This window comes from Miscanthus floridulus, chromosome 3 (assembly GCF_019320115.1).
Source record: "Miscanthus floridulus cultivar M001 chromosome 3, ASM1932011v1, whole genome shotgun sequence".
NCBI lineage: Eukaryota > Viridiplantae > Streptophyta > Magnoliopsida > Poales > Poaceae > Miscanthus > Miscanthus floridulus.
In genome coordinates this window covers 126,893,543-127,035,637 of record NC_089582.1, presented here as the reverse complement: position 1 = coordinate 127,035,637, position 142,095 = coordinate 126,893,543, and the positions used below count along the sequence as shown (strand labels likewise).

Below are 142,095 nucleotides of genomic sequence, written 5' to 3'. Positions count from 1 at the left end.
GTGCTCCAGCTCACAATAACTAGAGCTCTCATGGAAACATATGACCCTAATAAGCACTACATTTGTCACTTGATCATCTCTTTTCTCTCATCTAAGCTCATGGGTAATTAAAGATGGAACCAACACTAGGTTTTGGGACTACACATGGGTAGGAGATAAGCCTCTGAAATTTAAATATCCATCCTTATATAATATAGTGCGGGATCCTCACGCAACAGTCTCAAAAGTGATGACTACTGGCCCACTAAACATCTCTTTTAGAAGGGCTCTGGTGGATAATAAACTTGCAGAATGGCTTAGTTTAGTAGCACGGATCTCAAATATCGAATTGGTGGAAGGTTCTGATTACTTCAGATGGAGTTTAACCAAATCTGGGTTATTCTCTGTCCGCTCTATGTATCTCTATCTTATAGATACACCCTTTTCGTCATAGGAAGATCTGGAAGATAAAAATTCCTCTAAAAATTAAAATCTTTCTTTGGTTCTTGCAAAGGGGTGTCGTCTTAACCAAAGACAACCTCGCTAGGAAAAATTGGAAGGGGAGTCAGAAGTGCATCTGCTGTAATGGAAATGAAACTATCCAACACTTGTTCCTAGACTGTCCCCTTACCAAAATGATATGGAGGATTATCTTTTTTGCTACTAGTCTGACCCAACCAAGATCAATCAGCCACATGTTTGGTAATTGGCTAACTAATCAAAATAAAAGGATTAGAAATTTGATTTGGGTGGGGGTGGCTGCCATGTTTTGAGCTATTTGGAGATGCCGTAATGATGTTGTTTTTAATCAAATGAGATCTAACTCTATGATGCAGGTAATTTTCAGAGGAGCATACTGGTTACGCTCTTGGGCCCAGCTGCAGCGTGATGAGATAGCCAAGGACGCGCTCTCTACGATGAGCAAGAAATTAGAAATAATTGCTTTAGAGATATCCAATAAAGGATGGAAACATTTATACTATTTGAATTAGCGTCCGGGTCGATCTATAAGACTGGCTCTCTCTTTTTCCTCCAAAACTTTGTAATAATGGGTTGTGTACATCTATAGATGTAGAGGCCGGATATTGTTTTATCCATTACTAAAAAAATCTAAGCTCATGTATTCTCCTCAGGCTTCGCAAAGGCCAAACAACACCAAAAGAACCCCACAGGGTGGGTTCTTTATAACCCAACACCTCGGAGAGAGCCATTGTCAATCCTTTGAAAAAATGCTCCAATTATCACCTATAAAATAAGTTGTTCGGATAATTTGCGAACCTTGGACCAATAGTCTGGTGTGTGCATCTGTACAATGCACCTCCAACGGCTAGTTCTAACACCTCAACGGTTATCTAGGCCTCGTTTAGATTGCGAAAAAAAGTGAACCCGATGAATAGTACCACTTTCGTCTTATTTGGTAAATATTGTTCAATCGTGGACCAACTAGGCTCAAAAGATTCATCTCGTGATTTTTAACTAAACTGTATAATTAGTTATTTTTTTTACCTACATTTAATACTCCATGCAAGCAGTTAAAAATTGATGTGATGGAGAGAGAGTGAAAAAACTTGGGAATTTGGATGGCATCTAAACAAGGCCCTAACATCTTGTCTAGTGTTTGAGTACACATGGGTCAATAGCGTGGACCACATGCGCCATCGCGATTCAATTACTTGAGTGCAGGAGGCACACAGGCGGAGGTGGAGGGGGGAGGTGTTGAAACAAAAAAAAAAAACGCTTGAGTGTGTGAAAAACGGACGCCAAAACCATATGCAAAGTGCAGAGCGTGCATAAATAGTTACTAGTTTGAGGGGAGATTTAGCAACAATTTTAGGGAGTTGTTTTAAAAAAAATGTTGCAGGACCTTTTTATTTCCTTTTTGCAATAATAAAATCGAAATAGCATTAAAAAAACTTTTGTAGATGCTTTCAAATATTGTTAATTCCACCGGCTGCACAACGAAAGCTCTTGACGCTGAGATCACACCGTCAAAGACGGAGAGATAGATAAACATCGTACTATCATATTTAGTTTGTGAAATATCGTCTTTGCTTTTTTTATAGGCAGGTGAATCAGCAAATCCCAAATTAATTTTGATGCGATCGCATCTCTTCTCTGCTTCCATTCAATTACTCATGCCTTCCCCGCATCTCCTGTTTGCTTCCCCTGCTTCTTCTCCTCGAGGAACTCCTTGAGTCCCTGGAGCGCGACGTCGACGTCCTCGCTCCGTAGCAGCATCTCCGACACCTCGGCCGGCGTCACCTCCACTGCCGAGAGCAGCTCCTGTATCTCTGGGAACAGCACGTGGTCGTCGACGAGGAAGTAGTTCAGAGCCAGCGTCTTGAATGCCTCCCAGCCGCAGTAGCCCATGTAGACGTGCATGTCCATCCGGCCCGGCCGGAGCAGTGCTGGGTCGAGGTGGTCCTTGTAGTTGGTGGTGAAGACGATGATGCGCTCCTCGCCGCTGGTCGACCACAGCCCGTCGATGAAGTTGAGCAGCCCGGACAGTGTTATGCCCTCTCTCTGCTGACGCTGGAAAAGATACTACACAGATCAAACAAAGAGCAATTCTGGTGCTAATAATGATTGATTATACTAATTCACAATCAAATCTCTTACCTTGGAGTAGCGATATTCATCGTTTGGTGGAGGGTCATGCGACGCATCTGATGGGTCTTCATCGTCGCCGCTCTTCTCTAGGTCGCCACGGCTTGTTGCGCTGAAGCAGCAGTCGATGTCCTCGATGACAAGGATGCACTTGTTGGACATGGATGTGAGCAGCCGCTGCAGCGAGGAGTTGGAGTCCACCTTGGAGAGATCTGCTAGATTGATGTCCACCAAGAAGTAAGTTCGGATCCGTTTGTAAAAAAGTAGAATAAGAAAGACAGTGAATCTTGTTTGAACTATTAATGAAAAACAGAGGTTGGTACAATAGTTAGCAAGTAAAATGGGCTTTTTATTGGGGATAGAGGGACTTGACTTGAACCCTCACAATTTAGAAAGTCGACGGATCGACTATATAATATACTATAAATTTCATTGTTGTCGGAATTGACATGTAGAATGGGGTTCTCTCTCAATTGGGCCTTTGGATCCGTACCCTGATCGGAGGCGCCCAACCGCTCCATAGTTAGTGGGCCCCCCGTCGCACAGTGTCATAAAAGGGGAGGTGGGGGCCGGGGCACAAGGACGAGAATCACCTGAGCTGCCAAACGCCCCACCTACAGTCCCTAAACCCTAAGTAGATCTAGTGAGGGGGTGTTGCCAGCGATGGAAAGACCGCCACCGCCGCCATTGCGTCCGCGACTTCACCGCCGGACCTCACCACGCCACCAACAAGTACCCCATGGCAAGCTCGTCTTCTATGAAGGCGGCCGATGGTTTGCACCTCCGCAACCCCTCTCTCTCTCTCTCTCTCTCTCTCTCTCTGTTTCTCGCACTAGCATGTTCTAGGGTTTGCTATTCAATCCGATGTGAGTATGTATGCTAGATCTATGGCTAGATGATCATATTAATCTATCAATGGTATCAATCGTCTAACTAGGCGTAGATCTAGGTCATCGGGGTAGAAAACCGAGTAGAAGAGTAAAAGAAGGGGATTCGATTTAAAGAAAAGGATCGGACTTCAACCCGAAACCCTAACCCTAACCCTAACCCTAGAATAAGGACGAAGGAGGGGAGGACCTACCCGGACTCTCGGCAGCGCGTCACCACTGCCGTCGCGCAGGTAGAATCCCACCGTCATGCGGGAAGGAGCTCCGTCGCCGCCTCATCGACGCGCGGGGAGAAGCCGAGGCGCGCTCGCCGCCATGCGCGTGAGCCCGGCCGAGGGCACCATCAGAGGACCGCTCGACGGCGGCCCGCTCACCCACTAGGGAGTGCGCTATCCGGCTAAGGGACCTACGACAGCACCGATAAAATCTTGGGTTTTTGGGGCCGTGCTCCACCGTAGCGAGTATGGGGGATGAGGGCACCGTCGCCTAGATCGCTCGACGGCAGCACACTTAGCCTAGGGCGAGCGCGCGTCGACGAGGGGACCGGCGGCGGTGCCGCTGCGTTGCTCTCTCTTTTCTCTTCCGGCTGCGCTAAGGCATACATTGGTGGCGGTATCAGAGAGCACATACTGAAGATGAGCAACACGGCTTCGAAGCTGAAGCCAATGGATTTGGGGCTCAAGAATGAGTTCCTTATTCATTTGGTTTTTGCTTCCTTGCCCAAAGAATATGAAATATTTGTTGTGAACTACAACATGCAGCCTGATAAGTGGGATATAGAGAAGCTCATTGTAATGTGTGTTCAAGAAGAGGAGAGGCTAAAAAGCTCATAGGGTGACTCTGCTAACCTTATGAAGGACAACAAGAAGAAGAACTTTAATAAAAATGCCAAACCTCAAGAAAAAACCCCTCAGAATGCACATCAGAAGAACAACAAGGCTCAAGTTGAGAAGGATCGATGTAAATTGTGCAAGAAGCATGGATATTACCAGAGGGACTGTCTAAACTTTATGAAGAGACTTCTGAAGAGAGGGATTCCGTACGAGGAGGACCCTGCAAAGAGGTGAAAGAAGAATTAAAGTTACAAATGGAGTTGAAGCTGAAGTTAATGCCATTAGAGATCTCTCTAGAATTAAATGATGGTTTTAGACTTCAACTTTTAGATATTCTTTGTGTACCCTCTTTGCGTGGAAACTTAATAAGTGTCTGACGACTTGATGATGGTTATGACTGCCATTTTGGTAATGACAAATGTTGAATTGTGTGTAATAATAAGTGTATTGGTCTTGCCTTCCGACAAGACAAGCTTTATTTATTATCACTATCTGATAATGTGAATGTTGTGAACACTGAGAATGAGATTGCTTCGTCGTCTATGAATGCAATAAATAAGCGGAAGAGAGTGCATGATATATCTTCAAAATTATGGCACTGTCATTTAGGCCATATTTTGAGAGGGAGAATTGAGCGATTGATTAAAAAATCAATTCTTCCGTATTTAGATTTTTCAGATTTAGAGCAATGCATTGATTGCATAAAAGGAAATTATGTTAAGAAAATAAAGAAAGATAGTTCACACAAACATATATGGTCCTTTTCCTGTAAAAAGTGTGGATGGTTATGATTCATTTATAACATTTACGGATGATTATTCTCGTTTTGGCTATATTTATCCAATTAAGGAAAGATCGGAAGCGTTGAATAAATTTAAGATATTTAATGCTAAAGTAGAAAATTAGCACAACTTAAATATTAAGGTAGTAAGATCTGACCATGGGGGAGAGTACTACGGTCGACACACCCTATATGTCTAAGTTCCTGGATCTTTTGTAAGGTTCTTACAGGAAAATGGCATAGTTGTCTAGTATTCTACACCGGGCGAGCCTCAGCAGAATGGAGTAGCTAAAAGACGTAACCGTATCTTAATGGATATGGTGAGAAGCATGATAAGTTACTCTACTCTACCGATAAGTTTATGGATGGATACGTTAAAAACCGCCATTCAAATTCTTAATCGAGTGCCAAGCAAATCGGTGCCCAAAACACCGTATGAGTTGTGGACAGGAAATGAACCCTCACTTAACTATTTACGTTTATGGGGTTGTTCAGCTGAGGCTAAAGTCTTTAACCCAAACATAGGGAAGCTAGACTCTAAGACAGTCAGTTGCCATTTCATTGGCTATCTAGAAAAATCAAAAGGTTAGCGCTTTTATTGTCCTGACAGACAATCGCCTAAACAGATTAAACAGCTATTTAAACGGTCAGTAAACGGTAAACGGTGATAAACTATTTTGTTTAGGGGGTAAACGAAAATTAAACAGTTGACCGTGTAAACAATCAAAAATAAAAAAAATGGTCTAAACGGCCTAAATGGAACGGAGATAAACAACATTAAACGGGCTAAACAACTGTTTAAACGGCTGTTTAGACGAACACGAGGTAAATCTAGTTTAGTTTTGTATAAATAAATTTGTATACTTAAGTTTATTATATTTATAAATATGTACACTTGATATGTTATATGAATAAATATCTATATTTAGTTCTTTTTACATGCATAAATATATATATATACCAAAATAATTAATTTTTACTCGGATAAATATGTATAAATGTTAGAATACTTGATTTTTTACATGCACATATATAATTATATGTATTTTTTTTTAAAAATACAAAACCGTTTAGACCGTTTAACTTCGTTTAAACACCGTGTAAACAGCCTAAACGCTAAACGAAAGACGACCGTGTAAAGACCGTTTATCATTTAGAAAAAAAACATTGGTTTGTAGAAACCAGACATAATATGTTCTTGGAGGATGACATGATAAGGGAGAGCATGGTAGCGCGAGAAATTAATTTTGAAGAGAAACAGGTATACGTGCCCACTCCAATGGTTCAGGAACCATTCTTCACGCTACCTGTTGTTGCTGTACCAACAATGCAAGACACTATAGTAACAACACATGTTGTTATTTCTTCTGTGGCAACAATGAATGAACATGAGGAACCTGTCTTTCAGGATCCTTTAAAACGCGTTGTCACACACGAGGAAGAGCAACAACAGCCTCATATAGAACAAGCGTCATCTAACGAGGCCCCTAGAAGATATCAAAGAGTCAGGAGATCAACCATTCCTGATGACTATAAAGTTTATGAATGTGAGGAATTTTAAATAGAGGGTGATCCTACCTCATTTGAAGAAGCTATGTGAAGCACTCACTCATCAAAGTGGCTCGAAGCCATGGAAGATGAAATGAAATAAATGAAAACCAACGATGTTTTAGGACTTAGAAATAATTTCTAAAGGAGCCAAGACAGTAGGCTGTAAATAGGTCTACAAAACCAAACATAACTACAAAGAGAATATAGAAAGATTCAAAGCGCGACTTATGGTGAAAGGCTTCACGCAAAGAGAAGGTATAGATTATAATGAGACATTTTCTCCAGTCTCATGTAAGGATTCTTTTAGAATCATAATAGCACTTGTAGCGCATTACAATTTAGAATTACATCAGATGGATGTAAAGACGACGTTCCTAAACAGAGATCTGGAGAAAAATGTTTACATGGCACAACTGAAATATTTTATTGTGGAAGGAAAAGAATGTATGGGATGCCGCCTGAAGAAATCCATTTATGAATTAAAACAAGCTTCAAGACAGTAGTATTTGAAGTTTAATAGTACAATAAGAAAGTTTGGGTTTCAAGAAAATATAGAGGACAATTGCGTTTATGCAAAGTTTAAGAATAAGAAATATATTTTTCTAGTCTTATATGTGGATGACATCTTGCTCGCTAGCGGTGATGTTAATCTACTACTAGAAACAAAGAAGTTCTTGTCCTCGAAGTTTGATATGAAGGATCTCGGTGAAGATTCGTTCGTCCTATGAATAGAGATTCATCGAGATAGAGAAAAGGGGGTTTTAGGATTATCACAAAAGACATACTTAGAAAAAAGTTCTAAAGAAATACACTATGCAAAATGATAAGTCTTCACCTGCTCCCATAGTCAAGGGCGATGGATATGGAGAATTTCAATGTCCTAGGAACTAATATGAGATCGATCAAATGAAAGCGGTTTCATATAGTTCAGCTGTCGAAAGTTTACAGAATGCTCAAGTGTGTACTCGCTCTGACTTAGCATTTGTTAACAGGTTACTTGGTAGATATCAGAATAATCTAGGAATGGAACACTAAAAATTAGTAAAGAAAGTTTTACGTTACCTACAAGGTACGAAGGGTCTCATGCTAACGTATAGAAGATCTGATTCCCTATACATTGAGGGGTATACAGATTCTAATTATGCGAGAGGTGACAGAAAGTCCACATCAGGATACATATTCACTCTCGCAGGAGAAACTATATCGTGGAAAAGCTCAAAGCAAACCATCACTACATCGTCCACAATATATGCCGAGTTTGTAGCATGTTATAAGCCCACATGACAGGTGAATTGGGTAAAGAAATTCATGCTCGGGTTGAAAGTGGTAGACGACATACATAAGCCACTTAAGTTATACTGCGATAATAATCCAGCAGTATGTTATGCTCATAACAATAAGTTAGGTGGTGCTGCCAAACACATTGACATAAAGTATTATGTTGTGAAAAACAAAATCCGGGATCATATAATTAGTCTTGAGCATATAAGAACAGAAAAGATACTCGCGGATCCGCTTACAAAAGACTTACCACCCAGCGTATTTAGAGAACACTTAACCGGCATGGGTTTAAGAGAAAGTCTAGGATTCCTAGACAATAAGGACCTAGTTGAGAATCTGTTTCAAAATAGAGAGATGCATTGTAGCTGTTTAATCTAATAGCAACAGACTGTGATGATGAGGCACGCTCTATGTACTGATCTGTGATGGAATGAGAATAAGATAAAGCAAGTAAGGCCCCGTTCGCTTCGCTGAAAAACAAGCCGAAATACTGTTTCGGCTGATTTATCGTGAGAGAAAAATATTATTTCGACTGAAAAAACAAACTGAAAAGTATGAATTACAAGAGAAGCGAACAGAACCTAAGTTGAGTTTATGTCATAAGGTGAGATCAAGGGAGAGAATGTTAGATTGATCTCCACTAATTGGCCCTGGACTCTTAGATCCGTGTCCTGATCGGGAGCGTCCAACCGCTCCATGGTTGGTGGGCTCCCGTCGTACAGCGCCATAAAAAGAGAGGTGGGGGCCGAGGCACAAGGACGAGAATCACCTGAGCTGCCAGACAGCCTACCTATAGTCCCTAAACCCTGAGCCGATCTGGTGAGGGGGCGTTGCCAGCAACGAGAAGACCACCACCGGCCACCGCCGCCTCTACACCGCCGTCACTGCGTCCGCGACTTCACCGTCGGACCTCACCGCGCCACCAACAAGTACCCCATGGGAAACTCGTCTTATACGAAGACGGCCGATGGTTTGCATCTCTGCAACCCCTCTCTCTCTCTTCTTCTCTGTTTTTCACACTAGCATGTTCTAGGGTTTACTATTTAATCCGATACCAGTATGTATGCTAGATCTTTGGTTAATCTATAAGATCCAGGTCATAGAGGTTGAACCGGCGGTAGCACGCCATGGCGGTGACGAGGCTGGTCTTGCCGGTGCGTGGGCCGTAGAGCAGGTACCCGCGCTTCCACGCCTTGCCGATGCGCCTGTAGTAATCCTTGCTCTTGAGGAAGCGGTCGAGGTCAGCGATGATGGACCGCTTGTGGTCCAGGGCCATGGCGAGCGTGTCGAACGTGGCTGGGTGGTGGTAGCTGCTGCCGCGCCACGACCCGTAGTCGCTCGAGAAGATCTTGAGGGTGCGCTCCCGCCGCCGCGCCGCCTCTGCGGTCGCCGCTATGAACGGGATGTACCGTTTGAGCGCCATGTCCGTGTGCTCCGCATCGAAGGTGAGCTCCAGCGACGTCACGGGGTCGTTGCTGCCATTGGTCTGTCCCTGTCCGCCGGTCATCCACGTGAACTTGACGCCCTCGAAGACGTCCGTCATCCTGTCGCCGGCTTCCAAGGACAGGACGTGCCTCCCGCCGCCGTCATCTTCGGCTTCGGCTTCGCGGCCGCCGGCGTCTCCGTATTCGAAGTCGAAGTCGTAGTCGTAGTCTCCGCCGCCACCGCGGCCGACGGCGCTGCGGCGGGCGATGCAGACCCGCGTCGTGGCGTGCGGATCGATCCGGGTGGCGAGGTAGGCGCGCGCGTCCGCGAAGAGCCCGTTGTCGCCGCCGCGGCTCTCCTGGTCGAACCGCTTGATGACGAAGCTCCGGCGCTGCGGCGGCGCGCGCAGCTTGGCGCCTCCACGCAGCAGGAAATCGGCGGCCCAGCGCGCGGCCTCGCGCAGCTCGTCGGGGAGCAGCTCCCGCGCCATGCCGCGCGCCAGCACGGCGTACGCGGTCACCGTGGCGGCCGTGGCCGCCGCCTTCTTGTAGGTCTCAAGCACCTTGCCGTAGGACGGCAACGATGCCGCTACCGCCTTCGACTTCGACGGATCCATCGCCCACGCCGCTCCGACGGAAGCGCAAGCAGTCGAGAACTCGAGAAGGGAGACTAGCGCCACGTGGGCGGCGAACAGCGCGCGGCCGCGATGCCGTCGTCTCGTCTGTGCAGGGGAGGAGATTCTGAACAGAAATCACCACGCAGCATACGGCCTGGGTGCGCTCGTATATGTAGCCACTAACCAATGTGCTATGTGCCACTAACGATCCAATCAATTGCAGCGATGACATTGGTCAAATGATTATTTCTGTCCTCTATATATGAAAAATCCTGGTGACGCCCAAAACACCTGAAATGTTCTAGAAGTGCCACTTCGCTAAGCAAATCAAACCTAAAATTGGCCTTTGGGCAATTGGGCTAACACCTCCAGCCTCTTGCCTCAAAACTGGGAGGTGGATGCCGGCCTACTGGACTGGGATATGTTGGCCTCGCCAGTCGCCACAACTACAGTGGTTGTATCTGGGCCATTTGGCGAGAGAGGAACCTATAGACTTTCAAGACCTTCGCAAGACGCAAATCATCCTAGCTTTTTGTTGGTTCGAATGCTTGGTGTGTAATAGCTTTTTATTTTTATTTTACCTTGCCGGGTGGTCTATGCGTGCAAAGTTGTGAGCGCTTGTAAAGTTCTACTTCTTCTTTCTTTAATTATAAGCCGGAATCTTTCATGGGTCTTTAAAAACATGAGTAAAATGCACCATGTGTCCTCAAACTTTTAAGACATTTCCATTTGAGTCCTCCAACTAAAAAAGCGACCATCTAGGTCCTTAATCAATTGCCTTCGCACACCAACGGTCCAAAGCCCGCCACGCTAGCGCCAGCATCTGATGTGGCCATGCCACAGTGGCACCTGGATGCTATGGCCATGCCACGGTGGCAGGTGGTCGACCTGCAACGCATTTGTCGCGGTCCAGGCACAGGACGACCATCGCCGACGCGCCCGCCGCGATCGCGGCGCTCCTTCACGGGCTTTCCGTGAACCACACTCGCGTCGTCATCATGTACGACATCATCAATGCCCTCGCCGCCGAGGAGGGAGACGTGGTTGCCGGCTCGCCGCTGAGAGCAAGGAGATAGACGGCGTCACGGAGAAACCGCAGGAGGAGAAGCCGGCGAGGAGGAGGACGTGGGCGCCGCCAACTACTGTATTTGTTTAGTTCCTTATTTGCATGTGCAGGAGTGGCTACTCCATCTCAAGGACGGAATCCATGGCATCGCGTTGCTATCTCGCTGATGGCGCCCATGGTCGGCGCCTTCTTCCTACTGCTTAACTCGAGCGACTTCTTCCTGTACCCGAGCACGGCCGTGATCCGCACGTGCACGTGCGCCATACGTCGGTGGCCGTCTCCACGATGAGCGAGCTGTTCGGGACCAAGAACTTCGATGTCCTATTGCCAACCGCTTCCATGCCTGCGACAAACTCAGCGTTCAAGATCGACGGAGCACCATTGCCTCTGCTAGGCTCGCTGGTCCCATGGCAGGACTGGCTGTAGCGGGCACTACTGCTTCTGCTGCTGCTCTGCGCCACCTCGCTCCGTTGCTCGCCAGCCTTCGGATCCGCGTTGTCCGCTAGGACGCTTTGGGCTGGCGACGTCTCCGTCGCGGCCGAGGCAGACGTGGTGGCGTCGGCGAGAAAGAACGACAACAACGATGACCTGTTCGATGAGGAGTGGACGTGGGGCCGACGGCGTTGGCGGCGGCTACTCGCTCTACAGCTCCGCGGTGATCTGGCGCCGGGGACGGAGACGCGCCCTGCGATCATGAAGTAGTTCTCGAGCGGGAGCTGCATCACCGCGCCACCCTTGAAGTGGAGTGACAGCTCCGGCACCGCCGCCACCCCCGCGTCCGCCACGGGGCGGGAGCAACGTTGGGTCATGGTACGTGAACGTGGTGCTGGAGTAAGACAACTTAGGGAGGTGGAGCTGCGCGGGCATAGACGGTGTGCCGCGGCCGAAGCCCACGGGGCCCGACGGCAGCTGGTGCACGAACATGAGGCTGCACCCGAGGACGAAGCCGGGGACGGCCCGGCCTGGCCTGGGCATTATGTCCGGCGACAGCGCCAGCGCCGCCGGGAGCGCGAGGCCAGCGTCGTGGCCGTGGTGCTGGTTCAGGAGGCACGGAGATGGACGACGCCCGGGGCCTGGTTGCGTCGTGGAGGGACGCCGTAGCGAGGAACACGAATGCCAGGAGGAGGAGGACGAGACGCCCCGCTGTAGGCCCACCACCAGCCGCTGTGGCGTGGCCACAGCATCAAGTGCCACCGTGGCCACACGTCAGATGCTGGCGCTAACTTGGTGGGTTTTGGACGGTTGGTGTGCGACGGCAGTAGATTAGGGATCTAGGTGGTCGGTTTTTTTAGTTCAAGGACTCAAATGGGAACACCCCAAAAGTTTAAGGACTCGGCGTGCATTTTACTCTAAAAACATTATAATGTGTTGAAACTGAGCACGGCATCAACAATGAAATCACCAACACTTCTGAACTCTTGTTGTGTGCTCTCGTTATTAAGATTAACGCGGATAAAATCCATTAACCATGCAACAAATTAATCAAAATGATAAACTAATCAGAGATATCTATGGGTATTCATACCAGAAAAGAGAGATAACATGCAAAGAAAGAAGGTATATTCTAACCAGACTTGATTAGTTTCCTTACATAGTTGATTGATTTTTTTATCCTCTCAGAAATATCTTTTTCTTGCATATCGGCTTTTTAATCTCTCTCTTTAATTGCATGAGAATGCTCATAAATATCTCTGATTAGTTTATTTGATCGATTTGTTTTCTTGCATGACTAATAGACTTCATTTGTTTTCAATATGTTGAAGTTGTTTCACGTCAAGCTTGGACATGCAACAACCGCCATCGTTCTACCCGTGTATACAAACTTTAAGTGGTTATATAATGTCAACAAAAAAGAGCAGATCGATCATAAAACTACTTCGACTCTGATTTAGAGCAAATATAATAGCAGGCTGTAAGCTGCCTGAATGCTGAGGTGGAGGAGATAGAGGAGAAGCGGGCTATAAGCTTACAGCTGGTTTGGGCATAAGAACTAACATACTTTATGAGAGAGACATGTGGACCATGTATTAATAATAAAGAGCTAACTATTATCTGAGTAAGCTGAAAAAAGACTACAAAGACCTTACACTATTATATGAGTGAGCTGAGAGAAAAACTATAAAGAATCTTACAGCCAGCACGTCGGCTGTGCTATTAGCCTTGCTCTTAGAAGGTTAACGTCAATAGTTTATAGGATGGACGTCCAGGTCGGCGTTATTTAAGACCGTCTCAAGGGTTCCTTAAACAAATCCCTACAAAACGTTTTCTTGACAAAACAAAAACATTAAAACAAAACAAAAAATCAGTCCTCCAACAACTCCAGATCAGCACTCAGAAACTTCCGCGCGTCGTAGATCTACTGATCTACTCCTCAACTATCTGGTATAGTTGGCGCTGGTCTTTTCTCTCCCCGCGTGGCTGTTTCATCATGGCACACGAAGAGGCCTAGGGGCTTCCATTAAAAAAAAAAGGCCTAGGGGCTGGCCGCCAGTGGCCTGACCGGTGTTTGGCTGGATGCTGGCTGGGTGTGGCTAGGGGCTGGCCGGCGTGTTGGGGCTTGGGGCACAGCAGATGGATGGAGAGGGTGAACGCACAGTGTTGGGGCTTGGGGCACAGCAGATGGATGGAGAGGGTGAACGCACAGGAAATGGTGGCAAGGCGTCGTACCAAGCAGGAACGTAGCAGGCAGAAATGACGACGGGTTCAATTTTTTTCGGGGAACCAACTATTGGGAATCATTGGTGGAAAGCAAATATTTTGCTCGAAATTTCCTTGATTGCCACTCAAAGTTATAACAATCCATTTATTGCAAATTCAAAAATATAACTTCCCTTCATGGCCATCTCTTTAAATTTTGTCTTCCCTTCATTGGCAATAGTAGAGGTGTTAGAACTAGTCTTCCCAGCATGGCATGACCCTCTCGTGCTTCGTGCCCCTTCGGATCATGGCCTCTAAACACATGAGGGCGTGAGGCACATCAGACCATATGCCGATACCTCAAGAGGCTTTTCTTCGGTCCAATCACGACCCATGGCATGTTGACATGCTTTCGAGTCATGCCGGTCCAAGCATACAACCATCAAAATGTAATTGCTAGTTTTCTTTATCCACTTGTATCATACAAAAAATATATTTTGTATGTATTATTTTCATTAAAGTTTCAATGTTTCATAATACATTCAAGAATCAAATGAGATGTAGTGTAATAAATACTAGAAATTGTATTGTAGTGTTGTAGATATATGCTTACATGCTATTTTCAAGCCATGTCAGCCCAAGCATGGCCCAAAATGTATGTCGCGTTCGTGTCATGCTAACCCGGCCTAAAATATTTCGTGTTGTGTCATTCTTTGGATGTTGCCAGGGGCCCTCACTCGAATGGTACGGCTCAAGTTCCGGTTCTAACCGACAGTAGACGTGCACGTACGGCGCACACACGTTTATGGTTATCAAAGTCGACGTCCTAATACAAATATATTGTACTAACAGACTTGTATTTCCTTGGATAATATTAGAATCCTATTACAGGCACAAAATCATTTCATTTTTGGAAGATATGATACATTATGTAAATAAAATGTGTTTCGTTAGAAAATATGTGCGACGTCCTCTTATTATAGGAAAAAGAAGTTTCAAACTCTATGATATGAAAACTAAGAAATTCTGATACTTGTAGCAAAATATGTGAATAAGATTTATTCATGAAAATATTTGTTTAGACCTAGCGTAAGTCACAAATTACATATATATAGTTATAATCGTAATGGTGTATGGAAGTGTGGTACATGTTTAAGTTGAAAGGTTTTTGTGGCATTACTCGACAAGCTGGGGCAACAAGCTCGTTGGAGGCCCATTGCACACCCAGCCGAAGACCCACCCGTCGCCAGTCGTCTGCAACATAACTTAGCACCATTTTCTAAATAATAACGTTGCAAGACCTTGCCAAGGACAAATGGTAGCGAGTAGAAAAGGCAGAAATGAAACATTTCATTAGACAACAGTCTATTTTAGTAAACGTTTAGCATTACAGACATAACAGGTTCATGGTGAAGCATTTATAAAATGCTATTCAACATTACTGCTTCAACACACAGCTCCTAATACTACGTACAAAGATATTCAGAGGTTCAAAGCATCTGCCTCAGCAAAACTATTTTAGTTAAGTAAACCTAGTGTAATCAATCAAACTCAGTCAATGGATGCAGCCAGCCATGCAGGAAGCGCAGCCACGAGATACAACTCACTTTGCGGAGACCTGGGGTAAGGCTTGGTATCGCAGGAAGCGCAGCAGTAAGAGTTGCGGCTTAATCACTGTTGGATTAGCAATTTAGCATAGCATATATCAATGATCGTATATATTCTTGCAAAATCACCATTCGGAACAGGGGCATCCGCATCAATTCCTCACCATGCAAAATATCATGACATGAAAGAAGGCCTAAAGAGTGCAACCATAACGATTAGTACGATTTAGGAGTCAGTAGGACGAGCTGCTACCATCCACTACGATGTTATGCATAGACCAGCAGAGTGTCTTGCTAGTAAGTAGTAGCGTGACAATCTGACAACATGACAGTTGTTGCCAAACAAAATACTAAGAGAAGGCAGTTCATCTTGTTCCCTAGCAAGCCCTCAATGCGATCACGTTACTTCGATGGTTCCCTTGATGCCGCATCTTTCCCAGCTTCTTCTTCACTTTGCTTCCCTTCAGTAGGCATTGCCTGCTTCTTCTTGTTCTTCTCCTCGAGGAACTCCATGAGCCCCCGGAGCGCGACGTCGGCATCATTGCTCCGCAGCAGCATCTCCGTCACGGCGGCCGGCGTCACCTCCACCTGGGAGAGCAGCTCCTGTATCTCCGGGAACAGCGGGTGGTCGTCGACGAGGAAGTAGTTGTGGGCGAGCGTCTTGAAAGCCTCCCAGCCGCAGTAGCCCATGTAGATGTGCATGTCCATCCGGCCGGGACGCAGCAGCGCCGGGTCCAGGCGGTCCTTGTAGTTGGTGGTGAAGACGATGATGCGCTCCTCGCCGCTGGTCGACCACAGCCCGTCGATGAAGTTGAGCAGGCCGGACAGCGTCACCTGAGGTTGTTCCAGGGCGCGCGCGCAAGGCGGACACCATTATTGGCGTCGAGTCAGTGATGATTCAATACAACAGTGACCGCTGCGATGATCAGGATGATTGAAACGGGTGTAGTTTAGTTACCTGATTGCTGTTGGATTTGTTGGGTGGCGGAGCAGTGCCCGAATCCGATGTAGGGCCGTCGTCGATGTCATCATGGCCACCATCGTCTCCGGTGGTACGTCCGCCGGTACGCACCGGCGGCGCCTTGTCATCCGTCCTCGACATGGCATCGCAGCAACAGTCAATGTCCTCGATGACGAGGATGGACTTGTCGGACATGCCTAGGAGCAGCCACTGCAGCGAGGTGTTCAACTGCACATGGGAGAGGTCGAGGTCGAAGAGGTTGTAGCGGAGGTGGTTGGCCATGGCGGCCACGAGGCTGGACTTGCCTGTGCCCGGCGGCCCGTAGAGCAGGTACCCGCGCTTCCACGCCTTGCCGACGCGGCGGTAGTGGTCCCTCCTGCTCTTGAAGAGGTCCAGGTCGGCGACGATGGAGCGCTTGAGCGCGGGGTCCATGGCGAGCGTGTCGAACGTGGCCGGGTGGTGGTGGCTCATCCTGTACCAGATCCGGCCCTCGTTCATGCAGATCTTGAGCGCGCGCTCCCGCTGCTGCACCTCCTCGGCGGCGTCCATGACGAAGGGCACGTAGCGGTCCATGGCGACGTCCGTGTGCTGGGCGTCGAAGCTGAGCTCCAGCACGAAGTCGCGGTCGCCGCCGGCGCTGGGCTCGCCTCCTTTCTTGGCCTTCTTCTTGGTCCCGCCGCCGCCGGACGTCGGCTCAACGCACGTCCACGTGAAGCGGACGCCCTCGAAGTCGTCGAAGGTGGAGCCCCCGGGCTCCAGGAAGAGGAGCCTCCGCCAGCTGGCGCGGCCGGCGTCGTCCCTGGCGCGCGCCAGCGTGACGCCAAGGCGGCGCATGGCGCGCGGGTCGAGCCTGGACGCCAGGTACGTCCGCGCGGCCTCGAAGAGGAGGTTGTCCTCGCCGCCGGCGCCGGTGCTGCTCGGCTGGCTCCGGACGACGAGCGTGCGCCGGTCCCTTTGGCCCCAGCCGACCCGGGCCCCGAGCGCCGACGCGGCCCAGCGCGCCGCGGCGCGGAGCTCCTCGGGGAGCAGCTCCCGTGCCATGCTGCGCGCCATGACCGCGTACGCCGCCGCCGAGGCCGCCGTGGCCAGCGCCTTCCGGTACGCGTCCACCGCCTTCCCGCCCACCGCCGCCTCCATGGGCTCCATCCACCGATCCTCGAAGTGGGGTTGGCTTCGACCTCCTTGCGTGGGCTGTTTTGCGTTGCGTGTTGCCTGTTGCGCGTTGGCAAATGCGCACAGCAGTACAACAGCCTGCTCGGCTGCTCCTATCGCTATAGCGACTGCCGACTAGCGAGAGCGCGAGACTGTGAGATGCGAGAGGGAGGTTAGCTGGTGCGCAGTGCCGAGTCTTTTTCCGTTTATGGCAGCACCTTTTCGTTGTGCTTTTCGGGGGCGCTTGGGGGAGGAACGTGGAAGCGGAGCGGAGGATGCGCCGCTGCCACTGTTGCCTCTGTCCTGTGTGCCGTGCGTGGCGGGCGGGCAATGGCCGGTCAGAAAAGCCTTTGCGCCTGCTCGTCAGCCACGCACTTTTACTGCAGGATTCGCTCCGCCAAGTCGCCAACTGGGCCTTGCCGCCTTTGCCCGAGTCGCGTGCCGTCGTACTGGTACGTGACGGTCGGACACGGCCAGGGCTGGGCGAGTGGGCCGTGGGCGTGCCGCCTCCGCCTTGCACCGTTGAACGTCAAGGGAAGACCGCGGCGCATGATCGAGTTGACTCCGAGTGGGGGACGAGGATAATGGGGGCCAACGCTAGGAGAGGACTCGAGGTGGGGAGTGCCCTGGGCGCCGGCGCCGCCGGGAACCAACGCACGACTGGCTCCTTCTCATGGCTGGGTACGTTCGTGCGCCTCGCACGGGAAGGAACAACGACAGCGATGCACAGTGCTCGGTGCATGCAAGCACCGAGGATGCTTTTGCACGATCGAGGGACGAAAGGCGACTATACATTGTTCTTGTTCCCAACATCGATAGCGACAAGGCACCGTCTGCCGCCTCCTTCCCTAATTCGCCCTATTATGCGTCTTTGTGCCTTTTTGATTGTCTGTGATAATCGGGGATATAGGATAGAAACCAGTGAAAACATAAAACTAATTTAATAAATGCATTCCTGTAACTCCATTTATATCTAAAAAAACTCCATTTTCTGAAAAAAGTGGGGGAAATGATTTGTATTTTTTTTTCTCGAATACGCAAAAGATTTGCGTATCATTCTAATTAAGAAGAAAAGGGGTTTAACCATACACACGACACGCTTCTAATAAGCGCCCTAGGAGGTCTTACAGTTTAACTGGACCTGCCTAGTAGACTGTTTCAAACTTGGATATTACATAAAAGTAAACAACCGAACTACGAGCCACGCAGTAACTAACGTAGCTGTGCGTCTCCGCTAATGGCCGCGCGACTCTGCTCCGTCATCTGAGAAGAGCCTTGTACCAATCGTAGCAGTGGCCGCCGGGAACAGCTTGTCCAGTGCTTCCACTTCGCTCGACGTCCAGTTCCTTGCGAAAAAGTCGTCGTAAGCTCTCTTGGACGCGGATGAGATTGGACCTGCCGGCGGTGCAAAGCCCATCTTCCGCATGAGGAGCACCTCACCCCGCTTGCAGATCGAAATGTGCGCCAGCGGCTGAGCGGCAATCCGTCTGCTCCGCTTTGGCATGGGTTGCCCTCTGGTTGGCACCTTCTGCCTAGGTGGGCTGGCGATCAGAGGCGGCATTCGCTCGAGCTGCACCTCCTCAGTGAACCGTGCGAGCCGTCGTGCAGCCTCGCGTGGTGTGGGCGTTGCGTCGCTGGGGGTGGTGCAACCCTCTGCGACGCCAGGTGCTCCCGCTCATGGTGGCGTGAGTTGTGCCATCCCCTGCCCTGGCGACGTCAGTGACAGGTCTGTCGTCCACTGAGCAGTCGCCGTCGGGGAACAGGTGTCCGCCACTGGTGCCTCAACCTCCTGCGGGGCTGTCGTAGCAGACAGACACTCAGGTGTTGCTGCTCTCATTGGCTGGCTCACGACGAGCGAGGTGGCGAGCTCCTCCAGCATCGGGTCGAAAGAGATGACCAATGCGGGGGGGGGGGGGGGGGGGGGCGCCCTCGCGCATAGCGCCATCGCCACCGGATCTGGCTCGGGGAAGCTTAGTGCAGCAGTATAAGTAGGTGCCTTGTCAACGTGGTCGTCAGGCGCACCCGTGCCGATCTCCTTCGGCTTATTCTTCCGTCGCCGCTGTTGTCGTCGTCTCCCACCGGCGCCCCCCACGGCCCCCGGTGCGGTATCCCTCGCACCGCCGCGCGGCGCGTGCTGGGAGTACATAGGGTCGACGCGAGCAGAATACCGAGGCAGGTCGGCACCCACCGCCGCCGAGGTCGAAGCAGTCCTTCGCCTGCAGTCCTTGATGATGTGCCCGAATCCACGACAGCGCAGGCAACGCCGTGGCAACCGACAAGTCGCTACTCGGTGCGAGTAGGAGAGGCAGTTGAAGCATCTGCCGTGAAGCTCTGCCGGGATCTTCTTGACCTGCGGGAGTTGCCCCTGGCTGGGGCGCGGCTCCGTTGAGGCAGCAGCATTAGATCCAGAGACCTGTTGGGGGAGAATTTCCCGCCACCCATCGGTGTTGGGTGCGGAGATCCGTCCACGACGGCCGAGGCATTGGCGGGCAGGGACACGGCCGTCCACTGGCCGCACAGGCAAGCCGTTCACCAGCTGCGGGCGTGGTCGGCTGCGCTTCCTCCGCCTACGGCCATGTCCCTGACGGCCCCGCTCAGCAGCAGCATAGCCACGCAAAGGCCCTGCTCCGCGGCGCCCCAAAGCTGCGGCTGAACGAGTGTGGTGGCGCACGGGGGACGGTGATGCCGGCATCGCCGGGCGACGAGCGGCCTCCAGGTATGTCGCGGGTTCGTCGTCATTGGTGTCCTCGTCGTCGTCGTCCGCCCACCGCCGGCTCTTCGAACGCCCTCCCGAAGAGCATCCGTGGAAGAACGGTGCCGCGGCCGGCAAGAGGGAGGAGCCTGAGGCGCCCAGCGACGCCGTGACGGTACCCCCGGGCCCGGCCGTGGCCGCGGTATTGCTCGCATCCATCCCCAGCGGTGGAGGGTACGCAGCGTCATAGGTGACCCCCTCGGGCGGCAGCGGCGCGGCCGTGGTGGTTGCCATGGCAGCGTCCTCGTCCCCGGGAGGCGCTCGCGCGGTCCCCGCGGGAGGAGGCGGCGGTGGACCGGCCGTTGCAGTGGCGGTCACGGTGGCTGCCTCCGGGGTCAGTGTCGGCGGCGGCGCAGGTGGCCGCGGAGGGGCCGTGGAACCCGCAAGGGCAGGCTCGACGCCGGTGGTGGCTGCTGCAGTGGTGCCCGACATCATCGTCGGCGTGGATGTAGTGGCGGCGGAGCCCGACCTCGACGGCTGCGGCAGCGTGGAGGGCCGTGGAGGGGCCGAAGCGTCGGATCTAGTGGGAATGGGCTCGGATCCGCCGTCGGCAGCGGTGGCGGCAGTTCCCGACGCCGGCATCCGCACGGGCGGCCACGGATCCCGCGGAGGCGCCAGAATGCCAGATCCGGCCGCATCCTTGGTGGGGAGGATAGGGGAGGAGGTGGGGGAGGAGGAGGGGGAGGGGGAGGGGAGGGCAGGGGGCGCCGACGCCTGGGAGGCGGCTGGCGCCGCCGGCGGCGGCGGGTGGGAGGCCGTCAGGTCAGGCCGTCGGGTGGGAGACACTTCTGGGCCTTAGCTTTGTTCGGCCTTCTTCAGCTTAGACCTGCAGTTACCGGTGCTCTCATCATCCTCAGCATGAGCTGCGCAAGCGGGCTGATCTACATGCTGCAAGATGTGGCTGCAAGTGATTTGTATTTTTTAGTATTCGTCTATCATTTGATCCAAACTTTATGTTGATACATTTATTTAATACACCTAACTATAGTCTGCAACTGATTATCGCGTGTTCTTTGGTGTAGGCGGTACAAACCATAACTCCAACGTTGAGGCAAATACTCCCTCCATCCTATTATATAAGCCGCAACCACTTTTTATTCAAGTCTCAGAATATAAGACGTACTCTCTCTAGACATACGTATATCGATGAAGTAATACTAGTGTGAGAGAGAATTAAATACGTTTCCTGGTCTTTGAATCAGAGGTGGTTACGCCTTATATACTGGGACGAAGGGAGTACCCCTCTATTTCAAATTATAAGTTGCCTTGACAAAAAGTGACTTACAATTTGAAACCGAGAGAGTAGAAAGGTAGTAAGTGTTTAGTAAAAATGGGAAAAAGAATCTCTCAAAAGTTCTACTCATAGACATATATATTCTAAGTATTTATTGCAGTACAATTTTCTAAGTATTTATAGCAGCACAATTTTTTAGCTCCGATTTAATGATTTTTGCTTTGCGTGAATGAATGAATGATTAGAATGTTTCAAACCCAAAGAAAAATGAGACCTCATTTGAAAAAGTTTGCCCTGGCCACTGCCGGCTCATATGTGCCTCGGTGCCACTGCTGGCTCATATAACCCTGGCCTAACAGAGTAGCGTGCTTTTCGAAAGGAAAAAGACAATTTTACCTCCCTAACTATCTTCGAAGTTTAGTTTTTCTCCCTGAACTCGAAAACCGGGTAAACCACCTCTCTCAACTTTTAAAACTGTTCATTTTACCTCTGCAGGATCTCTGGTATACCTAAAGGGGGGTGAATAGGCCTGTAAAAATTCAACTCAAACCAAAGTCAAATTTACCCGCGGCACTGCCGCTCTGTGAGCGCGGCACTGCCACACCAAACAGTGGCACTGTTGCACCTGCAGGAGAGATTAGTTCACAGTTCAAAATTTACCCAACAAAATTTAGATCGGGTAAATTTCTTAGCTTCCTGCAGGGTAGTAGATCACAGATCAACAACTGAAAGTGGTGGAAACACCACACACAAGTCGATCGGCCTCAAACCCTAGAAATCACCTCAACAACAACAAGAACACAAGTGTAGCAACACAAGCACAAGATGACACAAGGCTTAGGGCTTTGCAACCCTACCTCGTTCTTAAATCAAGAGAGTGAACTCTTGAGATGAGAGGTGATTTTACTCGCTGCAAGAGGTGGTTACAAACCTCTCGGGCTGCCACAAACTTGGCAAGCTCACCGGGTGATGCTCTAGCCGGCTAGGAGCCAAGCTCCAAGAGTAACAAACACAACCGCTGGCCAAAACATAAACCAAATGCTTTTTAGGCTTTTGGAATCAGTGGGGCTGCTCTCTAATCACTTTTGGCACCTTTTTCTCTCAAGGATTCATGGTGAAGTCAAAGGAAAAACTTGAGAGCTTGAAGGGCACCAATGGAGGAGAGAGGAGATGAGCACCTACTGATTTTCATCGGTCTAAACCATTGGGGAAGAAGAGAGCGACGTTATGGAGGACAGGGAAAAGTATAAATACCCCCTGTCACCCCAACGGTTACTTAAGTGCGGTAGTGCCATGGTACGGCAGTGCGTCTCTCCAGGTGCGGCACTGCCGCACCCAGCAAGACAACAAAGGCGAAGGAGTTGTTAAGTTGGTTGTCTTAGCTAAGGTGTGAGGATGTTTGTGTAAAGATTGAGCATTTAGTTGCACACTTTTACCCAGTTGTAGTGTCCCCCTTTATAGTACGGCTTTTCTCATACTCAATTTCAAAAGACAAAAGAATTCAAAACTTCTTTGAGCGCGATGTCGTCCTTATTTGTAATTGGGGGCTCCTTCTTTCCATGTGACATCCTCTATAATGAATTCCCTGCTTATCATCTTAATAAATCTTATTAGTTCTCTAATTAGGTGGTCATCAACACCAAAACCACATTAGGGCTTGATTGCACTTACAATCTCCCCCTTTTTGATGATTGATGATAACCCAATTAGAGCTTACAAAAGATATGAAATGAATAACTGAGATTTTTTTCAAGCCATGGGTGTAGAGCCTCCCCTAAATATGTGAATAGAGTTTTGAATCCTCAACTTGACATAAGAGGCCAAGATTCATACTTTAGTTAAGTGAAATTTGGGGCTCCCCCTACATCCATGCCTTTGTGGGGTGCTGCACACAGTGTCAAGAAAATATATACGTGATGCATATGACAGATCATGCACACATGTGCTTGCTGCTGCAGCTGAGTACGGCACTGCCGCACTAGGAGTGTGGCACTGCCGCACCTGACTATACGAGCAAGACAGAGTCAAGCACCACACAGCTAGCTCAGATAAAAAAGATATGCAACCTAGCACAATAAGATGACTTCTAATCCACACAAACGATACATGTCCATAGCTGATACACAAAGAGTCAAATAGTAGCATTATTTCATAATTTAGAGTTTTGAGCGACTCTCAAACTTTCCACCTAGCGAAGACTAACACTCATCGAATAGGACATGAAGCGTAGCTGCTGACCATGGCGTCGAAAAGTTGTTGACCCCTCTAATTTTCTCCCCCTTTGGCATAAAGCACCAAAAAGAGAAGAAAAGAAGAAAGATCAATACCTACTCGTCATCTCCCTGGATGTCCGTCCAATCATTATCATCACCTCCTGCAGCCCTAGCACCATCATCGTCGTCAGAGTCAATACGTGCACGGCCCTGACGGTGAGTAGTGGCGGTTGTCGGGTACCATAAAAAAGGGTCCCCTAAGCAAGGACCGAAAAAATCGCTTAGACCTTGTAAAAATCGAAGCTAAGAGACAACCACCGGCAAACTCCCACCTTATCCGAGGCTCGGCTGGACCACCCGGCCCACCTCGGATACTATCCTGACTCACTCGAAGCGGGCTCGGCCCAAAATGAAACTGTAAGGCCTCGGACGAGGTACCGATTCTCCGCCTTGCTCGAGACCCTGCATGTAAGGCCTCGGACAAGGTACCAATTCTCCGCCTCGCTCGAGACCCCGCATATAAGGCCTCGGATGAGGTACCGATTCTCTGCCTCGCTCGAGACCCCACACGTAAGGCCTCGGATGAGGTAACAATTCTCTGCCTCGCTCGAGACCCCGCACGTAAGGCCTCGGACAAGGTACCGATCCTCCGCCTCGCTCGAGGCCGGCTCGATAGCTACCCCATCACCGCCACCTCAACCGGGACGTCATGTCCAACTAACGCAACCAACCACTCCCGCGATGTCAGCCGAACAATGGCTCGACACAGCAGAGTGGCCGATGAGATGGGAGTCGCATCAACGCCATGCTATCTAGGACAGGATGGGGCAGGGGTTACCGGGCGCTGTGCTCGGCACTATGTCCATGGCTGACACCCATGCTGCACTATGCCACCTAACCCCTGCTCCAAGGATAGCGTGGCACAAAGAGTCATATTCGGGTCCCTGTAGCCTCGGAATCAATGCACAAGACCAACTGCTCCCTCCGAGCCTCGGCTATCCGCTTCGGGGTCCCTATAGCCTCGAGACTCACGCCCGCCGAGCCCCCCACGATGGTTCAGCCTCTACACCAATTGGGCCTTGGCTTTCTGTGTTGTCAACATACAGCGACCAGCATGTCATCTGTAGTACGCACCATACCCTACGCCAAGCTACAGAAGCTCCCATGTCGCACAGGATCAGGCGTGACCGGTGCGTCGCTCCAGTGCACCGAGGACAAGGCTGCTCCACCGACCATGCTGCCACAGTGATGAGCTACAGGGCTCGACATACCACCTCAGCTCACAAAACATCGTGTAGCAAATCCATGTACCGCCCCCATGCCTCCTTTCGACTATAAAAGAGAGTGACCGGGGCCGCTTCTAGGGACGGGGAGATCACACGGACACACACACAGACAAGCAACACACAATGCTCTGTAATTCACATGCACAAGCAACCCACGCCACTCCATGCAGAGACCTAGGACTAGCTCCCTCTCTCGCCTAGCTTGTAAACTCCTACTACAGGCACCTCGGTGCAAGGAATACAAGATCGCTCTCTCAGACTAGACGTAGGGCACCTATTGCCTGAACCAGTATAAACCTTGTATCTCTTCGTATCACCATCCAGGATTAAGGGCACATAGTACACTTTCACTAGTCGGTTGAGGATCCGCCGGACCCAAAACACCGATAGTTGGCGCACCAGGTAGGGGCTTTACTACGTGTTAGCCTCATCATCCCAACAAGTTCTAGATGGCAGACCCCGTGCGACCACTGCATCACGGCACGGTGATCTAGTTCGGGAGCCTAGAGTTCATGTCTCTAGGACATGAGTACGATATGGTACTCCTCCCACCAAGAACCCCATCGACCGACGATGACATCGTGCACCAGTAGCCTAGGCACAGGCGGCGCCCAGGCCGCCGCTCTCGTCGTGCTCGCTAGGCGCGACGCAGGCGGGACCACCCCAATTCCGCGCGAGCTCATGGTGACTCACCGTGCTCCGTCGGTATCCCATGCCCGACTGTTGGCACCGAGTCCCTGGTTGGGGACCTCTCTAGCCTAAGCCTGGGCAAGGGAAAGACGTCGGTGGCGCATGACGACGCCCCATCATCGAGCTCTGCCCCGCCACCTCCTGAGGAGTCGCCTCTAGCGGAGCGAAGCCTAGCGACAACACCATCCCCGTACCCCTTCGGGTTGGGCAATGCCGCCGCCTACCAACGTTTCGCCCTCAACCTCATCGCCACAACCCCGATCCACACCCACGCTGACTCCTCGAAGGAGGACAAGGCATGGGCCAGACTAGACTTCTCTAGACTTTGTGACCCTGAAGCCATGCTCTGCTTCATGGCCACGAGCGACTACTACTTTGGCTACTCTGACTTCGATGATAAAGGCACTTACAATCCCACTCGTGAGTGCTTCAACATTGAGCTCAGGATGCCAAGCACGAGTGATGAGGATGAGGGGGTAGGCAATCACTCCCCGCCCCCCGAGGGGGCTGGCATCGCCGCACCTCCACGCGTCGAGCCCCGGGCAGCGCAAAACGAGAACCTTGCCCCCGAGGAACTTCGATGCCTAGACCTACAACAGCTCTGTGAGCTTCAGGCCAAGGTCAAATAAGACTGACTCCTTCTGCAGCAGCTTTGAGACACTCTTGAGTGAGAGCAGCGGGGTCACGGTGATGGCGGAGCAGGCCAGCGGAGGGCTCACGACATCAACCGCCGCATCAATAATGACGAAGGGGACGAGCAACCCCCTATCTTCAATCATGCTAGCCAGAATGTCACGGCAACAGCAATGCTACTCTGAATGATGCCCAAGCCCTCTACCTCAGAGGGGCGACAGGTCCACGGTGAGCTCCAAGACCTCCTTGAGACCACCATGGTACAGCAGGCCGAAAGTTCCACCTCTCGACGGTGCGGAGGCGTCTCAGAACTACCCACGGCACCGCCCCAGTAGGATGGAGAGGCCTCGGTTCACCCCAAGCCTGCTCGGGCACCAACAGCCAACAAGGCCCCCTCGGTGCACGATCACCTCGGTGACCGACGCAAGGCGCAAGGTGACCATGATGTGGTCAGCAGGCGATGACGCCATGATAATGATGGACCCACCCGAGGCTACCACCCGCACTGAGGCGGTCGCTACGACAGTGAGGAGGACCGCAGTCCTTGGCCACCTAGCCCTCGAGTCTTCAGCAAGGCCATCCACGGCGCTCACTTCCTGGCCTGGTTTTGGTAATCGACCAACCTCGCAAAGTACAGCGGTGAGACCAACCCCGAGCTATGGCTGGCCAATTACCACCTGGCTTGTCAGCTAGGCAGAGCGAACGATGACTTTCTCATCATCTGCAACCTCCCCTTGTTCCTGTCAAACTCGGCGTGAGCCTGGCTCGAACACCTCCCTCCCTTGCAGATCCACAACTAGCACGACTTGGTAAAGGTCTTCGTCAGGAATTTCTAGGGCACATACGTGTGCCCCAGGAACTCCTAGGACCTTAAGAGTTGTCGCTAGAGGCCGAATGAGTCTCTCTGAGACTTCATCCGATGCTTCTCTAAGCAATGCACCGAGTTGCCCCACGTCGGCGACTCAGAAATTGTCTAGGCATTCCTCTCTGGCACCTCCTGCTGAGACCTAGTCGGAGAGTTAGGTCGAAACATACCGACCACGGCGGCCACGCTCCTCGACATCGCCACCAACTTCGCCTCGGGCGAAGAGGCTGTCGGGGCCATCTTCCCCGACAACGACGCCAAGGGGAAGCAGAGTGATGAGGCCCCCAAGGCCTCGGCCCCCACCTCCCTAAGAAAAAGAAAAAGGGTCACCAGGGGAAGCAGGAGGTCCTTGAGGCCAGTCTAGTCATGGCCGCAGATTGCAAGAATCCCTGAGGCCCCACCAGAGGCCTCGGGCTCTTCGATGATATGCTTAAGAAACCCTGCCCTTACCACTAGGGTCCGATGAAGCACACCCTCGAAGAGTGCACCATGCTTCGACATTACTACGCCAAGCTCAGGCTCCCCAACGACGATGCCAAGAAGAAGGGCGCTGGTGATAGGGACGACGACAAGGACGATGAGTTCCCCGAGGTACACAACACCTTCATGATCTTTGGCGGGCCTTCAGCGTGCCTCACAGCGCGCTAGCAAAAGAAGGAACACTGGGAGGTCTTCTCGGTCAAGGTGGCCACTCCCCGGTACCTCGACTAGTCCCGGGAGGCGATAACCTTTGATTGAGATGACCACCCCGATTATGTCCCAAACCCCGGGCAGTACCCACTTGTTGTCAACCCGATCATCGGCAACACCTGGCTCAACAAGGTGTTGATGGACGGAGGCAACGACCTCAACATCCTCTATGCCAACACCCTAGAACTCCTAGAGCTCGACCAGTCGCAGCTCCGGGGTGATGCCGCGCCTTTCCATGACATCACGCCAGGGAAACACACGTGACCCTTTAGGCACATCGACTTGCCCGTCTGCTTCGGCACCCCCTCCAACTATCGCAAGGAGATCCTCACCTTTGAGGTGGTTGGGTTCAAGGGGACCTATCACGCCATCCTGGGGCGGTCGTGCTACGCCAAGTTCATGGCAGTCCCCAACTACACCTACCTCAAGCTCAAGATGCCAGGCCCCAATGGCATCATCACTGTCGAGTCCACTTACGAGCATGCATACGACTACGACGTTGAATGCACCGAGTACGCTGAGGCTCTCGTGGAGGCCGAGACCCTCATCGTCAACCTCGACCGACTTGGTAGCGAGGTGCCTGACTCCAAGCGTCGTGCTAGGACTTTTGAGCCCACAGAGGCCGTCAAACTCATCCCGGTCGACCCCACCTGCTCTAATGGCCGGGTGCTGAGGATCAGCGCCACCCTCAATAGCAAATAGGAAGTTGTGCTCATCAACTTTCTTCGCACGAATGCTAATGTATTCACGTGGAGTCCCTCAGACATGCCGGGCATACCGAGGGAGGTCATCGAGCATGCCTTGGACATCTAGGCCGGCTCTAGACCGGTGAAGCAGCACCTGTGCCGATTCGACGAGGAAAAGCGTAGGGCCATCGGTGAGGAGGTGCAGAAGCTTTTGGCGGCTAGATTCATCAAGGAGGTGTCCCATCCAGAGTGGTTAGCTAATCTCGTATTAGTTAAGAAGAAAAATGGGAAGTGGAGAATGTGCATAGATTACACCAGTTTGAATAAAGCATGTCCAAAAGTTCCATTCCCATTACCTCGAATTGACCAAATCATTGACTCCACTACGGGATGCGAAACCCTATCTTTCCTTGATGCGTATTTCGATTACCATCAAATCAAGATGAAAGAATCTGACTAGCTCATGACTTCTTTCATCACCCCATTTGGTATGTACTGCTATGTGACTATGTCGTTTGGCCTCAGAAACGTGGGGGCCACATACCAGCGGTGCATGACCCGAGTCTATGGTGAGCACATCAGGCGAACCATCGAGGCCTACATGGACGACATCATGGTCAAGTCTAGGAAGGCCAGTGATCTCGTCGACGACTTGGAAATAGCCTTCAAATGCCTCAGAGAGAAGGGCATCAAGCTCAACCCCGAGAAGTGTGTCTTTGGGGTTCCCCGAGGCATGCTCTTGGGATTCATAGTCTTAGAGCGTGGCATCAAGGCCAACCTAGAGAAGGTCTCGGCCGTAACCAACATGGGACCAATCTGAGACCTCAAGGGAGTGTAGAGGGTTATGGGATGCCTTGCGGCCCTGAGCCGCTTCATCTCGTGCCTTGGCGAAAAAGGCTTGCCTCTGTACCACCTCTTAAGAAAATCCAAATGCTTTTCTTGGACCCCCGAGGCCGAAGAAGCCCTCACCAAGCTCAAGGCACTGCTCACCAATCCTCCCGTCCTAGTGCCACCAACCAAGGGCGAGGCCCTCTTACTCTACGTCACCGCAATGACCCAAGTGGTCAGCGCGGCCATAGTGGCCGAGAGGTAGGAAGAGGGGCATGCTCTACCCATCCAATGACCTATTTACTTCATCAACGAGGTGCTCTCTGAGACTAAGACACGCTACCGCCACATCCAGAAATTGATCTACGCCATAGTCTTGGCTCGACGCAAGCTGCGTCACTACTTTGAGTCCCACCTAATGACCATGGTGTCATCTTTCCCCCTAGGAGAGATAATCTAGAATCGAGAGGCCTTAGGTAGGATAGCCAAGTGGGCCATTGAACTCATGGGGGAAGCCCTATCTTTTGCGCCTTGGAAAGTAATTAAATCCTAGGTCTTGGCCGATTTTGTGGCTGAATGGACCGACACCCAACTACCACCTGCTCAAGTCCAGGCGGAATGCTGGACCATATACTTTGATGGGTCTCTGATGAAGACTGGGGCAGGCGTGGGTCTGCTCTTCATCTCACCCCTCGGAGTGCACATGCGCTACATGATTCAGCTCCACTTCGTCGCCTCCAACAACGCAGCCGAGTACGAAGCCCTCATCAATGGCTTGCAGATCACCATCGAACTTGAAGTACGGTGTCTCGACATATGGGGCGATTCGTAGCTCATCATTGATCAGGTGATGAAGGAGTCAAACTGCCATGACCCCAAAATGGAGGCGTACTACAAGTTGGTGCATCACCTAGAAGACAAGTTCGACGGTCTTGAACTCAACCACATTGCACAAAAATTCAACGAGGCCACAGATGAACTGGCAAAGATGGCATTGGCACGGGCCCGGTCCCCCTGAACATCTTCGCCAGAGACCTCCACAAGCCTTCCATCGACTACACCTCAGCGGTGGAAGAGGGTCCACTAGTCGAGCCCACCGTAGGGCCTAAGGCCCCCTCTGTCACCAAGACCCCTATAGCTGAACTCGAGGCCATGGAAATCAAAGCGGAGCCTCCTGAGGCCAACTAGGGCATGGACTGGCGAGTCCCATTCCTTGATTGCCTCATTCGAGGAGAGCTTCCTACAAACAGGACCGAAGCACGATGGCTTGCACGATGAGCCAAAGCTTATGTCCTCAGCAATGATGAGTTGTATAGGCAAAGCCCATCTGGCGTCCTCCAATGATGCATCACCACCGAGGTAGGCCAAGCCCTACTTTGGGACTTGCACGCGAGGGACTACGGGCACCATGCAATGCCTCAGACGCTCGTCGGAAACGCCTTCCGCCAAGGGTTCTACTGGCCAACGGCGGTTGCTGACGCCACCAAGCTAGTATGCTCCTACGAGGGATGCTAGTACTATGCGCGGTAGACGCACCTCCTGGCCCAAGCCCTCCAGACCATCCCTATTACATGGCCCTTTGTCGTGTGGGGGCTGAACATGGTTGGACCTCTACAGAAGGCCCCTAAGGGCTATACCCATTTGCTGGTAGCGATTGACAAGTTCTCCAAGTGGATCGAGGCTCGTTCGATCATTCGAATCAAATCCGAGCAAGCGGTGTTGTTCTTCACTGATATCATCCATAGGTTTGGGGTTCCAAACACCATCATCACTGATAATGGGACACAATTCACCGGCCACAAGTTCCTAATGTTCTCCGACGACCACCACATCCATGTGGCCTGGTTGGCCGTAGGACACCCTAGGACAAACGGCCAAGTAGAACGTGCCAACGGCATGATCCTACAGGGTCTCAAACCAAGAATATACAACCGGTTAAAGAAATTTGGCAAGAAATGGCTTGCTGAACTCCCATCGGTCATCTAGAGCCTGAGGAACACTCCAAGCCAAGCCACGGGGTTCACACCGTTCTTCCTAGTCTATGGAGCTGAGGCCATCCTCCCCACTAACTTGGAGTACGGTTCCCTAAGGCTGCAGGCCTACAACAAGCAAAGCAACCGCACTACCCATGAGGATGCCCTCGACCAACTAGAGGAAGCCTGAGACGTTATGCTGCTACACTCGGCCAAGTACCAGCAAGCCCTATGACGCTATCAAGCCCGACGCATTCAAAGCTGAGACCTGAAGGTGGGCGACCTAGTGCTGAGACTGAGGCAGAGCAACAAGGGCCGCCACAAGCTAACCCTACCATGGGAAGGGCCGTACATCGTCGCCCAAGTGCTAAAGCCCAGGACCTACAAGCTAGCCAACGAGAAGGGCGAAGTCCTCACCAACGCTTGGAACATAGAATAGCTACGTCGCTTCTACCCTTAAATTTCCAAACATTGTATACGTTGTTTCTTGAAATACAATAAAGAAACATTCTTTAGTTGTTCTAATTTTTTGAGAAACCCCCAAGCCCATCGACGGGGGATCGGCATTACGATAACTCTATAAGGGAGACTCGGCTCTACCTCTGCAGAGGTGCCCACCACGGGGCTCGAACAAGACTCGGCTCTGCCTCTGCAGAACTGAGCCTCCCTTGGGGGCTAGAAGGGGGGACCCCCCCTAAGTCCCAGTCACTGTTTTTAGTCATTTTTCGAAAAAAAAATTCTACGCCAAACTCTCTTGTGTACTCTAGCAAATTGACTGTAAAAAACCTAAGGACCAAAAGTCTGTCTCAGGGCCAAAAGGTCGGCCGAGCCACGAGACGGCCTACGCCTCTGGGCTATGGCAACTCCCTCACCACCTTTTGCTCGAGGGACAGCTTAGGCTCTGAGGAAGTTTTTAGCAAGAGATATGTTCAAAGACGAGACAGAGGGCAGAGGCTCAGAAATACAATAAAAATGATTAAAAAGCGTATACACATAAGTACTTTAAAAAGGCCTCGATGGCCACAAGCGTTATGGTAAGTCCTAATCTATTTACATGGCCCCTTTGGCCCAGGTCAAGGCTCAGGGTCGCCAGCATCAGCGATCGGCGTAGGAGGAACCTCCTCCTCTTTGAATAGCTTGGCCAGCGTCGTGCCAGGGGCCTCAGCCGCCTCCACCAGCTTCATGACCTCCTCCTCGGTCTCCTCGTCATCCTCAGCCATGATGTAACTGTCACTGATGGCCTTGAGGTCGATGCCGGCATAGTGTGAGGAGACAACGGTCAGGGCATGCTTGATGCCCATATGCAGCGCCCCTCGAAGCCGCTCGTGGACTCAGCCGCTCAACGCGATCAAGCGGCTACTGAGGGAGCTGCCCGACTCGACCCCTCCGACCTCCAGGGCCTCGTAGGTGGTACGGGCGGTGCTCTACAGCACGTTGTGCTCCTGGATCTTGGCCTCAAGCACTGCCTGCACCGCGACAGAGGCCTCAGCTGCCCGAGTGACTTCCTTCGCCAACCCCACGTCAAGATAGGCGGGATGGGGTCAAGCATGAAAGAAAAACAAACCGAATAGGGGCGCACGCCTACGAAACTCACCTTCAGCTTTCTCCCTCTAGTTCTGGACCTCAACCCGAGAGGCCTTGGCCGCCTTGGAAGCCTCCCTCTCTAGCTCTGCATCACATCAGGGAGTTAGGGGTCGAACACAAGAAGAACAAATAAAACAAGAGGCGCGGCTCAACAGGACTCACCCTCGGCCTTTTCCTTCCAGGCTAAGGCCTTGACCTAGGAGGCCTCGACCACTTTGAGGGCCTCTACCAGGGCACCTTTCATTAGTAGGTGCATGCCCTGCTCTGCCCCCAGCTGCCTAGTGATGGCCTTGGTAGAGGCCGTCTAAAAGGTCCTAATATGGCTAGAGGGGGGTGAATAGCCTATTTAAAAATCTACAAATCAACTAGAGCAATTTGATTAGTATGACAAATAGCGTAATGCAAACTTGCTCTAGCTCTACAAGGGTTGCAAGCCACCTATCCAACAATTCTAGTTGCAATGAATACTTAGGCACACAAACTTGCTATGTAATTACTCACTAAGAGCTCTCAACCTTGCTACTCTAAATAGCTCAACTAGATGAATGTAAATAACACTGTTCACCTAAACGGCTGTTTAGCTCGTTTAAACACTATGTAAACGCTATATGGTGGTGCGCCGTTTCCGTTTAATCACCCTTTTATCCCATTTAATTGACCGTTTAGCCCGTTTAATGGGACGTTTTGCCCGAATAATGGCTAAACGGTAGGTGACCGACTGTTTAGCGTTTAGCGTTTAGGAGAACACTGGTAAATAATAAAGTAAGCTCTCAATTCTAATTACACTAAAGAGCTTGTATCAACTAGTTTGCAAGAATGTAAATGAGTGAGTAGAGTGATTATATCGACATGTAGGGGATGAACCAATCACAAGATGAATATATAGCCAATCACCGGGAGAATGCCAAAGAAGAGAGACAATTGATTTTTTCCCGAGGTTCACGTGCTTGCTAACACGCTACGTCCCCGTTGTGTCGACCAACACTTGGTGGTTCGACGGCTAAGAGGTGTTTCACAAACCTCATCCACATGATTGGACACCACAAGAACCAATCCACAAGTGAGGTAACTCAATGACAAAAGCAATTTACTAGAGTTACCTTTTGGCACACCGTCGGGGAAGGTACAACTCCCCTTACAATCACCAAAGGCGGCCATGAACAATCACCAACTCATGCCAATCCTCCACCGCTGCTCCAACCGTCTAGGTGGTGGCAACCACCAAGAGTAACAAGCGAAATCCGCAGCGTAACACGAATACCAAGTGCCTCTAGATGCAATCACTCAAGCAATGCACTTGGATTCTCTCCCAATCTCACAAAGATGATGAATCAATGATGGAGATGAGTGGGAGGACTTTGGATAAGCTCACAAGGTTGCTATGTCAATGAAAATGTGCAAGAGTTACCCCTTGAGCCGGCCATGGGGCTATAAATAGAGCCCCAATCAAATAGAGCCATTATACCCCTTTACTAGGCAAAACGCGCTCTGACCGGACGCTCCGGTCATACTGACCGGACGCTGGCCTACAGCGTCCGGTCGCCCGATGGACGCCATGCGTCACCTGCTTCAAACGCTGTTCGTCAGATTTCAATGGCTACGAAGCTAACCAGACGCTCCGGTAAAATTGACCAGACGCTGAAGCCCTAGCGTTCGGTCGTTTCCAATAAGCTCCCTGAGGCATATTTTTTCGACCGGACACGTCCGGTCCACCTTGACCAGACATAGACCAGCGTCCGGTGCAATACCCTTGTCACTGTGTCGCCATGTTAGTTTGACTGGATGTAGAAACCAGCGTCTGGTGCATCTTAGGTCCAACGTCCGGTCAGTTGACCGACGCCAGCAACTTCGCGATCAACTCATTTTCACTTTTAACTTCTTCACCCTTGCTCCAATGAGCCAACCACAAGAATTTGCATCCGGCGCAATAGAAAATAGGCATTTCATTTTCTCGAAAGCGCCGACACTACCAAGTGTATCACCTTGTGCACAAGTGTTAGCATATTTTCACAAACATTTTCAAGGGTGTTAGCACTCCACTAGATCCTAAATGCATATGCAATGAGTTAGAGCATCTAGTGGCACTTTGATAACCGCATTCCGATACAAGTTTCACTCCTCTTATTAGTACGGCTATCTATCCTAAATGTGATCACACTCACTAAGTGTCTTGATCACTAAAACAAAGTGGCTCCTACATTTTATACCTTTGCCTTGAGCCTTTTGTTTTTCTCTTTCTTCTTTTCCAAGTTTAAGCATTTGACCATCACCATGCCATCACCATTGTCATGATCTTCGCCATTGCTTCATCACTTGGAGTAGTGCTACCTATCTCATAATCATCTTGATAAACTAGGTTAGCACTTAGGGTTTCATCAATTAACCAAAACCAAACTAGAGCTTTCACCATCACTTCTTCAGCTCGGGACCTGAAGGTGTCCCACTCGTCGGCCACCCGGGTCAGCTCCTCCTCCAGCTCCTTGATCTGCGCCACCAAAGGGACGGCCTGCTCCCAGGCCATGGTCGCCTCGGCCTTCATATCAGCACAGCGAAGGCGGAGGTCCTCCACCTCCGTGCTCTGCGCCGATAGAAGCTCATTAGCATTGGCGAGCAGGTCCTTCTGCTACCGGAGCTGGTCCTAGACATCTCTCTCCCGCTGAAGGAACATCGACTTCCCAAGGGACTGGGCCTCGAGCTCCTAGGTAGGCAAAACAGGGGTCAAGTACTGTGAGAAAACTCGGGAAAAGATGACATAGCACCGGGAAAGAAAGCACGCACCTGGGCAACCCTGGGCAGATCATCAGCCACGACGGACAGCGTTGTCCACAGCGACTGCTCCGCCAACTGGTGAAATTGCTCGAAGGAGCCCTAGCGCCCCCCCTCGGCTATGTCCTCTAGGGCGAACAGAGGCTCCCCCTTAGGGTTGTCCTAGCTCTGCCACAAGACATGCAAGTGATCCCACCCATGGGGCTCGGGTTATACCCGCACGAGGGCCGAGCTTCCCTCGCTAGAAGTCAGAGCTGGCTGCTCTGTAGTGCTGGCCGCCTCGGCATCCGCCACCTCCTTCCCCCGGGAAGCATCGTTGGAGGAGATCGAATGGACCTCTACCTCCCAGGCGCTCTCCTACGATGGCAATGGGTCTTAGATCAGGGGTGGTACCAAAGCTTGCCCCGCCTCTGTCTCTGCACCCTGGGCCACCAGCTTCGCTGCACCCAATCTGGCCTCCGTCGCCTCGGCCTCGGTGGTGCCCGGAGCTCCAGCCTCCGCCACCTCGGCCCCGGTAGCCCTAGGAGTCCTAGTGTCCGCCACCTTGACCTCGGAGGCCCAAATGGCCTCAGCCTCACCCTTGGTGGCCTCAGTGATTGAGGGCGCCTCGACTTCATCTAGCTCGAGGGCCTCGGCCTTGTGGGGCATAGGCGCCTCCTCCCCCGCTTGCTTCGTGGCCACCTCGGTAGCCTCTCCTTAGGCGTCCGTCTCCTTCAGGTTGGCCCTGGCCGAGGCCACACCATGCTGTATGGCGGCCTATGTCTCCACCACCCATTGGGCAGTGGAGCTAGGGCCCACCTGGAGCGCCTTACATGGCGCCAAGGTGGGTGCTTCCACCTGACGCTTTTGGCTAAAGGCAAAGCACTCACAAAGTCAGCATGCGACCAAAGAATGAGTGGAAAATGCTGCAAACTCCATTGATAAAACACTTACCTCGAGCGGGGACACAACATTTTCGCACTGCGTCCCTCATCCTTTGCAATGGCAGTGGCAGCGGTGGTGGCATGGACCCCGTGTCCACCGGTGCCGGCCGGCCCTCGCCGGACTCCGATGCCCCCTCGACCCTCTGTGGAGGCTGTTGGGTCGCCTCCGCTGTCGCCTGTTCCACCTCCGCCGTCGAGCCCACTAGGCTGACAGCGCACTTCCCTAACGCCCGTGCCTCAAGCATGTCAGCATTGGCCTTGGGGCGGGCGATCACTAGCCCTGAGGCATCCTCTCCTCTCCCTCCTAAAAATGCCGAGCCGCTCGCCGATGCCCCAGGCGCCATCCCCCTAACATCAGGGAGATGGTCCAGGGTACCCTACCCCGCCTCGCTCTCATCATTGTCGCTCGAGGAAACCATCGATGATGGTGACGGAGATGGCTCCACTAGGAGACCATCGTGCCTCTGCTGCCAGCGATGTTTCTCTAGCTCGTCATGCTCAAGGTTCTTCCTCTTGTGCCTTGCCTCCTCGGCATCCTTTCGCTCCTTGTATGCCTCAGCATGCACCCTATTCACCGCCTGCTGCTCTGCATCCTCGAGAACAGGCGACAAGGAGGCTCGCACATCCCTCATCCCCAGCAGGAACGGCGAACGCAAATAAGGGAACAGGAAAATGTAAGAAGCAAGGAGGCCTCGGGGGCCACAGTGGTGCATGACTTACTAGAGAGATGTACCCCCGCAATGGGCGCATTAGGAATGGGGCTAGCTCACTGCTCCTCTACCGCCCCTCCACCATCTCCCTCACCCGACGTAGAACCTCCTCATCGGAAAGGGTGATGACGGACAACCAGATGCTGTCGATTGGCTCGGTCAGTGTCATCTCAAACAGGCGTTGCCACCGAGCCATCAGCGACAACACCCTCCGATGGTGGAACACCACCACAACCACGGCTGCCATAAGGCCGCAGCTGCACAGCCTCTCTAGCACCTTTAGGAGCAGCTGCAGCTTGGGCTGATCAACCACCAGGATGCCGTACCTCCACCTCTCCGGCTGGCTCTCCACAACCGGCCCCATATAGGGGGGAAGCCCGCTGTCATCGTTGCAGAGGTAGAACCAGCTATTGTACCAGTGGCAGTTGGACAACATGAGTTGGGCTAGGATGTAGGAGGGCTGCCTATCTTGGCACACTTGGAGAGTGTAGCCACCAGCCCTCAATGCCTTTTGTGTGCCCATCATGCCCATCGGCTTGGTGTTGAGCCCCACCCGAAAGAAGTGGAGCTACAGCTCCTAGTGGGGGGCAATGCCTAGGTACACCTCATAGACGGTGACGAAGATGGCCACCTACGCGATGGAGTTGGGGTTGAAGTTGAGGAGCTCGACGCCGTAGTAATGCAGGAGCGCCTGCATAAAACAGTCCACCGACAAGCCGAGACCACTCTCATGGAAGGCCACAAAGCTCACGATGTAGCCATCGCGTGGCCTCAGCTCCGGCTAACCCCCCGGAGCAATCCACTCTGGTCTATTGGGGTTGGTAACCGAGCGGAGGAGGCCATTGTCGATGAGTGACTGCAGCGTCACCATAGACACATCGGACGGACCCCATGGATCCGCCTGGACGACAACAGCGCCGCCGGCCATGGGTGTGGTGGAGAGTGTGGCTACGGCCATAAGGCTCGCTCTCTCTCTCCCTCTCCTTTCCTTCCCCTTCTCCCTTCTTCTCCTCGGCGCTCTCTTCCTCTGTTCTTAGCAAACCGCTCAAGGGCAGAAAGGGCGAATGCAGGCAAGGTAAGGAGGGGCGGGGCTCGGCTCATCACATATTTATGAGAGAGGGAAGGGGCGAAATGGACAGGCGATGAAACCGAGGAAGTTTCCCTTAGATCTAGCGCAGTTAATCTAGATCTAACCAAACCGCCCACGCGTCCACCTTTTCCTTATTAATCGCGCGCACGGTAACGTCCCATTCGTAGATGTCGCATCACATCCGACCACAGCAACGGTAGGCGACATTCTGTCTCCCCGAGGAACCACCTCAAAAGGCGCAACTACCGTTGCCAGCCGATGGGAAGGGAATATCCCCCACCCGATTCCTTTTAGACTAAGGAACTGGGCACCGAGCCCGTTATGGTCCAGGGTTCGAAGGCTGGGCCCCCGAGGGTCTTGATAGCTGCCTCAGGACAATAGAGTCAGGGATGACTATGGGCGAGCCCATACATGGCTGAGGCCCAAGCAAGCAATTGTTCAGGATGCCCTAAGTCATGTCCAAGATCGGCAGGAAGGTCTCTGAATGGGATCCCACCGCAGAGAGGCACTGAGCCCCTAGGGCCAATTGAACGGCCCTGGGATCCACTAGAGAAGCCCTCTGGTACTTTTGGAGTGCATCTCTAGACCACTAGCCGACCCCTATCGAATGAGGCATGGGCCTCCACTTGGACTTACCCGATAACAGCTCACCGGAGGTGTCACTGCTCGCGCCCACCGAGGGTAGCCTGGCATACTCCACCCCTCCTTCTAAACAAAAAAGATGCATAAGGGCCACACAAAAAAGATAGGGAAACTCTTGATCGCCCTCTTGCTCTACACATAGGCTTGGGGGCTCTTCTTGCATACACGCTGAGGCCCAGCAACCCGAACTCGCACTTAGGGGCTCGACAAAACGTGATAAAGGGCACCGAGCCCATTACGGTCTAGGGGTTCGAAGACTGGGCCCCCAAGGGTCTCGACAGCCGCCTAGGACAAACAGAGTTAGGGATGACTATGGGTGAGCCCGTACATGGCCGAGGCCCGAGCAAGTGATTGCTCGAGATGCCCTAAGTCGTGTCCAAGACCAGCAGGGAGGTCTCTGAATGGGATCCCACTATAGGGAGGCACTGAGCCTCTAGGGCCAATCGAGTGGCCCTAGGACCCACTAGAGAAGCCCTCTGGTACTTTTGGAGTGCGTCTCTGGACCACCAGCCAACCCCTATCAAATGGGGCATGGGCCTCCACTTGGACTTACCCAATAACAGCTCACCAAAGGTGTCACTACTCGCGCCCACCAAGGGTAGCCTGGCATACTCCACCCCTCCTTCCAAACAAAAAGGATGCGCGAGGGCCATACAAAAAAGATAGGGAAACTTCTGATCGCCCTCTTGCTCCGAGTAGAGGCTCAGGGGCTCTTCCTGCAACCAAGCCGAGGCCCAGCGACCCGAACTTGCACTCGTGGGCTCGGCAAACATGATAAAACCCCTCGCTCAACATGAGAAAAGCCCCTGGAGGAATAAATCCACTCCTCCAGGGCCTTGGGGGCTACACCAGGCTGGTGCGCTTGCGCGCACCCACCGAGGCCTCGAGTACGAAACACCATCCTGCCAGGAGCTACCGCGAGCCAAGTCTCATCAAAACCTTAGGGAGAGCGCTCACACTCTCCCCGAGGCTCGAGGGCTACTGTCGGGTACCATAAAAAGGGGTCCCATAAGCAAGAACCAAAAAAATCGCTTAGACCTTGTAAAAATCGAAGCTAAGAGACAACCACCGATAATCCCCCACCTTATCTGAGGCTCGGCTGGACCACCTGGCCCACCTCGGACACTATCCCGACTCACCCGAAGCGGGCTTGGCCCAAAATGAAACCGTAAGGCCTCGGACGAGGTACCGATTCTCCACCTCGCTCGAGGCCCCACACGTAAGGCCTCGGATGAGGTACTGATTCTCTGCCTCGCTTGAGACCTCGCACGTAAGGCCTCAGACGAGGTATCGATTCTTCGCCTCACTCGAGACCCCGCACGTAAGGCCTCGGACAAGGTACCGATCCTCCGCCTCGCTCAAGGCCGGATCGGCAGCTACCCTGTCACCACCGCCTCAACTGGGACATCATGTCCAACTAACATGACCAACCACTCCCGCGATGTTAGCTGAACGACGGCTTGACACAGCGGAGTGGCCAACGAGATGGGAGTCGCATCAACGCCATGCCATCCGGGACAGGACAGGGCAGGGGTTACCGGCCGCTATGCTCGGCACTATGCCCATGGCTGACACCCATGCTGCACTATGCCACCTAACCCCTGCTCCAAGGACAGCACGGCATGGAGAGTCATATCTAGGTCCCTGTAGCCTTAGAATCAATGCATAAGACCAACTGTTCCCTCCGAGCCTCGACTATCTGCTTTGGGGTCCCTATAGCCTTGGGACTCGCGCCCGCCGAGCCCCCCACAATGGTTCAGCCTCTGCACCAACTAGGCCTCAACTTTCTATGTTGTCAACATACAGCGACCAGCACATCATCTGCAGTACGCACCATACCCTACGCCAAGCTGTAGAAGCTCCCACATCGCATAGAATCAGGCGTGACCGGCGCGTCGCTCTAGTGCATCGAGGACAAGGCCACTCCACTTACCATGCCACCATAGTGACGAGCTACAGGGCTCGGCATACCACCTCTGCTCACAAAATGCCACATAGCAAATCCATGTACCACCCTCGTGCCTCCTTTCCACTATAAAAGGGAGTGACCGGGGCCGCTTCTAGGGACGGGGAGATCACACGGACACACACACAGACAAGCGACACACAACGCTCTGTAACGCACACGCACAAGCAACCCATGCCACTCCATGCAGAGACCTAGGACTAGCTCCCTCTCTCGCCTAGCTTGTAAACCCCTACTACAGGCACCTCGGTGCAAGGAATACAAGATCGCTCTCTCAAACTAGATGTAGGGCACCTATTGCCTGAACCAATATAAACCTTGTGTCTCTTTGCATCACCATCTAGGATTAAGGGCACGCAGTACACTTTCACTAGTCGGTTGAGGATCCGCTGGACCCAAAACACCGACAGCGGTGTAGCGAGTAGAACGAGTGGAACGCCTTGGCTCCTGTCTCTGACGATATCCCTCCATGGTCTCATCCCAATCTGTTACTTGTCCCTACTGCTCCTCCTCCTCCTCATCCTCATCATCTGAATCAGTGTCAAAGAGACTCAGAAGGTCACACTATGGAGGAGGTGGAATAAGAGGAAGTGGTGGAAGGTCCTATCCACGCTGCTAATGCTGCTCAAGCTATGTCTCATACGCTCTGTCAGCTGCATAGGTGGACTTGCCAAAGATCGCCTTCAACCACTTGCTAAACTTCTTCATCTTGCCTCCTCTATGAGACCTAGAGCGAGAAGACTCAGGGATATCTACATGAGCATGAGAACTCCCCTCTCTCTGAGTAACTGCAGCTGGCTGGGTCTTCTCAATTTTATAGACAGTGTGCATCCCATCCTTCAGAAAATAAAATCCAGTGACCCTCTCAATCATGAACATGAGGTAAGGGGCATAGGGCAACCCCTCCTCCCATCCTCCACTACAAATCTCAACTCAGTCCACATGAATCTAGGGACATTGAACTTGTCCCCACCTGGAGCAAATCTAGCCAACACATTTCTTGCATAGCCATTAATATCTAAGGCTGCTCCATCCTTTGGGGTTGATGGTGTTCCTAATGAGGTTATTAAGGATGTAATAGAAGTTCTGTAGACCACTCCTCTTACCATCTGCAATCCTTCTATCTCTCCACATGTAACCGATGTCACAGATCTTAGCTCGAGGCTCATCATGAATGTAAGTGTAACCTCTGTGCTCCTCCTCCAAGCCAAGAATCCAGCTGAAAGTGACAAGTCAACTCGGTAGTGCTGACCATCAGTCATCCAGTGAATCTCATCAGAGGTCTGGTCATAGAAGTATGTGGCATGAAATTGTGCAAGGACCTCCTCATTCTAGTTATACTAGAAACCCATGATGCCTAAAAGCTGGAACCTGTCACAAATTTTGATTACCTTATCAAACTCAGGCTCCTTCTCCTACATCTCATCCTAATCAATATATTGCATCTTAATGATCTTGGTTTTCTTGGATGCAAAAATGGCGGTGGCATAAAAGTTGAAATGAAACTCATTCCAAAATCTGTAAGAATGCCCAAATCCTTATGCACTACATAGGGATTGATCCCCCTTGCCTCTTTCACTAGCTTCCAACTCTTGGAATAGTTGACAACTACATGCTGGTGGGAGTCATCTAGAGGTCTCATGATGATCTCACCCTCAAAATCTCTCATGTATCTGCCATCAAACTTAGAGAGATGCTGTGGGGTGTCAAGAATGGCATCAGTGGTATGACCTGTCATCTCCAGCCTCTCCTCATCTTCAATGTATTGCTCGTGCCTCCCCCTATCACTAAGTCCCCTTGGAGCTGCGCTACTGCCTACTACTGTTGACCTCCCTCGACCACAGCGAGGTGGATCCTTGTCTCTTTGCTCATTCATCTTCCTTTTCCCCCTTCGGTCACTATCTCCGTGCTCCATCTATGCATAGAATGAACTAGATAAGAAACTATACAAATGGGACATAGAAAATCACTTGAAGAATAGTCTTGATAAGAAAAAGGACTTAGATCATGAACTTGAGAGACACTATGGACAGTGCTGCCCAGGCAGTGTGGCACTGCAGCACTCAGTATCTCCACAAGCTCATGACCTCCTTCTTTCTTAGAAAATCCATTTTTCAAATGTCTTTCCACATCACCAAACAATTTCTAGAGCATAGTTCAAGATAAAAATACATGATGTCATGTAATAGATGGGAATAGTGATAACATTTTGAGTGGGAGAGAGCATATGGTGAATAAATCCAACCAATACATCGATTCATCTAGCGAAAGTCACAACAAGACGCAGTCTCAAACTACGAGGTGTGGCACTACCGCACCTAACCACGGCACTACCGCACGTGTTGTGCACCATCCCCAAATGAATCAACCTATTGATTCAATTTGTCCATCAAATCTCTCTCCTACTTGTTCATAGTACTACTAAGAACCCAAATCCATCACAGAAACACTCATATTGCATAGATCGAGTAGGTTTAGGGTTCTACCTTCTCAAATGAGGATTGGAGAGGAGAGGGAAGAAACTGCTCGGGCTAGGGGCAGTAGCATCCATCAGCGACATTGAGGGAGGGTTGGCAGCTACCGCGGCACTGCTAGTGACCGGCAATGCACGGCCAAGCGACGGTGATGGCGTAGGCGTGAGAGGAGAGAGAGGTGCGGGCATCGGTGTTGGGGGGAACAGAGAGGGAAAGAAGTTACTGTGGACCTAAGGATAAGAGGGAGAATAAATGGGCCCCACAGTAAAACTGTTTGGGCTGAATCTCAATTGAGATTCAAAGTGAGGCACTTCTGTATGCCTAGCTCGACACTGCTGTAGAGCGGCACTGTCGCATGGTAGGCGCGGCACTGCCGCACTCCCCAAAATAGTGGGAGTTAGCTATAATCTATATGACTCTCTCTGTATAAGATATGGACACATATCACCTATATACCATGACCAAAAACAAATAATCAATACAGACCATGATCATAATAAATAAGTTGGCTTTTATAAAATATTTTCATGCACAATATGAAATTTTCAACTCTTTTGCCTAGATACTAGTTTATCAAATAGAGGCATGCTAAAATTCAAACCACGTTACGAGAATCAAGTATATTTAGCTCACTACACAAAGCACAAAACCTTGACTTGTCGAGGGGCTTTGTGAAGATATCGGCTAGTTGCTTTTTGGTGCTCACATGGCAAATTTTGATATCTCCTTTGGTTTTGTGGTCTCTCAAGAAATGATGATGGATGTCTATGTGCTTGGTTCTAGAGTGGCTTACGGGTTTGTTTGCAAGCTTAATGGCACTCTCATTGTCACATAATAATAGGATTTTGTTAAAATAACATCTGAAATCATGAAGAGTTTGCCTCATCCAAAGTAGTTGGGTACAACATGCACCGGCCGCAACATACTCAGCCTCAGCAGTGGAAAGGGCTACACAATTTTGCTTTTTAGAACTCCAAGACACTAGGGATCGTCTAAGGAATTGACATATCCCTGAAGTGCTTTTTCGATCTACTTTGCAACCAGTGTAATCGGAATCCGAATAACCAAGTAGATCAAACTTAGAGCTCTTAGGATACCACAACCCAATGTTAGGAGTGTGTACTAAATATCTCAAGATTCTCTTAACGGCCACCAAGTGACACTCTTTCGGATTAGCTTGAAATCTAGTGCACATGCACACACACTAAGCATAATATCAGGCCTAGATGTGCATAAATAAAGTAGAGATCCAATCATGGAATGATATACCTTGGTATCCATGGCTTTCCCTTCAATGTTGAGATCAAGATTTCCATTGGTTGGTATGGGATTTTTGATAGGCTTGGCATTCACCATGTCAAACTCTTGAGCATATCATGGGTGTACTTTGTTTGACTAATAAAAGTTTCATCCTTCACTTGCTTGATTTAAAATCTAAGGAAGAACTTCAACTCACCCGTCATGGACATCTCAAATCTCTTCGTCATGATCCTACTAAATTCCTCACAAAAAGTATGATTAGTACTACCAAATATTATGTCATCGACATATATTTGGCACACAAATATATCTTTACCAACTTTATGAGTGAAAAGGGTAGGGTCAGCTTTGCCTATTTCAAAGCCTTGTTTAAGCAAGAATTCCTTAAGGCATTCATACCATGCTCTTGGTGCTTGCTTAAGCCCATAGAGCACCTTTTGGAGTTTGTAGACATGGTTGGGGAACTTGGGATCTTCAAAACCTGGTGGTTGCTCAACATAGACAAGTTCTTGAATGGGGCTGTTGAGGAATGCACTCTTCATGTCCATTTGATATAGCTTGAAATTGTGATGAGCGGCATAGGCTAGAAGCATTCAGATTGCTTCAAGTCATGTCACCAGTGCATATGTTTCCTCAAAGTCCAAGCCCTCTACTTGAGTGAAACCTTAAGCAATAAATCTTGCCTTGTTTCTTATCACCACGCCATTCTTATCTTGTTTGTTGCGGAAGACCCACTTGGTGCCAATGATATTGGTGTTGGGTCTCTCCACCAAGGTCCACACTTGATTTTTTTCAAAATTATTGAGCTCATCTTGCATGGCCATCACCCAATCCGGATCACCAAGTGCTTGCTCAACCTTAAGAGGTTCCAAAGAGGAAATAAACGAGTAATATTAGCAAAAGTTTGTTAAATGTGAACGACTTGTTACCCCCTTTCAAAGACTCCCAAGGATGTTGTCAACGAGATAATCCTATTGTATTATTTTCCATAGCCTTGGATGATCAATGGCCTCTTGTCTATCTTTTGGATCTTTATTATCTTCTTGTTTGAATATGGGTTGTAGGTTCTGTCCTTGAATCAGAGTTGGACTTGATGCTGCTGTCAGAGGGAGTGTGGCATTGTCGCTCTTATGTGCGGCACTACTGCTCTGCTGATTTATAGTAGGGGTCTGCTCCCCCTCAGCATCAGATACGTCAGCGGAACTTTGTTCATCAGTAGCTTGAGGAACCTCCACTTTAGTGACTTCATCTTTTTGTGGTCTTATATCACCAATAGCCAATTGCTTGATTGCTTCACATGGTGGATCCTCCTTTCCTACAACACTTGAATCAACTTGCTCCACTTGATATCCATTAGATTTATCAAATGTCATGTCTACCGCTATTTCAACTCTCCTGGAGGTTTTATTGAAAACACGATAGGCATGCTCATTTGATCCATAACTAAGAAGAAAACCTTCATCAACTTTAGGTGCAAACTTAGAGGTTTTGGGTTTCTTATTAAGTACGAAACACTTGCACCCAAATACTCTAAAGTAGGATACCTTTGGTTTGTTACTGGTTAGAAGCTCATATGAAGTTTTCTTCAACTTCTTGTGTAGGTAGAGGCAGTTGATGGCATGGCAAGCAGTGTTGACGGCTTCGCACCAAAAGAGGTATAGCATCTTGTACTCATCTAGCATTGTCCTTGCCATGTCAATTAGTGTACGATTATTCCTCTCTACTATACTATTTTGTTGAGGGGTGTATGGTGTTGAGAACTCATGCTTGATGCCTTCTTCATCAAGAAACTCTTCAACTTAGGTGTTCTTGAATTCGGTCCCATTGTCACTTCTTATTTTCTTGATGGGGAGACCGAACTCCTTTTGAGCTCTTCTAACAAAAGTCTTCACTTTGTCTCTAACTTGACACTTATCAAACAAGAAAAATACCCAAGTGAAACAGGAATAATCATCAACAATAACAAGATCATATTCGTTACCCCTGATACTTAAGTAGGCGACTGGTCTAAAGAGATCCATATGTATGAGCTCCAATGGTTGCGTCGTGGTCATGATGCTCTTTGGTGGGTGAGGTATGCCAACTTGCTTTTCGGCTTGACAAGCGCTGCATATCCTATTTTTCTCAAAGTGAACATTTGTTAGCCTAAGGATGTGTTCATCCTTTTGAAGTTTGGCCAAGTTCCTCATCCCAACATGGGCTAGTCGGCGATGCCAAAGCCACCCCATGCTAGATTTTGCCACTAAATAAGTCTCAAGATTAGCTTTACTTTTATTGAAATCAACTAGGTAAAGCTTGTTCTTTAAATGAGCCCAAAAGACAATAGAGGAATCCTCTCTTTTAAAGACTTCCACACCCTTATCCGTAAAGAGACAATTGAAGCCCATCTCGCATAATTGAGAGACGGACAATAAATTGTAACCTAACGAATCAACATGTAAAACATTTGTAATTGAATGCTCAAGGGTTATAGCAACTTTACCGAGACCAATCACACCCCCCTTAGAGTTGTCTCCATAGAGAATATTTTCATTTGAGTCTATCTTCAGGGTATATGATGAGAATATACTCCTTTCTTTGGTCATATGATTTATATATCCACTATCAAGCATCCGACTTGACCCACCAAATTTAGTTGCTTGATTTAGGTCCCCAATTTGACTTGGGGCCTTGCATGTTAGTCACAAAAAAATTAGGAACCCAAATAGAAGTATTCCTATATGTGTTGTCTTCCTTTCCAACATATTTAGCAACCACTTTTTCACTATTGTTGCTCCTTAAAACAAAACATGAAGTTAAGCTTTGTCGAGGTGGTTGAAACTTTGGTTGGTAGGCATACTTGTTCATAGTGCCCCACACTAATTTCTTTGGTTTCTGCTGAACCTATTTCTGCTAGGACACCTTCTTCTTGGGCTTAGTTTGATCAGGAGCAAAATTGATAGCCTTCCCATTTTTACGAGGAGCGGCATAGCCGACCTTAACTACGGCACTGCCATGGTGCGGCACTACCGCTGTCTGTGTAGGCTGATCTGTACCAACTCTTTCCTTTCTCTCAAACTTGACACACTCTTAGCCATTTATGATCTTTCTTCCATTTATCTTGGCTCCTGCAATGTGCCCAAGTCCATGCTTGATTAAGGGGTGTCTCCCTTGCTTGAATTGAGGCACTTTTGAGTTATTTGCCTTCTTGTCACTTACTTGAGCCTTACCACTCAAGCAGCCCTTGCCCATAATCTCATTGAGTCTAGCAATTTCTTTTCTCATTGCCTCCATGTTTGCAAGGTTAGTGGAATAAGCATTCAAATCAATATTATAACATTTTCTACAACCTTGACTAGTGGAGATAGTAGAGGCATCCTTTGTATTAGAGGGATGTGGGTTGCTATCCCAAAGAATGTTATATTGCAGCTCAAGTTCTTTGTGCTTTTCATCTAAGTCTCATTACTTTTTCTCGAGAACAATATTTTCTTTGTTTGTGATAGCATGGTCCCCTTGTTCTTTGGCCAAGACCTTGCGTAAGGATTCCACCTCACTTCTCTCTAATGCAAGAGCTTCCTTGCTAGCAATGTAGAGATCCTCTTGTTGGATAGGAGTTTCCTCTCTAGATTATAGCTCAGCTTGGACACTCTCAAAGTCCTCCATTAGTTTAGTGATGAATAGTTTGGTCTTTCCATCTAAGTTCTTAGTTAATTTATCAATTTCCTCATCACTAGATTCATCATCACTAGAGCTATCACTAATATTACTACTAGAGATATCACTAGGAGGTGGAGGAGCTTTGGCCTTGAATTTAGATTTTACCTTCTCACCCTTTGCCATAAGACAAATGTGAGGGGAGTAGTAGTCATCATCGGATATGTTAGTAAAGAGTCTTGGTGAACAAGATGGCTCATGGATAGCAATGGTTGCAACTTTCTCATCTTCTTCACTTGAGCTTTCAATAGATGAATCCTATTCATGCCCAATATGAGCTTCTCCCATGTTTTTCTTGCCCTTTCTCGGGTCGGCCTTGTCCTCCTTCTTCTCTTTCTTATACTTGTTCTCCTTGATCTTATGTGGGCACTTGGCAATGAAGTGATCGGTGCTTTCACAATTGTAGCATGTCCTCTTCTTCTTGTTTGGAAACTTCCTCTTTACTACTGTCGGGAACCTAGTACCGGGGTACCCAATGAGGTGGAACTAATAACCATCGAACATTAACACTTTTGGTTAGACAAGAACACTACTGCACTTCTTGCCCAAATGATGGAAGATTGGTTCTGCCTCACCCGACCACCGAGGGCTAGGCTCCACCACGCCCGATGGCTAAGGGCGGGCTCTGCTTTGCCCGATGTCCGAGGGTAGGCTCCGCCTTGCCCGATGGCTAAGGACTAGACTCTGCCTCACCCAACCCCTAAGGGCTAGGCTCTACCTCACCCGATGGCTCAAGGTAGGCTCCGCCTCGCCCAACATCCAAGGGTGGGCTCCGCCTCACCCGACGACTGAGGGCTAGCTCAATCTCGCCTAAAGACTGCACCCTGATCCTTCATAAAGATGAACATAGGGTACGACGGGACATTTGAGTCAACCACAATATCGAGGGCCATGCCTTGTACACCTGCAGGAAGGCACCACCAGGATATGATGGGACAGGCGCTTTAATTCCTTTCCAGCCTAATAGTGTCCAAACAGTGTTGTAGGCGCTGACTTTTGTCCCACAGTATTGTAGGCACCGCCATCATCCCTCGCACATAGATACTAAAACAAGCATGCGATAAACCACTATGATCCAAGATAGAATTCACATCACCTACAGTGACAGACATAGGGTCACTTCCCCGTCTACTCCCCGAAGGGTCGTAGCTTGGCCCTTTGACACGTCGCACCATCCACCGGCGTAGGATGGGACGCACCCACTTGCTGACAGAAGCCAGGGCATGGCCCTATAAGGATCAGCGAACACACCATCCCTAACATGGTCTACCATGTTAGTAGGACAGGCACACGGGAAAAAGGAAGACCCGGCTTCTCCGAAGGACCTTCTCTACCTTTGTTTTTTTCTCTCTTTCTCCCATCTATAACCCCTGCTCCCCCTTGGTCTATAAAAGGGAGGGCGGGGCACCCCACTAAGGGGACCAACTTTTGATGGATGAATTCAACATAACACACAACCAAGCAGCGACCGAGCTCTTGGCGTCCTTTCAACCTTTCCATTAGAGACTTGAGACCCGTCCCTCTCTCGACCATATGTACCCCCTACTACGAACCTTTTTTGATACTAATAACACAAGCAGTAGAAAACTAGACATAGGGACATTCTGCCCGAACCAGTATAAACCTTGTGTCCTTTAGTACACCATCCGAGTCTAATGCGCAACAATTATAAATTTACTAGTCGGTGTTTGTTCGAAACATCGACAGTTGGCGCACCAGGTAGGGGCCTTTGCACATTCCAAATCAAACCTCAGATGGCTAGCCACACAATTAGCTGGGTCCTGGGCACACACGTGTGTTTTGGTGACCTAGACTTCATTGTCACGGTGGGAGGAGAGTTAGCGTTCGCCCACGCCATCATCCAGTCTCTCCCCTCCGTTAGCATCAACTATGGAAGGCTTGAGTGCTAGCCCAGCATCTCCCCTAGACCCCAGCCATCCAGGGATGACCTATGTCGCCTCACCCCCTCTCCAAAACACTCCGCATGGAGTGCCCCGATGACGCTTCCATTCGATCTCCGCAACGCCATGGCGATCGTTAGCCACCTTGTGGTATAGCGCATGATCCCATCCCCCACGAACAATGAGTTTGTGGGGATGATCGAAAGCATCATGGAATCCCTCCATGGCCTCCTCATGGAGGGACCAAGGTCAAACTCTAGCTCTGACTCTAGCAGGGGGAGCCATCACCCCTCCTAGGAATGTTTCATGGTGGGTACCCCTAAGGGACATGTCGAGAGCGTATCCATGGATGATGCTACCCTAGTAGGTAACCTCAGTGATGGAACCAAAGGGGGGACAGCGGCCCCACCTCACATAGGGGTGGAGCAACTGAGAGCCCAAAAGTGGGAGATTGACAAAGTCGAACAACAACTTGTTTGGGAGTACGTAGAGGTCAATTTGGGAGATCGAGCACTGCGGAGACGGTGGACGCGCACGCGCCGTGGCCCGCGATGTGAACCGAAGGATCATCGCTGATGATAAAACCACTTTGCTCGAGCAAGCCAGAACATCACCGCCATAATGGCTTTGCTCCATGGCCTTCCAGAGGCTACAACGCCCAAGGATCGTCGCCCCCCCCCCCACAAAATTCACACGCTACTTGAGTGTGCGGCAGCGTAGCAGGCGGAAAGCTCGTTGTCTCGACGACGCGAGCTCGACACCAGCTAGCGTATGATCTCGATGCGTCCCACCAGGGATGCATCAGTCCACCAAGCACCATAAGGCAGTGGGAAGCACGCTACAATCTCGGTACATCAACATCTTGGCCACAACCACGATGCACGTAGCACCATCGTCGCCCACAGACACGCCTGCAGCGACCCAAGGGAAGGAGCCTACCATGGCTATCATCCTTGATGCAGTGGATGCTATGACAGTGGTGAGGACCAAAGCCTAAGCCATAGCCTCCTAGGGCCTCAGGCCTTCAGCCGGCACATCCTCAACGCTACATTCCCACTAAGGTATCGACCGCCTACCAATATCCCTAAATACTCTAGGGAGACAAACCCTAGACTTTGGCTTGAAGACTATCGGCTTGCCTATCAAGCCGGTGGTGCGGATAATGAGGACTTCATTATCCGCAACCTTCCACTATTCTTGGCTAATTCGGCCCGGGCATGGTTGAAACACCTACCATCCAACGCAATCCAGAGTTGGGCAGATTTGAAGGAGATCTTTGTGGGAGACTTCCAGGGCACATACAAACACCTTGGAAAGTGGGAACCCATGGGACCTTAAGAACTACCGTCAGAAGGCCGGTGAGACCCTCTGTGGGTAAATCTGGTGCTTCTCCTGGTAGTGCAACGAGCTCCCTAATGTCACCGACGCCGACGTGATAGGAGCCTTCTTGTCTGGGACGACCTACGAGTCCTTGGTTCATAAGCTGGGATGCAAGGGCCCGTGAACCACCAAGGAGCTCCTAGACATCATCACCAGCCATGCCTTAGGAGAAGAGGCAATCAGAGCGATCTTTGATCGCCTCGAGGGCAAGGCAAGGCGAGACAAGGGTGCTAGTGAAGGCACCTCCAATCATTCCGCCAAAAGAAAGAATAAGAAGCCATGGCACAAGGACTCACTCATGGCTGTTGCTAACCACAAGGGTGGTCGGAAGCTCATGGAGGGCGCTCCGAACCACTTTGAAAAAATGCTCGAGGGGTCATGCCTGAACCATGCCTTTCCCATAAAGCATCCGCTCAAGGACTACAGCCTCATGCGGAAGTTCTAGTCTGGATGCTCCAATAAAGGGGAGCAGGGGAAGGAACATACCCCCACTACGGACGATGCCGAGGAGAAGGATGATGGCTTTCCAATGCTAGATGGTTGCCTCATGATCTTCAGAGGATCAACGGCCTATGACTCCAAATGTCATCAGAAGATCACACGCCGCCAAGTCTACACGATACAACCGGCCACACCTCCTTTCCTCCAATGGTCGGAGTCTGCCATAACCTTCAATTGGACCGACCATCTAGATGTCATCTTGCACCTAGGAAGATATTTGCTTGTGGTTGACCCAATCGTCAGCCCAAAGCGTCTCACCAAAGTACTGATGGACGGAGGCAGTAGCCTCAACATCATGTACACAAAGACACTCGATGTGACAGGCATCGATCGGATGCACCTCTACCCAATCCGAGCACCTTTTCATGGTGTCGTGCTTAGGAAGCAAGCCATGCCACTTGGGTAGATCGATCTGCCTGTTACCTTTGGAGATCAGTTCAATTACAGGACTAAGACACTCACCTTCGAGGTGGTTGGGTTCCTCGGAACCTTCCACACCATCCTAGGACATCCATGCTACGCGAAGTTCATGGCCATCCCCAACTATATGCACCTTAAGCTAAAGATGTTGGGCCCCCATGGGGTCATCACCATTGGCACCTCCTTCCAGCGTGCCTACGAGTGCGAGGTTGAGTGCTGTGGCCACACCACGGCAATCGTCGCCTTCGGGGAACTCGCTGCCCTCAGGAAGGAGGTCGCCGAAGAAGTGCCCGATGCAAAGAAGTCGACCAGGTCATTCGAATTGGTAGAGGGCTCCAAGGAGGTCCTCATAGATTCCAGCAGCTCCGAGGGTAAAACAGTATGCATTGGTACCACACTCTCCTCTGAATAGGAAAGCGCGCTCATTGACTTCCTCCGCGACAACAAAGATATCTTTGTGTGGAAACCCTCGGATATGCTAGGCATTCCGAGGGAGGTCACCGAGCATACCTTGAAAATCCATCCAGGCTCCAAGCCAGTGAAGCAACGCCTGCATCGCTTCGATGAGGAAAAGCGTAGGGCCATCGGTGAAGAGATAGCAAAGCTGTCGGCCACCGGATTCATCAGGGAAGTACACCACCTAGAGTGGTTAGCTAATCCCATTCTTGTATGAAAGAAGAGTAGGAAATGGAGGATGTGTGTTGACTATATAGGTCTCAACAAAGCATGCCCAAAGGATTTATTTCCTTTACAACGCATAGACCAAATAGTCGACTCTACCTCGGGGTGCGAAACCCTCTGCTTCCTTGATGTGTACTTCGGCTACCATCAAATCGCGATGAAAGAGTCCGACCAGCTTGCGATATCTTTCATCACGCCCTTCGGATCGTACTGCTATGTCTCAATGCTGTTCGGTCGGAAGAATGCTGGGGCTACATACCAGCACTGTATGCTCAGATGCTTTGGGGACCTCATCGGGTGGACCGTTGAGGCCTACGTCGACGACATCGTAGTTAAGTCCAAACGGGCTGATCACCTCATTGTTGATCTTGAGCAAACCTTTGTGAAACTCCGAGCAAATGGCATCAAACTCAACTCAAAAAATGTGTTTTCAGGGTCCCAAGGTGATGACCCCATGGCTCGTCAAGTTATTCAGTTTGGCTCATTTTTATTTGATGCAAAGATAAACAAGATGAAGGAAGGGATCCTAGCTAATACTACAAGATTCGGGACCAAGTTTATTTTTCAAGGAATTAATTTCCGCAAGAGACATGAGGTTAAAATTAAAAGATTTATTCTGATTGGTGAAATGCATGTCGAGATGCCAAGCTAAAGGATTTTTGGGTCTATTATATTCATTTGCAGCCCAAAGTGAGCCCATGCTGGATACGTATTAGCATATTTTTTTGTTTGGGAAAATAGAGTCCAGCTCATTTAGTTTAGTTTATTGGAGTCCATTACGTCCGGTGCAGCATGCTTAACGTGGAGTCGGTCTTTGTCTGGCCTGCGATCCATATAGCCTGGGCGCCGCACCTGTAATAGGTGAGACTAGATTTTATTTGTGGAGTTATTCCTCGTCGAGCTGCCGCTTGGAAAACCCTAGATGGTATTCCCATCAGGTTCTTCGTCTTGAAGATTATCTTCCAGATTCTTGTGGATCTACGTGGAGTGCGTGATCAAGCTGCTACGGCTTGAGTGCGTCGCTTGGAATTTTTGGAGTTCCCCATCTTCTGATCGTGGTTCATCGTGGCTATAGGTGGAAGGATTATCCTAGAGTTTGGATTGCAACATCTCATTGTAAGTCGTCCCCTCTATCTATCATATTATTGTCTTGATTGATCAAAGGGATTGTTCGGATTATTTATACTACCATCGCTACTATACTGTATTGGTCCGTGATCAATCAATTAAGTTTGATATTGCTTGGAATAATTCTCCTGGGTTGCCGTGATCTGTTCGATATTTGAGATCCGAATGTATACTGGTGTTGAGTGAGATTATTCGGTATCCTGCTTTTAGCTATCTAGGAATAGTCATGACTTGCTGGTGCTTTTGTGAAACAGCGCTTGTAATTTGTGTGAACTGATACGCTACTTGCTGATTGGCGTGATCACTTGGAAGATAATTACATTGCTACAGTATTAGACTCCTTGCCGAAAACAATCTAATTATTGTTGTAGTTCGTCGTCTTCTAAAAATATTCGCTGCTGCTATTCAGAGTTGATAAATTCAGAGAAAGCTACATATTAATATTTTGGCACCGTGAAAGATTGGGCAAATTTTCGGGTATCGTAGGCGTGTCCTCATCATTTGGTATCAGCTTCTGGGTTGCTCACGGTGCATTTGGATTTTTTTTCTTTCAATGGCTGATTTGAAATTACTCAAGAAAGTTCATCTTTTGCCAAAGTTATTTGTAGCAACATGTCTTAAGGAGTACTATGATTGGGAAGAACATATGGAGGATTTCTTCTGGGGTCGTGGACTTGAATCGGCCCTAAAGATGTATTATGCAGAAGAGACAATGGCTAAAGATATTTTACATTGGTGGGATCGCTGGGACAAAAAAATTCCTTGTTGGACGTGGAGCGATATGAAAGTTGTGCTTCGATGCCAATTTCGTTCTCTTGAGTCAAAGAAGAAGGTAGCTACTACAAGTGCACAAAATCCCCAAGGCACTAAGGCAAATATGCGCTCGTCATGGGCTAATTCTATTACTGGTGATGAGTACCTTCCTGCTTTTAACCGGCCAGTCAGTGATATTAATTATTATGAGAAGAAGCTAGGTTTTGGTGTTAGTTATGGCAAGTCTATGCATGCTGAATTTGTTTCTTCCGCTAAATTAAAGCAAGCTACCAGTCACAATAATTATGGTGACAAGTTATCTGCTTGTGCTCGTAGTTCTCTTTGTTCCAAGAAAATGTGTGTGGCAGCAAAGAAAAGTCAATATGTTGATACTCAGCAGTGCATGGTGCCTATCAAACAGTTGGGTTCTAGTAATCAATATAGCAAGCCTCTCAATATAGGACAAACTACTTCTCTGAAAGAAAGTATGATGCACGCTGCTAGTCATTTTTCTGTCATTTTGTCTCCTCCAACAGCACATAAAGAGGTTCTCATTCCTGCTGATGGTGTGAAGGAAGGAGACTCCACTGCTACATTAATTGACTAGGAAATGAAAGGTACAGCTAGTAATGCTTCCTCCCATGATAATCATTGTCACTCTGGAATTACTGATATTGTTGATGATGCAACAAATGGGTTATGTATATTGGCCAGAGAAGTACAGAGTGATGGTACTGTTGTTAATGTCAAGGGGCAGCGGTCCAATATATTTCAATCCAAATGCAAAATTCAGGATAAGATTTGCAAGCTAATTATTGATGGTGGTAGTTTCACAAATGCTATTAGTTCAAATCTTGTGCATGCTTTGTCTCTGTCAACGCGGAGGCTTCCAATGCCGCGTTATATGCAATGGATGAATCAAAGTGGTATGCTGAAAATTACTCATAAGGTTAGAGTAAAATTTTTAGTTGGTAATTATGTGGATACAGTAGACTGTGATGTTGCGCCGATGAGTGCGTGCCATTTGTTGTTGGGTCGACCATGGCAATTTGATCTTGATGCTACACATGGTGGTCATTCCAATAATTATTCGTTTGTGCATAAGGGAGTTCATCATCTGCTAAAATCGATGCCAGATAATGCTATTACGGCTGAGGTGTTTCCTACTATGAAAGTAAAGAAAAAGGCTCCTGAAATTATCCCAAAGCCGAGGACGGCTTTGCTTCAAGAGGGAGAGAATGGCGTGAATATTCCTACTGCAAATATTGATGTTAGTGAGTCTGCAATTAACTGCCCAGAGCCAATTAAACCAACAATTCAGTTTGGTTCTATCCCTGACAATATTGAGAAGAATGGTACATCTGCTTTAGCTCCATTGTATGCTGCTGATAATTCAAATATTCCTAATAATGCAAGAAAGAATGATGTGACTATAGCTGCTAGTATTCTTGCATATGAAAATTCGTGTGTGGATTCTAAAGTTGCAGGTAGTAATCCTGACATCCTTGTTGCTGGAGACGATACTACGGTGATGGTTAATTATTTGAGTAATAAAGGTTGTGAAAGTTACCACAATGAGTCAAATAATTCTTCTGAAATTATAATAAAGCCGGTGGTGGCTTTAGCTTTGGAAGGAGAAAATGATATAGTTTCTGAAGTAACTTGCAACGGATCCGAAATTGCAAAGGCAGCTCTAAATAAATCTTCTACGTAGTTTATGGAGCATGATGTGGTTGTTGCTTCAACTAATAATGAATCATTCCAAGAAATCTCAAGGATAGAATCCGTTTTATTTGATGGTCCTAATGATGCGACTATTGTTGCTTTAGTAGCTACTAGTAATGGCACTCAAGATGTTTCAGTTATGACTCCTGATGTTTGTGAAATTAAGTGCAAGATGGAGGTATCACTTGAGGATATACCAAAGCCAAGGGCAGCTTCGTTTCAAGAAGGGGAGAATGATGAACCCATGGTTTCTCAAAATGTATTTGATGCACAAGATACACATGAGAATATATCAAAGCCAAGGACGGCTTTGTTTCAAGGGAGAGAGGATGATGAGCCCATGGCTCGTCAAGTTATTCAGTTTGGCTCATTTTTATTTGATGCAAAGATAAACAAGATGAAGGAAGGGATCCTAGCTAATACTACAAGATTCGGGACCAAGTTTATTTTTCAAGGAATTAATTTCCACAAGAGACATGAGGTTAAAATTAAAAGATTTATTCTGATTGGTGAAATGCATGTCGAGATGCCAAGCTGAAGGATTTTTGGGTCTATTATATTCATTTGCAGCCCAAAGTGAGCCCATGCTGGATACGTATTAGCATATTTTTTTTGTTTGGGAAAATAGAGTCCAGCTCATTTAGTTTAGTTTATTGGAGTCCATTACGTCTGGTGCTGCATGCTTAACATGGAGTCGGTCTTTGTCTAGCCTGCGATCCATATAGCCTAGGCGCCGCACCTGTAATAGGTGAGACTAGATTTTATTTGTGGAGTTATTCCTCGTCGAGCCGCCGCTCGGAAAACCCTAGATGGTATTCCCATCAAGTTCTTCGTCTTGAAGATTATCTTCCAGATTCTTGTGGATCTGCGTGGAGTGCGTGATCAAGCTGCTATGGCTTGAGTGCATCGCTTGGAATTCTTGGAGTTCCCCATCTTCTGATCGTGGTTCATCGTGGCTACGGGTGGAAGGATTATCCTAGAGTTTGGATTGCAACATCTCATTGTAAGCCGTCCCCTCTATCTATCATATTATTGTCTTGATTGATCAAAGGGATTGTTCGGATTATTTATACTACCATCGCTACTATACTGTATTGGTCCGTGATCAGTCAATTAAGTTTGATATTGCTTGGAATAATTCTCCTGGGTTGCCATGATCTGTTCGATATTTGAGATCCGAATGTATACTGGTGTTGAGTGAGATTATTCGGTATCCTGCTTTTAGCTATCTAGGAATAGTCATGACTTGCTGGTGCTTTTGTGAAACAGCGCTTGTAATTTGTGTGAACTGATCTGCTACTTGCTGATTGGCGTGATCACTTGGAAGATAATTACATTGCTACAGTATTAGACTCCTTGCCGAAAACAATATAATTATTGTTGCAGTTCATCGTCTTCTAAAAATATTCGCTGCTGCTATTTAGAGTTGATAAATTCAGAGAAAGCTACATATTAATATTTTGGTACCGTGAAAGATTGGGCAAATTTTCGGGTATCATAGGCGTGTCCTCATCACAAGGGGCATGCTGCTCGGCTTCATCATCTCCGAACGCGGCAACGAAGCCAACCCAGAGAAGATTTCAGCCATCATAAGGATGAGCCCAATTCAGAACATAAAGGGGGTTCAGCGAATCACAGGGTGCCTCGCCGCCCTCAGCCGATTCATCTCGCGCCTCGGCGAATGAGGCCTCCCCCTTTATCGACTCTTGTAGAAAGTTGACCGCTTTGAGTGGACGTTCGAGGCCTAGGAGGCACTTGACATGGTCAAACTGCTTCTGACAAGGCCTCCGATCCTAGTTCCTCCAAGCAACGGAGAACCCCTCCTGCTATACATAGCGGCTGTAACAACCCAAAAATCCACACACCAAAAATACCAACTATAAATTTTTTCTCAAAACTTCAATGTGATGATGAGTGTCATGTAAAGTAACCCAACCCAGGAGTTGTAATAGAAGTAACCCAACCTAAGTCAACACATAAGCATATCATGTCATGTGTTGATTATGGTTATTTAATTTCTATCAAATAGATGTTGCATACATGTTAACTTAAATTGTGATTTGGATTCTCATTGCTTTATGTCATGCTTAACAATTCTGTAAAGTTATTATTAAACAAAATTCCCTAAACTCCAATGAACAAGTTACCTCAGTTTTAAATTCAAAATCTAAACCAATTTGAATTTAAACAATGGAAAGGAAATGAAAAACAAAAAGAAAAGAAGAAAGGGAGAAGAAGGCCTCGCAGCCCAGCCGCTCGGCCCAGCCAGCCCAACGCATGCACGCAGGCCCAGCAAGCAGGCCCAGGCTACCGCAGCCGCCCGCGCGCCCAGCCCCGCCAGCTACCACTGCCATTGGGGCCCACACGTCAGCCGCGCGCTGTTCACCCGCGCGTCCCTCTTCCCCTTGCCGCAGTCGCTGCTAGTGGACCCCGCCCATCAGACATCCCCTGCTCATCTTCGCCACGCCGCACCCAACCGTCAGCCGACCGGAGGCTAATAGTAGGTGCAGAGCGGGCCAGGGGGTCACGCCCGAGCCATGGCCTTGCCCCCCCTTGGCACCGCACTCACGCAACCCTTGCGCCGTGCCTACGCCACCGCACACAAGCCCTTGGATGCCACTGATCACGCCACCACCACTCGATTACCGTCCGCCAGGGAGCTCGAAGCTCTGGCTATAAGAGCCCCAGCCCCAGAGCCCTAGCAATCGCCCATCACCCACCGCCATTTGGTGGCCATACGCTATGCACCAGAATCCAGAGAGATGAGGGAGAAGGGGAAGGAAGGAGAGGAAGGAAGCGCTGAAGCCACCGCAGAGAAGGAGGTCGTCGGAGCCGAAGGCGATGCTGGTGCTTCGTCACTGACACGGCTCGGCACAGCACTACACGGCCACACCAGAGCTGCACAGCTTTGAATTGACACGGCACCGCTATCCCCTCTTCCACAGCACCTACGGTGAGCCTTCTGGTCTCTCTCTCTGCCGTTGGACCTCACCGCCAGCCATGGCGCTCCACGCCTAGAGCACGTAGGCCAGGGCTGTCACCGGCCGCTAGGAACACCCGCACCCATGCACACGTCTGTGACCACGCCGTGACCACCCCGCTAGAGCCCTGTGGTTCACCCGTGCGCCTCGCTGTCGACTTCATGACCGCCGTGGCTGCCGGGAAGCCCCTACCGGCCATAGAAGAACCGGGCCTCACCTTGAGCCTAGACGTCCTCGCCACGTCCCCACGCACCTGTAGAAACATACATGCCCCCACCAAGATGTTTCACGGAGACCATAGCCACATCCCCAACGCCACTGTTGTGCTCGGAAGGCCGCCGCCGTGGCCAATGCCACCGGAGGCACTAGAGGACCCTTCGACCTGCCCAACATGCCCACTGGAGCCCTGTGTCACCCACACGCACCACAGATCGACCTATGCCGTAGCACCCGCGTCATTCCCGCATGCCGGTGAAGCTCAAGCCGCCGCTCGCCGTGGCCAACACCTTGGGAAGCTCTGACCGCCACTTTGACCCCACCAACGTAGCTGTTGTGGCCCAGGGAAGCTTTCCCCCTCCCCAATTGGTCACCAGCACCACCACGAAGGCTCACAGCAAGCTCGCCGCCGGCAGGAGCACCGCTACAGGAGAAATAGGGGAACACCCCCCCCCTCGCCGGCCACCTGCGCGTGAACTCGACGCATATGAGCCGAGCCGAGAGGGACAAACAATAGACCCGGTCCACCGTAGACCAGTCTGCGGTCCATGGATCGTGAACTTGGGTCCATCGTGAGCCGAGCCCATGCCCATAGCCTGAACACGAGGCCCAGTAATAGCCCATGACCGTGACGTGGCCACGTCACAGCGTGCCACGTGTTCGGCCTGGCCCAGACCGGCCCAACCCAAAGCCCAACTGGCCCAGTTCGGACCCGGCCCATATTGACCGTTGACTGGTCAACACTAACTGTTGACTTGGCCCCACCTATCAGTGACACAGACACCCTAGACCCACACGTCAGATGCTGACGTCATGATGACACCACGTGGGACCCACATGTCAGAAGCCAGCATAGCCGAGGTGACGTCATGCTGACGTCACGCTGACGTCAGTAGACCAGGCCCACATGTCAGTGACTATGACTGTTGACCATTGACTGATGTTTACTAGCATTGACTTTGACCAGACCCACCTGTCAGTGACCCAATAGACTTTGGCCCCACCTGTCGATGTGGATGACGTTGATGACGTCATGCTGATGTCATGCTGACATCAACTGGGCCCCACCTGTTAGCTCGAAACCATGATGACAATGTCATGCTAACGTCAGCAAGCCACGTGGACCAACCACAGCATGACACATGTCAGCTCAGGATTAATTCAGCCTTTTTGCATTTTTAGAAATAGATTTAATCTTCGGAAATTCATAACTAATTCATACGACATCGGAAAAATATGAAACTAGGACCAAAATTCATCTAAAATCAAGCTCTACGCAATGGACCCATGTTTGAGTGCATTTGGTTCTTTTGAATTTTCATTGCTTCTTTGTGCTATTCTATAGACGTCGCTAACGCGACTATAATGCGGTCGTTTGCAGACTCAGAGGAGAACCAGACGGATGAGGACCATGAGTACCATGAGGAGAACGGAGACGACTACATTGAAGGTGCCACATCCCACCCAATCTCGTAGCACCTATTACGCATGGCTCATATAGAACTGCTATCGCTTTACTTTACTGCTACGATTATATTATGCTAGGACTTGCATGGTAGTATGCTTGCTTGAAAGCCTTTACCTTGACACAACCTTACCCCTGCACACCCTGCTATTAGGCTAGACACACGCTTGCTGCTATATATTTCATTACTTATACTTCTACTACGCTTATACTACGTGCGTGGTGGAAACTGATGTTACCTGGACTATGAGGAGAGTGCTGCGTGTGTGACTTGGGTGTGTGGAGGGTGAGGGTTGTGTCGACCAAGTTGGAGTATATGACGAGCCTGGGGCAAGTCTTGCCATGGGGTGCTACCTGAGCACCCCTGGAATGGATACCTGTGGTGGGTAAAATGGTATATGAGGTGGACCTGGGTGTGAACCTGTGACGAGTGGAGCCCAGGATGGAGGTGCTGTGGTGGCATGGTAAATGGAAACCCTGATGGAGACATTCTGGCTTGGTCACCCCTAAGGACTTACTAGTACTCAGATTCACCGGGAAGCCTTACGTACCACTTGCCCAATATGGTGCGGGACGGCTGGACTACTTGGTAGGATATTGCCACTACTGCTAGGTTGATAGCGGACAGTGTAAGGAGGTATGGGGCACGGAGGATTTCCCCCACACCCTTCTGAGACTTCATGGAGACCTTGTGGACCCGGCTCATGACTCATAGTTTTAGCCACCCCAGACTTGACTTGGGGTGAACTAGGGCTGAATGGTAGAGTGGCATTATCCTAGGCTAGTAAGCAGCCAGAATCAGCCTAGTTGACGACGGTCAGCGAGGAAGGCGGATCTTGTGGTTATGTAAAACCTCTGCAGAGTGTATGGTTGATCGATCGATACATGTGCCGACTTGTCGGCTATGGACCTTTCCTGGGTTTCGCTTAAACTAGATAGTGAGATGAGTCCTTCTCTTCTTCCCCCATGAGAGAGTGTCGATCATAGCCAGGGGCTACGGGCCTTGAGACAGTGCTGAGAGGGAGTTGGCCTATCGGCTGAGCGATGGTATGGTATGGTGATGGTATGGAGATGGTGGTATGTCGATCCCAGGATTGAAACCTAGCTCGGAAAAGGGGATGGAGTGGAATGTGTGTGGGAATGGTGTTAAAACTTGACAAATTATTACTATTTGCTTGATATGCCATTGCATAGGAAACCCCAGCTTTATAGGTTCCTTTGACTATGTCCCACTTGCATCTAATTTCCATAAAGCAATGCTCATAGGGATGGGAGTGGCCAGTACAAATCGTACTGATAAATTTTGGCACACAGGTTCTGCTGAGGAGTTTAGCTCCAAGGAGTTTGATGGATGAGGGGTTCGTGCCTACACTCGAGTTTGGCAATCATATCTTCAAGCTGTTCTGGTTGAATGCTACTTTTTGATTCCACCAATGCGGCGATGTAATAAATTATGTAAATCCGCACTATTTGTACTCTGAAATTATCGTTGTATGGATGTGATATTCAACTGGAATTTGGGTAATATGATCTGCAATGATCATAATACACTTCGACACTGTGGATTTCCCTTCGCGGAAATTGGGGTCGTTTCAGCGACCACCATGTAAGTAGTCAGCGTCGCCTTGGTAGTGGAGTGGGAGGAAGAGGGGCATGCACTCAAGGTGCAATGCCCTGTGTACTTCATCAATGAGGTACTATCCGACTCCAAGACCCGCTACTCCTAGATCTAGAAGCTCCTATATCTCGTCCTCATCACCAAGAGGAAGCTACATCGCTACTTTGAGTCACACCCCATGACGGTCATGATGTCGTTCTCCCTCGATGTGGTCATCCAGAGCCAGGATGCCATGGGAAGAACCATGAAGTGGGCACTCAAGCTAATGGACCAAGGCATCACATATGTCTCCCAAATGGTGATCAAGTCCTAGGTGTTGGCTGACTTCATCGCAGAATGGACCAAGGTCCAGACACCACCAGCGGTCGTCAATTAAGAGTACTGGACAATGTACTTCGATGGGTCACTGATGAAGAAGGGCACCGACGTGGGGCTGGTCTTCGTATCACCCCTCAGGGTCCGCATGAGGTACATGGTTCGTCTCCATTTCCCCTCATCAAATAATGTGGCCAAGTATGAAGCGCTCATCAATAGCCTACGAATCGCCATCGAGTTGGGCATCTGACGCCTCAACATTCAGGGCAACTCCTAGCTGATCGTTAACCAAGTCATGAAGGAGTCAAGCTGCCACGACACCAAGATGGCTATGTACTGCCAAGAGGTCCGACGGCTGGAGGACAGATTTGATGGCCTCAAACTCAATCACATCCCAAGGCGCCTCAATGAGGCGGCCAACACACTTGCAAAGGCAGCGTCCGATCGAGAACCAATGCCAATGGGCGTCTTCACCAGTGACCAACACAAACCCTCGGTGCGCTATGAAGGGTTAGAGTGGGTCAACGATGGCCCATCTGATCCAACCCCGGGGGCTGACCAACCAACGGCTCTGCTCAGCCCTGATGTCATGGAGATTGAAGAGGATCCAGCGATAAAGCTTGACCCTCTAGATGACTGGAGAACACTCTACCTCGACTACCTCCTCCGTGACATGCTGCTGATGGACAAGATGGAGGCTCAACAGCTCGCACGTTGTGCCAAGTCCTTAGTTCTTGTAGAAGGCGAACTATACAAACGGAGCCACACCAGGATCTTACAGCTCTGTATCCCCATCGAATAGGGGAAGCTTCTACTGGGCAACATCCACGGTGGGGTCTATGATCACCACGCCACGCCTAGAACCATGGTTGGGAACACATTCCAACAGGGCTTCTACTGGCCCACTACAGTAGCCGACGCCAAGCAAATCGTACGCATCTTCGAAGAGTGCCAGTACTACGCTCGGCAAACTCACCTCCCGGCCCAGGCACTCCAAATGATCCCCATCATGTGGCCCTTCACGGTCTAAGGGCTCGATCTAGTTGGACCTCTCAAAAGGCGTCCAGGGGCTACACCCACCTGCTTGTCACCATAGACAAGTTCACAAAATGGATCAAAGCTCAGTCAATCTTTGCAATCAAGTTCGAGCAGGCTGTGATGTTCTTCCTCGACATCATCCATCGCTTTGGAGTACCGAACTCCATCATCATGGACAACGGCACACAATTCACCGGCAAGAAACTCATTCGATTCTACAATGAACAACACATCTGGGTCGATTGGGCTACCGTCGCACACCCCCGAACTAACGAGCAGGTCGAGCATGCAAATGGCATGCTCCTACGGGGCCCCAAGACTAGGATCTTCAACTAGTTGAACAAGTTCAGCGCACGCTGGGTCACCGAGCTCCCTACGGTGCTCTAGAGCTTGAGGACAACTCCTAGTCGGGCCAGTGGCTACAAGCCATTCTTCATGGTCTATGGTTCTGAGGCCATCCTCCCAATCGACCTCGACTATGGAGCGGCAAGGATTAGAGCACACAATGAATAGGGAGCCAAGGCATCCCACCAAGATGCCATGGACCAGCTAGACAAAGCTCATGACATCGCCCTCCTTCGTTTAGCCAAATACCAGCAGGTGCTACGTTGGTACCACAACCGACGGGTGTGGGACTGAGCCTTCAATGTTGGGGACCTAGTTCTCCACCTTATGCAGAGCAACAAGGACCGTCACAAGCTCTCCTTGCCCTAGGAAGGGCCATACATTGTCACGGAAGTACTCCGATCAGGCGCCTACAAGTTGAAAACCATCGACGGTGAGGTATTCACCAATGCCTGGAATATTGAGTAGCTACATCATTTTTACCCTTAAATAAACAAATACCTTTTTCTTATCAGTTCTTGTCTTAAAAAATCCCTGATCTTTAGTGACATTCAACCTCTGCAAAGTGCTAAGGGTTGGACCTCACTCGGGGGCTGATATAAGTGTGTTTATCTTACAAAACTCCCTGTGTTATCTTTGCAAACATTCTCTGAGTTTCCCCCTTTTTTACATAGCAAGTCCTAAGGACTAGGAGTTCGGGAACAAAATCTGAGTATAACTAGTAGGACTACAGGAAACCTACGCCTCAGCGGCTATGACCTCTTTGGTCACCGGCGTGATCAGGATTGGCTCACCCACGCTCCGAGTTTTTTGCGACCTTAACTATGGGAAGGGTCGGAAGGCACCAGACCTCTTTGCCAAAAAGAGGGAGAAGAGCTGAAAAGCTGTTTGCCGTAACAAAATTAAAGAACTTGTTTATTTTTTGCACAAATTCATCGCTTACAAAGTAATTTCATCACAAAAAGGACTGATGTATTCATCAATATAGAAGGCTGTTCACTCGGGGGCTCCCCCATAAACTTATTCAATTATAGTTTCTGATCAGTTCTACTATGAGCACTACTACGATCGTCATGCCACGCTCTCCATCGGTGATGACCTACCGCTCCACGGGATCCCTGAGGGTGCCATCATCTATAGCTTTGAGCACCACATCGGTGACCGTGGTGCCCTCACTAGGGCATCCAGGGACTACACCATCATTATCAGCCACAACCCTAACAACAGCACCTCTGCCTAGGCGTCCAGGGACTACACCATCATCATCAACCATAACCATGACAACGGCACCTCCACCAGGCATCTAGGGACTACACCATCATGATCAGTTGCAACCCTGACAATAGCGTCTGGGCGAAGGGCGTTTCCCACCGAAGAAAGGCCGCTACGAATGACGGTAAAACTGACGACGCTCAGCACCCTCCAGTGCGCCTCCTCCTTCGGCGGAGGCGGCCCCTTCTCAGCAAAGGCAGCGGACACCATCTCATCTACGTTGGATGACCTCTAGCTCAACATTGCACTCTAGATTCATAAGCGGATCTATGAGTTTTTCTCTCCCTGGCATTGCCCTCTCTCACTTAAGAACCACGACGACGCACGAATGCATTCGGTGAAAAGGAAGGAGAAGAGGCAGTGGCTCAGAAGCGGGTGAAGGAATGGGACAAGAACTCCCCTCCCCTCCCTATTTAAGGAAGAGGCGTAGCAGCTAAGGAAAGGCGAAAGGTTGGGACAAAAAACTCTCTCCCTTCCCCTAATCAATGCAGATGGGAAATCAATGCTGACGGGAATTCAAGGGGACGCGCCAAGACTGACAGGATGTGCTCTGGTCGATGAGACATCGCCTGGTCAAATAGGACGTTGCCTGGGCATGGCCCACCACTACCGTGCGTCGGGCGCGAGAATGAGGGCGCACCCGCATGCAGGCGACTCTCCGCTTCCCTAGGCAGGACCTTGGAATGACCCGATGATGGAACCCCTATCTAGGGGGGCCCAACGGGCCTCCTAGGTCAATCAGATGGCCCAGATAAAATGATGAACGAATGACTACTAAAAGATAAGCACCTCTATTCACTTACTTTGCGTGTTAATTTCATTACCGAGCTTCTGACCCTAGCAATGGCAGGTGCATGAACATCACTCGAGGGCTGCCGAGAGTGTCTAGTTGTTTAGACATCCTCTTCACCCAACCCCTCCTTACGTTAAAAACTAGAGACACGGGGCGTGGGTGTAAAACTTTGAGTAAAACTGGACAAACCACTAGACCCTATGCCCTGATGGCTACGATGTCTTTGTTCACTGGGATAATCAAATTCACAGTCCCCCACACCCCCAAGCTTTACCATCCACCTTCTTGAGAAGGGTTTGGAGCAGGTCCTTCTATAGAATCACCTTCAAGGAGAAGTCGTCAGGTCGCTTAAAGTCAATCGAACGGCTCGGATCGCCACCAAAAGACAAAAATGAAAAATTGCGACGCTTGTGAAGGTTGCACCGGCCCCATCATGAACGTCGGACTCGAACCCCACATGAACATCTAGTAAGAGCTTCCCATCACTCGTACCACCGAGGTAACGCTACCAACCCCTACTTTCGTTTCAATTAAATCGTACATTAAACCTATGCAATCGTTGCATCTCAATGCTTCGTGTCACATCATGAAGCGGCAATCGCCTCATTCGATACGAGCGGCAAATGGCTAAGGTTTGAAGACTGGCCCCAAGGATGGGCCGATGGTTCAGCCCACCTCCGTCGACCTCACGGACTCACTCCCCCCCCCCACATGGAACGAGAAGGGTCCCGGCGTGGACAATTGGGTGCCTATCAGCGAATCCTCACCCACCAGGACATCCCAATCCATGTCGGCAACTACCTCATCATTGTCGTCATCGTCACTGTCTATCTCCTCTCCTCGATCATGTGCTTGCTGCTTCCATAGCATCTCCTTCTTCTTGAGCTCCCTCGTCCTCTTGTCCCACTCGGGCACGGTGTGATTCACTGCCGCTAGGATCCGGTCCTTCGGCAGTGGAGCTGGGCTATCCCTAAGGACAAGTCTCTTCGGCTGGTCCTGCTATCCTGAGGTCGGCATCAAGGGGTCAGAAATTCAAATGAAGAAAGGGCACGGGAAAAGGGAACTTACAAAATCGATAAACCCCGGTTCCGACCGTATTGGAGGATGTCCCAGCACTAGATATACAAAGTCAAGGACAACATCGGCGGTGTCCTTTGAAGGCTCCATCGTCTCCTTGATCTGCTATGCCACTTTGGTGGGGGAGCACTTCGTCGGTGAGTGACATCCCTTCAGGCGACGCCCTGGGCGCCATTAGGTATAGGGGGAGTGCACGGCTCATCAGTGGTGCCACCCTCCACGTGTGGTAGGCACCAATGATCCCCGATCCCTTCACACCACTTTCCTTTAGAATTTAGAGGGTGACGAGATGGTCCTTGATCCTCTTCTTGTCTTTGTTCGGGACACCCCACTTCCACGACCGCGGGACCTCTTCGATGAGGCACCCAAAGTACACTGGCAAGGGGGCGGCCACGTTGTCCTTGATGTAAAACCACTGTGAATGCCACCCCTTGTTGGAGGTCGACAGACGCATCAATGTGTAGTCGTTTGCCCGATTGTTGCATAGATGAATGCTGGCACATCCCATCGGCATGCTCAGCTCCTGCTTCCCAACCTGCTTCTTCGATAGGTTGACGGCAAAGAAATACCGCCACAGATTGAAGTGGGGACTAATCCCTAGGAACCCCTCACATAGGGCGACGAACGCCACAATATGCTGGACCCCATTAGGATTAAGGTGCTGCAACTCCACCTAGTAGTACTCCAATAGCCCTCGAAGGAACTTATGAGTAGGTACGGCGAATCCCCGCTTGTGGAAGAGAGCAAAGGACATGACATACCCTTTGGGTGGCGATGGCTTGTCCTCATCACTAGACAGCCACCACTCCTCGATGATGGACAATGGGTGAAGGAGGCCACGACAGACGAGGCCCTCTAAGCGCTGAGGGGTAATGTTGGATCTACACCATGGCTCCATTGAAACAATGGAAAAGGGGGTGGATGCGAGCTCGGCGGTGGCTGTGATATGGATGCAAGCTTGACGATGGCAGCAATGCGGGTACGGGAGGCCTAGGCAATTGGCGATGGAGGTTGTAGATATAAAGGCAAGGAGACGAAGTATGAAACCCTAGGGGTGAACCCCATGGTTTTATAGGGGCGACGGATGCGAGAAGAGTAACCGTTTGCCTCGATCTCCAAGCCTACCACGACACACCACCGCGTCATGTCATAGGATACGCGCCCATGATCCCTATCCTTTCCCACCAAAATTGCACCAGACGGTTCACCGTCCCAAGCAGACCGAACTCTTTTCCCATAGAAGGGATACGGGTCAAAAAGCTTCTTCCCTAGCCCGCCTAGGCTCAGGAGTCCAAGGGCTGGTCCAATGGTCTCGATGGCCGTCCCAACGAGGGATGGGCCCACGAGCGACCAGGACTCAGGTACATGAGCATCAGTGGGGCCTCGATCCATAGTCGAGCCCTAGCCAGGCTGACCCTGGATGAAATCCCCACAAACGGGATACCAGGGTTCCCTTAAAACTATCCAGTTGACAAAAACCGAATCTCATAGCCCTACTCACGAAGGGTCTGAAATTACCCCCCGAGCGACTCAGCCCGAATCACCCGGGGGCTCAGAGGCTACACTCGATGGGTGTGCTCGCGTGCACTCTCTAGCGAATCAAAATACCCCTCGGGCGATTTGCCCAAATCACCCGGGGGCTCGGGGGCTACAGCCGTCGGGTGCGCTCACGCGCACCCTCTGGCAAGTTAAAACACCCTCTGGGCGACTCTATCCAAATCACCTAGGGGCTTAGGGGCTACTGTCGGGGACCTAGTACCGGGGTACCCAATGAGGTAGAACTAATTACCATTGAACGTTGACACTTCCGGTCAGACAAGAACACTACTGCGCTTCTTGCCCGAACGACGGAAGATTGGTTCTGCCTCGCCCGACCACCAAGGGCTAGGCTCCACCTCACCCAATGGCTAAGGGCGGGCTTCGCCTCGCCCGGCGTTCGAGGGTGGGCTCCACCTCGCTCGATGGCTAAGGGCTAGACTCCGCCTCGCCCGATGGCTTGGACGGGCTCTGCCTTGCCCAACGTCCGAGGGCGGGCTCTGCCTCGCCTGATGGCTAAAGACTAGACTTCGCCTCGCCCGATGCTCGAGGATGGGCTCCGCCTCACTCGATGACTGAGGGCTAGCTTCACCTCACCCGAAGACTGCACCCTGATCCTTCATAAAGATGAGCATAGGGTACGACGGGACATTCGAGTCAACCACAGTATCGAGGGCCATGCCCTGTACGCCTGTAGGAAGGCACTGCCAGGATACAATGGGACAGACGCTTTAAGTCCTTTTCGACCTAACAGTGCCCGAACAATGTTGTAGGCATCGACTTTTGTCCCACAATGTTGTAGGCGCCACCATCAGCCCTCGAACACAGATACTAACACAAGCATGTGACAACCACTATGATCCAAGACAGAATTCACATCATCTACAGTGATAGACGTAGGGTCACTTCCCTGTCTACTCCCCGAAGGGTTGTAGCTTGGCCCTCTAACACGCCGCACCATCCGCCGGCGTAGGATGGGATGCACCCACTTACTGACAGAATCCAGGGCATGGCCCTATAAAGATCAGTGAACATGCTATCCCTAACACAATCTGTCATGTTAGCAGGACAGGCACATGGAAAAAGAAAGACCCGGCTCCTCCGAAGGACCTTCTCTACCTTTGTTTTTTTCTCTTTCTCTCATCTATAACCCCTGCTCCCCCGTGGTCTATAAAAGGGAGGGCGGGGCACCCCACTAAGAGGACCGACTTTTGATGGATCAATTCAACATAACACATAGCCAAGCAGCGACCAAGCTCTTAGCATCCTTTCGACATTTCCATCAGAGACTTGGGACCCGTCCCTCTCTTGACCGTTTGTACCCCCTACTACGAACCTTTTTCGGTACTAATAACACGAGCAGTAGCAAACTAGACATAGGGACATTCTGCTCGAACCAGTATAAACATTGTGTCCTTTACTACACCATCTGAGTCTAACGTGCAACAATTATAAATTTACTAGCCGGTGTTTGTTCAAAACACCGACAACTACCTTGTACCCTTGCTTCTTCAACCCTTTGTGAAACCTCCGCATAAAGAGAGCAACATCATCCACTTTCTCATATTGGTCATCATCATGTTCACTCTCACTAGAGGACGAGGTGGTCTCTACTCTTTCTTGAACTTGCTTGATTGCTTTAGGCTTGCTAATTGAAGCTTGCTTATTGGTCTTGGACTTGCTAGTAGAGCCTTACTTGCTTGATTTATTGGCCTTGAGAGCTACATCCTTGTTGATCTTGATGCCTTCTAGCTTTGCTTGAAATTCTCCAAGCTTCTTTCTCACATTTGTTTCTTCTCTTTGCATGTCAAAGGTCAAGATCCTCCCAAGTACATCATTTGGTGTGAAGTACTCAAACTTCTTCTTGTCTCTAATTAGAGTTACTATGGTCTCATTTCTTGGTGAATAAGCTTTCAACATAATCTTGACAACTTTGTGATCATCTAGCTCATCACAATCATAGCCTCTAATCTTGCCCATCATGGTCATCAACCTATCAAACATCTCTTGTGGCTCTTCTCCATCCAAGATAACAAATCGGTTGAGCTTAGACATCAACAAATCAATTATTGTCTTTCTCACTTTGTCAACTCCTTCATGTATAAGATGCAAAGTATCCCAAATTTGCTTTGCGACATCCACACCAATCACTCTATTGTACTCATCACCATCCAAGGCACTAAGTAGCATACTAGTAGCTTGATCGTTGAGGTGGAGGATTCTCGTTTCTTCCATGGTTGGATTCTTGGGATCAACCGGTGGCTCAAATCCATTGCAAACAATCTCCTAAATACTAGGATGAAGACCTATAAGATAGGCTCTCATCAAGTGTTTTTACTTGGCAAAGTTAGTCCCATCGAAATGAGGTAACTTGCCCGCGGGCACATTGATGAAAGACTTGCGATCATGGTTAGTCATAAACATAGAAGAATAGTTAAAAGATATGGTGGCATATTTGTTGGCGTCATTCTTCTTGCCCTTTCCTTTCTTGTCCTTCTTGCTATGCACTTGGTAGGACTCATCATCATCACCATCTTCAAAGCTGCTAGATAGCTCACTTGAAGATGCATTGGAGGCTTTTGCTTCTTGTTCCTTCTTCTTTCTTGCTTCTCTTCTTTTTCTTCTAGCTTCTCTCTTGAGTCTTCTTTCTTTTTTTCCTGCTTTCTTCTCTTCTAACCGCTGTTGCTCTTTCTTCTTCTCTCTCTTGCTTCTCTTTTCTCTTTTCTAGCTGCCCTTCTTCTTTTTTCTTCTTCATTTTGAGCTTTTTCGGCATCGGTTGCCTCTAGCTGTGGGAGCGTGGAGTTGCTCGCTGTAGAGGCGCTAAGCTCACTGCTATCGGTGTCATGTAGCCCAACGTCCTCCGGATCGACATTGATGGGCTTCACAACACCGGATCCTCCCCCAGACACCATACCTCACGTGGTGAAGCACACACGAGGTAACCCGCTCTAATACCACTTGTAGGATCTCTGGTACGCCTAGAGGGGGTTGAATAAACTTATAAAAATTCAACTCAAACTGAAGTTAAATTCACCCATGGCACTACTGCACCTGCATGAGAGATTAGTTCATAGTTCAAAATCTACCCAACAAAATTTAGATTGGGTAAATTTCTTAGCTTCCAGCAAGGTAGTAGATCACAGATCGATAGCTGAAAGCGGTGGGAACACCACACACAAGTAGATCAACCTCAAACCCTAGAAATCGCCTCAACAACAACAAGAACACAACTGTAGCAATACAAGCACAAGATGACACAAGGATTTATCATATGGTTCAGCTCACCACCAAGGCTTGTCTAAGTCCACGTTGTTGAGGTATACCACTAAGGCTTAGGGTTTTACAACCTTATCTCGTTCTCAAGTCAAGAGAATAAACTCTTGAGATAAGGGGTGATTTTACTCGCTGCAAGAGGTGATTACAAACCTTTCAGAGCTACCACAAACTTGGCAAGCTCACTGGGCGATGCTCTAGCCGGCTAGGAGCTAAGCTCCAAGAGTAACAAACATAATCGTCGGTCAAAACGTGAACCAAATGCTCTTTAGGCTTTGAGAATCAGTGGAGCTACTCTCTAATCACTTTTGGCATCTTTTTCTCTCAAGGATTGATGGGGAAGTCAAAAGAAAAGCTTGAGAGCTTAAAGGACACCAATGGAGGAGGAGATGTGCACCTGCTGATTTTCGTCGCTCTGAACCGTTGGGGAAGAAGAGAGAGATGTTATGGAGGACAGAGAAAATTATAAATACCCCCTACCTCCCAACAGTTACTTAAGTGCGGCAGTGCCGTAATAAGTGCGGCATGTGCAGCACTGTCGCACCCAGCAAGATTGAAAGGGTGAAGGAGTTGTTAAGTTGATTGTCTTGGCTGAGGTGTGAGGATGTTTTGTGTAAAGATTGAATATTTGGATGCACACTTTTTAACTAGTTGTAGTGTCCCCTTTATAGTACGGCTTTTTCCATACTCAAATTCAAAAGACAAAAAAAATTAAAACTCCTTTGAGCGCGATGTCGTCCTTATTTGTAATTGGGGGCTCCTCATTTTCATGTGACATCCTCTATAATGAATTCTCTGGTTATCTTAATAAATCTCATTAGTTCTCTAATTAGGTGGTCATCAATACCAAAACCTACATTAGGGCTTGATTGCACTTACAATCTCCCTAACTCGGTTATAGGTGGTTTTCAAATGTGGTTTTGTCTGTCTTTTTTATTTATTTTGGTGAAATATTTGAAAAATCATATTGAATCATAGAAAAAGCATAAAATAGAAAATCCAATTGTTTTGGACTCCACATTAATAGATCTACACAGTAAACATATAATATGGTATGCTTTAATACAAAGTTTTTGTTATAGCTTTAGATCTATACTTTTCTGTATTTAATTCATAGCTGCAGTTTTTATGGTCTAATTGTGATAAATTTTTTATGGTGGTCTAATTATTGTATACTTTAACTATAGTAAAAAATTTATACTCATTTCTATTTTGAAACACTTGTAACTATTTTAAAACTATTTAACAAGCATAAAACTAAATAAATTTATAACTCAGTTATACATGATCCAATGAGCATATAATTTTTACTACAGTTCCACTATATAATAATTAGCCCGCCATAAAAATTTTACTATAATTGGACCACAGAAACTACAGCTTTAAATTAATTACATAAAAGCATAGACCTAAAGTTGCAGCAAAAACTTTGTACTAAAGCATATCATATTATATATTCACTATGTAGATCTAGTCATGTGTAGTCCTAGAAAATTAGATTTTCTATTTTATGATTTTTCTGTGATTTACTATGATTTTTAAAAAATTCAGCTAAAATAAATAAAAAAGAAAAAGACAAAACCACCTTTGAAAACCATATATATCCGGGTCAAGAAAGTAAAATGAACAGTTTTAAAAGTTGAGGGAGATGATTTATCTGGTTTTTGAGTTCAGGAAGAAAAACTATACTTTGGAGAGGGAGGTAAAATGGACTTTTTTTTTCTTTTCGAAATCCCACTGCAAATAGATTGACGTCCATGTAAGCCTGGCCCAACAGGCAAAGAGGAGCGTGGATGCATAAAAAAACAGAGGATCGTGCGTGCATTTCGAAATTCGACCGTTCGACAACCAAAACGATGAATCCCGCTCAAACGCCAAACAGTGACCCCCCAAATCCCCAACCATTCGAACGCCACGGCCGTCCCCCTCGAATCCCCGCTCCCCTCGAACCTTCCCAAATCCATGGAGGCCGGCCCCCAAACCTTCTAGAACGTCCCTCCCCTGCCGCCATGAGCCGCCGCAAGCCCGCGGCCTCCCCCTTCCGCGACCTCTCCAACCTCCGCACCCCGAGACCCAACCCCAATGCCGTACCCCCCTCGCCGCAGTTCTTCACCGCCTCCAAAGCCCCCCTCCAGGCTCCCACTCCGACGCCACTCCGCCGCCGGAGGCCTGGCAACGGCGCCCCGACCCCGACGCCTCTCGGCCGCCGCCTCCGCGCGCTCGAGGTCGACCAGTCGCGCTCCGCCCGCCGCGCTGAGTCTGGCCGCGAGCGCGCCCTCCGTGCCTTCGCCGCCTCCGCCTCGTCATGGCTGTCGCTCCTCCTACGCGACCCCTCCGCCTGCGGCTGCTCTCCGGCGGTCACCGGTTCCGCCGCGGGCAGGCAGCCCTGCGCTGTGGGGAAGCGCGGCGCGCTTGATGGAGAGAGAGCGCGTGGGGGGCGCAGTCCGAAGAGGCGCCGCGGTGCTGGTGATCGCGGCGGGATGAGGAGGAACGAGATGACGCCGGCGATGGTGGCCGCGTTAAGGGAATCTCTGAGGGAGGCGTGCAGCCTGGAGGATGTCACGGAGAGGATGGAGAACTACATGAGTAAGGGCGCGTGTGAGGAGGTGCTCTTCATGATGTTTCAAATTTGTAAGGTGAGAAATTTTCGAGGGTTCAAACTCTAAGGCTTTGGCATTTAATATTCTTGTTTTTGTGGCTCACGTGCTAATTTTGGATTGTTAGGTTAGAAATTTGAAACAATGAATTATCCAATTTCGACCTGTCTTCAGACTGAGACCAAACTGCTAAACTGATATGTGTTGTCCGTTTTCTTTTTGGATTGTATTTGAAGTGCTGGACATGGTAATATTTAAACTACGAGTGTAAATGTGATTAAGTATAGTCTCGTCTTTGAAAATAACTTATGTAAGATGTGAAAATTGGATATGGGTATATGACACATATATGGTGACTTATGCATCACTTTGTTATCTGTATAAGAGTGCCTGCAGTATTTTCCACAAGAAGATATGCTAAAAATCAGAGACTGCAACGATTATAGTATCTTAAACTCTTATTCCATCTGTCCTGAACTATAGTCGTTTTGCCTTTTCTACATAGCTTTTGCTTACCTTATGTCTAGATATATAATAAAAACTATATATTTAGAAATGTGAAAACAATATATAATTTGGAATAGAGGGAGTACTTCTCATGCACTTTCTTATTTTCTAAACTCTACCTAGTGCTTATAAATGGTAAAAAGTTTTCAGCCTATATTACACAGTAGAATCATTATCCTCTAACCGGCACAGTATTTCCCCCACATTTTTCAGAACATTGACGAAGGCAGATTGAAGATGAAAGCACAGTGCCCCCTTGTTACTGACCTTAGGCTCAAAGAGAAAGCAACTAGGGTTTTCATGTCCTACAACCCATATTGGCTCAGGATTGGCTTGCATATTATTCTTGGCGGTGATTCCTTGCTGCAGTCTGGACAAGGAAAATGGGACAAGGAGGTTCATTTTCTAAAACTAATTCTGGAGAAGCATATGTTTTCTCAAATGATGACTGCAAAATCATCTGGTCACATGAAGGTGGTAGAAGAGCATGTACAAGGTTACAGTGAAGTGCTGGGCAATATTATATTGAAAAGAATTTTTCTGCTTGTTGTTGCACTAGACAGAGCGAAAATAGAAAGTGCTCTACCTCTCGAAGCTGGAATCGATGGCCTTGATGCTGGATCCCCTCTTTTATTTTCTCACCAAGGTCAAATAAAATCTAGTCGTCAAATCATTCAGGGTAATATAGCTGAATCCATCGCTTTTTATTATTGTTTTTTTTTTGCGCCATGCAAGTGTTATATCTTAAAGGCTTTGTTGTTGTTGTTGTTGATGCAAGTGTTATATCTAGTTGTCATTCTATTCTTTGACTGATTACTTAATTCTAGAGTCTTTGAGGGAGACCATGCATGGAGAAGGTGACATTCTGATACACCTCACAACTATGGGATATAAGCTAAATTATCAACAGGTATCCGGATTTGCTGTATTGCTTGCTGTACCAAACAGTTTGTTTTTGTGTTTTTGGTTGTATAAGTTTCTTTCAGGAATGGTATAGTTTAAATTTTGTTTGAATATTGTCAGATTATACTAATTTTCTTTTTCTCGCCAGCCTGCTCTGTCAGAATATGATTTCACCATGAGGAGTTTATTTGAAGATCTCCAAGATGGCATAATTCTTTGTAGAGTTGTTCAGCTGCTCCTCGCAGATGCATCAATCATTTCGGTAAGAATTTCCTTTTGCTACACTAATCAGCCAGATCATATTAGCATTTGATTTACGGTGCCAAACGCTTCATTTCAGAAAGTAATTGCTCCCTCAGATACAAACAAGAAGAGGCTAAGTAACTGCAACACTGCTATACAATATATCAAACAAGCTCGGGTTCCATTATCTGATTCTGATGGAGTCACAATTTCGGCGGAAGACATCGCTGCTGGGGATAAGGAGCTCATTCTTTCACTGCTGTGGAATATGTTCATCCATATGCAGGTCAAATGTTCAATATAACGCTATTGAATTTTTATTGCTAAGTATACTTTTTTTCCCACAAAGATAGAGTTCTAGATTGCTCACTGTAGGAGTTAACTTAACCTTCAGTTTCACATCACTCGTTAGGTTTTGTTAATTGCTTTTACTTAGTGGTTATGTGTATTATTTAATCTTATCATCCTCTATTCTCACCCAAAACTGTTAAATTATATTGTAAATATTCATGTAATGGTTTTATAGGTTACTGTGCAATTTGTAAATTAAACATCTCTGAACGCTTTTTTGTCAAGGCAATGTTTTCATCTAAGTCATTCAGATTCCAGAATAATTTATATGTCTCATTAACTCTTGTTACCTTTTGCTCCTGTGCAGCTACCGTTGTTAGCAAGCACAGCCTCACTAGCTCGTGAATTAACCAGGCTAAATGTACATGTAATGGTGAGTGATCCGTTCATCTATCTTAATAAACAGTTAAAATATGTGGATGGAATGGGACAACATACCATGCAGTGCGTATTTTATTCCCTCACAGTAGACAAAAGTTCCTTGATGAAGCTACCATATATGTTTGCTTCTGTGCTTATCATTTTGATCTGAGACTTTTGTTCATTACTTTTAAGGAGGGGTTCTATTTCTTTTTTTAGAACGTGCTGAGGACATGTATTATTAAGGAGTTTATTTTATTTCAGGAACAACAAATGTCTGAGAACAAGCCACACATGGGTTTGCTTTACAATTGGGTTCAGGTAAAAGGATTCCTTTGTTTCTTTTATCTGTTGCTCACATAGTTGTGTGCTAAAAAGTAAATGAGTCCATGGGTTACATCATTTCGCCAAAACTAAGTGGAGAATTTCTAAAGTTGTAATAATAGCTTTCCTCAGCCTGATTCATGAACCAAGTATCAAGACTTGTTTTTCTCAAATGCACAGGAGTGCTGTGTATCATTGCATTAAGAAGTATCAAGACTGTTAAAAAATGTTTATTAAGTGTTCTTTTGTTTGTAAAAAGGCTGTTGTCATTGCCATTTCATTGTATCCTTTTCTGTTGAAAATGCTCATGCCTGGGTTTCCGTGCACCACATTGTATACGCTATTTCCTGATGTAACCACTGCCTCAATATGCTGCAAGCTCAAAGACAACACTGTAATTTCATTGATCTTTTTGTTAATCTTAAATGTTTTGGTCATTTTGATCTAGTATCCTTTTAAGCATACTATTTTTGAACTTGTATTGTGCTAACCGTACAACCCTGCCTTTATTGTCTAATGCTGCCTATGTTGTTGTTTTGTTCTTCTGCAGGCAATATGCTCAAAGTATGGCATGACTGTTGAAAGCTCATCTCAGTTTGACAGAAGAGCACTGAACTGCCTCATCAACTATTATTTGAACATTGATATGTTACCCCCCAAGGTTCTCCTGAACTGTCATCATTTTTTGTGTTTTGTTTGCAGTGTAATTACACCTTTATATTTATGTGCCACTTTGATATCGACGTGCTCAACATTTCTTGTTGATTATTGTTCAGGAAACACTAACTGGATGCCGAAAGGAATTGTTCACCTGTCACCAACTTGATACTATAACTGATATCACTAGCTGTCCATCCAGCAATATGGGGAAAGTACTCTCCAATGTTCTTCATGCGGTGGTAAGTGGTTTACTTTTTTTTGTTTGCACAATCAGTAGTTTCTTTCTCAAACCTTTTTCTGCAATATGCAGGATATTCCAGCAAGTGACATCCTAGCTGATGGTGTATTATTTGATGAGAAGAGTACCATTCTTTTGCTAGCGTTCCTATCTTCACATCTGACTAATGATGAAAGATTGGTAATATTTGCTGTCACTTTCAAATTTTTCCCTCCTTGTGTTAAAGTCCTGTTCAGGATGCATAAAGCATCTTCTTTAATTCATATAGGGTCATCTAAAGAATTTGATCAACATGAAGTTGGACTACAAGTGTGCGGAGACTAAGATTTCAGCAAGACATACATCTCGAGGAAAGATTGATACGAAGTATCATAACTCTCAGACAGATAAAAAAGATGGCGCATGCACCAACCAGGGTTTGTTCTTTATCTATTTCTTTAGTTTGTAAGTTTCTGCTGCTGAAATGAAATTTGGTAATATTATTGTGAAATGTTATTCTCCATAACCATAACTGTACATAATATTATTATGTGAATTCCACCATATCAACTATGATGGTAGTATAATAGTTTTCCGCAATCTAGTGAAATTTGTCTTAATCTTCTTTCTGCAGTGGAGCACTGTGAAGATGTGGATACATTGAGACCTTCTGTTTCTCCTCATATTCTTTGTTTTGATGGCATGGATAGTCTAGACTCAACAACTCCACTGCAGCTTAGCAGCAGCCAAAGCAACTCTATAACTTCTACCACTCAGCTATGGAAAAGTGGGCATGAGTCTATACCTCCTCCCAATTCTCCATTGGATATGTTTGAGAGTAATTGGCGGTCGTGTGTGGTTGAGACGTCCAATGCAGTTTCCGTCAGTAAGCTTGTGAGTGTGGATGACATGGAGTGCAGCAGTAATATTTCTTCTCAGGAATTCTTAAAGCCTGTATCTACCTGTATTTATTTGTCTGTTTGCAAGGAACTAATTGCTGCTCAAAGGATACAAAATGCATACCGAAGATTTTTGAACAATAGAAACAGGATAACTGCTGCAATTAAAATCCAGAGCCAGTGGCGATGCTATTCAGTACGCAAGTGCTTCACAAAGCAAGTTCAGGCAATTGTAGGAATCCAAACATCGATAAGAGTATTCTTGTGCCTCCAAGCTTTTCAACGCCACCGACTCGCTGCAGTGCTGATTCAGCGAGTTGTCAGAGGATGGTTGGCTAGAAAGAGACTGTTAGGTTAGTATGTACATCTAAGATTGTCCTTGATATATTTTTGTTGCATACTGACCGTTGTTATGGCAGTTGTGTTATGGATGTAGAGCCGCTAAGATGTGATTCGTATTGCATTATCTAAGTATTACTGACCGATGCTACTTATACAGGTTCTTCTTCACTGCGAACCTACACAAGACTTTGTGTAATTGACCAAAGTCAAAAGAGAAAATGTTATCAAAGCCTTGAGTTGAACATTGTGCTAGATTCTGTCATAAGGCTACAAAGGTACTGGAGGAAGTTCCTGCTGAAAACATCTGTGATCTCAATCCAGTCTTTTGTCCGTGGCTGTTTGGCACGAAAACAACTAAATCAAACTTTCTGCTGCATCAGCATCATTCAAGTATGTATGATATTTTTTTTATGCTTGCAGACTGGGTAGTGCCATAATTTAAGTGTCAAAAGAGTTACTTTAATCTGGTCCATTTATTTGCAGAGATGGTGGCGAAAGGTTCTCCAATCGAGGAAGCGAGCTGTGATTGTTATCCAGACTCATTTCCGTGGTTGGATTGCACGACAAGATGCTATCAGAACTAGAAACTCTATTAGTAACATACAGGTACACAAAGAGGCGATGACTGATCTCTGTAAATTTCTTTTTTTATTAATTGATATGCACAGATTACTAAATGATTTCATACTTGACAAATCTGTTTGCAGAGATGGTGGAGAAAGGTTTTGTTCAATAAATTGAGGAAGCAAGCTGTTTTAGTTATCCAGGCTCATTTCCGTGGTTGGATAGCACGACAAGTTGCTTCTAGAACTAGAAAAAGTATTACTACAATGCAGGTACTGTATGCGTGTTTTTGTTAGTTGAATATATGGAAATCAAATTCATGGATCTATTTAGATACCAAATGTATGAAACATGATTTCATTACGCAAAAATCCTTCTGTCCATAGAAAAACGATTGTAATTAAGTTCACTTTTCTCATTGACATTTATCTAACTGATTGTTGCAGTCCTATGTCAAAGCCTACCTTGTGAGGAAGGCCTCGAAGCAAGAAGTTGCACAGATAAGATCTAGACTGCAGAAGTCTTCTTCACAAGTTGATGATAGTATGCGCCTGATTAACAGACTGGTGTCTGCACTGTCACAACTCCATCACTGTCGGAGCATACACAGCATTCGTCAAACTTGTGCAACATTGAGTAAATACAACCCTATGCTTCCTTTCTAATTTTTTCTCCAACTTAGATTTATCATGGGGCATAAGATTGTGATATCATACTCCCAGCTGTCTCAGTTTAGCCATCAACTTGCCAGTCTAAGCACTTATGTTCAAGAGCTAAGAGGTTATATGTTCTCTTTCTCCTACAGGTACTGCTACAGAGTATTCCAAGAAATGCTGCGAGACACTAGTCACTGCTGGTGCTGTAGATATATTGCTGAAGCAAATCCATTTGCTCAACCGTGGGATTGCTGACCAGGAAGTCTTGAAGCAGGTGTTCCTTACTCTCAGGAACATTGCTCGCTGTGCAAATCTTAGACAGGTGTTAGCCAGCACTCCAGAATCTGCTGAAATCATCTTCCAGGAATTACTGAGGTATCTATATGTCATATGCATTATGCAATGCTCAAGTTCACATGCTGTATTTACGTTGCCTGGTTAGTTTCTTGCTGCACGTTGGAGTCATGATATGTTTGATGTTCCCTCAACTGAGGCTTAGCTGTAGTTGGTGCCTCCCTCTAAAGCTCTGTTCTTCATTTTGATCTTGAGCATATACTAGATTAAGAATGGAGACGGCTTTGAGTTTGTTGGTTTGTGAGCATTATATACTTGTATGTATTATAAGTTGTGTTTTTGGGCATGCCATTCTTATATGGTGGGATGGATGTGCTTAGGAACAAAGCAGATGTGTTCTTCATCGCGTCTGATATTCTAAAAAGCCTATGTGAATCCAAGGAAGGCCATGAAACTGTCCAAGCGCTGAGTCACCACATTAAAAGGCTGCGCAATCTGGAGCAAGACCTGGAAAAGAAGGTGGAGCTCGACAAGAGGTAATGCAATACATCAGTTAGTAACGTTCCATTGATGCTAGTTTTTTTTTTACAAAATCATAATTGCCCTTGCCGATGTCTGGTCCGCTGAACGGGGGCTCCCTCTTGTTTCTGCAAGGAATGGACGCACCGGAGCCGCGAAGGCGAACAATCTGCGGCGGCTGCGGGAGGCCGCTACTCTCTATCATCTCCTCACTAATCACTAGTGATACTAAACGTGTTCGGCAGTATAGCTAGCTGAAAGGCTAATCAGACGTTTGGTTGTACAACCATTTAGTCGTAGAAGGTTTTCATGTAACTGGAGATGACTACGGTGCAACTGTCAGGATCTTCTATGTTGTGTTGCTGGTTTTGGTTTGTGATTGTATTGTGTCACAGGTGTGAGAATCATCGGCTTGATGTGTTGGGTTATTAAGACTTGGATTAACCGCCTTCTATATGTTCTAACAAATCATCAGCTTTTGACGTGTTTGTGTTTCAGGAACCTCTCAATCCTAGTATTTGTGAGTTTCACATACCCTGAAGACGAGAGAGATGTAGCAGGTGTGAGAACCAATTGTTTATTCATGTGCTGCGTCTTTCTGATTGCCATTTCATGGTTGCTTTAGACGACAGATGATTAGGGGTAGAAATGGATTTTTTTTAATAGATTTTTCCGTAGATTTTTTTAGAATAACATAATATAAATCTGAAATTGCAGAGGGCATCGATTGTAGCCAGGTACCAGCGGTGAGTGTTGAATCATGCAGTTTTAATATAACAATAAAAGCACCAGCATCTAGCATACAATAGACTCGGCATAGTGCTAGTTTATTGAATTAGAAATAGAAATGAATCTAGCAATGTTTGTACCGCTATAAAAGGGCAAGTCCGTCCAACAATTCTTGCCCTGTTAGCATTACACTTGAGAGCTGATACCAACACATACAAAACAGCACAATGAACTATTGTACATGTACACCCGCTAGCTACGCCTAAGTCATAACTTACAGGTCACAGCCCATCCTGCCTATGAAGCTGCCACTGAAGTCACAACAATTAGAAGAATCAGACTCTAGATGCCCATGAGTCAGTCTGCCATTGGCGTTCATATGCTGGATTCCAGATTGACCGGCTGCATTAGGTGAGCGGCTGACCTTCGCCTTCGCTTCCCATCTGGAGTAAGCCTGATCGCTGTCTTGACTGGAATCTTGCCATTTTTATGCAACGGCTTCTTGGAGCACTCATGCTGTGCCAGGGAGGACTCACCACCTTTGCCTGCATTTTGCAGTGGGGACTTGACTCTCTTCCGAGCAAAGCGTGCCTCCATTTCTGGCCTCCGGTTGGGACCAATGAGCCTTACATGGAATGGATTATCTGCCGTGTAACACACCAACTCATTCATGGCTTGTCCTTTGTCCAGATCAACACTTCTGCCGTTCACCTGTAACATTCACGTGGCTAAAAAATGCTTGGGGTTGCACCAGATGACCAGATTATGAAACTGGGAGAAAAGGGAAGTTTACCAGCTGGAGAAGGGCAGAGAATGTTCTGGCAACCTCATACTTTGGTCTGCCACTAACAATCTCACTAAAAGATGCAGTTCCTGTATTGTCAGTTCTTGATGAAAGTGTGTCAAGGATTTGCTCCCCATATGAACCGATATCAAAAGGTGGGTTTTTATCCTGACAGGACGTGGATGTAGGACAGTAGGAGTGAGCGCTAAACAAGTTCATAGATGCAAAATTGTAAGCAGTTCAAGCCAGCAACAAACCTGCTCTTCCAATGCCTCCTCAATTCTTTCTTTCCATGTTGAAACTCGAGCGTCCATCTCACTCTGCTTTTCAACCTCAGCAATGCTGGCAAGGAGAGCATTCTGTATGAAGAATTATCTGTCAGTTTTGGAAGTTGAAGAGAATTGCAATTTGGATTCTAGAAATCAGCAGGCAAAATGAAGTTTCCAATCATATAAAAGCTTTGAAGCATCACCTCCAGGTGTGTTTTGGGGATTTTATGTGTGTGGGTGGATGTGTAATATAGCTAAGTTAGTAGAGCTTCGCTTTAACATCATGTCAGTAATAAAGCAGTTCAGTTGCTGCACATTCAGACTTGTGCTGGTGCTGTGTGCTCTGTTCTCAGTGTTCTTCTACCTCTAGCTGTGAGTTGTGTGAGTGAGTGAGTGAGCTGATTGCTCACCTCTGCAGGTGGCTGGATTACCAACAATTAAGACTTTAGGGCGTTTTTTTCACAAACGCGCCTGAACATGTATATATTTCATTAAGCGGGATAGAAAGTGCGATCACACGCATGTCCAAGCCAGAAAAGGGCTTAGGTGGCACCAAAAACAAAAGAGCTTGTTACGCTAAAGGAAATAAAAAGTGACCTACTACTAAGAATCTAACCACATCTGAAAATATTCAGCTGAGACGCCCATGCATCTCATTGTTTAGGCAGTAACAACATTGATCATCTATATGGGGGAAACAACCATATGGCCAAAACGGCATGCCTTAAGTCCTTAACCAGTGCATGCATGAAAGGTGGAAGCACATTAAATATACCAGCATAATATTTTATTTAAACAATTTTAGCACCAAGGGTTGTTGCGTGGGAATTTACAAATCACAGTCAGTTCCTCATGACACTTTATTCCAGAAACTTGTCTGTAAAACCCAACACATGACAAAGATGCAAGATCAGAATTGTTGGGAAGACGGAAGATATTGCAACTAATCCTACAAGCAATTTTGTCCAATGCGGAGCTTTATCCTAACATGTTTTGACATGCTTACACCTAACATACATTTAGCCAACATATTGACTTACAGGGCACCAAGATGCTTGTAACCGCACAAGACATAGATGTAAATGGACTATAGAACCATTAAAAAACTCACCAGATGTGACCGACACAAGTCGTCGAGGCTTGCATGTGTATCTATGTCATCCTGTGTACCATTGGGAGTTGCAGCAATAGTCTGAACAGAGGAAAAATAAAAATGAAATATTACCCAAATGTTGGATAGCTTAACACAGCAACCAGCAAACAAAAATGTCAATAAAATAAACCTCGTCAGGATATATTGGAACATCAGGATCAACATCTATGTCATTTGGCATGTCTAGATCATCATCATCAAAATTAATGCCAGTATTTGATCCATTGTCATCTTTCAAATCTCCAAACACATTGGGATTTTCTTCTCCAAATTCAAATGATCTCAAAAACTGCATGTTGGATGGTTAACAAATTAAATAATTTCTATTTAACCAAAATATATAAATTAAATAAGTCAAATCAAAAGATTAGACATGCCTAATTTACATGGACACTGTAACAATGCTGAGTACCTTTTCAAAACGAGGGGGTGATTGGGAACCATAATGTTCCTCCTGCTGAGACTGCTGTGCTTCAAAAGATTTAGCATGTTCAGGTATGATGACGCCATCCATCTTTGCCATAGGAAATAGAAATGTGAGAGTTTTCTTTTTAGAAGTGCCAATAACCCCCGTGGAGAACCTTTCACTGCTCCAAAACAGATCAGTAAAGACAGTTCAATACATAGGTCATCAAAATAGCTTTACAAGGCGATAAACAAAAGAGAGGTATCCATAAACAACAGCTTCCTGTACCTCTCCTGTAAGGCCGAATCTTTAGGTTGCCAGGTTCATGTGGATTCAAAGGTTTCCATGGATCCTCATCATCAGAATAATCTCCAACAGGATCCTCTATATCATCTGGGTGAGGCATTTCAACATCATCAGCAAAGCTAGGTTGAACAGGATCAGACCAATGGTTGTCATCTGGACTGGTTTCTTGAGTTGAAGGTTGGTCAGGATTCTCCTGGGTCGGATCTAGACCTCCTAGGACTTTTCCAGCAGCCGATTTACGACCTGTGCCCGCTGATCTTAAATTTGGGGAAGTGAAAACATTGGCTCGGCTTTTAGAAGGTGCTGAACTGCCTTGATGAGCCACACTATTTTCTTTACCAAAATGTTTTTCTTGCAGAAAGTCAAAAACAGCTGGTGCATCACAAGGATCCAGCAGAAGGAAATCTCTATAAAGATCACATGTTGCTAACTGCAATACATAAATAACTATGACTATTTCAGTATGGAAGTAAAAAGTGGCCAATTTTGCAGTTGAAATAAAGGGGATAGAAAGTTTACCAAATATGTGTCTAGCTCACTCGCTTCGCTATCCAGACAGTCCCCTTCAAAAACCAGTAGATTTGCTGGTGGCCTCACAATTTTTCTTTGTAAATCATCTCGATTGACATTGTTATCCAGAGATGTCCTTGTTTCCACTGGTAAATTTAAACAGGGTTAAACAAATGTTCTTAGCTCCATGACATCCAAAGTAAGCTCATCCAGTGAAGCATCCACTTGCCTGGGACATCATCTAACCCCATAAATATATCATCTTCTTCACTGGGAATCGTGCTAGGGTCGTTTTGATTAGCTTGAGCCGAGCCATTTTCCAGTTGATCCTGCCTGGTATAGTTATAATGCTTTAGACTACTGTAGCTAATAAGAAAAGATAAGCATGTGATAGTATTAGAGAAATCCTCAAAATATCATTTAAATGTTGAACACCCAATGTATCACGCTGATCTAGACAAACATAAGAACCACCCTTGCACATACAATGACAACTTGATGAATCAGAATTCTTTTCTCCCAGCAGTACTATAAGTTGAGAGTTGTCAAGATGTTTATCAGACTATTGCAGCATTTTTCCCAGTACTTAAAGAGTGTTCCAAAATGTAGGATCGAAGTAATCAAGCGGTAAGGCAAGATGGCATACCTGCTGACTACAGACTACCTTGACACCTAGGCACTTAAGGTGTACATGAGGCAATGTGCACCCTCCTCTCTAGAATGGAGGTGGAACAGGGTTCAAGGCAGTAAAGGAGGACATGCTTACAGTGATATTAAGACTAGTAGCAGCAATGGTGAAACAAAGGAGGAGGCAATGGAGCCATTGGTATTGTGGAAGGGGCAAGGTTGGCTCAGATAAAAAAGAAAAAAAAAGTTAAAAGGACAGGATTTATAAGGCCCGCATAAAACACTGGCAATTTGGCTACAGGTGAACCATGATAGGAGTCATCGGCCTCACCTGTTTACCATTGCATCTTTGCTTCTCTCCATCTCATCTCTATTCTCTCCTTCCATCCAAATGAGTCTTCAGCTCCAGAGGATGGCAATTGGCTATTTTGCAAGGAGGCCCAAATTACAATAACATACATGTGTTCATCTCCTCCCCTCTCTCCATGCAACCATTAGGCAAAGCATCAACTATGGAAGTTACTGCCAACCACCATAATGCCAAAGTAACACCTAGGCAGGTGAATCTGGGCCAGATGACCATCAGGGTATTGTCTGAAAATGGCATGGCCATTAGGAACTATTAGCTCTACATACAGTAATATTCCATTGGAATTTCCAAAATTCGTCGGGGTCGGCTGACCCCGATGGCAAGTAATGTTCTATCGGGTTTTGATGTTAGTCTGTCTGGTTGCAAGTTCTGACTAGGAAAGTCTAAGTCGCTGAAGCGAGTCTGCCTTTTATGTTTTTTCTGCTAGTTTCCTCTTGTGCTGGAGGTCAAGCACAGTCTGGTGTCTGAGTAGGTCCCTCTTGCGCTGGAGGTTAAGCAGATCTCTGTGTTCTCTTTTCTTCTTAAAACTCTCAAACACTTGTATTCCGTTCTGTGAATGGAAATGGGGAATGTCCTCGATTCGAGGAAAAAAAAGTAATATTCCATTGGAATTTCCAAACTTCGTTGGGGTCGGCTGACCCCGATGGCAAGCTGTAGCTCCACCCCTGCACCTAGGTGATGCCTTAGTACCATGATTAGATCACTATCTTCCAAAGTACAGAAAGGCCTTCGTTTAGCAATATGTTGGCATTGATCCCTTTGAGCACAGAGTAAATCTAACCAAGTGAACATGGATTCGGGCCATCTACTTGAGCTTAATGCTTGGGAGCTACATATAGAGTTTAAGACAATAAAATGCCCGGCACGGTGGAGTACCAAGAGGAAGAATGAAAGGTGCCAATGCGGAGATCATCTGAAACAGGCATACTTCATCAAGGTTCCTATAAGGGGGATACAGATGCCTTTTTTCGAAACTTTATGGTTTCCGAACCAAGCAGCAAATGTGTATCTGCCACGTGACATTTTTAAAGCCTACTCATTTAAGATGCGTAAAAATGTAGAATGCATTTGTCACTGTCGGTTTCAGGCCCACATTCGACAGGTAAATATTACATACAGTGTCCAGGGAAGCAATTAGTACATAACGGATAAATCTGAAAACAGCATCAATCTTTCCTTACTTCTTTTGCGAGAGGAACTCTAACGCATGAAGCACCAACGAGTACAAGTACTCCACCTTCCTACTGTACACTTGAACCGATCCTTGGAGTAATAACGCCGCTGCAGATAAGAAAACACAAATTAACAGGGCAACTGCTGACTTGAAAAAAGAAAAAAACTTTGTTATGATGCAACACCCATATTAAATTGTCCTTAGAAAGGCTAAACCTTGGGTGAGCTAAACAACTAAAAAGAAGCTACTTCCTTTAACATTTATTCAAGCAAAGGAAATAACACCACGCAAAATCAAACAAGTCCACATGTTCCAGCCTCCATCCATAGTCAATCCACCTGAAGTGTCAAAATTTCTAACCTCACACTCCCAATTCCCAGCTCTCCAGACCCCTACAGATAGCACACAAGCTGAAAAGAAGTGCCGCACGTTGACCGCAAGAAACCCCAGCCCTCCGCACCACCGTACCTTCGGCAAAGTTGACAGAGTGAGCCCCGTCCTCACCGGAGACCTCCCCTGAGCAGATCTTGAGCAGGTACTCCTCGAGGCTCTTGGCAACGTCCACCTCCCAATTCGACTCGGGGTCCCTGTTCGCCTGCAGAATCGGGAACCTCCCGCTGGTCGAGCCCACCTCCCCGTCGCCGCCGTCCATGCCTCCGTCCCAGGCTGCTAGGCACAAGAAAGCATCTTTTTGCGGGATTAGGGCTAGAGCTCGTCAATTTTGACGCCTAGGGCCACTATCAAACCATATATACCGTTTGCGCCGAATCAAGATATCACTCGTACCAGGTCTAATACCGATAGATAACAAAAGTAGCTTATAAATACATAAGTTGAGATGAATATCTCAATTTCAAACTTAAATCCACAACATAATAGATGGAAACATGAAAGTGGATAAAAAAATACTTAACTAATGATGGTTTGGTTTACCCTCGTCTCTCATAATCAATTAATCATTCAGTAATTCTTAGATCAGAAAGAGTTCAACATTAGCATAGAACTTAGATTCAGGAATTGAGAATGGCTGAATGGGATAAAATTACCAAGACTCAGAAGTCAGAACAGTCGACAGGAGAGCAGTCAGCAGACGAGAACCCCGCGGCCACTCGGCCACGCCTGCCGGGCGTGGGGCGCCAACTCCGAGTCGCCGGCCGGCGGTCGCCACTCGCGCTCGGCCATCTAGTGCAGGCTGCCGGCCGCGGCCAGGCACCGGGCGGCAGAAGCAGACGAACAGGGCGACGGCTGGCAGGGACGCGGGGAGGAGCTGAGCCGGGGGCACGGCCACGCGTGGTAGAGGAGCAGAGGACCGTGGCGGCCGGCGGGAGGCAGCTAGGGTTAGCGCTCGGCTGTCGGCGCTCGTGACGGAGTTAGGAGGATGGAGAGGAAGCCTAACCGCGGGGAACGGCGCTCGGGACACGCGAGTCTAGGCAGGCTGCCGCGCTCTCTTCCTCAGTTCCCGGTTTCAGAAGCTTCTGGAAATTGGGCGGGAGACGAGGGCGCCAGGAATCGGAGGTGGGAAGGGGAAGGGGAAGGGGAAGAAAGGGGCTAGCAGGCGGGTTAGGATTTCGGGTTTGGGGAATTTTGGATTTCGGGGTTCTCCCGCTCGATGGATTTGGATTAGCGGGATTCGAGTTTTAGAGAGGGACCGTTGTGCAATTTGGAAGGAGTAGTAGGCCCTGGTCCTTGCACCTTATTCAGGTGGGATTTCCTCCACCGATGACTCAAAAAGCAAGATGGTGCCTAGAGTTAGCATTGCTTGTCAAATCTACATTCTCAAAAAGTTAATCATTGTTGGATGGAACTCTTATTATATTTTAAATGTTTGAAAATGGCATATTTTCATCAAACTCAAGAATTGTTTGCAGTATTGTCTGTGTGTTGTCGAGCCTAGAAGGCAAAAAAGACACGACACGGGAGACGAACGACATGCATGGTGAGAAGACTCACCGGTGACCATGGATATATCAAGAGAAATAATTGATTAGGAAGGCCCAGTGAAGATAGTGCAATATGATCCATGACACTTAGGGTTATTGTGATAGGTGTGATGGTAGGCATATGGATTCGATGGCAAAGACACGGTGTCGAGGGAGGGAGCTCTTATTATATTTCAACTGTCTAAAAATAGCGTATTTTCATCAAACTCAAGGATTATTTGTAGTGGTGTCTGCACATTGCCAAAACTAAAAGGCAAAAAAAAAGGACATGACACGCGAGACGAAGGATACGCAAGGTGAGAAGACTCGAATACTGGTGACCACGGATATCAAGAGGAACAATTGATTAGGAAGGCCCAGTGAAGGTAGCGCACCATGATCCATGACACTTAGGGTTATTATGATAGGTGTGATGGTAGGCATATGGATTCAATGGCAAAGACACGATGATGAGTGGTGGATGACTAGGGAGCCAAACAAGAGCATTTGTGTCGAAAAGAAGAAAAAATGAAATAAGATCTAGACTTCTTGGTCATATGGTGAAAAATCTGTCACTAGGGATTGATGATGTTTTCAGGCAACCGTATCATAGCATCACCCATACCACTCATGCATGTTCTCTTTTATTCTTGTCTAACATGGACATGCCATGCGTGTTTCTATTTTTCGTTACAAGCGTTGAGTTTCAATTTCTTTTAGGGACATTAGTAAAATGCATTAATTATATGCCTACTAAAAGATCTGGTCACTGTATTTGCTTGTTCGCAAAATGCTCTAATGAAGTGATGGTAGATTAGTTGGTTATGTTCCACATGGTCAAAAGTGTTTATCTTCATCAATCCCATGATATCTTTGTCTAGTTTCTCTGAGGTCCGAGCTCGGGATGCACAACCATACCTCCCGTCCAACAAAGTTAAAGTAGTCCCATCTTTCTTGTAGTTATGGTTTCTTATAGTGGTTGGAGCTTGTGTGTTTTTTCGTTTCCGATGGGACACAGCTCTATGCACCACAAAGCTGCATGGATAAACACAGTGCCATCTGAAACCCGCTAACCAAACCGCACCAGCCCAACCCAGTTAATAACGAAATCGACCACCAAAACATGGAAATTGAAAATGAAATTAAACCAACCCCTATCAATTCACAAGCTTGTGACTTGGGTTCCTATCCGCCGAACCCAGTCCATGGATAGGACTAATCCAATCCACGCGTCCAAAACTAAATGTCTAGGATTAGATAGGTCCTGGGCCAGCTGACCTGACTAGTATATTGGGTGGATTCGGATCATAATTTTCAACATGCAACAACCCGATCCAATATATAGGAACGAGAAATAGCTAGACCAACCTACAGCATGTTCGGTTGGCTAGTTCGTATCTTTGTTGGTTCCAACTTTGTCCAATCAAACACCTCTAGCTCCTAAAACTTTGCTCTAAGAAAAAGGTGAAGTTCAAGGTTTTCACGTTTTTTCTTGAGCACCTCAAGGAATATTCCAGAAACCCAAGTTTTAAACCTCCTCGTGAAGTCGTAGGAATATTACCCACCAATGCCACTCATTGAAAAAACCAGTTCGTTTCCTTTGTTTATGTCCAACCTTCTTCCCCGTCGCGCTCCTCCTCCCCTCCGCGCTTGCACCCATGGCTGGGTCGTGCCCCTCCTCTTCCCCTCTGCGCTTGCACCCATGGCCGGGATCTGCCACGCCCAAGGAGGCTGTCGTCGTTGACCTCGAGGGCACCACGCGCGCAGGCGACGCCGTCCATGACCGAGGTGTGTGCGTCCCACTTTGATGCCGCCACCGAAGAGGACGCCGCCGAAGGAGGAGATCCGGTGGACACCGGGACTCCGCCGAAGGAGGAGATCCCGCGATCGTCGTCGGCTCCTTGCTGCGACCCTGTTGCGGCGGCATCAACAAACCTCCCACTCCCTGCTGCGATCCCCAAGAGTATCGGCAGATCGATTGACGCGCGGTGCTGTGCGCGGTGGTGCCGCTGTACGTGGCGATGGTGATGTGAGCGGTGGTGTCGCTGTGCTTCGTCGGTGGTGGGGCGTGCTGACGCTGGACCAGTGCTCCCTGCTGCAACCCAGACGTGGTGTCGTTGGCCGACAGCCAGGCGGAGGAGCAGGCGAGGTGGCGCCGAACAACTGCCATGTGGAGGCACAGGCCAAGGGCACAGGACATCCCACCAAAAACCTCCCTTCATCAAGATTGGAGCAGAGTTGTATGCCAAACAGGCACATTTACTCTAAAAACTCCACAATGGAGCAGCTTCATTGTGGAATTAGTAGAGCATAGCTGAAAAAATAGGAGCAGAGCAGTCCCAAACAGGCCCTTAAAAACTAGGTGGGTAGTTCCATCACAAGAAACCTAAACATATGAGCTTAGTTCGTCTATTTTCTATAAATTTGTTGAATCCTCAAACTGCAATATATATATATATATATATATATATATATATATATATATATATATATATATATAGGGAGAGGCTATTCAGTAGCCGGCTACAAAATAAGTTATTCTGTAGCCACCTCCATTTACTATAATTTTATATACTAATTTACCATAATGTCAATACATATTTACGATAGTTGGGTTATTATAACACATGAGGATATTTACCATAACGTTATATTAAACCACTTAGTAAGGAGTTACTATAATCTCGTAAATTAACATAGTAATTATCATAACTCAAAGTGGCTACAGAATAAGTTATTCTGTAGCCAGCTATAGGATAGTAGTTCTATATATATATATATATATATATATATATATATATATATATATATATATATATATATATATATATATATATATATATTGTAAGGAGAGAGTATTTTGGATCGTACCAATGTTCACAATCACAAATAAGTTGCATTTTTTTTTACAAACAAATTAGTTGCAATTGGATGAACCAAATCAACACGTACATGCTATACAAAGCTATAAATCACGAATCAGGCCGCCCGGGCCGCGTGATCGCGGGCCGGCCCGGCGCCGAGGACGTCGGCAACAGGCCTTGCCCGGGTGTGCATCCGCGGGACCGTCACGGTCAGGACGCCGTGGGTGTACGCCGCCGAGATGTCGTCCACGTCCACCATCCCCGGCAGCCGGAACTTCCGGTCGAAGCTCCTCGCGCCCGCACCGGCGGCAGCGTCCAGCTCGGTGCGGATGACGAGGTACCTGGCGTCCTCCACCTCCACCCTGATCTCCTCCTTGCGCACGCCTGACGGACACACAGAAGCGAGCGTCAACGCCACAAAATTTCGGGCATGTTCGGCTCCGACTATCAGTCGACTGAAGTAGAGAAAAATAACGATAAGCCGGCTTCAAGCGAACAAACTGCTATTAGGCAAACCGAAGAAGAAGGCGGCCTTGCTCGGCTCAGCTCAGCTCAGCTCAGCTGGCTGGCTGTACCGACCGACGACGGCGAGCAGCACGCGCAAGTCTGTCAGGGATCGAGTGGGGTGGGTTACCCGGGAGGCTTGCGGAGAAGAGGTGCGCGGCGGCGGTCTCCTCCCAGCTGACATGGTTGGCCGCCCGCCGCGGCGGGAGCAGCTCCGGCTGGGACGAGAGGAGGGAGAAGAGGCGCCACTGCCACTGCCATGGCAGCTGCGCCGGCCGGAATCCTGGATGCTCCTCCATTGGGTAATAAGAATCCATGGCGAGCGGAACCTGTGCGTGAGTGTGACGGTGACACTGGCTGCTACTCCTCCATTGGATGCAACTTGCTGCTCCAAGTTGCGAGGGCTGCTGGTCGGCATGTGCGGCCCACATGTGCGCACATAAATAAAGAAGAGGCGTATCCATTGATTCATTCGATGGAGACCGGGGAAGAGACGCTTTTGCCTGCAAAATATCTTGGCCATTGGCCGGGAGCAGATACGGATAGCTTATTTGGATGATGAGTAACGGGCCACGGGCACACGGGCTTTAGCGTGTCTCTCCCAATATAAGCTCAACGCATGAATAAAAAACACGGGAATAGAAAAAAACATAGGAATAGAGTGTGTAGTGGTAAAACAGAGGAAAGAAAAAATGCGAGAAATAACTAGAAGTTATGTTTGGAACGTAGGAATCCATAACACAGAAAAAACGCAGGAAGTAACACTGCGCAGCTCGAAGGAAATCAAAACCAAAGATCTAAGTGAATTCTTTTTTTCCTTTGAAATGAGCGTCTGCGGGAGCCTTTCCTCTGGAAAGAAACTCACGAATCCTCCATTCCAAATACTACTACAGTATTTTTAACTATAGGATTCTGATTCCTTTAGAATTCCTTTAAAAATTCTGTAAAACAAACAGGCCCTAAGTTAGCACTTTGAGCCGGCAAAGGTCACAGCAAGAGATAATAACGTGAAAGAGCGCAATCGAAGAACTTTTGAGGGATCAACACGAACACCGGGTCAGGTTTTGGGGCTGATCAAGGAAGAGCTCGGAATTTTTAGTGCAGCAATTGGGAAACTAGAGTTGCCTTCATGAGACACTCCTGTTCTTTTACAGTTTTTTTTGTGTTCGAGTAATGGTCATCGGAATGTAAGCCAAACTTGCTTTAGCCTGACTTTGATTCCTTCTTATATGAAATAGCAGTGCTTCTGCTAATTTTTCAAAAATAATAATAATAATAGCAGGAGGAAATTATTTTTTTAGCCCTAAAGAAGGAAAAAGTCCGTATTACCTCTCTTAACTTTTGCGAAAGTCTGATTTTCCTCTCTGAACTCTAAGACAGGGTAAACCACCTCCCTGAACTTTTAAAACCGTTCGTTTTACCTCCCTGACCGGTTATAAGCGGTTTTCAAATGTGGTTTTTGTCTTTTGTCTTATTTATTTATTTTGGCTGAATCTTTAAAAAACCATAGTAAATCATAGAAAAATCATAAAATAGAAAATCCAGTTTTGTTGGATTCCATATGAGTAGATCTACACAGTAAAACATATAATATGGCATGCTTTAGTAAAAAAATATTATAACTTTAGATTATGTTTTTCTATAATTAATTCATAGTTGAAGTTTCTATAGTCCAATTATGATGAAACTTTTATGGTGGACTAATTAACTTAGTAAAGTCTGAAAGACCTGTATAGCACAACTATAGGTTGCTGAATTGTTGCTTTTGACATCAGGGGTAAAACACTAATTTCACGTGCAACTTAACACCGTTAGCCCATTAAACTAACAGAAGGGCAAAAAAACCAAAGAAAATTTGTTTTAGGGCCAAATAAGCAAGTTCGAAAGAAAAGAGGCTAATAAACTAAGCAGCACTTTCTTTAGGCCTAGGAAATAATTTCCTCTAATAACAGCTATATCATATTGTATCTTTAAAAAAAGCTATATCATATTGTAAGAGACATAAACATTGTGAAACATGTGAGACTATTTTTTTTTGACTCCACGGTCCACACTAACCTCTTTTGCAATATTAAACGAATAAAAATTGATTCAGCTAGTTCTAAGCTAAATTATTAGGGACACCCTCATGGCACAGAACACTCACTAGGACACATGCACGTAGGAGCACAATAATTTTTTGAAAAATTATTTTGTGAGAATAAAATTCAGCATTAAGTAGCATTCTACCAAATTATAAGTCAGTTTTAGTTTTTCTAAATATATAACCCAAATATATGCTATATGTAATGTATGTAAAAAAAGGCCAAAACAATCTATAATTTAAAACGAAAGTAATATTATAATTCTATAAATTTCAATCTTTGTTATCTCATTTTAGTCAAATTGGCACGTAGATGAATGCATGACGGTTACTTCATAGAAAAAGGGTCATCGTATGGTTGTGAGCGACGAGGGGTGAGGAGGGTTGCCCACACTTAAGCTTGGACGGTTGGACCCATATATGCTTACAAAATGTTTCATGATGAATCTGGAGCTAAATCAAAACCAAAAGTTATCGTTGCTTTTCAACACATCCAAGAACGTCTTAATTGGACTCCATATGAGGAATTATAGCCGGTTCAGTACAGGTTTATCTACTAATTACGGAGCGAACTCAACTCCGAGTTAAAATCAATAGGAGCTCCACACGACTTGACTCATCCATATATAGTTACTCCCATGTTCATTATGATCAAAATATCACAAGAATTCAATAACATACAAGATCATATTATAAAGCGAGAGTAACAAATTCACCTCACAACTTAAACGGCGTGCACAAGCTCATGTAATTGGTCCCTTTATTAGCCGAGTGTCTATAGCAAGGACATCTATATCCCCATCATGTTGGGTTTGTTTGGTAGCTGTTGCCATAGCCGCAACTGCAATTCCATCTTAGTGGTTAGTAGCTTTTATTCAAGTGCTTTGTATTCTTTAAAAGTTTTTTTTGCCATGATCTATAACTAATCCATGCCTCGTGTTAATGTGTATGCTCAAAAATGTTTCTATAAAAGTTGTTGGTTTCGCAGAGAATACTCATACCATTTGAAATTATAAGACCTTTTCGCTTTTCGAGACACATACTTTTTGTATGGATTTATATATACACTGATTCTAAATACATAGTAAAACATCTATAAAAAATCAAAACATCTTATAATTTAGAATGAAGAAAGTAGCATAAAACTTTATGGATTTGAATATAAAAGGATCTTCCTCCACTGTCCACAAAATGGTACTTACTACATGCCTTTTGATTTCACAAGTTATCAAAACATTAAGTGGCACAACACAACAGCCACAAGTGCAACCTTGTATCTCGTGTCATTAGATCATCAAAAATAAAAATGTTATGAAAAAATAAAATTAAAAATTAATATATATTTTAAGCGAATTAAACAGTTGAGCTGCAAAATATATTAAAAAAACAAACTGGACATGATAACGAAACAACAACTTAAAGAGTCAAAATGACAACGATAACGAAGAAACAACCAAAGTCTCTAATGACAGCAGTGGATTGAAATAGGATATCAACACACGCCAGTAAATTCTGGTACCATTTGATTTTCAAGCAAGAGCGAAATTATGATATCCCTTGGGGCAGCCAAGCCATACACTTCATTTACTCTGAGATTAGTTGTCAGGTAGGGTTGTCGCGGTGCACTAGCTAGGTGAGATAGAGTGCTAGAGTAGACTCATATCAGTTGTTTTACCACAGGGAGGGGAGAGGCAGGCCACGTCGCGAGACGACCACACTTTTCAGCAGGGGATTATGATTGTCGTTTCTTTCTTTCTTTTTTGACTATGATTAGATCATGTTTAACTGATGAAACTGAAACAAGAGCATATGTTAATTACATGCATATGTCGCCACATTATCCACGCACATTCTTCATTATTACCCACACACTACACCTTACACTCTAGCCATGTGCTCCGTGTCTAACTCGTCGCTTTGGAGCAAATTTATAATGGTCCTTCGTGCAAATAAAAACGTGTTTACGATTTTGGTGGTGTTTAAATACATGGACTAAAGTTTAGAGGTGTCGGGTGTCACGTCGGGGTATCACATGAGAGTGTTTGGATAGTAATAAAAAAATAAATTACACAAGTCATCGGTACTCCACGAGACGAATTTATTAAACCTAATTAATCCAACACTAGCACATGTTTACTATAGCACCACATTGTCAAATCATAGACTAATTAGGCTTAAAAATTTCGTCTTGCAAATTAGTCGTAATATGTATAATTAATTATTTTTTAATCTATATTATATATATATATATATACACACACTCGAGGAGAGAAACTAAACGAGTCCTTCCTTATCGAAATTTCGCAAATCTGAATACCCGAGCACGAGAGAATATTTGCCAATTATTTTCCAGCCTCAGGCCTCAGGAGTAGCGGTCAAGCCAAGCCAGCCTCAAATAGCCCAATCCCGTCCGGGCTAAAAACCCTGGCACCGGAGCTGCACGTCTTCTAGAACCTTCCAGCCCTACTTCCCGGAACCCTAAACCCTAGTAGCCGCCATGCCCCGCCCGAAGCGCCGCGCCGCGGCGAAGCAGAATCGCCTGCGGGAGGTCGACGAGATCCGCCTCCTCAACGAATGGATCGACGCCGGCAAGCCCCTCCCGCGCACCAGACCCCCGCCCCCGTCGGAATCAGCGGGACCGGCGCCGGCGGCCGGGGAGCACCCGGAGTACGGCGCGTGCACACTGTTCGACGAGCTGCCGCTGTCGCAGAAGACCAAGGACGGGTTGCGGAAGGCGGGGTTCACTAAGATGAGTGAGATCCAGCGCGCCGCCCTGCCCCACGCGCTCTGTGGCCGCGATGTCCTCGGCGCGTCCAAGACCGGCTCCGGCAAGACCCTAGCCTTTGTCATCCCGGTAAATCTCTCGCTGCTGCTAATTTACTCGGTATTGAGATCGCGGGCTAAGAACGGTCCTAACACTGGGAGTGTGAATTGAATTGCGATCAGAGTTTCAATATTTAGTGCCGGTAATTGTGCGAATGGTTCCCTGTACATAGGTGTTTGTTACACCTTGTGTCTACCTCATCATATTTCCATGTCAATTGATCCCCTATAAGAAGTATGGTTGATCATGACAGCTAATATTCCTTATGAGCTCACCACATCACATTTCATCTTTGCAGGTTTTAGAGAAGCTGTACAGGGAGAGATGGGGTCCAGAGGATGGTGTGGGCTGCATTATTCTCTCCCCCACAAATGATTTGGCTGGGCAGATTTTTAAGGTGATCACGGAGGTGGGGAAGTTCCATAACTTTAGTGGTGGTGCCATTGTTGGTAAGCGCAAGGGTATCGAGCTAGAGAAGGAACGTGTGAACAGCTTGAATATCTTAGTGTGCACTCCAGGGCGGTTAGTCCAGCATTTCAACGAAACTGCCAATTTTGATTGTTCACAGCTCCAGGTAATCAAGCATATCCTGTTCTATGGTTATAGTGAATACCATTTTTTTTTTATTTTGGTAATCTAATAAAGTGCTCTTGTTTCATTTTTCTTTCCCTATGGGAAAACAGATGTTGGTACTTGATGAGGCAGATCAAATTCTCGATCGTGGTTTCAGAACCCAGGTTGATGCTATCATTTCTCAGATTCCCAAAGTTAGACAAACTTTACTGTTTTCTGCTACACAAACTAAGTCAGTTAAAGACCTAGCAAGGGTTAGCCTAAGGGACCCTGAATATATAAGTGTGCATGAGGAAGCCAGAACAGCCACTCCAGATACTCTTGAGCAGTATGCCATGATTGTACCTCTTGATCAGAAGTTAAATATGCTCTGGAGTTTCATTAAAAGACATTTAAATTCGAAGACGATAGTCTTCTTATCTAGTGTCAAGCAGGTAATCAGTTATTATTTCTCTGAAGAGTACTTTTTTGTTGCATAGTTATATTTTGTGAAATTTGCTAATTTCTTCCAATATCGGACTTCTGCAGGTCAAATTTGTTTTTGAAATTTTTAAGAAACTTCGTCCTGGTATTCCTTTGAAATGTATGCATGGAAAGATGGATTATGAGGTACAGCAGGCCATAGTTGCAGATTTCAATGAATCTACTTCAGTTCTTTTCTCAACTGATATAACCTCTCGGGGACTGGATATAGAGAACGTGGATTGGGTGGTACAGGTATGCCATTATGTTAAGCACTACCATTTTTCTTGTACTTATTCTCATGCTGTGACCTTTTTATCTCATTTACAGGTTGATTGCCCAGAAAACATTGCTAATTACATCCACAGAGTTGGCCGTACAGCTCGCTACAATAAGAAAGGAAAATCACTTATATTTCTTTGTCCTGAAGAAGAAGCAATGCTTGAAAAATTGAAGGCAACTGAAAGTAAAATACCTATACATATTCGAAAGGTTGGCAGCAGAGTTTTTCTGTTTTCAGTGCTTAATTGATTATGGTTGATCTATGTGGTAGATGCTGAGACAAGCGTTTAGAATGGTTATTCGGTCTCAAGTGACATAAAATTTGACAGCTGTTTATACGATAGAAGGGCAGGCCTAGTGCAGTGGTGAGAGCTGTCTCACTAAGTCACCAGGTCGTGGGTTCGAAGCAGCCTCTTTGCAGATTTGCGGGGGGAAGGCTTGCCTCGGTTTTTCCCTTGTGGGAGCCTCCGGCACTGGGTCTGCCCCCCCCCCCCCCATACCATAGAACTGCCACTAGTTCTTGCATTTCTTCTTTTTTATTTGTTACTTACTGATCTTAATTGCTTTAATGTAGCCAAAGGCAGAACAACTGGAGCAGATATCTCAGAATATAGCCTCGGTGCTGGTTAAATTTCCCAGTCTGCAGGAATTGGGTAAAAGGGCTTTTATTACGTATCTTAGGTCAGTATACCTCAAGAAGGTGTTCGACCTGAGCAGGTTCTCTGCAGAGCAGTTCTCTGCATATGCTGCTTCGCTTGGTCTGCCTGTTACCCCCACGATCCGCTTCATAAGCCACATGAAGAATGTATCGAAGAAGGATATGCAGGACATTGATATGAAACAGATGAAATCCAGTTCCAAACGTGAAATTATCATCACTCCAAAGATCAACAGTGATTTGACTGTGTGTGATGGAGATGATGATATCCTTTATCCCAAGAAGCCCACGACAGATGCTAATATGGACAACGGACTTGATGATGTCCTTCATTCCAAGGAACCTGCCACAGATACAGATGTGACCAGGTATGTATTGCTACTCATTTTTCGAACCAAGACATTCCTACCTTTCAAATTTGATGCTACCAAATATCTAGTTCCAGGTTTTGTTTGCCAAAGTTATGCTAACCAGTTGTACTTGTCAGACTCGAAAGACCCTTCAAAAAGAAGAAACTGAAGATAAATGTGCACAGGCCATCGGGAACAAGGGTCAAGTATGATGATGAGGGCAACGTTATCCCACCTCTCGCATCTGTCGCTGAAGAAGTAGCTTTAGAACCTGTGGTTCACAAGGATAAAAGTCTGTTCTATCTCTGTTTCTAACCCATGATTTGCACGAAGGATGTGAACTCTAAATATGAACTTGCTTATTGTCTCTGTTGCTCCAGTTTCCCAGCGATATGCAGAGATGCTGAGAGAAATGCAGGAGCATGACAAGGAGGACAAGCTTGAACACAAGAAGAGCTTGCGGGAGAAGAAGCTGCAGAAGAAGATGAAACTTAAGCGCAAGAGGCAGGAAGAGACTGAAGCGGGGCCAGAGGAGGATAGTGGCTCAGAATCAGACAGAGGCCGGGACACAGCCAACAAGGGTAAAAAGAGGTACTTCAATAGCGACAATGACGCTGCAAAGGACGGTGACGTTCTCGCCCAGCAGGAGGCGTTGGCACTGAAGCTCCTGAGTAAAATGCACAGTTAGCTTAGGAAGCTGATGGTGTCGGTGAGACCCTTGATGGGGTTTGCCTATTAGCTGCTCCGGGTTGAAATTTATTAGCTTAGCTAATTCGTCATTAGCATATGTGTTACTGTAGTATTATATTGTCAAATCATGGTCTAATTAGGTTTAAAAGATTCGTCTTGCAAAATAGTCACAATCTATGTAATTAGTTATTTTTTAGTCTATATTTAATACTCTATATATGTGTCTAAACATTCGATGGATTGGGTGCAAACTTTTGAGGGAAAAACTACCCAAAGTCGAATTTTAGTGACATGTGGAAATGGCATGGTTATGGTTTCCTCGGATCAACAAACATACAGATCTTAGTTCTAGCTTTCTAGGTAGTCTGTTGTCTGGCTGTGCCCCCTCGTCCTCGTTGATGTCGACGCCCCGCCGTCGCCGTTTGCTTGGGATTTGAGCTGAGCGCCTACAAATAAATTCCCTCTGGCTCCAGCCGCCACCCCCGCCGGAGTTGCTCTTTCCTATTCATCGCCTCCATGTCCATGACTCCATCCGCGTACAACCAGAGCACTGTACGACAGCTCTTTGCCTGCTTCATCAGCCTCGGCGCCCTTCCAGCAGTGTGAGCGCGCTCCTTCCAGCAAACCGCGAGCGTGGTTGAATCCGATCCAGTACACTCCGGTGACATATAGGGCGTGTTTGGCATGGCTCCGGAGCTGAACTCCAGCAACTTCAGCCAAATTTTCAGCCAAACACCCCAGCTCTAAAACTCCATAAAGCTGTCAACTCCATGGAGCTGTAGTGCAAATGGGGGTAGAGTTTCGGAGCACCTCTTTTGCAGCTCAAAAACCACCCAATATGAACCTCCTCGTGGAGTTGGTGGATAATTACCCACTAATACCACTGGTTACACAGAAAATGGTTCGTTCTTTTTATTCTGTCTCCTTCCCGACACAACCCCTGCCTCATCCCGCCACTGCCGACCTGCTGCCATTCACACTCCCCCGACGGCCGGAGGGCGCATCCCTGCCGCCACCTCGACCTTTCCCGTTCGTGCCGCAGCCTGTGTCGTCCCATGCGATGCTGCTGCCGTCGTGCATGCCGGCCGGCCTATTCTCACTCCACCATCTGCCACTGCTCCCACCTCCCCGTCATCCCCCACCCTGGGGGCTCCAATCCACAGTAGGGCGGCGCCGCCAGCCCGACCGCCGTGGAGCCTGTCGTGCAGCCTCCAACCAGGCCGCCTGCCCCGCCCCACGTAGGTTGCTTCTATCCTTCCGCGAGTGTGCGATGTGGCCGGCGAAGGGCAAGATGCGGCCAGGCGGAGTGGCTTGGGCGCTTAGCGCGGTGTGGCCGACGAAAAAGCGACGCGGCCGCCGACCGGGAGGAGCGGCTTGGCCCAACACCCGCGACGGCCAAGCACTGGCCTCGAGACCCAGCTGTGCACCGCCGCTTGGTCGCCTGCAGCCGCTAGGAGCGAGGTGCGGCCTGTGCCGGCCGCCGCTGACCCGCGCCGCCATAGCCCCGTCCTGCTCTCATCCCAGTCGCCGCTGACCCGCGCCGCCACAGCCCCGTCCTGCTCTCAACCGGCCAGCACCGCCAAGTCTCGTGCGAAGCTCCACCGGGTTCATGCGCAACCGGCATTCTGACGAAGAAGAAGATAAGGTGGAGAGGCTGACATGTGGGGACGTGAGTTGGGGGTAACAATGGCAATTCATCCTAAAAGTTGTCTTTTCGGAGCTGAAGGTACCCTCTCAGCCAAACACCTCCATCAGACAGTTCCAACTCCACCCAAAGCTGGCTCCACCTGAAGTTCTGGAGTGGAACAACTCCACTTAGAGTTGGAGCCATGCCAAACACACCCATAATCTCATCAAAATCTCACTTAGGCCGACACCGGTCCTCCTCAACCTCCGGTCATCAAAATCTCACTTACGCATGTTTGATACCATAGATTAAGGCCCCGTTTAGTTGCCAAAAATTTTTGCATAGTAACTGTCACCTCGAATCTTGCGGCACATGCATGGAGTACTAAATGTAGACGAAAAAAAACTAATTACACAGTTGGTCGAGAAATCGCGAGACGAAACTTTTAAACCTAATTAGTCCATAATTAGACACTAATTACCAAATACAAACGAAATGCTACAGTGAGCCAAAATCCAAAATTTTTTGGATCTAAACGCACCCTAAACTTTACTCATCTACTTTATTGTCCTAGATATCCAAATAAACGGACCAAAAGTGAACTGTATTAGTTTTCAACCCAACTAGCGATTGATTTATTAGTTGGCAAATCTGGATTAATATAGACTAAGAGGCGCACATGAGTTTTTTAGTCCACCTGAACTCCAGTCAACTAAACTTTCAGTCCACTTTTAGTCCAGCATTAGACTAAATTTTAGCTACCTATAAAACTTTAGCCATCCACCACCTAAACTAATCTTTAGGTGATCCCCTACGTTTATGTGCCGTCGAGCGTCATTTTATTTTGCCGATGGATGTACAGTATGCTCCATGCCGCAAATTGTCAACGTCCTTCAGTCCTGACCAAGAGTGCACAAACGTTTGTCAACCACCCTACACCGACAGCTCACTACGAAAGGAGGTAAAGTGCAAATGGTTCCGGGCCATCTGAAACAAGCAAATAAACAATCTGACGAAGGCATCAATCTCAACAGAGCATACTATAACGGTCAAGATCTCAACGACAAACAAAAGAAACATCAGGAGTGCCATCATCGATTAACACTGGTGCCCAAGAACAAGTCCAACCACACCCATGCGACTACATGACCTCCACATCTATAGGATGTCTCATTAGGCAGTGCCCTGTGACTCTACCGTCCCTCTGATCTGATAGCGCTCCAGACGTGCACAAGCAATCATCACCTCGATGATCGTCACTGCAAATGCAAATGAAAGACAACAAAGTTACTCATCAGCCTTGTCAACGTCCCAACATAGAAGACTCGTAACATAACACTGTATGGCTCAAATTATCTTCATCAGCAGTTGGCTGGTTCAGGATAGTAAGATTTTTAACAGTCGATTTCCTAATTTCTTTCAACTATAAAAGGATAGTAAGATTTATTAAGCAATGGGGATTGTCGGTGTCCTACCTGCTGTGGAGGTGGAGGCTGCTGCTGCTGCTCCTGTGCTGGTGGAGGCTGCTGCTGCTCATAGTTACCATAACCAGGGTATCCATAGTAGTTTTGCATGCTTGGGTCTTGTGTATTGGGTGCAGCATAGCCATAACCTTCATAACCCTGCTGTTGGTATCCATAATAGCTGTTCCCATTATACTGGCTGTTGGCATCTTGCTGAGAAGCCTGATGGAGAATCACCTTGGATTAATCAACTGTTATAGGTAAGTGAGAATTCAGCAAAAACTAAGATTCCATCACACACAATACCTGTCTGTTTTGAGGAGTACGGCCCCATGAAAGCCGAACTTTCTGCCCACCAATCTGACTCCCATTCAGCATTTGGATGGCTTCCTCAGCACATGACCTGAAAATACGGTAACCCAATCAAGCAACAAAGAATTAAGTCACATATATCACAGTCTGAATGGTTAATTAAAGAGCTTTAAGCATTTATATGAACCTGCTGGTAAATTGAACAAATCCACAATGCTTGCCTACAGGAATCTTCACATAGGAAATTTCTCCGTATGGAGTAAAAAATTGCCTTAGATACTCCTCATCTACATTGGAATCTAACCCACCCACAAAGACCTATTGCAAAAATAATGAAAGATAAGGTAACGAGAATTCCTAAGTCTCCTTTTTGAGAAAAAAAGTCCACTTACTGTTGTATAGGTGGGATCATTCTCTGAAGAATTTCCTTGAGAGCTCTGGTATGCTCCTGCAATGGCAAGACAAACCATCATCAACAAAGCTGGCAAACTGGCTATTCTGGCCAGCAAAAGTAATAGCTTAACATATTCTAGTAAGTAATAATGATCCAAAATAGCGAACACCATTTGCGGTAATGTAAGTAAACAAAACAAATAAAGAAATGGTTAGCATTCCAATGAGGTCAGAGGAAGAATACAAGAAATCCTTGCTTCAAAGAGTTGTTCACTGCATGCACAGCTTGGCTGCAACAGAAAAAAATTAAGTACTATAGCTAAACTGTCAGTAGATAAGCTCAGATTATCTACGATACCCTGTATCTTTAAATTACCCCAACTATGTAGCAGCAACTGTGTGCATTAATCACTACCAGGAATTATCCCCATGCGCTACTACAGGCATGAAGTAGAACATATTAGCTCAACTATTTCGTTTTTTATTTTTTAATCTTATCCCGAGGCATCAACTATTTCACATAATAAGAAATTAAATTTTACTTTGCCAAGCCATACCAACTACCAAACCCAAACTCAGATAAGCAGAAACAACCAAATATGCATAACTACAAAGTGCATTCAGGGAAAACTACTGAGAAATAAAAGCAAAAGGCATCTGCAGCATGGAATAAACCAGATAAAATGCACGAGGAAGTAGGTGCAGGCACAAGCAGCTGAAAGTTGAACAAAAAAATATTTTCTGCACCGCAGCAGAATTTGGAGTAACTCTACAAAATGGTACATTGAGGGTACCAGATAAGCTACAGGTGAAATTATGAGCTTCCTGAACTATACAGTACAATGTGGAGTAAATAAACATGTTACAGGTGACATTAGGAGCAGATTAAGAAATCCAATCCAAAGATGAGAAAAAAAGGGAATATATAAAAATAAATATTACAAAACCCATATAAAATTTGTACACATTAGCTATCACAAGTACTTGATGGACAGTTTTTTTTTTAAAACAAACTGAAAGCACTGGAAGACTGGAAAGTAAGTTCAGATAAATTGATGCCTGAGAGAAAGTACAAATATATAGCACAGTTGGCCCTCTAAAGTACTTTAGAACCAAAATCTCACGAAATTTAAACACTGACCTAACCGAGGCACGGTTACAGGAGACATCTGAAGACATTTCCAGGCCCTAAATGCAGATGGCATGGCATCCTGCTTTGAGAAACACGAATTTTGTTTAGTGGTTTTATTACTTTGTTGTGTTAAGTTATCCCAATCTTAGACTTGGAACGGAAAGAGCTGGAAGGAAATGCCTGTTTACAGAAAGAAGCTATGCCAGCTATGCTGCGGTGGAATGACTATGAAAACACTATCATCCAGCAAGAAAAATGGAAAATGGAAAAATAAATCAGAATATGTAAGTGGGTTCAGTTTTCAAGATGCAGTGATGCACTTAGATGCTCTCATAATCAGTACTCCTGCAGGATCCTACACAAGCAAGTATGAAACAATAGAAAAAAATAATAATTTTAAAACCTATAGGAAGATGTTCCACAAGTACATACCGTTAGTTGCATATGTCTGCTGAGCATCCGTATTCTTCTTGTTAGCTGCAGCACCAATCCTCATGTGCCTTGTAGATAACATCATTCCATTCATCTCGGTCATAGCGCGTGCCTGCTCATTCAGATCTCCAAAACGCACAAAACCATATCCTTTGGGCCGTCCAGTGATCCTATCAACAACAACTTTAGCTCCTCTAACTGAAGGGTAGTTAGCTCTGAACACATCTTCCAACATGGAGTCAGTAACATCAGGAGCCAAATCACCAACAAATATTGTGTGATCAGAACCACTATCTCCACGCTTATCCCCAGTGCTAGCAGAAGCCCAGTTCAGCTTATAAGCCATCTCAACATTCGGCATCATCTGCCCATTGAAGTTCATCAGAGTATGTTCTGCAGCAGCTCGAGAGTAAAACTCAATAAAACCATAACCTTCTGAATGCCCAGTCTGCTTGTTCTTTATAATTTTTACAGAGGCAATCTGCAGTTACTTGAAAGTATTAGGCCAACAATAAATAATTTAACAAATGTATTAGGATTCCCATCAGATAACAAGCACAGTAGTTCAACTAAAATATATCACAAGAGACTTATATTACCTAATCGTTATATTGAACTTCCAAATTTACAAAATCAAACTGTATATATGAACTAGCAACAAGCAAGATATAACATGGAAACTATAGCATCTGTCTTACAAAATCCTGGTATAAGTTGGATGTAAATAAGTCAATGTACTCACCTAAAGAATGACAGATTATCATCAGTTCATGAAGAGACGTTGCTCATCACGCACAACAGAGATGAGCATTAAAAGTTGAAAACAGAAGAAAAAAAACACCTTGGCATCTGTGCCTACAGCTTACAATCATAGTAATATGCATGCTTCTGGGCCTAAAACCTAACATCTTGATTGAAATAGCATGTAGCTATGCAAGAAATGAGCTCCTTGGCTCCTCACAGAAGACACTGGACTAAATGATCTAGTATCCACGGCTATAACTATAATAACAGAAAACATAATAAAATAAACAAGAGCATAACAGCACCTACAGCCGCAGGCATATAAAAACCTAATTAGCCAAACCAATCGTACAAGGGTGCCCACCCTCAGATTTCCAATGCCACGGCTTTCGGGGAGGGGAGATAGAGAGAAGGGTCACCTGTTGGCTCACGGGCGCGAAGGCAGTGTAGTGGAGGTAGTTCTCGTCCATCCAGTACTGAAGATCCCCGATCCACAGCGTCCTGACCTCACCGCTTCCCGGCGTGGTCCCATACTGCAGTGGCTGCGCGTACTGCGGCGGCGGAGGAGCGTACTGCTGCGGCAGCGGAGGAGCGTACTGCTGCTGCGGCGGAGGGGCGTACTGCTGCGGTGGTGGCGCGTACTGCTGCGTCTGAGGCGGGTACTGCTGCGGCGGTGGAGCGTACTGCTGCTGCTGCCCCCACGGCTGCGGGGGGGCCTGCTGGTAGTACTGCGACGGCGGCGGCGGCTGCTGCTGGTAGTACGGCGGCGGGGGCACCTGCTGCTGTGGAGGCGTGGGCGCCCCGGATCCCTGCGGCAGAGGCGGGCCGTGTTGCCCGTTCATCGGCGGCTGGTGCGGCGGCTGCATCGCTTCCCCGGCGAGGCAGAGAAACCCTAGGGCGCGGTGACGAAAGCCAAAAAGGAGGGCTTTTTGGAATCTCGATGTTCGGGAGAAGGAACGAGGCGGAGCCACGGAACGCGTGGGGCGGGGCGGGGTTTATATGGGCCGGGCAGCTGCTTCAGAATCTTGGCTTTTGGAAGCCTCCGCCCTCCGGTTCGTGACGGGCCCTGATGGGAATCGGATACGATTGCGAAGGTGGCCCGGTTGCATGGATGAGGAGTCTGCTGCCGTTAGATCTGCGATGAACTCGACTTTGGAACACACCCTGATTATTTGGCAAGAAGCAGCAGCATGCGTCCATGACGTGAGTTTGTTTGTCTCCTAGGAGATGTTTGGATCCAAATAGTAGATTATAGTAGCAATAACGGTAATGCTATGATTAGGGTGTCCGAACACCGGACGCTACGTGGCTTTACGCTGTCCACTTATTATATCCACCACAAATATCTGATACTATACGCCACCTCTCAAAATAAAAATCCCCACTCCGCAGGCTGCCGGTCGCGGCACACACGTTCTGTTTCTGCCAGATCCAGTCCACTCAAACACTCCCTAAGTCCGACAGTCAAAGCACCGCCCGCCGATGGCATCTCCGTCCCACTCAATCGAGGTCTGGACCCCCGGCGACTCGATGCAGCCCACCACCGCTCTCCTCTCCTCCTCTGTGGCCGCACCCCAGCCCTCATTCGCCCCGCCTCCTGCTCTTCATCATGGCGGCCCTCGTTGCCGCCACAACCTTTGTCCTGCTCTACCCGCCCCTCATCGTCGTGACCGCGGCGTTCGCTGACACGCGAACGCTCTCCAAGCTTCCCCCAAGCCCTTGGTGTTGCTCATATCCTCGGATGGCTTCCGCTACAGGTACTAGTACAAGGTCCCTCCCCCGCACATCTGCCGCCTCATCCCCGTCGCCGGGACCGATGTCCTCCTCGTCACCTCCTCCTGCGGCTAGAGACGACAAGGGGCATCGTGGCCGTGCCATACTTCGCGACCGCCTCGAGGCTCGCTAGACATGGTGGTCGCCGCCCACTAGAGTGTCGCGGCTCACATGTTGCAAGCGTATGTTTCAAGTGTTTTAGTGATTTTATATGCATGTTGTAAAGTGTTTCACGTGGATGTTGCAAAAGTAGATCGTGATGATGCATATGTTGCAATGGTTGTACACATATGCTGCAAGCATCTGTTCCAAATGTTTCATCTTTTTTTCAGACATATGTTGCAAATGTGTTTATTTGGATGTTGCATATGTTTCAAACATATGTTGCAAGTATTTTATATGGATGTTGCATATGCTTTCAAATGGCTTTTCAAGTGTTTTTCAGGTGTTTTTATAAGTATTTCAGATACATGTTTCAAGTGTTTCATCCGTCTACAGACGTATGTTGCAAGTGTTGTATCTGGATGTTTCACAAGTAGATCGGGCGTTGCATCTCCCTTCTCGCTTTCTGCTACGTCTTGCCTCTGTGTCTCTTTCTCGTCCCGGCGCCGGCTGGGCATCTGTCGCGCCCTCCCCCTCTTCTTGATGCTGGTGACGTTCGAGGCGGCACGGGCCCCGTGTGGCCGCGCGCAACAGCGCGGGAAACGATGGCACGACACAAGGGAATGCCCATGGGCCTACGAGGCCGATGCAAGTGGGTGACGTAAGACAGTACTGGTCTATAATAATAATTTACTGGGGGTGGTTAGGCGGACCTGAAAGATCGTGAGGGCCATGCGCGCTGTCACTTGACGGAATCGTCCGATATTTGGAGCAACTCTGGATGTCCGGGCGCTAGTAATTCCCTAGTAATAATCTATTACTCCCTCAATTCTAAATTATAAGATATTTTAACTTTGCTAGATATATTATTTTTACTATATATATATAGACATAGTGTATATTTAAGCCTGTAGCAAAACATATGTATCTAAAAAAAACCAAAATATCATATAATTTGGAATGGACGAAGTAAATAATCTTAAAGCAATGTTCTAAATAATTTTTTTGAGGAAACTAGAACCCACTCCACCATATATATCTATATACTGTATTAATTAGTTGAGTGTCGACGTGGTAATTGTAATCTTCGTACGGAGTATTAACTTAATAGTGAATTAAACACCTATTTAGCCAGCCCGTCTAATATTCTTTCAAGTTAGTCTAAAAAAAATATTCTTTCAAGTTGTTTAGACTAGTTTAGTCATGTGTTTAAACGAACTAACCGAGGTTCTTATCGACATGGTTGACCTTTGTTTACCGTTAGGATGATCGGTTGGCCTTTTAGTTTACGGTTACAATGACCTCAAGATAAATCGATACATATGTGTTTTTTGTTTCCAAACTATAGAAATCTTGAAAATTACTCCATTCGTTTCAAATTATAAAATGTTTTGGCTTTTCTAGATATACATTATTTTTCTTTTGTATTTTGATATAGTATATATCTAAGTGTATGTATAGAAAAACTATATATTTAGAAAAGCTAAAACGTCTTGTAGTTAAAATGGAGGAGTAATTGCGGTCAGTGTTTATAAAGCTTGACCGGATTTTGGCCAAGCGCCGAGAACCCCCCAGCTCATTGGGCGCGTTGAGGACAAGCCGGCCATTGATGTCACCAGATCAGGCAACTACATGCCAAATGCACGCACAATGCGGTGCCACGCAGTGGAAACTTCTGAGCCGTGCAATCATTGAATCGAAACGTCCACAAACAACAAACCATGCTTCTCGTTGTTGGTAGGAAGACCGAAGAAAATACAGAGCAAGCTTCAGGTTTGGACTGCTCTTGTGTTAAACAAAGCTCCCCCGGCCACCAATCCCTTCCGGACATCGCTGCGCTGCTGACCTCCGAATCGTCCATGGCGTCTGGGTCGCGATTAGGTTGATCGCCTTGTTTAGTGCCGGGAGACGCCTCTGATGTCATGCAGCTTTCAGAGGTTTCTGCGTGAGAGTGACAAAAGGCCCCGCGAACTTTGTTTGCAGATCGACGGCGTCATCTTGATGCCATTTGTCAACCACGCGTTCAAACCCCGGCGTCTTTTAATTCCTTTCAAACTGATGAGCGTTTCTTTGAGGGCCCCCTCTCGGGGTTTTCAGTTCAAATGGCACCGCATTTGTAAAACACGTTCAAATAATCGAGCGTTTTGTTAAGCCTTGTAGGTCAAACCGTCAAAGATAATGATAGGGAATGTGAGACACAAGCTACCCACTTTCGTTTTCCGATTGAGACGCATGTTTAGAACATGCTGAGGTCAAGCGTTTTATTCAGCCTTCAAAGTTTTCGACGGATCGATTTTGGTTCGATCTCTCTCTACTTTTCCCTTGTGATGAAGTTGAAGGGACCATCCTTTTTAATGATTGGTTAGTTGACCGTGGGGAGAAAAACGGGTTGCTTAGCTTCAAACGTTTCACGATTAGTGTGTGGTCAGCTGCTGTCTGCGAAAAAAGGTAGATTATAAGCTGGAACAGTATTTTTCTCTCACACCAAACCCGTCAGCAGTAAATAATCTATGATCGTTTACGACGAAACGAACAGACTGTAGATCACAAATCTACCTTTTGTTCTTCTACCATAAACAACCGGTCACTCTCTCTGTGTTGCAGAGGACCGGCAGGAAACATGCATGCTCGCATACTCTGGGTAGTAGGTGTTTGTTAAGCTAAGTATGACTTTGTTTTGGTGATGGTTTTGTTTGAGTAACTTCCAGAAGAACAAGGGGGAAACATCATTAATGCAGTAAAAATACTCTGTATTTACACTCTGAGACATACGATGCAGTACTTACCGGCGATTCAGTGATTGAAGATTCAGAATGGCTCCAACGAAGGAACAAGCAAGATGAGAGTTTTACTGGTCAGGGTCACATGGTAATCCTGCTGGATTGCTGCTGCAGATGCAAATCAGCATAAGCCAGGTGAACCATACTGCAGATCTAGACAATGGAGTCAAAGGTTGGAGACAGGATGCTGGATTACTGGAAAAGATGATTGACATCACGATACAATGTGACAGAGAAACTAGCGAAGTCGGGGGGGAAAAGGAACTAAGATCTCTGATTTCTGCAGAACATGCAGAGCAGGATTCCAGAACACAGAGAGGAGTAAAAATGCAGCCTGGACAGGAGGAGCATTTCTTGATTGCTACTACTATTACACATTTTGTATGTATATATATGATTCCATTCCATTTCCAACACCTACTTAAACAGATACAAACTGATCCCGATCTCTCAGCAAAGCTCAGATGTTACGAACCATTGCTTTGATATGATCCATGGCTCAACACCCAAGAACCAAACCAAAATGGAAGAAGCACGAGGATTCCTCCTCCCGGAAGCCTGGCAGAGACACAGGGCATCATCAAGAAGGCGACCCCTGAGCTCCGTGGCCGACGAGCCGCCTCAGGTTCCTGAGGTGCCTCTGCAGGGCCCGGCACGCGCGCGCCCTGAGGCCACGGACGGCGACCCTGAGCTTCTTGAGCCGCACGCCGATACTGGGCCTGGTCCGCGCCAGCACGCGCGCCGACGGCCTGGGGCTCTTCTCCTCCAGCACCTTGTGGATGAGGTACTGCGCCCTGAGGTGCCGCGCCTCCTCCGCGTCCACCTTGTCCACCTTGGCGTACCCGAACGGCGTCGATGGCCGCAGCAGCATCATCTTCGGCTCTTCGCGAAGCAACGCAACGACGGCGACGAGGGAGGAGGAGGAGGAGGAGGCGGGAGGGATGGAGGGGGGTCTCTTGGCGTGAGCTTCCTGCAGGGGTTGGCTGTCTGGCCTGAGACGACGTGTGCGCCTCTACTGTTATAGGCTGCCGCCGGCTTAAGCCTCCTGCAGGCTGCAGCCTGGCTCTGGCCTATATCTCTGTGGAATTATTGATGGGATCATGAATTATTATTAAGGTGGTGGACAGGCCGTCTCAATGCTGATAATCATTGTTTATTTCTTGCACCGCCGAGCTTATTTATCTCTTTATTTTATATCTGATCTCTCGACAGTCGACACATTTCGCAATTTTGAAGCTCATGACATATGCTAAAGACGATGGACGACATGGTCACATGATTTTCCTGAGTCCCAGAGGAAACTTCAGTCACATCTTGGTTCCTCTCCAAGTCTCTCTCGTTGAAGAGAAGAACAACACTTCAGATTCATTGGCTTCTGAAAAAAATCTAGGCTGCAATTGTATACATGACGAACAAATCACGAGCTTTGAATGCGAAATCCCAGTACCCGGAGAATTTTACGCTCTCGTCTTATATGGAGCATTAGCTGTCTTTCCCTTTCTCCCTTTAAACAGAGGCTGCATATTTCTTCCAGCTTTTTAATCATCAAGTCCGGACTCCGTGACGTACCACGGCGCTAGTGTGACCATGAGGATTGTTATGTGCTTCCATTCCTTATGATCATCACTCATCAAAGATCAAAACGACACGGATAATCGTAGCGGTAATGCTGGGAAGCGACTGTCCATCCGGATGCTCCATTGGTGGGCCGCGCGATCCCAGCCCAAGACCCTCCGCTCCTCTGTTTCTAAATAAAAAATCCATTCGTCCACGTACTCGTTCCTATCTGCTCACTTTCTTCTAATCCGCTCGCCTACCGGCTCCAGTGCTCGACCGCTAGCCCAGCAAGGCGCGGTGCGAGCCGGGCCACTCCGGCGTGCCATCGCCATTATTCCTCGCCGCACCTCCATCCCCCGTCGTGCCATGCCCATCTTCCGTTGCGCCTAGGGCGCATTGGCCTAGGCCGCCGAGTAGGTGCTCACCCAGGGGTGCTTGTGCAGATGCTCACCCAGGCCGCTGAGTAGGTCCTCGCCCAGGGGTGCACCGACGAGCTCCATGAGCCACGGTGGCATCGAGCTCCGTGATTCGTCCAAGCAGCAAGGCGACATGCACGCTGAAATGCATATTGCAAGAGTATGTTTCAAGTGTTTCGGATGTTTCGTTTGAGTGTTTTATGTGGATGTTGCAAAAGTAAATTGGGAATGTTGCAATGGCTATACACGTTTGTTGTAAGTGTGTGTTTCAAATGTTTCAGCTATCATCTGGATGTTGCATATTTTTATCTGGATGTTGCACATGTTGTAGTGGCTATACATGTATGATGCGAGTGTATGTTCCACATGTTTCACGTTTCACCCGTTTTCAGACGTATATTGCAAGTGTTTTATCTGGATGTTGCATATATTGTAGCGGTTATACACATATGTTGTAAACGTATGTTTCAATTGTTTTATCTTTGTTTCAGTATGTTGCAACAGGTGCTGCTCCCCACGCGCTTTGACTCACTGGCAAGCACACGCTGCACCACCGGGCATGTGCCCCTAGGATGGAGCATGCAGCCGGCTCAACACATGTGCATGCGCAATGTGCTCCCTCCCTCTCTTGCATTGGGACATGCGCGCTGTGCTCTTTCTCTCGTATTGGGGTATGTGATCCCTCTTTCTCTCTCATGCAGCTGGAGTCTCTTTCGCATTGGGACGCGCGCTGCTCTCTCTCTCGCATTGGGGTATGTGTGCTGTGTTCCCTCCCTCTCTGTCGCATGTAGCTGGGCGGGCAAGAGAAGGCATGGGGCGCAGCCATAGTAGGTAGAGGCGTGGGGCGCAGCAGCAGCAGGAAGAGGCGCGTGTTCCCAAAAAGCAAGAGGAGACGCGGGGTGCATCAGGCATAGCAGCATGCGCGGGCATCTGGACACGCGGGTCCGTCCGGACGTCCGGGCGCTAAGATAGCCCTAGTCGTAGAGAACCCGGTGCAGTTCCAATTCACTTAGATCTCCTTTTGATCCACCTAGCTAACTGTTAGCTGTATTTTTGTGTTTGGTTCTCTGACTAAACTTTAGTCCATGTCAAATCGGATGTTTGACACTAATTAGTAGTATGAAATATAGGCTAATTAGAAAACTAATTGCACAGATGGAGACTAATTTACGAGACGAATCTATTAAACCTAATTAGTCCATGATTTAATAATGTGGTGCTATGGTAAACATGTGCTAATGGTAGATTAATTAGTTTTAATAAATTGTCTCACAAATTAGTCTCCATATGTGTAATTAATTTTATAATTAACTCATGTTTTAGTCTCTAGATCCAACCCCCCCCCCCCCCCCCCCCCCCCCCCCAGGATCAAACAGCCTCCTAGTCGTAAGGTTTGTCCCCGTTTTGGTTTGAGATACTCCAAGTCAAAATCCAGTTTCAGCTTGTCGTCAGGATCTCAACCAACCAGAGAGGCCCTTTCCAGGCCATTCGCCTCAGAAGATTCCCCTTGTTGTTAATCAACGGATGCACGTCAATGCTGTGGTTCGATGCAAGTCAACTGCAGAAAATAGGGCACACGGCTATCTCCAACAACCAACACTCAAAATACAAGACTCATTGTTCTTTGGGTAACGCTACAGACAAAAGGTTTAATACATATTCGATATTTTCTCCAACAACAAAACCCAAAAGAGAATCCTTTGTGTAAATGGATTTTCAGGAGAGAGAATGCCCATATTTGGGTTGTGCCTCTCAGACAACTTAAAATATGTTTTTCGTATAGGTATTCTGTTGAAGATTGATTTTGGGTCTCTTGCTGCCTCTCAGGCAACCTAAAAACAGCTTCTGACCTTCATCTCATCGCCTAAACACGTCGCCTCTGCTGGCACTCATGACTTGTGAGGTCACTGAAAGAACCACACCAGACGAGGCATGCATGATTCTCCTTACTAAATTACTAGTATATTCAAGCAGGTTTCATGAGGAGGTCGAATAACACCTAAACGTCACTACTAGGATCAAATTTCCAGTTCCTTGTATGGACTTTGTCACGCTAGCCCTTTTCATGCTGTCGTGGATGCACGTACAGTCCCGTTCGCCTCAGTCCTGAACCGTGCCCGTCCCAGGCCTGGAAATTTGTTGCCATTTCAGCTTCCCATAAGCGAACTGGAATTGGAACAGACAGCCTTGCAGTTTCAGAGAAGAATTTCCAGCAAAGCAAAGAACGGCCACGAGGCTCCATAACGTCTCGGGTAGGCGGAGAAAACTTCTCCTTGGATGCTACTGCGTGCCATTTGTCGTCCAATGCAAAGCTAAGGGGGCTCAGAGTTGAAATGGCCTTTTGTTCTCTGTTCATCATGGTGACCTTGCGTTGAATTTGTCATCCCAACTAGCTCGTGGCTTCTCATGTGCTGTATCAAAAGATTTAAGATGCTATTAAGACAAGGCCTAGCGGCCATTTGTCTCTTTGGCTGTTGCCTCCTGCGGTTCCAAGAGATCGTGACCTATGTCTCTATGTCTATGTTTATGCCTATGTCTATGTCTATCTATGTCTATGTCTATGTCTATGTTTATGTTTATATCTATGTCTATGTCTATGTCTCTTCTATTTTCAAACCACACCACAAATTCTATCCCAACATACAAGTCATCCATATCATTTCTCACTAATTATCCACATCATATCCCAATAATACCACATCAGACCACTAACTTTAACTTATTAGTGCAAGCCGTCCACGTCACCTCCATTAAATATAATGACTATTTTCAATATATAAGAAATTTTCAAGGTATGCATATTTTATTATTTGATTTGTCATTCCATCGTCTTATAATCCCATCTAGTTCTTTTAGTTTTTTATTGAATTCTTTCATTGACATGTCCAATTTCGATTTCGATGCAAAAACACATGGATCTAATTCATACATGCATCGATTTTATTTTTAAGAAGGGTTTGCTTCTAGTCTTAGGCCCTGCTTGGCTAGATGGGACTAGAGACTAGTGAGCCTATTTTAGTCCCAAATAGTCTCTACTTTGCCAAACAGAGGACTACTAGAGGGACTAAAGTGGGTTTGGAACTTGACACCCCATGCGCCTTCTTCTCTCCTCTTTATTGCTTCGGGACCATCCCTTAAAGGGTATTTTAGTCTTTGTTCAGTAGCTTTAATGCTCTTTAGCCTTTTCTAGTCCGTGGAACCCAATAAAGTAGGGGACTAAAGTTTAGTCCCTATTTTAGTCTCTAGTCCCTGGACTAAAGAATCAAACGGGCCTTATATAAATTTCAAAGACTATTGAGTTGTGTAACAACTCCTAACAAGATTTTGCTTCTCTTAATTAATACTACAATGCAGCGCAGTTCTCCTTACGTTTTGAAGAAAAACCCATTTCAGTGACCAAGCGAAGTTGCTTCATTCTGGTATTCATTCACTAAGGCAACTTACCATACGCTATAAAAAAGGCAACTTACCAAATTTCTTTGCAATAATTGTTCCAAGAATTAATAACGGTAATGCTTTGGGGCGGACGTCCGTCTGATCAGACGCCGCCTTTCTAGGCCTGCGCGGCCCACTAAGCCTGCCTCCTCCTCCTGAGGTCTCCCACATCTCTCTCAAAAATACCTACCAACTTCCTCGCTCATCGCACGCTTCACAGTGCTGTGCGGCCGTCTGTCTGCTCCACTCCGCTTGCCACCGCAGCCATCTCCCCGCACGCGTGCCCTACCCTGTGATGTTCGTTTCTCGCTCCTGCCCATCGCACGTGCCCACCCGTGTGCCTCTTGCTCCTTTCCCACAGTCCCACCCGACACGCGCCCACCTGCACCGCTCGCTCCCATGCCACCGGGCACGCCGCCCACCTCTGCTGGTGCTTGTGGTGCCGTCGTGCGCCTCTGGTCGGGCCCCGGCCAAGCCAAGGGGACCGATGAGCTCGGCCTGTGCTGGTGGTGTTCACGCCCTGAGGCTGAAATTAACTGGTCCTGACCTCCCCTCCTATATGTTGCAAATGTATGCTTTAAGTGTTTCAGGTGTTTCAGAGATATGTTGCAGTTGTTTCGTATGGATGTTGCAAAAGTGGATCAGAATGTAGCATATGTTACAAGTGTTTCAGAGGCATGTTGCAAGCGTTTGTTCAGAATGTTTCATCTATTTCAGACTTATGCTGCAAGCGTATTTTATCTGATTGCACATGTTTCACACCTATGTTGTAAGAGTATGTTCGAAATATTACAACTGTTTCAGTCTTATGTTGGAATAAGTGTTTTCATGTTGCAATTTATAAGTGTTTTATCTGGATGTTGCATTTGTTTGACACACATGTTGCAATTGTATGTTTCAAATGTTTCATCTGCTTTAGCCGTATGTTGCATCCAAGTGTTTCATGTTTCAGAAGCAGAGAGTTTTGGGGGGGGGGGGCACGACCTGGGCGCCGGGGGATGGGGCGTGGCGAGCCGTGGGCCGGTGGTCGGGGCGCGCAGCGCACCTAGGGTCCTGTAAGATCGAAGCCCTCTAATATAGCTATCAGAGGGGGGGTGAATGATAGCACAAAACGCAGCGGAAAATATTTTCACCCAAAAACAGATTCTGTATGCTCCACTAAATCGTGTATAAATTCTAGACAGTCACTCCTAAAATCGTGAACTTTTACCAGAAAAAAACTTGTGAAATTATGAAGCTAACCCAACTGGAATCACGTCAATCGGAGGTCTAGAACTCAAGATATAAATAAAACAAGTAGACAACGTCGGACGGTGTCGCGAATTAGCCAAGCCGAGCAAAGCAATGAGCGGAGAGGAGAACGAGATTACCAACACATCAACTTACTCAACTTGATCTTTATTCCATCAAAGATGTGTTCAAGAGATGCTTACACAAGCATCCATACAAAATCTCCACGAGATCCCAAAACCCTAGATGAGTCTAGGAAAGACAGAAACGGCGCAGCCTTCTCACTCGTCGTTCTGCCATCTCTCGCACACGCGACCTCAACGCGTCGGTCTTCTTTTATTGGCTGGCTCCAACTCCTGCAGCCGGGCCCACTTCTTTTCTATTCCTGCGCTGCACCTCTGCAGCCGTTCCTTTCCTGTCCCACCTGACCAAATCCTGGTCAAAAACGAAAGGCCACCAGCACATATCTCGTACATACTTGCATGCAAAGCCAATCCAAGTCCGACTGGACTTAACACTGAACCAGCACCCACATGCATCCACGTCCAACGCTCGCATGCCATGGTGCACACCACCTGCTTCGCCTCCGTACGCAGTTCCAACATAGCTATGAACTCGCATAGCTCACGTCACCGAGCCTGCCTTGGCTCGTGTCTCCTCCGCACGTCTAGACGGCCCGCACACCACGAGCGATGACATGCTGTACATCTGGCGGCTACACCGCCGAGTCCCGTCCAAACCACTGGTAATCATGGTTAGACCAACACATATCCGTCGATGCCGAGACACATGCTTGCGCATCAACAAGTCCTCACGTGCACCGTTCTCTAGCCCGAACGTCTCGCATGACATCCTTGACCAATAGAACCTCAGTTCCTCCCTGAACTTAGTTCCAGTCCGTCACCGACCACGTTCCGCCTCAAGCAACACCTACACATGAACAAACACGCAACCGCGTACGAGCACAAGTCCACGACTTGACTCAAGATCAGTCCATGCAACACCACTCACACCAGTGTGTTACATCCAAACCAAAACCATCCATGCTACCACAAGTGTATCATCACCCTATGTCAATTATGCTAATCACTTTGCAATGCCAATTTCAATATAAACCAATGTTTCATCACACATGATCTCACAATCTCTTTCTTGATGAAAACATTGGCAACACCATAAAAACATTGAACATTGGCATACACTTCCAAAAGTATTTTTTAATCAAAAGCAAAGTGAAAAGATCATCACAAAAGATCCATAAAAAAACTCTCCCCCTTTGTTCCAAAGCAAAATCTCCCCCTATGAGAAACCAAAGAAGAAAGCAAAGAAAGCCATAGAAAATCCCTCATATGTGCAATGTGAAAAACTCTCCCCCTTTGACAATGAATTCATCAAGAACACAAAGAGAAGAGAACATTTTTTTTACTTTTCTGGTTTTGTCATTTTTTAATACTAATGAGCATCACAAATCATCCATGTATGTAGCAAATACTCGTCCAAGCCATGCTAGAAAATAGTTGCACCTTCACAGCCATACATATACAATGCAATTTCAGCACAACTAAAAATCAAGTGCAATTAACATTTTTTTTGCTTGACATGATCTCCCTTTCTCAACTACCTTAATACTTGAAAATTTTGTGCACTTTATTGATGCTTAAAAAACTGATTTGTTTTATTGATTGCAGCAAAAATAAATTGCAAGGAATTATATGCACCATCAGCCTTACTTTTCAACCTAGTCAAGCCTATGCCATTTGACAATCAAAAGCTTAAGAACCAGGTTTCGGTCATACACAACTTCGTCCAAGTTCATATCAGAGTGCAATGATAAGCCATCTCGTTAAGAAGTGCGACAATGCATATTTCCTTAATCTTTCTCAGGTCATTTGTTTTATCAAATATAACTTTCATAATTCAGAATTAGCACTTTTAGAAACAAGATCAAAGTAGTCAAGAAAATTCAATCATGACAAGATTTAATTCAAGTTTTCTTTCCATTTAAATAGCCATGACAAAACTACATCATACATGCATAGATATAAAGTTGCAAGCACTTTATAGCAACACATGGCTTCAAATGGCATACATGAATAAATTATAATGCTCATTGTAAATTCATTTTTTTTGTGTGTGAAGCAAAAATATTTATAGTATTTTACAAAGAGTTCAAAACTCCCCCTCAAGACAGCCCCATTGGATGGATAACCCCAAGTTCTCCCCGAAGATAAGCAAAACGAGAAGAATCCAAAGGTTTTGTGAAAATGTCTGCCAATTGATGTTCAGTATCCACATGGTGAAGTGCCACATTCCCTTTTTCAACATGATCTCTAAGAAAGCGAAATCTAATATCGATATGCTTTGTTCTAGAATGTTGCACAGGATTCTTAGCAATACAAATAGCACTAGTGTTGTCACAGAAAAATGGAACATTCTCCAAAGTAACCCCATAATCTTTAAGTGTAGCTACTATCCAAAGAATTTGAGAACAACAACTAGCAGCAGCCACATATTCAGATTCAGCAGTAGACTGTGCAACAGAAGATTATTTTCGAGATGACCATGCAATAAGTGAATCACCCAAGAAAAAACAGGCACCAGAAGTACTTTTCCTATCAATTCTACAACCTCCAAAGTCAGCATCAGAAAATGCTCTTAAGCTAATGCAAGAGGAAGCAGAAAGCCATATACCAAAATCTTTAGTGCCATGAATATACCTGAGAATCCTTTTGACAGCTTGCTGATGTGAAGCACGTGGGGAAGCTTGAAACCGAGCACATAAACACACAACAAATTGAATATCCGGTCTCAAAGCAGTGAGATACAAAAGTGAACCAATCATACTCCTGTACTCTTTTTGATCAATTGGCTCACCATCCTCATCAGGATCAAGTGTTGATGTAGCTCCAATTGGTGTCATAATAGGTTTGCTATTTTCCATTCCAAAACGGCGTAGAAGATCCTTTGTATACTTACTTTGATGCACAAATATACCATCTTTTGTTTGTTTGACTTGTAATCCCAAAAAGTATGTCAATTCTCCCATCATGCTCATCTCAAATTCTTTGCTCATAATTTCTGAAAACTGGGACACCAAAGCATGAGAGCAACAACCAAAGATAATATCATCCACATAAATCTGAACGAATAATTGATCATTGCCTTGCTTAAGAACAAAGAGAGTTTTGTCGACCTTTCCCATTGAAAATCCCTTTTCTAATAAAAAGTTTTTCAACCTATTGTACCAAGCTCCAGGGGCTTGTTTTAAACCATACAAAGCTTTTGACAACTTATACACATGATCTGGATACTTAGATTTTTCAAAACCCGGTGGTTGCTTAACATAAACTTCCTCATCGATAAAACCATTTAAAAAAGTACTTTTCACATCCATTTGATAAAGTCTAAAACCTTTGGATGCAGCAAAGGCTAACAAAATTCTAATGGCTTCCAATCTAGCAACAGGAGCAAAGGTTTCATCAAAATCTAAACCTTCTATTTGTGTAAAACCTTGAGCAACCAACCTTGCTTTGTTCCTGACAACAACACCATCCTCACTTTGTTTGTTTTTAAAAACCCATTTAGTTCCAATTATAGAATGACCAAGAGGTGGTGAAACAAGTTTCCAGACTTTATTACGTTCAAAATTCTCTAATTCTTCATGCATGGCATTGATCCAAGATTCGTTAGTTAATGCGTGTGATACATCTTTGGGTTCAAAAGAGGCAACAAAAGCAGAATGAGCATACGAGTTAGAATCATTAAACCTGGACCGTGTGACTCTCTCGTGTAGATTTCCAATCATTTGTTGAGGTGGATGTCTTCTCTGTATGTGCAAAGGAGCTGTAGCTTCAGAAACTTCACTTTTGCCTTGATTTTCAACATGCACAGATGATGTTGAAGCTTGAAAATGCTGAGTCGTAGGTGATGTAGTAGTAGGAACAGGAGGTTCTATGACCAGTTGTGTAGGAGAAGCCAATACTTCATCTTCATCATCCGCATCGTCTTCATCAATAAAAATGCTCTCCCCCTGAAATTCTGCACCTGTACCTACGACACTTGGACTAGCGCCTGGACTAGCCTCATCAAAAGTAACTTCACAGGTTTCTATTATTTTGTTAGTCTTCAAAACTAGAACACGATAGCCACGTGAATGAGCAGAATACCCAAGGAAAATAGCATCAGTTGATCTAGCTTCAAACTTATCTAAGTTTCCAGATTTCAACACAAAGCATTTGCATCCAAATACACGAAAGTGAGAAACAGTAGGCCTATGTTCAAACCGCAGCTCATAAGGAGTTTTACCAAGCTTTGATCTCACAAACACACGATTTGAAACATAGCATGCAGTAGATATAGCTTCAGCCCAAAACTTTCTAGGAGTAGAAAACTCATCTAGCATGGTCCTAGCCATCTCAACCAAAGTTCTATTTTTTCTTTCAACTACACCAGTTTGTTGTGGTACTCTAGGTGATGAAAATTGATGTTCAATACCTTTTTCAGCACAAAAGTGATCAAAAGAAGAATTTTTAAACTCAGTTCCATTATCGCTTCTAATTGCTCTAAGAGCTCCTGGCAGATCAACAGATAATCTAAGAACAAGACTTCTAAAATGACTAAAAGCCTCATCTTTAGATGCCATAAAGAAAACCCAAGAATATCTAGAGAAATCACCAACAATGACAAGAATGTACCATTTACCACCAAATGATTGAACACGTGAAGGATCAACCGTGTCAAGGTGTAGAAGCTGTCCCGGTGCTTTTGTCATTACCATAGTAAGAGGTGGATGTGTACCTGCATGCATCTTACCATGTCTACAAGAAGAGCATACTAAATTGCTATCACCCTTCAATTTAGGCAAGCCACGTATAAGGTCTAAACCACTTACACGAGACAAAAATGATCAAAACCAACATGACCAAGTCTACGATGCCAAAAGAATAAATCTTTAGAGTCATTAGCAACTAGACACCTATGCTTAGAAGCAAGCGATGCATCAAAGTCACCTTTAAATACTCTTCCATAACGTGAAATCTTAAAGACAAGATCCCCTGAAGCATCTAATACTTTGCATTGATTTTTCTTAAAACACACTTCAAGATCTTCATCAATCATTTGTGAAACAGAAAGCAAGTTATATTTCAAGTCTTCTACAAGAGCCACATCCTTGAACATAAACTTGTCACTTACCATTACTGTACCTTTTGCCACAACCGCAGAAGTAGAACCATCTCCAAAGGTAACACTTTCAGCACGAGATGCACCTGTAAGGGAGGAGAACCAATTCTTATCACCGGACATGTGCCATGAGCATCCGGAATCCACTAGCCATATGTTCTCCTTCCTCGCACAAGAAGCCTACATAAAACCAGATGGTGCCGAGGCCTCAGTACTGGGGTTAGAAATAAAACATTTAGGAATCCAGTACCGAGACACACGACAAAAGCCCATAGGTACAACACAAGTATTTTTATGATAAAATTCAGATCTTCCTTTACTCATGTTTCTAGCAACAAAAGGTGTTTGCTTCACCCTATGCACAAAGCGAGGTGCCTCAACCTCACGAGGGACAAAATGCGCACTTCTAAAATTATACCTAGACTTAGCCCTTTTTTTCTTTGTTGTTTAGCTAGTCTAAAGCAAAATTCTTTCTTATGTCCATCTTTACCACAATGAGAACAAGTGTACTTGACTTTATGTTTCACTTGAGAAGTAGAAGCAACATTTGCATTCATTGTGCTAGTAGACGACATAATTCCAGCAGATTTAAACACCATCTTTTTAGGCTCAACACGAGTTTCAAATTTTCCACTACCAAGAGACTTAACAATAGTAGGGGCATTATTCTTGTAGTGAGCATAAGGATCAAAGCCTAAACCAGTTTTATGTTTCGAAGAGCTTGTCTTTTGTTCCAAAATTTGATTCAAACTTTTGGTTCCCATTTTATTTTGCAAATACTCGATGCGTTTCAAAAGGATGGAACAATTATCACAAGTACTATGCATGGATTCCTTTTGTTTACGACAATTAGAACAAGAAAGAACTTCATGTGTGGAAAAATCACGTTTCAACTGATCAACTCTAGCATTGGCATCTTTCAACTTCATCTCAAGAATATTGCAATTATCACAAGATGTTGGTTCTTCAGTTACACAAACATGATTCTCGTTTTTCTCTTTTTCAACATTAAATTGTTCTATCAAAACACAATGTTCATCTCTAAGAGTAGTAAGCTCAGAAAATATTAAATCACATGATTTGCATGCACCATCATCAGGAATCAAGGATTTAAGTCTATTAATTTCAGCATTCAACGATTCAACAATAAAATTATGTTTTTTAATTTTCTTGTTACGTTTAACAAGCAATTTACCAAGACGAGCAACTGCAATAGCTAAGTCATCATAAGTAGGTTCTACCTCATTAAAATTGCTGTCTTGTTCATCATCTGTCGAGTTGTCCTTGCTACTTGCTATGAGACATAAACCAGTCAACTCATGCTTGCTTGGTGTTATATCATCATCGCTGCTCTCTGAGTCCACATCACTCAAATCAACTTGCTGAAGAGCTGAAAGCACACGATGCACAGTCTTGGCACTCACATATGTCTTATGTGATTGAGATCACCACACTCATAACATCTTTGAGGACCAGAATTTCCTCTCTTCCTTGATCTCACATTCTGCAAAGCTTTATTGAAGCGAGTAGAGAGAAGTGCCAAATCATCTTCCGGGAGTTGTTCTAGCTGTTCATCGGTTAGTGAAGACAAAGAAGACAAAGCACAGCTAGTGGAAGAATTATCATCACGAAATTTGCTAGACTGAGAAGATAAAGCAATTGACTTAGAACCATGCTTCCTAGCAAGAACATCTAATTCATGAGTTTTTAATTTAGAATAAAGCACATCTAATGTAAGTGTACTCATGACAGTTGATTCTTGAATAGAGGTTACTTTCATCTCCCAAATAGACATGTCTAAAGCACCAAGTAATTGTCTAGCATCAGCAGCATCAGTGTATGTAACTCCAACAGCACGTAAATTGCTAAGAATTTTATTAAAACGTGCAAAGAAATCATCAACAGATTCACTAGGTTTCATCTCAAAGCGCATATAGTCTTTCTTATACATATCCTGACGTACCTCTTTTACAGTGTTTGAACCTTCATGGTAGTCACATAAAGACTTCCATACCTCATATGCAGATTTGTGATGAAACACACGATCAAAGTCTGCTCCTTCCTAGACCTTGGATGATCAAGTTCCTTGCCTTACTATTGTTCTCCACAGCAGCTCGATTAGCGTCATTGATTACATCAGGCACAGCAAAAGGAGTAATAACCTTCTCCCAAATCAGCGAGCCTTGCGCCTGAATGTATGCCTCCATCTTCGCTTTCCAGAACTGAAAATCAACACCATCGAAAACACACGGTTTTGTGGAATACCTCTCCATTGCTAATAATTCTAATCACCGGTTAAGATAAATTAGAAAACAAACTAGCTCTGGTACCACTTGTAAGATCGAAGCCCTCTAATATAGCTATCAGAGGGGGGGGGGGGGGGGGGGGGTGAATGATAGCACAAACCGCAGCGGAAAATATTTTCACCCAAAAACAGATTCTGTATGCTCCACTAAATCATGTGTAAATTCTAGACAGTCACTCCTAAAATCGTGAACTTTTACCAGAAAAAAACTTGTGAAATTATGAAGCTAACCCAACTGGAATCACGTCAATCGGAGGTCTAGAACTCGAGATATAAATAAAACAAGTAGACAACGTCGGACGGTGTCGCGAATTAGCCAAACCGAGCAAAGCAATGAGCGGAGAGGAGAACGAGTTTACCAACACATCAACTTACTCAACTTGATCTTTATTTCATCAAAGATGTGTTCAAGAGATGCTTACACAAGCATCCATACAAAATCTCCACGAGATCCCAAAACCCTAGATGAGTCTAGGAAAGACAAAAACGGCGCAGCCTTCTCGCCCGTCGTTCTGCCGTCTCTCGCACACGCGACCTCAACGCGTCGGTCTTCTTTTATTGGCCGGCTCCAACTCCTGCAGCCGGGCCCACTTCTTTTCTATTCCTGCGCTGCACCTCTGCAGCCGTTCCTTTCCTGTCCCACCTGACCAAATCCTGGTCAAAAACGAAAGGCCACCAGCACATATCTCGTACATACTTGCATGCAAAGCCAATCCAAGTCCGACTGGACTTACACTGAACCAGCACCCACATGCATCCACGTCCAACGCTCGCATGCCATGGTGCACACCACCTGCTTCGCCTCCGTACGCAGTTCCAACACAGCTATGAACTCGCATAGCTCACGTCACCGAGCCTGCCTTGGCTCGTGTCTCCTCCGCACGTCTAGACGGCCCGCACACCACGAGCGATGACATGCTGTACATCCGGCGGCTACACCGCCAAGTCCCGTCCAAACCACTGGTAATCACGGTTAGACCAACACATATCCGTCGATGCCGAGACACATGCTTGCGCATCAACAAGTCCTCACGTGCACCGTTCTCTAGCCCGAACGTCTCGCATGACATCCTTGACCAATAGAACCTCAGTTCCTCCCTGAACTTAGTTCCAGTCCGTCACCGACCACGTTCCGCCTCAAGCAACACCTACACATGAACAAACACGCAACCGCGTACGAGCACAAGTCCACGACTTGACTCAAGATCAGTCCATGCAACACCACTCACACCAGTGTGTTACATCCAAACCAAAACCATCCACGCTACCACAAGTGTATCATCACCCTATGTCAATTATGATAATCACTTTGCAATGCCAATTTCAATATAAACCAATGTTTCATCACACATGATCTCACAGGTCCGGTGGACGGGGCGTGCTCATCCTCGTGCCGGCTCTTGGATCCCGCCCTCCCAAAGATAGAGGAGCGGATGATCAGGGGGAAGGAGCGGTGGGCGTGGCGTTTCCCGCAAGCGCGCGGGCGTTCGGACTCGCGGCCGCGAAGAGAGAGGAGGGGGCTAAGGGAAGGAGAGGCAGGCGCGGCCTTTTCGTGAGCGCACTTGACGAAAGTGGCGCGGGCGTCCGGACACGTGTTTTTGTCCGAACGTCCGGACGCTAGTATCTCCCAATTAATTAGTATTCGGGTCGGCACCTCAAAATGGAATCAAGAGGTGAGGAAAAATAGGGTGGTGCCTGTTTAGGAAAAGCATGAAGCATGATCTCATGCATAAAACCGACTGAACTACACGTTACTGTATTGCTGATTTTTTATTTGAGTGGTGTATATATGATTGCAGTTAGCAGTGGCAGATGAGATGGCAACTGAAAATAGTAGAGTAATAATGCAGATTGGATCAACTTGCAGCAGCATATTGACTCTCCATCCACTCCTGACATCATCGATCACTCTCCTTGTCTGCGAGAAGAGGCTGCCCTGCCTCGTGTCATGCCACTAATATAACCTAGAGCAAAATCCAGAGATTTATGCTAATTAAAGAACCTAAAATGACCACACAAGTAGGTTGGAATAATTGCCCTAAAATAACATAACGACGCATAAATAATACGCGGCTGGGCATGTGAGCTAGATCTGAGGATCATCTGTCAGTGAGATGAGCCGCGGCTACCGAGGCTTATGATGGATTGATGGCCACCAAAGGTGCCTTACAGCTTACCTCCCTGTTCCAATCAGTTCTGAATGTGATCCAGACCAGAATAGGTGTTTGCATGAGGGTGCCCCCAATCGTGCCTCCCTACAATCCCTGCAACGCCGCAAGACCCGTTTTCGGACTTGCAGAAGGTTTCCTGACAAGCACTCGGAAGTCGTAACTGTTTCTCAGTTGACTCTATAGACTAGCCCACAACTAACAAGTCAACTGGACATGGGCGGTGATTCTGCAATCCAAGGATCAGCACATCGATGCGATACTAGTAGCATCCAATGCAATGTTGATGTACGAGACCGTTGCTTGCCACCCACAGAGAGCCGACAGCCACACACCTCCATCAGCTCAGTGGAAGCAGTTTCAGATAGACCAGTTCAGTTTTTCCTGATCAAGTGTTCATCCCGTCCAGCAGCTAGCGAGAGTCATTTGTTGCCGGCCGGTTAGGTCATGGAAGATGCAGCTGCCAAGTCCGAACGCGTAGCTTGGTCATCACTCATCAGTCATCACATAGCGATCGCATCGTAGTATGGCAGCACCGCAGGAAACAGTACGTGCTGAAGGTCTTGGGAAGCTCGGAGACATGTGTCCCTACAGTACGATACAGTGAGGCACCGTCGTCTCATATTCCGTGTGTTTCCTGTCGATCAGGACACTGAACATGGGCCTCGCTGAGTTCATAATTCAGCCACACGGTGACAGAAAGGATGATTTATCATTTTCTTTTTGTATAAAAATGTGAATCTCCAATCAAGAGAGGATATAAAATAGAGATAAAGTGAATGAAGTGAACCAACCTGGGCACCTGGCAGCTGCTTGGAGGCCTGCAGAGATCATGAACACCCATGACTGCATGGAAGCACCGCAGACAAATTAAGCACCGAGCGGATGTATAAATCCATGGAGTTTGAATGACAAGACAAATAACTTTGCGAACTTGACGCTAAAAACGTAGCTAGGCCTATATCAATTCGCAAGAATTTCGAAGGAATATAAAAAGGATTCAATCGGGTGAAAATGGCACGGAAGTGTTGAAAATGTGAAAATCCATCTAAAAACATAGTCTGAAGTTTAGAAAGAGCACTACCTATAACGATTTTAGGAGACAAGATCTTGACAGTTGAGACGGTTAAAAAGTGTCCGTGTGTTAGAAATACCTACTCCCTATATAAGTGTCACTGCAGGTGCGTGCCGGTCAAATTAACTTTCCTAAGTTTGACTGAGTTTGTAGAAAATATTAACAACATTTGTATCTTCAAACAAGTTTATTAGAAAAATAGATTTCACGATCTATCTAATGATGTTAATATACATCATAAATACTAATACTTATTGATATATATTTGGTCAAAGTTAATGAGTACGTTTAACTTCTCGGGAAGTGAGAATAATAGTTAAAATGGGACGAAGAAAGTAGTGAATTTCAGAGTCGATCGGTACATTTATGATACAACCCAAAAACAATGTCTCTATAAATGGATTTTAAAGATGAGTCTTTTAAAAAGACCACAAATGAAAATAGTTGTTAACATGTGTGGGTCTTGAGCATTTTCAGCAGGCTACCTAAGCAGGGTCCCTACTCTATTTTTACTAGGGTCCTACTTTTGTTGGCTACCTACTTTTCTCCTTCCACTATCCACTTCTCTTGGCCCAATAGATAAGCACCCAAATTTTTGTTTGGCAGTTTTCCTCCCCCGACGATGCCTCCCTCCCTGACACTAGCCACGTCTCCGCCATTGTTGGCATCTCCAAGTCTGGCAAGCAGGTCAACGCCTCCCCGAGCGCGTGCCTCTTCCCCGCTGGTTGGTCGTTCCGCCTCCCAGCCACTGTCGTCACTCCTCGTCGGCCAGTCAACGTCGTCTCCTCCCTACCGCCGCCACCTCCATTCGAACCCTGCTCTGCCCGCCTGAGGCTGAGGCGAGCCCGTAGGGAGGACCCTGGCTTCCTCCCGTTCCTAGTCGGCCCTTCCTCGGCGATGAATGCCCCGGCGGCGGCCCTCTCCTGTGAGCGCTCGGGATAGACAATTTTTTCAATGGCGATGATGAGGGAAGGAAGAGGATGACATGTGGGTCCCACATGTCACACTTTACTAGGATGGATTTGTGAGGCCTGTTTTCGGTAGTGTTGCTGGAGGAAAAACAACAAAAATGAGTACTATCAAAATACGTGGGTACTCAAACAGGAAAGTTCAAAATAGGTGGCTCCTTAATGAGAAAAGTAGGGGGCTTGTTTTAGGCGGTAGTGTGAGAGATGCTCTTTACAATGCCACATCTGTCAATCGAGTTATAAAGCTGGAGACATTAATAAGCCCGCCTCTATAAATAGTTGTCTCAAAAAGAGTTAGTAACTTTTGCATATCGAAATCGTAGAGACCAACGAGACCTAGTTTTTTATTTAAAATTATTTAGAGTTTTAAAAAAACATTTTAAGTTCTCAGACTTTAAAATTCAAAATTTAGAATTTACGAACAATCTCAGATGTTTACATCGTCTATACAAATATTATAATTATCAATGTGGTATATAACTTTGTAGTTGATAATTTTTTATTTTAAGTCATGAAGAGTTCTAAATATTCATTTTATGTTCTCAGGTTTTAAAATTCAAAAATTTCAAATGACTTCTAGTAGTGACAAAGTTATAACTGCTAACATGACCTACAAATTTATAGTTGACAAAGTTTTTTATCAGTACAGAAAGTGACCAACTAGTGAATATTTGTAGTTTTGCTGTACATTGTGATCGGAGGTGGCTTAGCACTCAATGACATAGGATTTATACTGGTTCAGGCAACGTGCCTACGTCCAGTCGGGGTCGGTCGGTGACTTTATTCCTGAGCCCAGGTGTTCAAAGTTTGCAGTGGGGTTACAAACGAGAAGGAGAAAGATGGTAGGGGGGGGGGGACAGAGGCCCGGTCGGCTCCGGTCGGAAGGGCCGAGAACGATGAGAACTCCGCTACAAGCTTAAGTGTTCAAGCGTGTGCTTGAGGTCCGAACTTGGCGGTTCTGTGGTTGCGAGCTATTGGACTAATGAATCTAAAGGAACTGAGCTTGAATCGATCGGTCTTCCTGTTGGAGGGAGTGCATCCCCTTTTATAGATGAAGGGGATGGCTTTACAAGTGAGAGGGAGAGGGTACGAATGCTTTTATGCCTTGTTGCCCACGCCGATGAGGATGGGATAATGGTAGGCGCCCACAACACTGTTGATGTCACTGTAGAATGTCAGGTGCACGTGGGAGGTTGCGATATCTTCTTCAGGAAGGGTTGACGTCGATACCTGCAAAATACTGCTAGATGCCTAGAGGCATGTGAGGAGTCTTACCATGTTTACCGGGTATGGTGAATCCCGGCGCCTACAACACTATTGATGCCCAGAGGCATGTGAGGGACTTTTTGCCATACGCTGGGGCGGATTTGGGCCTAGGGCCACTAGGGCCATGGCCCTAGGAGTGGCCCAAAATCCACCTTATGTATATGTAGTTTTCTGGACCGGCTCTAGATGTTGGGCCAAATCTTGTAGACTCCAGCCCAGCAAAGAGAGAAGAGAGACTGAGAGAGGCAGCGCCCGTTCCGACTCCCCAACTCCCCCGTTTATTCTCTCTGAAGTCTGGATTGGCAAACTTCAGCTCTCCCTGGCCCTCACACCCTCACCGTTTACTGACACTGGCACGCTGCTAACCCTAGCCGCCAGAGTACCAGGCGCCGAGTGCTGGTCGCCGACCACCGTCCTCTGTCGGTTCCCCATCCCACTGCCCACCGGTCCTCCACCCCACCGACGATCGGTCCCTGACGCTCGCCATTCCACCACGCCCACGCGCGGACACGCACGGTGCACTGCCTCCCGACGCCTGGTGCCCACTTGGGAGTGGCCGTAGTAGCCCGCAGGGTGCAGGGCGCAGCTGGCCAGCTGCACGCCTGGCCGCTACACTGGCTGAGTGGAGCCGTGGAGGTAGCAGAAGAGGACCTTGACGGCTGGATCTGCCGAGAACCTGCTGCTGCTGTTACTTTATTTGCTGTTGTCTTGCGGATTGCTATAGAAGAGGAGATTGGTAATTTCATATTCTCAAATCTAAGTTCTATTTTAACATTGAACTTTTACCGATCTTGGAATTCCATGAATGAATAATTGATTATGCTGATTTTTGTAGCCTATATAATTGTGCAGTATAGAGTTGTTGATTTTTTGTCAAGTATTATTTTTAACTACTTTCGTATTTCCATTAATTATGTTGTGGATTTAAGTATCATCTAAACTTATGCATTTATGAGTTAGTTTTGTTATCTATCAGTATTTGACTTGGTGCGGATGGTATTTTGACCCGGTGCGAGGAGCATATACGCTTTGATAGTGGCCCTAGGCGTCTAAATTGACGAGCTCCACCACTGGCCATACGGGAGTCCAGCGGCGCCTACAATACTGTAGGGATAAATGTCGGCGCCTACAATACTGTTTGTGTCAGGGCGGTTGTGGAACACTGTTCCCGCAGGTGTACAGGGTATGGTCCCTGTGCCGTGGTTTGACTCGCGTGCTGCTTTCTCCGTTCGTCCCTGGTCCCTTCTGAGCGGGCGTCCCCGGTCGGATGGCCCCAGTCGGCTTTGGTTGCGCCGGTCGGAGAAGAGCGGTGAGCAGAGTTCTTACGTACCCCGGTCGGAGAGACGTGGGGTCAGAGTCGGAAGTAGGGCTCGGGGTAGGCCTTCCGATCGAAGAGGCCATCTGAAGACGGCTAGAGCCCGAATCGAGCGCTCTAGTCGGATAGGTGGGCCGAAGTAGCTGACGAGCGGGCGTTGCTCTTCTTGGGCCTAGCCTTCCGGTCGGTCGCTGGACCACCCCTTTGCCCTGTTATTTTTAGACTCTTGGGCCGAGCCTTGGCGTAGAAGCCGGTCCTCGAGGGACCCCAGGTTTATGAACCCGACAGGAGCCCTCGAGCCTCCGGGCGATTCGGGTAGAATTGTCCGGGGGATTTTTATCTTGTCGATGGGTGCGCGCGAGCGCACCCGTGGGTGTAGCCCCTGAGCCCTCGGGTGGTTCGGCAGAACCGTCTGGGGGGTGTTCTGTGTCATCAGGGGAAGTTTTTTGTTTTGTCGGTAGGTGCGCGCGAGCGCACCCGCGGGTGTAGCCCCTGAGCCCCCGGGCGGTTCGGGCGGAACCGTCTGGGGGGTTTGTTTTAGTGGGCATGTGTGTGTGTTTGTAGTCTGAGATGGATTTTGTCAACCAAGGCGTCGTTGTGCAGCCGAGGCAATTTTTAGGTGTGAAGATTGGATTGCAACAGAACTTACTGATCCCGGTGTCGATGCGCGCCGTAGATCGGGCAAGGAAGTTAGTTTGGACGTGAGAGAGCTCACTAATCCTGGCGTCGATGCGCGCCGTGGGATCGAGTGAGGGAGTTAGTTCGGACAGACCCTAGCATCGGTGCGTGCCGTGGTTTTGAAATGGTTAGTTCAGGGGATGGACGAGATCGAGCCCATGGGTCCTTGTGTCGGTGCGCACCGTGGGACCGGGTGAGTCGGAGTCGTGGATCCTTGGCCTTGGCGCAGCCTGGGCAGCCAAGGCAGTTAGTTCAGTTAGTTTTCACGCGAGTTCGGAGTCACGGTCCTTGGATTTTTGGAGCGTAGTCGGAAGTGAAGCCGTTACGCGAGTTCGGAGTCACGGTCCCAAGCCATAGCCGGATGTCGTAGATCCTATCGACGTGAGTTTGGGGTCATGGTCCTAGGGTTTTTGGAGCACAGTCGGAAGTGAAGCCGTTACGCGAGTTTGGAGTCACGGTCCCAAGCCATAGCCGGATGTCATAGATCCCGTCCACGCGAGTTCAGGGTCACGGTCCCTGGATTTTTTGGAGCACAGACGAAGCGTAGTTAGTTTAGTTAAAGATCGAATGAGGCGGTGGTCGTGGATCCTAGCGTCGGTGCGTGGTGTGGGACCGAGTGAGTCGTAGTCATGGATCTGGCGAGTTCGAGGTCGCTTCCTTGGCGTTTGTCTTGAGCCCCTGAGCCCTATCGGGCCTTCATGGGGTCGATGTGAGTTGTGTGCGTTACCCCATCTGGTTCCTCATAACCGGAGGGGCTGAGTTTCATCGCTTGTCCCGATCGCTCGGGCTCGAAGACTAACTCGGTGAGTTCGCTAACGGGTGTGATCGAGCGAAATCCGGGTCCATTGTTCGTGATGGGGTCGGCATAGCCCTCTTGTGACATTCCACTACTCCTTTACCTACAACCCGGTAGATGCCTAGGTCGTTCCGGAGACTGACCCGGGTGGTCTAATGGTCTCCCCTCGATGGAGATTCTGTGGGCCTAGCGAGAGGTTCAGGATCAAACGAGAAGGTTGAGATGACCTGGTCTGCCAGACCGGGCTAGGGCCACACGGTGCTCACCTACAATTTTCTCCCCTGGCTCTGTTGGTTGCTCATGTAGGATGAGGCAACCACCACTTCGTGACACAACACGGAGCGTTCTGATGCATTTCACTGCACATGCGATGCTTAGTTCCTGAGCCCCCAGGTGGTTCAGGTCCTGAATCATCCGGGAGGCATGGGCGTATGGAATGAAATGCGTGTATGGATGTATGAAATGATTGTAATGAAATAGAGGGGATTTGATAGTGTTTACCTTGACGACTAGAGTGATGAGGCTCGGAGAGCCTCAGTCGGAAATGTCCAACCAGGACCTGCGCTCGTCAATCGTGGGTGAGCCCTTGTGTGAATAGTTTTTGTATTAATGAACACATGCTCACCTTGATGACCTGAGTGACGGGGTTCAGAGAGCTTTAGTTGGAAATGTCCGACCAGGACCTGTGCTTGTCGTTCGTGAAGGAGTCGGCATGGCCTACATGGGATGCCCCTTCGCTTCCTACCTGTGTCTCAGGGTGGATACTGAGCGATTCGATCGACTTAGGGGGCTGGTTGGTCTCCCAATGGAGATTTCATTTTTGGTCTCCCTAGGTCTATCCTGGGGAAGTGGGGAGCCGCCTGCGTGCGGTGGCGCTTCGGTTCCTGCGCCCATCGTGTGGTAGTGGTGGGCCATGGCCAGGCCACGTCCCTTCTGATCAGGAGCTGTTTCATCGGGCAAGGCACGTCTCATCAGTCAGGGCACATCTTATCTGCATTAAATGGAAAGGAGAGAAATTCTTGCTCCGTCGTTCCGGCTTCCCCAATCGGCGCATACTTCCCTAACCGATGTTCCCTTTTCCTTAAGTAGGAGAAGGGAGAGGGTTTTCGTTCCGTTCTTTTGCATGTTCTTCATCTGCCGCCACCTTCTCTCTTCCTTTTTTGCCATGAGTGTTCCTGAGAGCCACGGAGGTTTCTAGGGAAGAAAGGGGAGAGAGCGAGGGAGAAGAGAGGAACTCACCGAAATGTCGGACTGGAGGTCATCCACTGTGAGGACATCGGTGCTGGAGGCTTTCATCATGAAGGGGTTTCTGCTACCATAGGAGGTGGTGCACTAGAGGGTCCCCGGGAGGGAGGAGTTCCCGCAACCTCATCCCAACGAGGTGGTTTCTTTCCTTACCTTTCATGAGCACAGATTAGGATACCCCGTGCATCGGTTCCTACATGGACTCCTCAACAAGTGGTGTCTAGAGCTGCAGCACCTCAATTCGATGAGGGTGCTGCACATCGCTGGTTTCATCATCGTCTGCAAGGCCTTCCTCGGGATGGAGCCGCACACGGATCTCTTCTGGCTTTTCTTCTCCAGGAGAGCTATGACGGTGAGGAATTCGGACGAGACCGCACCGGTGGGGGGTTCGCCCTACAGAGGAAGCCGAGCGCGGGAGGTTCATATCCCACGTACTCCCCATGTGACTCCAACCGGGGGATGGCATGGGGAGTGGTTTTACATCCAGAATCTGGCGGAGGCGCCATTTCCGGCGTTCACTGGTGGGAGGCCGGTGAAGCAGAAAAGTTGGTCGTGGGGTTGCGCCCGCACAGAGAGGCACAAGGTGGAGGTCATCGAGGAGGAGCTATGGAAGCTCGTAGGGCTCAACCTTGAAGGAGTGCGGGTGTTCCACACCCTCTTCCATCGTTGGGTTGCACCGTTGGCGGAGAGGACACGGCCGATGTGGATGTACGACGCCTGGTCAGATCCGGACTGTGTGACGCCGAAGGACCTGCCAAACAATGAGGTCTGGAGTCGCCTTGGTCGGGTGCTGCAGCTGAGGTCCAAGGATACAGTTTTGGGGAAACCCATACCGTTCAATGCCTCGGTTGTGTCCAATCTGGTATGATTCCTTATTTTGTTCGTGTTTCTTCCTCTGCTTTTGCTATTTCTTGATCCTAGGCCATCCGTCCCATAGGGGCTTGAAAGGTACAACTCCTAGCCGCACCTTCCCAAGGGACCAAGGGGCAGGGCTCAGCAGGCCGCCCAGAAGGAGGCGGTGGATGCCCGAAAGAAGAAGAGAACCAAGGAGGTTCAACAGAAGGAAGAGAAGAAGAAGGAGGTCGCCCGGTGCGTGAGGGCTGGGGAATGTAGGAGCGATGTTGAGTTGGAACTCGCGTCGGATGATCCTATAGATTTGGATGACATGGTCTTCTCCGATGAGGAGGAGAGTCAGGGGGTCGCTATGACCTCGGTGGAGCGTCGTGATCTTGCGGTGATGTCCGCTGGTGAGGAGCAGGAGGCCACGTGGCATGCGAAGGTTCCTACGTCGAGGAAGCGCACAACAAGTGTGGATGTCATCGACGAACGGGCGGCGAAGTGGACGCAATCACCGCGCCCCTCGATGGTGTCGCTGGTTCCATCATCGCTCGTGGCGGACGCGACTGAGTAGGCTGGGCGGTCCGAGGAGCGGACTGGTACTCGTGCATCGACGGGACCGGTGCCAGCACCTGGCTTGTAGCCGGAGGAGACCCTGCCTGCCATGGGTGCGGTCGGGCAGTCCGGGTGGTCTGAGGAGTAGACTGACGCCTGGACGACGCGTGACTTGTAGTCAGAGGACGCTTCGCCCGCTGCTCTGGTCGGGGAGTCTTGAGCCAGAGGTCGTAGTGACCCGCAAGCCAGACAGGAGCCGGTCAGGATGACTCTGCCCCCGTCTAAAGTGAGGGGGCGTGGGTCATAGCCTAGGAGCGGTCCTCGTGCTACAAGCCCATCGACATCGGGCTCTGCTTTCAGAGTCGTGCCGCTCACCTCCCGGTATATTTTTTCTTTATGTTGTTTTTCAATATTCCGCTGGTTGAGCTTTTTCGGAGGGTGACTTACCCACACTTTCTATCGGGGGATGCTAGGATTGAGTGTCGCTCTGACCCCCATGCAGGAGATTTGGAGGCCCACCCTGCAGCGTGTCGCAGCGAGCGAAGGGGGCAGCAAGGTGGCGGCGACAAAGCCTTCCCTCTCGGGGGTGGTGCCCCCTGGGTTGGCTGTTGATAAGGCGATAGCGGCATCATTGGTGTTGGCGGTGATCCAGGTGCCGATGGTGGGGGTTGCATCATAGGTAACTCTCGTGGCCCCTCCTCTGCCGGTCATGGTGGAAGAGACGAGGGAGGGTGAGCTCGCTATCTCGCTGGGTGGAGGGCCGCATGGCTCATCCTTGCCGTCAGAGCCGAAGGCGCCGGAGGGAAGTGCGGCCAAGACAGAGTTGGGACACCTGGCGGCGTTCCACATGAAAGAGGTGGTGGACATCCTGTCCAACGACGAGGCAGATGTCGCGGCGGGAGCTGGTGGTGGTCTAGTTGGAGGCTGGGCCCTCCGATGGTTCACCAGAGGGTGACCTAGAGTGGCCCTGCCCTGAGGACCCATCAAAGGCATGATTCGTCCTCTGGGATTCCCGGGAGTGTCAGCTCTAGGACATTTTTGGGGGGCAAGGGCATGCTGTGGTGTCCAAGCTCACCAAGTTGTCCGTGAAGCTGGAAAGTGCTCAGAAGCAGGCTCGGTTCACTCGGTAGTTGGTTGAGGGCAACCTGTAGCTCGCCATGGAGGTGAGTTTTTGGTACTTGTCCTTGCCCTTTGAACCTTTTCGTCGGTTGTTTTTAGCATGCTTGTTTTTCATAGGATATAAGGAAGATGTCATCCTGCAAGTCTTACTTCCTCCGAGTGAAATATGCTCGAATGGCTGAGCTCGAGCATTGGGTAGAGTCCGCTCACCGCGAGTCCCAGGACCGGGCGGCCGAGGTGGCCGCGGCGCAGGCAGAGGGGCAGCGTGCAGCAGAGCGAGCGATTGCCGCCAAGCAAGGGCTCGAGGCGATGAAAGCCTGCTAGGCGGAGACTGAGGCTGAGTTGCGGACATCCCTGACGAGCATCGAGGCAGTGCTTTAAGAGGCCTTGGTGGCCCTTGAGCCGAAGCGGAGGGCTTTGGCATCAGAGCGGGCCGCCTAGGAGTCAGCACGAATGGTCCTGGAGGCGGAGCGGAGGGCCCGATCAGAGGCAGACCAAGAGGTGCTCGCGCTCCGAGGATAGGTGATGGGGACAAAGGAGGCGAACACCCAGCTGTGCGCGTAGGCGACTCGATAGGCGAAGGAATTATCCGCCCTTGAGAACTCTTGCGCTGGTACGTACCCTTTCTTTTTTTTGTTGTGTTGGTTTCTTTCTTTAGCCTGTTCCTAAGCTTGTCGCCCCTCCTTTAGAGCTGGATGGAAAGGTGAAGACGCTAGAGCAGGACCTAGAGACGACCAAGGTGACCCTCAGCCAGAATGCAGAGGAGCTGGCTAAGTCCCATGAAGAGTGATGTGCTCTTGAGGGGTACCTTGACCAGATCCGCAATGTTGCCTAGCTCATCGTCTTAGAAGTCTTTGGGGCAGTGCCAAGCACTAGCGCGCTTACTATCCAGCTGGCGGAGGTCCCAGACGCGGTCAAGGACCTTGTTAGGAGCGAGCTGTTTTACGGGCATCGGGGGTGCTGACCTCGGTGGCGACGTACCACCCGAATCTGGACTTCACCACTATCTACAGCGGGTATGCTGAAGGCCTAAGCATGGAGGACATCTAGTCGATCGGGGAGAGCTTGTTGCCGCACGTGCGGTCGGTGTTAGAGCAAGTCTCCACCGAGTGGGTGATGGACGTTCGCCGTGAAGACATGGCCCAAAGCATGCATGGGGAGGACGCTTCCAAGCCTAAGGATAGCATGGAAGCTTGGTTTGGGGGGACGTTGCCTCAGCCCCGGTCGAGCCGAATGTCGTGCTGCCGGGGAGTGAGCAGCCTACGCCTTCGTTGGCCACGCCGTCAGCAGATGCCGCCGGGCCGGTTTAATATCTTGCAGAATATAAGTAGTTAGTAAACGTAAAAAGTTTAAGTTCGTGGGGGAGCCCCCTGTGTAAAACGTTTGTGTGTGTTTTAATGACTGCAATCAGTTTTTGTTTTTGTGATGGAGTTGCTCCGTTTAGGGAAGCTTGTTCCCTTTTGTTCCTTAGTTTTCCCTTAGCGTAATTTTGTTTTTGTTATTTCTTTCTTTCTCGTACCTGCCCGTTTATCCCGTAGGCTGCAACCTTGTGAGCCTAGGGCATGGTCCGCAAGGCTTGGCCGCTCGTAATCATAGGAAAAGGTGGGGTGCGATCTGTCAAAATGTTTTTAAAGCAAAGCTACGTAAGGTAAATCAAAGGAACGAACTGCCCTTTTGTTCGGGTAGGAAGGAGTTTCTCCATATGAAAGTAAAAGAGTACTTAAAGTAAAAACAAAACAAAGGGGTAGTAGAGCCCCCTAGTGGAGCCCCCGAGCGCCTCGAGCCAAAAAGTGTTCGGGTCGGGGTGCTTTTATAGGAGCGTTCGCTAAGTAAACAAAGGTAAGACTAAAACTTAGGAAAAGGAAAAAATGACATAGCTGTTCCAAGGTGCTCGGAGAGAGCGTCGTCATTGTTGTCCTTCGATCGGTAGGCGTCCAGTCGGATCACTTTATCCTTTGGTCATCTGGATCCTTGCTCGCTGTGTCCCCTTCTTCGATTGCTGCCTCTTCACCTTTTTCTTTCCTTGGCATGCCAGCCTACCTCAGCAGGCGCTTAAGGAGCTGGCAGTCCTTGTAGAGATGATTGACGGGATAGTCATGGTTGGTGCATGGGCTCTCCATGAGCTCATGAAAGTGGTCCAGCAGGTCTTGCTAGGGCTGCATGCCCGCGTGATCGGCCGCGGTGACCGACGCGGAGTGGCCGGTCAGTGGCGATCCTTTCTGTTCTTTTTTCCCCTCTGCATGGAGGGGCCCTCATCTTGATCCTAGCGCTTAGCCTTACCTTTGTCGTGGCCTCCGTTGAAGCACGGTGGGAACAACGCTTGCTGGAGGTGTTGGACAAAGGTCCGTGGTCCTAGGCTGTTAGGGTTGGGACTCCAGTCAACACTACACGTGTCTCGGTTCAGCCCGAGCCGCACGTAGATGGGTGGTCGGCACGGAGCGGTCATCAAGTCAAGGTGAGGTGCCATTGCGGCTTCTTATGCCGCACTCTGTGGTTGTTGCGGTGATAGGGTGTAGTGCCCCATCTGCTGCGTCCCTGTTCCCCGAACGGGGAGCAAGGTCGTGAGTCGGCGTCGTGATACGGAGCACTACACTTGTTGAATGGTGGCGGTCTCCAATAGTGCCCGGAGGTTTCGGTGGATCGCTCGTTCGCGAGGGTCGTTTGGCTCGGATAGGCCACGTAGGAGCATTGCCGTGGCGGCAATGTTCTGACTGGCCCGAGCAAACCGTGGGGGATCGGTCCCCCTAACCGGGGTGTTGCGCTGGACCTGATGGGTCTATGCGCATGGGGCACAGTGTGGTGCACTGAGCGCGCTGGTGCAGTCGGTGGCTGATGCGGCCACTGTCGTCGTAGATCCTCCCCATGCTCACGTGTGAGCTCAGGGGTCTCCGCATGAGGGCCCAAAGGGACATGAGTCTGTGAGGACTTCGTTACCCCTGGCGGCTGGTCCGAAGCGTCTGCCATAGCACACTCACGGGATGAACGGTGGCTAGGTGCCACGTCGCCGATGTTGGAGCCGTCACTCCCGACGTCATCGTCCATGATGTCGAGGAAACAGGTGGGAGCATAGCTCGCCATTCCCATGAACTCAGACATGAGAGGAGGCGGCGCCGGCATCTTTTGGAGCCCCCAGGCATACACGTCCGTAGAGGGCATGAGGCCATGGGGAACCGGCCGTATGGCGGCTGCAATGGGGACAACGATAACCCACTGAGTATTTGGTCGAAGATAGAATGTGGTAAGTAAAGAATGGCATGTACATTACTCATAGCAGGGTTTGAGCAGAGAGTTTGCTCAGAATGAAGCGTAGATGCCGCGCGTCCCGGAGTCGATGGAGGACGTCTCTCCAATGGGTGCCGGGTCTCGAGTCTCCTTGCGAAGGTGGAGTACGCCGAGCCGATCGACGACGAAGTCTAGGCTTCCAAAGAGGAAGGCCTGGGATGGCTCGAAAATGGGTGG

The 142,095-nt window shown here is 47.6% G+C and overlaps 9 protein-coding genes and 3 pseudogenes across 11 annotated transcripts; 5 read left to right on the top strand and 7 right to left on the bottom strand.

The window, feature by feature from the left end:
* Positions 1 to 1,111, top strand: part of LOC136542383 (AAA-ATPase At3g50940-like) — a 4,210-nt pseudogene extending 3,099 nt beyond the window's left edge.
* A 1,001-nt stretch (positions 1,112 to 2,112) lies between these two features.
* Positions 2,113 to 9,960, bottom strand: LOC136544383 (AAA-ATPase At3g50940-like). The gene is made up of 4 exons (XM_066536567.1): positions 9,606 to 9,960; positions 9,014 to 9,509; positions 2,622 to 2,800; positions 2,113 to 2,495 (listed from the first exon to the last, which is right to left on the bottom strand). The coding sequence occupies exons 1-4, from the start codon at positions 9,958 to 9,960 to the stop codon at positions 2,113 to 2,115; spliced, it is 1,413 nt and encodes a 470-aa protein (XP_066392664.1).
* A 5,166-nt stretch (positions 9,961 to 15,126) lies between these two features.
* On the bottom strand, positions 15,127 to 17,466 carry LOC136542382 (AAA-ATPase At3g50940-like). Its single transcript, XM_066534783.1, has 2 exons — positions 16,229 to 17,466; positions 15,127 to 16,104 (listed from the first exon to the last, which is right to left on the bottom strand). Exons 1-2 carry the CDS (start codon positions 17,375 to 17,377, stop codon positions 15,673 to 15,675), a joined length of 1,581 nt encoding a protein of 526 aa, XP_066390880.1. The 5' UTR covers positions 17,378 to 17,466; the 3' UTR covers positions 15,127 to 15,672.
* Positions 17,467 to 20,367: 2,901 nt separating this feature from the next.
* On the top strand, positions 20,368 to 21,173 carry LOC136544382 (uncharacterized). Its single transcript, XM_066536566.1, has 2 exons — positions 20,368 to 20,897; positions 21,158 to 21,173. The coding sequence occupies exons 1-2, from the start codon at positions 20,368 to 20,370 to the stop codon at positions 21,171 to 21,173; spliced, it is 546 nt and encodes a 181-aa protein (XP_066392663.1).
* Positions 21,174 to 63,750: 42,577 nt separating this feature from the next.
* On the top strand, positions 63,751 to 64,227 carry LOC136544381 (uncharacterized). Its single transcript, XM_066536565.1, has one exon. It carries the CDS (start codon positions 63,751 to 63,753, stop codon positions 64,225 to 64,227), a length of 477 nt encoding a protein of 158 aa, XP_066392662.1.
* A 10,427-nt stretch (positions 64,228 to 74,654) lies between these two features.
* Positions 74,655 to 82,651, top strand: LOC136546846 (uncharacterized). Of its 3 annotated transcripts, none has more exons than XM_066538813.1 (20): positions 74,655 to 75,395; positions 76,077 to 76,259; positions 76,338 to 76,542; positions 76,691 to 76,773; positions 76,915 to 77,028; positions 77,107 to 77,295; positions 77,668 to 77,733; positions 77,985 to 78,041; positions 78,595 to 78,705; positions 78,821 to 78,943; positions 79,015 to 79,122; positions 79,211 to 79,358; positions 79,556 to 80,173; positions 80,320 to 80,552; positions 80,646 to 80,768; positions 80,870 to 80,998; positions 81,173 to 81,362; positions 81,532 to 81,757; positions 82,057 to 82,212; positions 82,331 to 82,651. In XM_066538813.1, exons 1-20 carry the CDS (start codon positions 74,769 to 74,771, stop codon positions 82,416 to 82,418), a joined length of 3,777 nt encoding a protein of 1,258 aa, XP_066394910.1. In that variant the 5' UTR covers positions 74,655 to 74,768; the 3' UTR covers positions 82,419 to 82,651. The 3 variants fall into 3 exon arrangements, with proteins under 3 accessions (XP_066394910.1, XP_066394911.1, XP_066394909.1); XM_066538814.1 differs by having other exon boundaries at positions 76,077 to 76,542; positions 79,556 to 79,815; positions 79,909 to 80,173; XM_066538812.1 differs by having other exon boundaries at positions 76,077 to 76,542.
* Positions 82,652 to 82,944: 293 nt separating this feature from the next.
* LOC136546844 (condensin-2 complex subunit H2-like) lies at positions 82,945 to 90,112 on the bottom strand (annotated as a pseudogene).
* A 3,204-nt stretch (positions 90,113 to 93,316) lies between these two features.
* Positions 93,317 to 94,245, bottom strand: LOC136546843 (18.8 kDa class V heat shock protein-like). The gene is made up of 2 exons (XM_066538811.1): positions 93,941 to 94,245; positions 93,317 to 93,690 (listed from the first exon to the last, which is right to left on the bottom strand). Exons 1-2 carry the CDS (start codon positions 94,239 to 94,241, stop codon positions 93,422 to 93,424), a joined length of 570 nt encoding a protein of 189 aa, XP_066394908.1. The 5' UTR covers positions 94,242 to 94,245; the 3' UTR covers positions 93,317 to 93,421.
* Positions 94,246 to 98,272: 4,027 nt separating this feature from the next.
* LOC136546842 (DEAD-box ATP-dependent RNA helicase 32-like) lies at positions 98,273 to 101,983 on the top strand. The gene is made up of 8 exons (XM_066538810.1): positions 98,273 to 98,747; positions 99,016 to 99,291; positions 99,401 to 99,724; positions 99,819 to 100,007; positions 100,083 to 100,244; positions 100,609 to 101,060; positions 101,180 to 101,334; positions 101,423 to 101,983. Exons 1-8 carry the CDS (start codon positions 98,391 to 98,393, stop codon positions 101,728 to 101,730), a joined length of 2,223 nt encoding a protein of 740 aa, XP_066394907.1. The 5' UTR covers positions 98,273 to 98,390; the 3' UTR covers positions 101,731 to 101,983.
* Positions 101,984 to 104,302: 2,319 nt separating this feature from the next.
* Positions 104,303 to 108,795, bottom strand: LOC136542381 (polyadenylate-binding protein RBP45-like). Its single transcript, XM_066534781.1, has 7 exons — positions 108,255 to 108,795; positions 107,092 to 107,572; positions 105,527 to 105,582; positions 105,322 to 105,452; positions 105,129 to 105,225; positions 104,835 to 105,044; positions 104,303 to 104,618 (listed from the first exon to the last, which is right to left on the bottom strand). Exons 1-7 carry the CDS (start codon positions 108,699 to 108,701, stop codon positions 104,616 to 104,618), a joined length of 1,425 nt encoding a protein of 474 aa, XP_066390878.1. The 5' UTR covers positions 108,702 to 108,795; the 3' UTR covers positions 104,303 to 104,615.
* A 3,888-nt stretch (positions 108,796 to 112,683) lies between these two features.
* LOC136546841 (uncharacterized) lies at positions 112,684 to 113,584 on the bottom strand. The gene has a single exon (XM_066538809.1). It carries the CDS (start codon positions 113,362 to 113,364, stop codon positions 113,071 to 113,073), a length of 294 nt encoding a protein of 97 aa, XP_066394906.1. The 5' UTR covers positions 113,365 to 113,584; the 3' UTR covers positions 112,684 to 113,070.
* A 12,145-nt stretch (positions 113,585 to 125,729) lies between these two features.
* On the bottom strand, positions 125,730 to 126,582 carry LOC136544380 (uncharacterized; annotated as a pseudogene).
* Positions 126,583 to 142,095: the final 15,513 nt, after the last annotated feature.

Excerpts from the sequence above, each read along its gene's own strand:
- LOC136544382 (XM_066536566.1), top strand. The coding sequence starts at position 20,368 with ATGGCAGCGTCCTCGTCCCCGGGAGGCGCTCGCGCGGTCCCCGCGGGA.
- LOC136546842 (XM_066538810.1), top strand. The coding sequence starts at position 98,391 with ATGCCCCGCCCGAAGCGCCGCGCCGCGGCGAAGCAGAATCGCCTGCGG. Across the intron at positions 100,245-100,608 it reads TACCTATACATATTCGAAAG|CCAAAGGCAGAACAACTGGA; the intron begins GTTGGCAGCAGA and ends GCTTTAATGTAG. Across the intron at positions 101,335-101,422 it reads TGTGGTTCACAAGGATAAAA|TTTCCCAGCGATATGCAGAG; the intron begins GTCTGTTCTATC and ends CTGTTGCTCCAG.
- LOC136544383 (XM_066536567.1), bottom strand. The coding sequence starts at position 9,960 with ATGGATCCGTCGAAGTCGAAGGCGGTAGCGGCATCGTTGCCGTCCTAC. Across the intron at positions 9,510-9,605 it reads GACGCGGGTCTGCATCGCCC|ATGACGGCGGCGGGAGGCAC; the intron begins GCCGCAGCGCCG and ends CCGAAGCCGAAG. Across the intron at positions 2,801-9,013 it reads CGGTTCAACCTCTATGACCT|AGATCTCTCCAAGGTGGACT; the intron begins GGATCTTATAGA and ends CATCAATCTAGC.
- LOC136544381 (XM_066536565.1), top strand. The coding sequence starts at position 63,751 with ATGGCTATGTACTGCCAAGAGGTCCGACGGCTGGAGGACAGATTTGAT.
- LOC136546841 (XM_066538809.1), bottom strand. The coding sequence starts at position 113,364 with ATGATGCTGCTGCGGCCATCGACGCCGTTCGGGTACGCCAAGGTGGAC.
- LOC136546846 (XM_066538812.1), top strand. The coding sequence starts at position 74,769 with ATGAGCCGCCGCAAGCCCGCGGCCTCCCCCTTCCGCGACCTCTCCAAC. Across the intron at positions 76,543-76,690 it reads TAGTCGTCAAATCATTCAGG|AGTCTTTGAGGGAGACCATG; the intron begins GTAATATAGCTG and ends ACTTAATTCTAG. Across the intron at positions 82,213-82,330 it reads AAGGTGGAGCTCGACAAGAG|GAATGGACGCACCGGAGCCG; the intron begins GTAATGCAATAC and ends TGTTTCTGCAAG.
- LOC136542381 (XM_066534781.1), bottom strand. The coding sequence starts at position 108,701 with ATGCAGCCGCCGCACCAGCCGCCGATGAACGGGCAACACGGCCCGCCT. Across the intron at positions 105,583-107,091 it reads GCAGACATATGCAACTAACG|GAGCATACCAGAGCTCTCAA; the intron begins GTATGTACTTGT and ends TTGCCATTGCAG. Across the intron at positions 105,045-105,128 it reads GTACTCCTCAAAACAGACAG|GCTTCTCAGCAAGATGCCAA; the intron begins GTATTGTGTGTG and ends ATTCTCCATCAG.
- LOC136542382 (XM_066534783.1), bottom strand. The coding sequence starts at position 17,377 with ATGGAGCCCATGGAGGCGGCGGTGGGCGGGAAGGCGGTGGACGCGTAC. Across the intron at positions 16,105-16,228 it reads ACAAATCCAACAGCAATCAG|GTGACGCTGTCCGGCCTGCT; the intron begins GTAACTAAACTA and ends GAACAACCTCAG.
- LOC136546843 (XM_066538811.1), bottom strand. The coding sequence starts at position 94,241 with ATGTGGGCCGCACATGCCGACCAGCAGCCCTCGCAACTTGGAGCAGCA. Across the intron at positions 93,691-93,940 it reads CTTCTCCGCAAGCCTCCCGG|GCGTGCGCAAGGAGGAGATC; the intron begins GTAACCCACCCC and ends TGTGTCCGTCAG.